Source organism: Gopherus flavomarginatus, chromosome 25 (genome assembly GCF_025201925.1).
Source record: "Gopherus flavomarginatus isolate rGopFla2 chromosome 25, rGopFla2.mat.asm, whole genome shotgun sequence".
NCBI lineage: Eukaryota > Metazoa > Chordata > Testudines > Testudinidae > Gopherus > Gopherus flavomarginatus.
The window spans coordinates 10,670,250-10,801,293 of record NC_066641.1 but is presented as its reverse complement, the minus strand read 5'-3'; the positions used below and the strand labels follow the sequence as shown (position 1 = coordinate 10,801,293).

The 131,044-nt window shown below is 49.3% G+C and overlaps 2 protein-coding genes across 3 annotated transcripts; both read left to right on the top strand.

Moving 5' to 3' along the window:
• Positions 1-14,083: 14,083 nt before the first annotated feature.
• Positions 14,084-47,840, top strand: KPNB1 (karyopherin subunit beta 1). Its single transcript, XM_050934814.1, has 22 exons — positions 14,084-14,227; positions 14,538-14,596; positions 17,536-17,718; positions 22,368-22,568; positions 24,840-24,992; positions 26,168-26,227; positions 26,565-26,654; positions 28,971-29,081; positions 30,818-30,919; positions 33,205-33,429; positions 33,998-34,189; positions 35,335-35,465; positions 36,553-36,700; positions 36,999-37,070; positions 39,396-39,540; positions 41,509-41,591; positions 42,254-42,361; positions 42,607-42,750; positions 42,860-42,965; positions 43,072-43,186; positions 43,933-44,094; positions 44,682-47,840. Coding segments are annotated over exons 1-22 (2,631 nt in total). The 5' UTR covers positions 14,084-14,187; the 3' UTR covers positions 44,683-47,840.
• A 14,362-nt stretch (positions 47,841-62,202) lies between these two features.
• Positions 62,203-120,004, top strand: TBKBP1 (TBK1 binding protein 1). 2 transcript variants are annotated; one of them, XM_050934819.1, is made up of 10 exons: positions 62,203-62,266; positions 74,522-74,798; positions 75,451-75,573; positions 76,312-76,416; positions 79,460-79,613; positions 82,145-82,341; positions 83,233-83,294; positions 114,225-114,343; positions 114,761-115,485; positions 116,290-120,004. In XM_050934819.1, exons 2-10 carry the CDS (start codon positions 74,577-74,579, stop codon positions 116,416-116,418), a joined length of 1,836 nt encoding a protein of 611 aa, XP_050790776.1. In that variant the 5' UTR covers positions 62,203-62,266; positions 74,522-74,576; the 3' UTR covers positions 116,419-120,004. The 2 variants fall into 2 exon arrangements, with proteins under 2 accessions (XP_050790776.1, XP_050790775.1); XM_050934818.1 differs by lacking the exon at positions 62,203-62,266 and adding an exon at positions 63,772-63,849.
• Positions 120,005-131,044: the final 11,040 nt, after the last annotated feature.

The following is a 131,044-nucleotide window of genomic DNA, read 5'->3' as shown; positions in this document are numbered from 1 at the left end:
TAGGAAGGAAAGCTGGGATTTAAAGCTACAGAAGAATGCTCAAGGCACAGATTACTTGAGCAATGTTGCTGAGTCAAGGCAGTGATGTACATGGGTAACAGGCAGCTTTATTGCTATTGCAGATGTGGGCTCTTGAGCATATAACGGTTGATCTGAAAAACGCCAGCATCCCTAGAATTAGTGTGGCTACATGGTCAGAAATGTGATTAAAATAGGCAGTCGGTTGGCTCCCTATGCCTTCTGCCTCATAGCGACTTAATTTACTGACCAAAACAATTTTTTTTCGCTGTGTCAGGACTGCAGCACCAGTGTAACTGCATATGAGCAAGCTGGTTTCTCTTCTGCCTCTTGTGTGCTGACAAAACAACCTGCAACATTCTCCTTCCAGTGTGAGTGGTGATGTATGAAGAGAAACGAATGCTGTTTGGGTTTGTGACACCAGATGCAGCTGCTAAGTTAAGACCATCTCATTTTGACTTGTAAAGGAAGAATGTTTGATTTGCAAGTTATTGAGGTAGAACAACAAAAATAACTTTGTGGTCACTGTTCAGTTGGCTGACTAACAAATTGAAAGCTTGGGTCTTCTGGATCCAGGAGAATTGAGCTAGGTTGGATCCCGGATGAAGAGTAATCTCATTTCTTTTGTCCACATCCATCCAGTCATCCTGCAGCTTGGCACAAGCTGGCACCCTGTCTAAAGAGACCCAGGCCAGGAAAAGCAGGAGTTGCTGCAGATCAGGCTTTTGGTGCCTTGGTGAAGCTTGACCTGAGGCTTGGGCGATGGACAACAGGAGTTTTGCAGGTTAGGAGTGAGGTTTGTTTTGCTACGCTGTGTGCAGCCCGTGGTTGGAACATCAGGGAGGAGTATAGGTAACCTCCATGTCAGCTCATTAAACAAGGGCTCCACTGTGTTGTATTTGGAAGTTAAGCCCATGAAATGTTACACAGAATTATTTGTTCTTTTTTTTCCCTTCTAGTCTGTTTCACTCTTTATCCAACTAGCTCCCTATTGAGATCTAAATTAGGCAGGAAGTTGGAGAGCTACCGCACGGGAAGCAGTAGTAAAAGCTTTCCTAGCCTGCTTTGGAGAAGTTTGCTTCCATTCCATCCCATCACTGGCCTGGCAGCTGCGAAATATCCCTAAATCTATTCTCCCTGCAGGAACCTTGGTACTAGGCTGACTCACATCCCAAGGTGGTTTGTGGAAAAATCTAGATCGAATCTGTTATCCTCCCTCACTGAAACATGGGCTTTGAGGGTCTCGGCTGACAATCTGGGTATATTCTACGTGCCTATTAGGGCCTATAGCTCCTGGTCGTGGCTGCATCCCTAAGAGCAAGTGAGAAGCAGCGTGTGATGTGCAAGGGTGGAACTCCTGGGTTCTAATCTTGATGACTTTGACACTTCGGATGAGTAATCTATGCCTCGTTTTACCCAGCCTTGGGTACCACACTGCCCCCTAAGCAGGCTGAGGTTTGGGTTCATCTTAAACATTAAGATGCTGTCGTGAAAGCTTCCTTACCCCCTTCCCATGTTCCTCTACATACTGGAATGGAGGGCTATGGAAATGGTGCACCGGTGCCTCACCCTCAGGGACTCTGCTGTTGGCTTCTGCCCCAGACTGGTTGTGCAGTAATTGCAACCATACACATCCTATGTGGAACGTCCCTTTAAAGGCGCAGAAGCTTTGCATGTGCTAGAAGGCAGGTGGGCTTTACTAAGCTCCATGATCGAAACAGCCCCACTTGGAAATGGTGCTCCTGAGCCCCTCTTTGGTTTTCTGACAGCTGTGCCAAAGCTGCTCATTTGAATCCCAGTCAACCGAGGTGCTGTGTAGGTTTGGCACAGATGCTGCTCCTACCACAGAGCTCACTTCCTGCTCTGAGCAAAGGAAGGCGGGGCTTCCCTGAGCACAAAGCATCAAAGTAATAGAAATGTGCTGGGTGCTTTTCTTTGGGTGGAAGGTTTAACCCTCTGATCTCTCTACACCTCAGGCTACCAGGACCTAGGAAAGTTAAATCATATTTTAAAATAAATTCCCTTGCTTATGCCATAATCCCCCAACTTAATCATTAAAACTCAGCTTTTAAAAAACAGACCTCAAACTCTTTCCTTCCTACGGTTTGTTCGCTTTTGCCATTTTCTCAGCTTGGACCATGAAAGTAGCCTAGTTTCAACTTACCTACAGTCCTGCTCAATTTCCTTTTCAAGCTCTCATCCACCTGCACTTCCATGTCTGGACTGCAAATGCTGCAGAGGAAGATTTTGGTTTTGACTCTCCACTGGCATTTTTAAAATGTCACTGAAATACTTACATTGGTTTTAAGTTTTATGTAAACTTTTTACAGAAATGGAGAGGTTGCATTTGACTTGAATTTTTGTTTACTTAGGAATCCACTGATGTTTTTCTACTCAGTATGTCGTATCCTATCAGTTCTGCAGTGGCGGCTCCAGGCACCAACACTCCAAGCAAGCCACAGGGGGTGCCCTGCAAGGGCGGTAGTCAGGCAGCCTTCGGCAGCTTGCCTGCGGGAGGTCCCTGGTCCTGCGGATTCGGTGGTGATTCGGCGGCGGGTACGCCGAAGCCACGGGACTGGCGGACCTCCTGCAGGCACGTTGCCAAAGCCACGGGACTGGAGATCTCCCACAGGCGCGTCGCCAAATCCACAGGACCGGGGACCTCCCGCAGGTGTGCGGCCGAAGGCAGCCTGCCTGCTGTGCTTAGGGTGGCAAAAAAGCTAGAGCTGCCCCTGCAATTCTGCTAGCTCGTCTGAAGCAGATAGACACGAGCAGGCCTCAAACTCTAGATGCAAACTTCTAGTTGGTCCTGTCTGGGAAAGGATGCCAACTATATCCTTCATTTTAGCCTTTAGGACCCTGATTCAAATGCAGCCAGTCTTGGTTGTGATTGGGAATTATGATCACCTGACAGTCTGATAGTCCATGTGAAGTAACTTGATCAATCCAATTTGGAGTGAGCAGGCATCTGTATGATTAAAAAAGACTCTGCTTGTTCACCAAAGTCTGAGCTCTTTGGGAGTGGTCATCATGGCTGGTAGCAGTAAGAAGCTTGTGCTACTGTGGCTAGGGCTATCTACCCACCTCCTTTCAAAAAGATTAAATTCAGTTTTAAATTAGATTTTAAAGTGTTCGAGCCTTTTGACAAGGAGCTTGACGACTTTTTGAGCAATGTCCCAGTCTCTAAATCTTACACAATGTGTAGTCCCTGCAGGCAGCTGGGTAATCATTACATGAACATCCTACTGTTCATCTATCTGAGAAACTTTTCACTAGTTAACAAAATCTGCCTTAGTCCATGAGAAAACTCCCCCCACTGAACTCTGTGGAAAGTGGGGAATACGTTAGCTACCCCAATTTATTCCTTACATCCCCCAGGCTCAGAACTATTCTAGTGACAGTCCGGTAAAGGCAGGGTTGTGGCTAGCCTGAGTCTAGTACACTTCCCTTGACGCGAGGCTGGGGGCCAGGCAAGAGGAAAGCGTGCTGCAGCTCTTCTGGCCACAAGCATGTGGGAGTGATCATCGTTCTGCTCGGAGGGTGCAAAGGATCATAAAACACAGGCAATGCAACGCTGCTCGGGCACTAGACGCAGCATTAGGCAGAGCAGTGGGCAGCGGGCTGGCTCGGAAGGGATGTTTGTCCTCACCTAGCTGTGTTCCTAGCACTGGGTTGGGCTGAAGGCAAAGGATCTGTTCATTCAAATGAAGCTGCAATTGCATGAAAATGCAGCTGTGCAGGTGCAGTCTCCAAGCTGCTCTGTTGCCTCAGAGGGTAACGATGTGCTGCTCTCCCAGGGCTACGCTCACTGGTTTGGTTTATGCTAAGCACCAGGCCCAGGGCCTCAAAGGCATTAGGTGCTTCAGTGGGTACGTCTACACCGCCAACTGACCTGGGCTGGTGGAGGTTGAGTGGCAGGGCAGATGTCCCTGCTGTGCTGGAGGCCAGGGTCTGAACCCAGCAAGGGGGGGTGTCTCGGAGCCCAAGCTCCACCCGGTAGCGCAAGCCCCAGCCAGTTGAGCAGGGCTCGGGGACTTGCTGCCACGGGTCTTTGTTTGCAGTGGAGAGGTACCCATGGTCAATCTGAGCTCAGCAGCCTCTGGCAGTTTGGAGCTGGCTACGGTAGCTGCTGAATGTCCCCTGGCCTGCCCTGCACTGGAGGTAAATGACCTTGGGCCGCTTCATTAAGGGCAAGTGAGAGGGAAGGAAAAAGGTGACCATCTACCTGCTGCTTAAACTCCTCCAGACGGGAAAGGACAAACCTGCTCTGTTCTCCTTTCAGCGGGTGGGGAAGTGTGTGTATGAAATCCCAGGGCACAGCTTGACCCCACCGTACTGTTGATCCTGTTTATGTCACAGGGCTGGGCTGACTCCAAAAGCTTGTCTACACTTGTGTGTTAATTCCACTTCAGGGAGGGTGGGGGGACCCAAGCCTAAGAAACCACCCGGCGTCGCAGGAAGTACTGTGGGTAGGTCAATAGGTGGTACTATTTTCCTCTGCCTCAGCCCTGCCATTGCATAAGGTGCAATGGTTGGGAGACGGTCGCCTTTCAGTGAGACACAGACGGGAACTCTGTCTCATATGTGGGTCTTAAAAATTCCCTGGAGCTTTTCACCAGTGTGGTGTTCAGTGCTGGAGTCCTGCTCTAGTCCAGTTTGGGGTAATTACATCCCCCTACCCTAAATTCCACCCACATTCTCAACCAGCTCTGGTATTCTCCTTCACTTCCTGTCCTAAACTCAGGTAATATCCCTTTGCCTGGTTGAACTCTTGGTGCGTTCCACCCCAGAAGTGGCTGCGTTTCTGGCTATGCCTACGTTTGCTTCCTCAATGTTGCACCTTCTTCAATGGCGGGTGTGAGTGTAGACACAGCTCCAAGTGTCTGACCAGCATTTTCACTCCTGTCCAACCCTTGTTTGTACTTCAGGAGCATGTAAGGGCCTCACCTGCGATCAGGGCACTCAAGCATGCTACAGCGAGCTAGGAAAAGACAGTCCCTGCTCCCCGGAGCTTGCAATCTGTGGCGCTGGACTGTCAAAGGAGCAGCCAAATCCCACTGAATATCAGTCCACGTCATTTAAGAGCATAGGCAAAAACGTGGCAGGGGAAGGGACTTTCTCACAATTACTCATTTGAGCAGCGCCGGAGCCAAGAACAGACCCTAGCTCTCCTGCCATGTACACTGACTGCCCTCTCCGCTCCACCACTCTGCCGCCTTTAAGCTGAGCCTCTCAAAGCTGTACCAGTGTTCAGCGTCACAATGAAGCTCGCCCCTTTTACAGCTAGGGCAACCGAGGCACCGAGCAGCTAAGTGACTCATTCAAGGTCACACACTGAGCTACAGTTGGCAGGAAAATCCAGCACTCCCACCCCCCCAGGCATCTGCCCTAACCACTGAACCGTGCTCCCGGAGTTAGGAATAGAACCGAGGAGGCCTGGCATTCCCAGTTCTCGCTCGAACTCCTCCACCCCGATGGAAGTATCGTGTCCCCAGAGTACCTGTGACTGGGTTGAGCATCGGTCTAAAGGTCAGTCCTTTATCTGGAGCGGGATTCCAGGATTCCCCTCCCTGATTCAGCCAGTTCAGTGTCTCAACACAGGCAGATACAAGACGTTGCACCACGAACGTGGAGCACACCATTTATGGCAGTGAAGAACAGGAGCGTGCATCCATCACAAGAGAACAGCCCCAGCTGCAGTCAGGCCAATTAGAGCCGATGCTGCAATCTCAGTTCTCTGCTCGAGCCTGGTTTTACATTAGGTTCCAGTGCTTTGATCTGTACGGGGAGCCTTAGCCCCTCGCTCCTTGGCTGTCCTGCAGGAGCACACCGAGGGAATGGCCTGCTGTAGGACAGGCGGATGCGTCGAGCTGTGCATAACACAGAGTTTCATAAAATTCCAGCCACGCATGCCGAAGGGTTGGCGTTTTTCACACGTACCCTAATGCCCACGCTTAGACAGAGCCAGGCCACCCTGTGGTCAAACCCAGCAGCTGGGGCCGTTTCGGGTGGCACCAACCTGCAAGTTATTGGCACTGTGATTTCAACCCCAAACGGTGCTGTTTGAGCTGTTTCACCTTGAGCCATTTGCCTGGCTAGCGGAGGGACCCCAGAGAGGAGGCTCCTTCCCCTGAATAATATCTCACAGCCGTTTTGTGAGTCGAGCCGCAAATAGGAAGTGGTCTTAGCCAGTGTAGCTGTGAATTCTGCACAACCCTTTACCCATTCCCAGGGCCCCGTCTGATGATCTCAAAGCACTTTACGGGCATGAACTCTGCCTCCTAACATTTGGACCAAGGCTCAGCCCTGAGTGTATGTCATCACGACAGTTAACCTGGGTCTGGGCACCTAGCTTAGCCCATGCAAATCCCCTGGGTCCAAGTGCTGCTCTGCTGTGAGCACCTTGGCTCAGCCTGCTGGGATGAGGGTCTCCCAGGAGGCCCCGCTGCTCATGGGCTGCATTCACATGCAGCAGGCCATGGGGAAGATGGGGCTGAATCACCGAAGTGGTGCCTATAAACTAGGGGGAGCCTTCTGGTGCAGAATACAGCCCTGAGGGAATTGTGCAAAGGCTCCGGAAGATAACACACCCGAGATAAGTAACGAGGGTTATAGCCTGTGTCCACACTGAGGTGGGTGACAGCCTGAGTTAAAACAGAACCTGAGCGCTGACCTACACTCCTAGCTGGGCAAGCCAGCCTGCCTTCAGAGCACCTCCATATTCAGCTCAGTTTTTCTGTGTGTGGACCTGGGTTAACGCTACGGCAAAGAGTAGCCAGACCCTGTTTTACAGATGGAGCCTGAGGCAGAGAGAGGCAAGGGGACATCCATTAGGGTAGCGGCAAAGCTTAGGCTAGACCCAGAGGTCCCAACTCCTGGCCCTTCTCTTTTATTTCCTCCCTTTTGACTATATTAAGCTCAGCTCCACTCACCAGCTGTATGTAATAGAGTCCGAATGGGCCGGGGGCCAATGGATATTCCCTGTGATGCACGTACCCTCGCTGTAAGACAGCCTCCTTTGCGCTATTGCTAGACTTGTCTCCCTGACTGAGGCTGTTGCTATGGGTGCTTGAGATTGCTTTGCCATGCATGAGCTGGCTAGGTCGTTAGTCCCCCGTCTGCCGGGCAATAACTACTTCGGTGACTCACCCTGAAGTACAGCAGGACTGGAAGTCTGTGGCGTTGTCTGGAGGACCAGAGGCTCCCCTTCCTCTCAATTTCACTGGACATGGGATTCTTCCTTTCCAGGGCTAAACCATTGGGCAGCGTTACTGGGAGGCTGTCAAACGGCTTCCATGGTCCACCCCAGAGAGAGGTCACATTTCAACATTGGCTGCGCAATCCCTATGCAGTAGTACTCAGCTGTTAAACAGCCCCCGTGTTCCACCCCAGAAGTGGCTGCATTTCAGCGCTCGGCGAGCAATCCCGGAGCAGCGTTGCTCTTAAACACCTCCTGCGTTCTGCCTCAGAGGTGGCTGCCCTTCACTGGTGAGGTGATACCATATTGATTTGTTACAGTTTTAAAGCACTCTGGGATCCTTCAGGATGACATGGCAGGTAACGTTAGTCCTCAAGAACAACCTGTAGGACAGCACTTGAAGATGACTTGGGCACTTCAGCTTGGAGCGGAAATGAGTGGCCCGTTTCCTTAGCGGCAGCTCATGGAAGCAACACACACAAAGGCCCCAGAGCTGGGAGGGACTGCTGTATGTGTCTGGCTGCAACTCCGGGTGCGGGTGTGGCTTTGGGCCCAGAGAATGAGAGGGGCCATTAGAGACAGAGCTGGGAGTGGAAAGGGGTCTTTGGGAGTGGGTGAGGCCGTTAGAAGGGACAACTGGATATGGTGATTGGCAGGGCAGGCGGTTGGGAGTGGGGCCAGCTGGACATGGCAGTTAAGAGGAATTACTTCACACAACACATTGTCAACCTGTGGAACTCACTGCCAAGCAATGTAAAGGCCAAAAGTATAACAGTACAAAAAAGAATTAGATGAGATCATGGAGGATAGATCCATCAGTGGCGATTAGGTTTGCAAGCCCATGCTCTGGGTGTCCCTAAGCCTCTGACTGCCGGAAACCGGGACTTGACAACGGGATGAATCATTTGATAAATTGCTCTGTTTCTGTTCATTCCCTGTGAAGCATCTGGCACCAGCCACTGTGGCAAGACAGGATACTGGGCGAGATGGACTATTGGCCTGACGCAGTACGGCCATTCTTAATTCAGAACTGGAGGCGTGAGATGAGAATGGCAGGTGGAATTTGGTGGTTGAGAAGAGGGCACCGTTCTTTTAAGATCTGTCTGTCAGCCACATTGCTCAGGGTCAACTCAGATAGCAAAGAAAACCTGGTTCTGGGGTGCTGGTATTGTTAGCTTTTAGGGATAGTGTCCCAAGTTCACAACTTCACAGATCACAAGGCCGGAAGGGATCATCGTCTGACCTGCTGTATTAAAATACAGGCTGGAGGCCTCTCTTGAATTACTTTCTGTTTGAACCAGAGCAGATCTAGAAAAACATCCAGTCATGCTTTGCTGCTGAGGCTGCCCTAGGGGAAATGTTTAAGTTCTAAGAGGAGGAGTTGGGGCTCGTCAGAAGCAACGAGCAAGGCACAGGAGCCACTTTTCCAGCCAGCGGCCACTGCAATAGAGGAACCCACAAGGAGGAAAGCAAACAGGGCCCTTGTAGCAGCCTGTGTCAGGAGCATCATAGACTGAACAAGGCCAATGGCAAAGGTACCTTGGGAAGCTGCTCGCACTCCGTAGACAGGCTTGTGTCTGTCTAATTCATGCAGTGAACCATCAAAAGAACAATGTTAAAGACTCAAAAGCCGGATTCTCCTAGCTGGCTGTGCACAGCTGGGCTCCTGCCACCTTCGTAAATGGGTTGGGGGTTGAGTTGACATGGGATATTTCAGGGAAGGGGTCCTCAGCGTATCCCTCTCTGGGAACTCTCTCCCACTTAGTAATGCAGGGAAGGCTGAGAGGTTGCAACCCCCAGGAACCCGCTAGCGGAGGTCAGTACACAGGCTGGTTGGGAATTTTTCTACATACTGTTTTTTCATTGAAACACGTCAATTCATCAAAACCGTTTGCCAAACAGTACCAGGCTTGATGAATTCCCGACTGGAGAAACAACGTGGAGAAATGAAGGTCTGAAATTGTCAAAGTGTTTCATTTGGACCCTGTTTGAAATGAAAAATTCCAGTTTCCCGGTTCTGAATCCTCCTTTTCAGTTTTGAAATTGCAGCTAATGAGGCTGAAAAGAAGGCTGAGAAATAGGATGAAAAAGCCAAAATTTAAACAAAACATTTTGAATGATCCAAAACAAACAAAAACTCCATCTTCAGTGGGCAAATATTTTTGACACTTCATCCCGATTCAAGACAGGAAATTTCAAACCCTCGAAAATATTTGTGGGATGGCAAAATCGATCCCTGCCAAGCTCTAGCAGCTACTGAGGAACAAGAAACTCCCTGCCACCAGGGACAGTGTGTGCTGCCCATCGACAATATCCCCAAGCCCAGGGCTGACCAGTTCTTTTTTACACTCTACCAGTGCACCCATCTGCCAGGGTCAATCATTTAGCAAGGGGAAAGTTATCCAGTGGTTAGAGCGAGGCACTGGGAACCCAGGACTCCCGGGGTTCTATTTCTGGCCCTATGTGATCTTAGACTCACTGTGCCTCAGTGTCCCCACCTGTAAAATTAGCCGAACAAGACCTGTTGTGAAAGGCTTAATGGCTTGAGAAGGTGACTTGGAGGTCTATGCAACAGGTTTTAAACATACACACTCTCTGGATCCCCAGGTTCATATCTTGAAAGAGTCAACAGTCTTTCAACCTTCACAGAGAGAGAAATTGAATTCCATGGAGTTTATTGTGCGTGGGACCTTAAGAGGAGACCTTGCAAGCTGAGACCTGATGTGCTGCATATTGACATTAAAGATCCCAGGGCTCTTTTCAGAAGAGTAGATTCCACCCCGGTATCAACTAAACTTTTTCCTCTCTCTCTCTTAGCCTCCTCTCTAGAGGTGGTTGCATTTCAGTGGCACATAGTTCTTAAAATGCTTCCCGTTCCCAGAGAGCCTGACATATGTGTATGAAGTATGGTCAATTACAGGGCCCGAATTTCATGTCAGACCAGCAGAGTCATGTCTCATTCTGGCTGCAGCAGAAAGGACCTAATATACATGTGCCAAAAGAGACTGGACTTTCCTTCTCCTCTTCCTTCTTGTGTGAGCAATTAAGCTTGTTTTATCCCCTCTCTGTTATTAGCCTTGGGGTGCTTCCTAACTATAGCAAGAGAGAATCAATTGGAACATATCTAGCTAACTTCCCCCTTTCCACATGGCATTTGTATTTAATACAACAGAGCCTGACTGTGTTACTAATTACTCTTTCTCCTGCAGAACAAGCCAGCAAGAGACCTTCTTCACCTCGATTTAATTATTCAGCTGTGCCTTTGTTCCCCTATTTTCCTTTTCTGATAGTTTTTATTTTCCATCAGTGCATCTTGCAAGTTTCACTCAGGCCTTGTCTACACACAGAATGCAGCTTTACTAGTACAAGGGTGCTTTATACTGGGATAGCTATTCCTGTATCGCTCCAGTGGTCACAGGTGCCTTTCTGCCAGCATAGTCCATGCTAGGGATTGTACTGGTACAACTATTTCTATACAATCACCACCGCTCGAACTGAAACGTGTATGGTACCAGTACAAAACCTGAATGTGGCCCAGGCTACATGATTATGATTGACCACTTCTATTGTGGGAGCACCTTGGAGCCCCAGTCCAGGACCAGGACCCCAGTGAGCTAGGTGACCACAGACCAAAAAGAAGCCCCAATTCGATCAGTCAGAGTCTGCCTTAATTTCTGCCTTGCCTTCAGAGCAGTTTTTAGGATAACCAGTCTGGAAATTCTGTCAAGCCCAAAGCCTCTTTGGAAGATGGGATCCTCCAACGGGTTTATTTTCTGGTTCTTTGGGCTTGTGGCACGTACTTGGGGGAGAGGGGGGCAGCCCTTAGCTTCCCAGGGGCCAGCGATGAAGGAGCAGTAACTGCTTTCAGCTCTGTGACTACAGCATTAAATTTGTTTGATACCTGGGAGATAGCCTGGGCTTTCCCGCAGACTGGGCGAACGCTGAGGCTCTGATGCTGTCACAGGTCTAGAGAAGACATGGGACGTGACACTACTGAGGTGGACAGGTCAAGAGAGAATACTATGCACTCTGCAATCTCAGGCAAGTTGCTTCATGTCCTCATTGCATGAGTCAGACCCCAGCCCCCGATACGGAGATAAGGAGAGTGTAGAGAGTGAATTATTTCATGTTTATAAAACACATTGAAAATGTGAAGCATCGTAGGTCAGCCTGTGCCTCAGCTACTCTACCCTGTTTTACTAGGAAGAGGCCACAGAGGTAATTATTCCTTGCTCCTTAGCTTGGTATTTCCACCAGGAGAGCTGTCACTATCAGCCACAAGGGACAACGGTGTGATCTAACTGGCAAACTCCTCTAATCCCACCAATACCCCAGTGTTCTTTATCCATGCTGAACCATTAGATACAGCCACAGACAATGCTGGAGGGAAGTCTGCTGCATTCACACCATCCTCTTATCTCTTCCGTTGTATACCTACACTGTTTAAAATGCCCTCTGAACAGACGAGGGCTGAAGATGTCCTAAAAACCCCCTCAGCTCCCCCAGAAAGCTTTCAAAGAGAAGTGTCTTACTTCCAGCCCTTCCCTTCATGGTGGTTTTAATCATCCCTAGGAATGACTTTATTACCAAGTTAGCCACAAACCCTTTTAGTCCATTTTCTACAGTCCCTCGAGCCCGACTATGTCCTCACAGTCACAGCACCTTCCCCTGCAAGTTGATCTCAAAGCACTTTCCAAAGGCAGTTAGCATCATTATCCTCATTTTACATATGGGGAAACTAAGACCTGGCAGGGATAGCAGAGCCAGGAATAGACAGACCCCTGTCTGCTGTGTCCCAGCAGTGCTCTATCCACTAGCCCGTACTATCTCGAGAGAACCTTTAGTTCAGCAACAGGTCTCCAAGAGTGGACTGTACCTACCAGATGTTTCAAAGGAATGTATGAGAAACATTGTGATGGACAATGATGGGCAACCTACCCATGGCAGCGTCTCCTTAACCCCAAGCAGTGAGTGCCTGACTAATGCTATAGACCAGCCATTACAGACCTGGCTCCTATTGACCCAGGCCAATGACCTTGCGCTGCAGCCCCACCTGAAAAGGAGAGTATCCACAGCTACCTTAGCATGATAATTACATATGGGCTAGAAATCCTCTTGCTTTAGAGCATGTACCAGCCACTAGCTGCCTGACCTTAGGAAGAAACTTCCCTCACAGGCAGAGGATTCCAGAATTGTCCATTATGAGTTTCTTACACCTTCCTCTGAAGCCTCCAGCACTCGGTGAAAACATTATTTAAAAGTTGATCTGATCCCATAGCAAGTCCTACATTTCTAAAACCACAGTCCCCTCCAGACACAGCACTATTTCTTCTGATTTAGAACAGGGCCTCAGTCATTCCCCTATAGTACAGCCCCAGCCCCTAGAACCCGCTTGTTTCACATCCTTTCATATGACCCCAGCTCCCATCCCTTGTAATCCCAGCCACATATAGCTTCCTTTATGGCCTCACCCCAGCAGCCCTTTGCACTGATGGCCCAACCCCCTCTAACCTCCCAGCAGCCCCTGATGGCCCAACCCCCCTCTAGGCCTCCAGCAGCCCCTGATGGCCCCATCCCCTCTAGCCCCGATAGGCCCCACTCCTCTCTAACCCCCCTGGCCCTGATAACCCCCCACCCAAGTCCCCTGACGGCCAACCCCCCTCTAGGACTCCAGCAGCCCCTGATGGTCTCACCCCCCTTTAACCCCTGGCCTGATAAGTCCCCCACTAGTTCCCCCCCCAGCTCCCTGATGGCCCAACCCCCTTTAGCCCCCCAGCAGCCCCTGATAGGCCCCACCCCTCTCTAACCCCCCCCAGCAGCCCCTGGCCCTGATAAGCCCCCTCCCCCAATCCCCTGATGGCCCAGCCCCCCTGAAGGCCCCTGGCCTGATAAGCCCCCCCCAGCTGCCCCCTGATGGCCCCGTCCCTCTCTAACCCCCCCAGCAGCCCCTGATAGGCCCCACCTCTCTCTAACCCCCCCCCCCAGACCCTGGCTCTGATAAGCCCCCTCCCCCAATCCCCTGATGGCCCAGCCCCCCTGTAGGCCCCTGGCCTGATAAATCCCCCCCTAGTTCCCCCTCAGCAGCCCCCTGATGGCCCCGCCCCTCTCTAACCCCCCCAGCAGCCCCTGATAGGCCCCCCCCGCAGCCCCTGGCCCTGATAAGCCCCCTCCCCCAATCCCCTGATGGCCCAGCCCCTGGCCTGATAAGTCCCCCCCTAGTTCCCCCCAGCAGCCTCCTGATGGCCCCGCCCCTCTCTAACCCCCCCAGCAGCCCCTGGCCCTGATAACCCCCCTCCCCCAATCCCCTGATGGCCCAGCCCCCCTGTAGGCCCCTGGCCTGATAAGCCCCCAGCAGCCCCTGATGGCCCCGCCCCTCTCTAACCCCCCCAGCAGCCCCTGGCCCTGATAAGCCCCCTCCCCCAATCCCCTGATGGCCCAGCCCCCCTGAAGGCCCCTGGCCTGATAAGCCCCCAGCAGCCCCTGATGGCCCATCCCCTGGCCCTGATAGGCCCCGCCCCCCGCGGCCCTGCTGGCCCCGCCCCCTCAGGAACGTCTCCTCGCGGCCCCGGCCTCTCCATCCGCTTCTCTCGGCCGCCCTCGCTCCGCCCGGCCAAACGGGCCAATCGGCGCGCTGCGCCGGAGCCCCGCTCAGCCAATGGCCGCGCCTGGGCCGGCGCCGGCGCTGGCCCAATGAGCGCCGCGCGTGCTGGGCGCTGCCAGCCAATGAGTCTGTGCAGCGGCGCGGCGCGGGCCCGGCTCAGCCATATCCCTCCGCCCGCGCGGCTGCCCGGGCCCTTCCCCCCGCTCCGCCTAGTCGGTGCGCGCGCGCTCTCCCCCAGCCGCGCGGCCCTTTCTCCCTCCGCCGCCCGCCACAGCCGCCGCCGCCCGCCCCGGGGTCCCCCACGCACCAGGAGCCGAGAGCGCGAGCGAGCGAGCGGGACCCCACCCCGTGCCGGAGACGCGCCGCCGCCATGGAGCTCATCACGATCCTGGAGAAGACGGTCTCGCCGGGTAGGGGCCAGCACGTGGGGGAGGGACGGGGAGCGGAGGGCGGCAGCCGCCAGGCCCGGGGGGGGGGCGCGGCCGGGCCTGAGGGGGAGGCCGGGCCCGGCGGCGGGAGGCCAGGCCTGGGTGGGGGAGGGAGCGAGCGGGAGTCTGGGCGCGGGGCCGGCGCCGGGGAGGGCCCCGCGCTGGGATCGGGGCGGGGGCCGGTCGGAGGCGCTAGGCCGCGGGGAGCCCGTTTGCCCCGGGGTGTGGGGGGGGGGTGTGGCGGCGGCCCCGGCCTCGGGCAGTGACTGACTGCGGCTCCCCCTCCCCGCAGACCGCTCCGAGCTGGAGGCGGCGCAGAAGTTCCTGGAGCAGGCGGCGATCGAGAACCTGGTGAGCGCCCCGGGCGGGGAGCGCGCCGCGCCGCCCCGCCCTGCCCCGCGCAGGCCGAACCGCCATCGAGGGCGCAGCCCAACTTGCCGGCTCCCAGCCGGGGCGGCGGCCGGCCAATTGGGACGCGCCCGGGAGCCGCGCCGGCCAATGGGGGCGCGGAGCCGGGCCGGGGGGAGGGCAGCGCGTTAGGCTGCGCGGTGGTGCGGTGGGGCCTGCGGACCATGTGGGGAGACCGGGCTGCATGGGGTGCGCCCGGGAGAGGCCCCATAGGCCCTTCACTTTCCCCCCTGCAGAACCTGAGCCTGCATCCTGCCCCCCTTATCTTGTGCCTGCCATGCTGGGCCTTTACCCTTCTCTGCCTGCTCTCGGTCCCCCCATTGCTGCCCTAGGCCGGTCCTTTCCTTCTGCACTTGCCAGGCCTTCTGGTTGTCTTATTCTTGGCCCTTCATTTTTCTCTTTCCTTTTCCAGTGGCTGGGTCCTATTTACCTTTCATTCTAGTCCCCTTTTTACTCTTACAAGGACCTTCACTCTCTTCTGAACTAGGCACTTCTCCCCCCACTTGTCTGTGGCCCAGATGAGGTTGAGATAGACGGTGAAGGTGTTATCAGTGTTGGGAGCCTGTGGTCCTTTTCCCTGGGTGGCGTTAGAGCAGATTTGGAATGTTTTTAAGGGAAATGACAGGCTGGGGGGGTCACTTTGTTCCAGAGGGAAAGGGTACTCAGAAATCTGCAAACAACACACTTGCATTAGCATGTTATGAACTCTTAGCATCGTTCACACATGCACATACTAAAATCAAGGGAGGATTAAGTTTAAAAATATGTCCTACCATTAATGTATGTTGTCTGTGTAATCAAGGCACAACATTACAACTATTACACTAAAATAAGGGTGTATGGGTCTGATTCTTCAAATTGCTATTCTGCTTTCATCCTTGAGGCAATCTCTGGTTCTTGTGTGAGTGATTAAAAATGGGTGAATTATTGCATTCCTCTTTGCTACAGTGAAGGTTAGTTGTCACCGACTTGTCTGATGGATTGGAGGTAATAATTGAGTTTAATTTTTTGGCAATCATATACATTCTTTCCTCTCCACCAGCATTAGTTGACAACCTATGCAGATTACTTTTATATAATTTAATGTTAAGGTTTGTGAAACCTGGTAATCAAAGTTGCTTACAGTGGGGTTTACAGTTTTATATTAGCTCCAGTTCTCTGGCTAACTGTTTAATGAATCATAGCCCTCCACTGCTTTTATTTTGGGACTCTTGCTGAGTCTTCCTACAATGCTTCTGTGTGTGGAAGCTGTGAGAACGGGTACACTACAATTGGGTTTGGGTCTGTAGTCTAGAAAAATTAAATAAATTCTAAATTAGAATTGAGTTTGGGCCTGGAATGAATAAAGCTATTGTCAGTAGCTTTTAAAAAAAATACCAAAACACCTAACCATTTGAGGGAGGCAGGTGTGAGAATAAATAACCGGTGACTGCTGGCTAATCTTACGTTTAGTGGATTTTCCTTGCATAGGCTTCATCAAGTGTATGGCATTTTGGGAGTTCTGCCCACTGTTTCCCTTCAGGGGATGTGTGTGTTCTTGCAGCATTTTCACTTACTATACCAAAAACATCCCTTTTCTGAAAGCTTTCCCCATTTTTAATTTAATCCAGCCTTGCAAAATTTTGTGCCTCAAATATGAATACATTTTTGATGGATAAGTAAAATGAGCTTTTTCATTATGGTAAAAAGTGAACAAGTATATTTTGTGCCGGGGGCATTGCATTTTTCAGGATATTTTTGCAAGACTGATTTAGCTTAAAATGGTGGGTTCAAACTATATATTTGTTTATAAAATCTGCAGTTTTGGTGTTAAAACAGATTATTTGATAACTGTATTTAACTTTTTTAGGTGATATTTTGGACCAAGGAGAACACAAGTTCTTCTGTCCTCAATACTGCCTTAAAAATTGTTGCCTAGCTACTTTTAGGTAGTCTTTCTTAGGCCCTGGTTTCCAATAAAAATTTTGTTTGCATTAACTACGAGTGCAGTTGCACCAATTTAAAAGATTGGTTAAATGCTAGTATAAAGCAGGCAAAACCGTTTCAGGAAGACTTGTTTCCACCGTGTCTGAATCACTTTTGTATGAATTGATATTGAAACCAGTGCAGCTGCATTGAAAAACACATACACAATTTTTAGTGAAGATAATGCTTTGGTCAGTCTTGGCATAAGAGCTGCACTAGTGGAGTTCTTTCTCCATATCACACAAAGCAAAAATGTATCAAATATCAAGCTGCCAAATTGCAAATAGTCAGAATACTAAGGACTTTTTCACTAGTTGTTACCAAAACCGAACAGTACAAATGCAGGTGTTGATAAACATACGTGAAATAGCCCTGCATAAATAATACCTTTGACATCAGAGAAATCATGTAATAAACTTACTCTTACAGAAATATTTTTACTGTACATAAAGCAGCTGATTTGAGCTTTTAAAAACATTTAATAATTCCAAAAGGAAACCGACTTGGTGCTCCCCTTGGAAAAAATAATTTGCTTTATTTGATGTGACATTTAAATTCATGTTAATTTTAAAAACCACAGACAATCTTGGATGACATAGGCCTTGGAATAGGACCTGAGTGCTTTATTTAATCGAGCACTTTAAGCAGACAGTAGGATCGTGGAAGGTAACTGAGTCTCTGAAGTAATCTGAAAAAATCCAACATCTAGTTACGTTGCTTTCCAGTAGTTCTAATTAGGAGCTTAACATTCATAATCTTGGGATAAAACACAGTCGTATGGTAGCAGTTGTTTGGTTGGGTAAAAGTTTAATTCTCTTTGGTTAGGAAAACCTAATGGATCAGATTCTGATTAAGAGCAGATTAGAGAAGTATGTGTTTGTATCCATTAATAAGCATGTTTTCTTCTCCTGACCCAGCCCACTTTCCTTGTGGAACTGTCCAGAGTGCTGGCAAATCCAGGGAACAGCCAGGTTGCCAGAGTTGCAGCTGGTTTACAGATCAAGAACTCTTTGACGTCTAAGGACCCAGATATCAAGGCCCAGTACCAACAGAGATGGCTTGCAATCGATGCCAATGCCCGCAGGGAAGTCAAGAACTACGTAAGTAACTTCTGTACTTCAGTGAATTCCATTTTTGTCCATTCACTTCAAAACTGCTTATCATTTTTCCCACAGTATGGCTGAGTAATGAACATTTGATCTATTTCTCACTGTTTGAAAAGTCGTTATGTTTCTTGCTATTATGGAGCAATGAACCTCATTTGTACTTAATACTTTGTTGCTGTAGCACCTTTAATGTGAGGAGCTGTTTCATAAGCATTAAATTGCAGAAGACACCTGAGAGAGAGCTAAAATATAGAAAAGGGAACAAGTTCACCAACTCTGTAATGCAGCTATCTTTGGGGTGTAGAACACAGCACTGTGGGTTTCTTTTAATCTCTTGTAAATTGAGGTCTAGGGCTGTGTTGCTTTAGTTCAGGGGTTCTCAAACTGTGATATGTGTACCCCTGGGGGTTCATGAGACCTCTCTGGAGGGATACATGGGAGAAATTGTGTAATGGTGGGTTTTATTTATTATTTATTTATTTTCACAATAGGCTACTCACATGAAACTTTAAAACTCTGGGGGAATTTGTGTTATAAAATACGGTAGTTAATTTTTTTTCAAGATATACCAATGAGAACACAGAGACACTGACATACAGACCCCTGACCTCCAAACACTGTACACCATGGGTTCAGTTGCCCAGCAACTGTCCAGTCTAACTGAGCTTGGAACTTAGTCAGTTTTTTTTTTTCTCAGTTGTATATGTCGCACCATAACTATATCTGTATGTAACTGTGAACTATGGGCAAATGGCTAAAGAACAGGTAGTGTTAGGAAGAACACCCAATGTATCAGTGATGAGAATGGTAAGGGTATGCAATAAGAATCTTTACTTTAGTTAATTCTCTCAAATGCTTGCAGCCTGTTAAGTACTCTTCCAGCAATGATGAGATTGGGGTGTGTAAAATACGTGACAAATGTCTACTTCTGATGCTTAAATAAGCAATGTAGGATAGTGCTTAGGGAAGAATAATATGTCCAGTACCTGTTAAGATAATATTAGAGGATAGGTTTTCTCACCTCTGTTCTGCTACTAGTTTTTCTCTTCCTTACCATGAAAAGAAGTGGGATTTGCTTTTGGAGCAGCATGGTGCTTGAAGGAGGAATTATAGGTGAGGTTTTGGGGCAAAAACTGAGACTGCATTTGTATTTTGTTAAAGCATTCTTCAGAAGCATATGAATAGCCAGACAGAAAGATTTCTGAATGATGAACTGCGATTCCAGATTTTTTGGAGGACATAGTTTTCATCACTAGTAGTTTACAGATGCATTGGGATTTGATTTTTATTCTTTATACTTGAACAGTTTCTTCATTTTTTTTTTAACTGTGTTAATTGTCACGTACATTGTGAAATCTCTGAGACAGGAACAGTCTTTCTGCGTGTGTGTACACGTGCACTGGGCCTAGCACACTGTGGGTGTTTGCAGAATACAGTTAAAAACAGTTATCGAAATTCCAGATGCTGAAAACTACCGCTAAGTTTTATAAAGATGTGGAGTGTCTTTGTAATCTGTCAAGATAAAAGCTATGACCTTTGTCAGAGGAGATGGCAAGAGATTTTAGCAGTGCTAGCAAGTGGTTAGCATGAAGAGACATAATGTTGGCCTGGCAGTAATGGCTTTCCAACAGATAACTGCTATATTCTTTAATGACAATGGTTCGTGCGCTCTCAACCAGAGAGTCCTTTGTGCTGATTATCTTTTTGGCTTTAGAAGATGTATGTGTACCTGAATCTATGCAGAACTTTGTAATGGGTACATTCTGGGTGCAAATGGACTACCTATTCTGCATAATCATTTCTCTGGGATAATTGGTGTCTTTAAATGTGTAACACTTACGCAGTATTCTCCAGAGTAAGGTTGGATGATTAGATATTGTGTGATAATTTAACTTTTTTCAGTTATTACTTCCAATGGGGAAAAGAAGGGGTAATGCTGTTTTGATGTTTTTTACTTCAATTGACAAATGTGTTACAGGAAATTTTAGTATTTTTTTGTTTTTTGGTTTTTTTTGGTAACGGTATGATTACAGAATAACAGATCCCTAGTTTAGGAGCTGCAGTGTTGTAGTATGTTGAAGAAAACTCATTAGTTTCATTTGCCTTTAATACTGTCCCTCCAAAGAATTAAAGTAATCATCCTTTACTCATTGTCATTGGATCATTTGGTGCAAGTGATCTACTGAGAGAACTTTTTGATTTAAGATTCCAGATGACTAGCTCTTTCTTAAAAACTTTGAGAATGTTCTTATTTGCGCTACCCTTTTTCCAGTTTAGAAGTTAAGTGGGAGTTGTGACAGATATGGCAATTTACAGCAATATCTTTAGGAGATCTTATTGAACTAAATTTAAATAGCCTTGGAGTCCATTGTATTATGAATGAAAAGTGTATATATTATTGTGGCATTATATGCGACTTCTCTGGGGAGGAGACTTGACCAATGTAAAACCTGGGACATTTCAAAGTACTGTTTTAAACAGTATGCCAGATAAGAAGGAACTTGGGGACAATCAAAATTAAATGGGTTTCCTAGGAGACGCTGGGCTGGGCTGGGTAGGGAAGGGGTGAATGCAAGTTCCCACCTCCAGATCCAACCTTTTGAAGCTACACCCTGAAGAGAGAACCATTGTCTGACTGATTACATGTTCATGGTCTCTAAAGATCAAAGACCCAAGCTGTATATAAAAAAGAGATTGACTTGTCATGAATGCGCTTGTTCTGGGCTGAAAGCTGATATGTACTTAAAACCACAAGGAAAAGAAACCTGTAATAAGATTTAAAGGGCTTATTGCCTGTTAGATCCCTTGTTGGAGTCGGGGGGGGGGGGGGGGTCATTTCTGGTAAGCTTATTAGTGTGCATGTAGGTTTTTATTGTTTTTAATGTATTTTCTCTAATGCTTTCACTTTAAGAATAAATGTACTTGCTTAGAAAGGGCTGTGTGGTTACTTAAAACTGGGCAATTACAAAGCCTTTGGAGAGAGAGCAACGTGCAGATGCTAACCAATTAAGGCAGATTGGTTTGCTGGGAAACTCAGTTTAGACTAGGGACTGTGCCACATGGAAAAACACTGGTCAGGATGGAGAGAGATGTGTCTCCATCCAAAAGAGGTGATGGCTGGGAGCCAAAAACCTAATAGTGGATGCCCATGCTGGATCACAGAGGGGGAATACAGGTGCAGTTGAACTAAACAGTGATGGGAGAGTATTGACCAATTACTACTGTCTGATATCAGTGACCTGACGTGAAATGAGTTGGTGTATCAGGCCCATTCCAATCATAAAATCACTTCCACATTTGGCTCCAACTGGTATTGTGAATACCAAACATTGAATGCACATGACCTTTAGAAACGAGGGGAAAAGCTTCCAACTAAGACAATAGTTATAGGTAGCTTGGGAGAACCTCACATTACTACCAACAGTGCTGTACCTATTGTATGAACAAATGGAAGATCTAAATATCCAAGGCTGAGTGTTCTGCAATTACTAAATTTTTGAAAGGAAGAAAGTTATTTGCTGAAGTGGAGAGTACAACCTTTGCTGCTGAGCAAAGACTAGAAAGACTGTTCAGTAAGTTAACCAGTTAGAATAAACAGGTTTAGTTTGTGCCATACTACTTGGCCAGAGGCAGTTCAGTGCTTCCTATTGGGACAGTTTGACTTAGAGATTCAACTGTAATAGAAATTTAAAATATTATTCACCCTCCACTCAAAGATCATCTTCTCATAAGCTGTCCAGTTAAATTTTTGATTGGGAATGTCATTTATCCAATTTGTTTGTATTTTTTATTATGAAAACAAATAAAAATTAATCACAAACAAGTAAATGACTCTCAGCATGTATGTTTACCAAATGCTGCCCATTTTACAGGATATCCAATACAGTTATGCAACTTCATAACTCATCAAAGCTGCAAGACCAGGCAATAGAGAATTGGACAATAATACACAGGCATAACATGTTAGGGTGGGGGGAGTAACAATTTAAAAAAAATCTTACATGCACAGGCAAAATAAGGAAGGAGGGGGTGGAAAGAGGGAGGGGGAAAAAGCAGAGAGGTCAGGTGGAATGAAAGTTTAGCATTGTTTGAGCCATTTCAGCATTCTTTGTCCAGTATATCAAGAAATAGGGTCCAGATTACTTGAAATCATGTAATTCTTCTCTAAGTTGAAAGGCTTTCTTTTGTGGATAATTTTTCTGATTTATAATCTTATATCGGAGAAAGGGGAATTGTTCCCTTCATGGTTCATCATATATGGGCACCCTTCATAGAATATGAAGGGTGTCTTAGAGAAATGTATTTAATCATGCAGACAAATCCTGCTGCCTGGAGGGGGTAAACCATAACCCTGTCAATATAGGGGCAAACTCATTTCAATTGCTGGGGTTAAATGCTTATTTGTAGAGGCAAAGGTGAAAATCTACCTGTTTTAATCCATGTTTGCAGGTAAAAATAAAATTGATCAGCTAACTCATGTTAGTTACATTTGCTATACTCTTTCTCCTCCCCCCCCCCGTCAAGTAGAGATCTTAGATTCCAATTTTCCTGTATTGAGTCACTGATATCAAATAATCAAAGTGTGTAGACTAGTGAAATTGATTTGAAAAAGTCTGACTAAATTGCTGATGTTTTCTCCACAGGTTTTGCAGACATTGGGTACGGAAACATACAGGCCCAGCTCAGCCTCACAGTGTGTGGCTGGCATTGCCTGTGCCGAGATTCCCATGAACCAGTGGCCTGAACTCATTCCTCAGCTGGTAGCTAATGTTACAAATCAACACAGCACTGAGCACATGAAAGAGTCAACGTTGGAGGCAATTGGTTACATCTGTCAGGATATTGTAAGTACCTTCTCTTGAATATGTGCTATGCAGTGTCCTCTTTCCTCATCCTTTCTCCTGTCTAAATGTCTTTTCTCTAGACAACCCCTCTAGGCTGTATTGTTGCCTGCGGGTTTAGGATGTCTGTACTGAGAGGCAGCAGAATGGTCTCATCCGTGGGTTTTGTGGGGAATCAAAGTGCAAACAGTGGCATCTGAAGGAAGAATTGACCTGGTTTCACAACGTAAATCCAGGTCATCTTTACAAAAGTGCAGATTTAATCATGGAATGTGCATGGTGTTCAGCCTGTGGAGCTGGGTGCCATTTTAAGAACCCAGATAAACGTCCTGAGAGTCAAATGATTACAACTAAGTGGTAAATCCTTACTGAGGTTGTCTCTGGGGACTCAAAAGTCTAAATTATTTCATTATATCATGGGCTGGGCTCAATATCTTCTATATATTGACACATATTTAGCTCTATACAGCACCTTCCAGCCAAGGACCTTAAGAAAACAGCTGTCACAATTTTTATAGACAACTTGTTTTTAGTATCAAACTGTGTTGTGTGTATATAGGACAAGTGGCTGATCTGAACTGCACTTAAAAACCCTGTGTTCTGACCTAAGGCTGAAAACAAAAACTGGCTCCCTGCCTGTTTCTGTGTAAATGCCACTGAGTGGTTGTTTTGCCCCTTATTACACTTTGGAAAAAGTACAGATGTGCTCCTTTTGAAGTGTACAGTGCAGTACATGTAGTTCATCAGGCAGAGAAGTTTATAAAAGCAGTGGGCTAGATAGCCGTCACACAGAAAACTTGCCTTTCACAAGGAAAGCAGGAGGGTCTCCTCTCACTTTTCAATCTATGGTCAAACATCTTATCAGTCAGTGTGTAATAGGATAAACATGTTTTCCTCTTCTGCTATTCGTGCAGCAAGTGGGATATTTTAGGTGGTGTCCCTTTTACAGGAGAAAGGATGGAATATTGGAATCAAAGTTTGGGAAGCTTCCGTGGTAGATGGAGAGGTCCGAAGAACGTGTAATGACTGCAGAAGGCGGGTCCCCTCCTTGAAGAGGAGAGAGACAGGGAGCAGGCAGTGAGGGAAGCCTCATAGGGTAAAATGAAGAAACAGTATCAGAAGTGTCAGTGAGGACAGGGAGTGGAAGAAACCAACAAAAATAAGGCAGGAGGAGAGACCAGAGGAAAAACAGATTTTGAAAGCGACCTGAAAAGATAAGTGTGCCTCTTGCTGCACTGAGTGTCTGAAAGGTTTGAATTGCTGCCTGACTGATTTGAATTGAAAACTAAAAATTCTGTCAGTAATAAGTTCTGGGGCAAGTAAACAGGCTTGGGAGGGGAAAATACTGGTACTGAGATACGTACAATGAAGAGGTGATTCAAAGTTGCAATCACTACTACTAGAATAGAGGGGCTTCAGGTCAACCATCATCAGTTACAAATACACCCAGGATTTCTAAGTGCATGTCAGCCGTTTGTCTGGAAGACAGCAAGTAATTAAGCTTCACTAATCCATAGTGGATTTTTTTGATTGTCTTGAGTTGCTGTACAGAATTTTTCCCTTTTACACTGCTTTGTATTGTGCCTCAATGTGATATTGATAAATCCTAACACAATTTAGGGGGCCCTTGGGACTTTGCATTCCAGATACTCATTTTTTTCCTGTAGTATAAGCGGTGCTGTTCTGTATCCCTCCAACCCTGAATGATTAACCTCTACTACCTCTTTTGGTTATAGCTGTCCTTCCTTGCTACTGTTCCTGGCATGATCCACTGCCAGTATACCAAATGTGGGCCTATTGGTGACACAGTGGTAAGGGGTATGACCACTGATATATGCCTCTCTGCTCAAATGGTAATAGAGTGGAAATTGACAGTTGCTTGAACTCACTATAACATAGCTGAATGAGGCAGTCTGAGGCTTGCTGACTTGAAGCACAGTGGTAATACTTAATTTTATTTTTACTATTTGGCACTTGTGATTTAAACTCTGGAATGCATTTGCTGTTCAGGTGCAGCAAACTGTGCCCTCTTTAAAGATGCACTGCCGTGGTGTCGCAATGAGGTGTTGTGTTGCTCATATTTGACCCCTGGTGTTTCTAGTGAACAAAAGGCCTTTTGGCCTTAAGGGATTTGAATTTCCTCTGCCTGTAGAATTCATTGCCAAACCGTATGAAGGGGGAAAACTTGATACATAGGGGAGCAGGCACCTGAAAAGCAGAGATGCAATCTGCAAGCCATCAGATAACTTCATCACTATTTATTCCTTGTTTCAGGATCCAGAGCAGCTTCAGGACAAATCCAATGAAATTCTCACAGCCATTATCCAAGGGATGCGAAAGGAAGAGCCCAGTAACAATGTGAAGCTAGCAGCTACTAATGCACTCTTGAACTCTTTGGAATTCACCAAAGCAAACTTTGACAAAGAGGTGAGTAAAGGAAGCAACTGAATTCTGGGTGCGAAAGGGAAGGAGTGAATCCATGGTCTATGATGAAAAATCATGCACCACGCTGAATTTTGCTTGATGCATAATTTCATTGGAACTGAGACTTGGGTTCATGTCTGTAAAATTAAAGTTTTAAAGACTGCTGTGGTGCAGAAATACTGGGGAAGTGTTTGGAGAAGACATAAAATGAAAAGGAAGCGTCACTGACTTTTGGCTAAATATGAACTGAACTTAAGGTTTAGCCTGTTATACACTCTGTGTCCTAATCAAACTCTGCTCTCTGCAATGTTGTTGTAGTAGCCTAAGGACAAGTCTGTACTACAGAATTCAGTCAACCTAAGTTACGTCGAGGGATAACCATCACAGTAATTAAATCGCTTTGCATGTTCACACTATGCTGTTTGTGTCGACTGTACGTGTCCTCACCGGGGGCACTTCCACCTATTTAAAATCTGCAAGGGCATTAAAGTAGGAACACCCCTCATATTCCTACTGTAGAGATTTAATGGAAAATGGAGCTAGTAATTAAACTTTTATCTTGGGATGCTCTCTTAATAAAAACCTTTCCCTAGTCAACCATTCAGCTGTTGTTGATTTCTATTGGTGCCTTAATGTTTGATGAGCTGGTTGAGCGTAATCCGTTCAGATTGCATTTGTAGTGGACTTCTGCCCTCTAAATGGGCCTGGGAGTAGTAAATAGAGTGTTAAATTATTATATTCCCTATCTCCTCTTAACACCTCCCAGAAAATTAGTGTCCCAGCTAAATCAGCTTTTGACACATTTTGTAATAATTGCTGAAATAATCTAGGAGACAATAGCTTTTAAAAAACAAACAAGCAAAAAAAACCTTACTTTCCCTAGTGCTGTGACCATATTTTTTTTCTGATTAGAGCAATGTACCTACTTGCATGTGATATTCAAATTTGGGATTCACAATTGCAGTAGGCTGCTTATCTCTTGGAAGTAATTATGAAAACGCTGTGTGGCGAGTGGCTGCCTATATCCTGCCTAGCTCTTGTAGCAGTGTAATATTGGTGGCAGTAATTGCTGAGAAGATCAGGGGCTGTCAGAGTCAAAGAATTAAAATATAATCCTGGTGCAAGATTTTTAAACCCTTTTGCATAATACACTTCTAATGCTTTTATTTCTTTTGCAGTCTGAAAGGCACTTTATTATGCAAGTAGTCTGTGAAGCAACGCAATGTCCAGATACAAGGGTAAGTGATGATATAACGTCTTGAACTGTCTGTCGCTGCACCATCCAGTGACCTCTAGAATTTTAAGTCTTATATTTAAAGGAATAGTGCTATAGGAATAAATATATAAACTCATTTTAATTGGCCTGTGGAGTAATTTTAATCACTAATAATTTGCATTGATTTTTGCTTCCCTTTGTTTTAGTTGTGCTATGTTTAGGCTACATACATGATAATATTGAGTACTAGTCCCTGAAAAGAGTGTTGGACAGTTGCATGAATTCTGCATCGAGAGTAACATTTTCTTGACATGCTCAGAAAAACGACACATTTGTTGACCCGCTTCCTTCTCTGACAGGTACGAGTGGCTGCCTTACAGAACTTGGTGAAGATAATGTCCCTTTATTATCAGTATATGGAAACATATATGGGTCCTGCTCTTTTTGCCGTGAGTACTTCAAATCAAAAATGGAATAGTGGCTTAACTCCAGTGCGCTCATGCTTATAAACTGACGGACAGGAACCAAGAAAATTGCTCCCCCTGTGTCTCCCACGCCAATCCCTGCAGTGCAAGAACTGGAGAGGGAAGGATGGCCTTCCACTCATGTCCCCCCTCCCCCCCCCCCACTCCCCAATCTGGAAAGAGGGCATCTTTCCTTCTTAGGGTGGGCTAGAACCATTTATACATTACCATAATTTGCAGTTACAGTTGCTTTCCTCCACAAAGAATGAATCCTTGTACGGACATCCTCTCCTGCAATTATATTTGTGTAATTGGGGGGGCGGGGGAATAGCTCAGTGGCTTGAGCATCAGCCTGCTAAACCCAGAGTTGTGAGTTCAGTCCTTGAGGGGGCCATATAGGGAACCGGGGTAAAAAATGTCTGGGGATTGGTCTTGCTTTGAGCAAGGTGTTGGACTAGATGATCTCCTGAAGTCCCTTCCAACCCTGATATTCTATGAATTACATCAGTGTTGTGGTGGTCACATTTTACAGACTGAGTTAGATGACATGCACCCAAGGTTTTGTCGTTACTGGCAGAGCTGGGAATAGAGCCCTGAACTCCTGATTCTTGGTCCCTCTGCTTTAACTCCAAATGTATGGCAAATAGATTTTTTTTAATCTGAACATAAAAGCGTCTCGCCTCTTCACAGCCACGGTTGTCAGCTGTGTTCATAGTGCCTCTCCCTCTGTGTTAAGTGGATTGTAAAATAACTAATCCCAAATGTAGGTAATCTAAGAAACACTCAGATACTCTTACAAGTTCCTTATGCTTGCCCCATCCCTTGACCCAGGATTGGATTTTTGCATATTTGTTTAAAGTAGGACTTCCCTGCCACTCCGCCTGTGTGAAGAGGAAATTGGCTTTCTGGCCCTTTCTCATTAGAATTTTGTTTCCCATTCCTTCTATGTGGCAGTTGCTGCTAGAGAATGGTTGGGCACTTTAGGTTTTAAAAACTGCATATTCACAAATCACCTGTCAGTGCTGTAGTCACAGGGGAACCGGGCCTGGCCCTTTTCATTGCCTGTTCTTTTACAGGCTTAGGGCACTAAAGGCTGAGTCTAAATATAAACATGGTCTCTACGTTAGTTGCCTGGTATGGCTGCGGCTTTGTGTGAATTTTATTTTTTTACAGGAGTGCCTGCTTTTCATTTTAATGTCTATAGCACTTCTCTTCCTGAACAATTGCAAAACATTTCAAACTGGATAGTTATATTACCACTATAATGCAGCCACTTATGGGACAGAGCACTGTGGCTAACTAGCATATAGCATTACATAGTAGTGAAGGGGGAAACTTCCATTCTTACTAAAGAGCCATAGAATCTTTAAAATCCAGGCAGAGGACTTAGGACTTTTTATTTAGGTCTCCGTGAAAGAACCACATATTGTAGATGGAACTATTTTGAAGGGACAGTAAGCCTACATTAATTTCAGATAAAAAATGGAATACACAAAATTCACAAACATCACCAATATCTCTAGATTTTTCCATGTCGTAGGTTATCTTCTGTCTTCACTCCACCCTCTTATGTACCACCAAACCTGGGCAATACCTTCATAAGCAAGACTTCTTGAATGTAAAAAACAGCAGGTCCCTATGCAAGAATTTCTAACAGTATCCTCTCCATCTTCTCTAGTTTTTGGTGTAAACCTATCTTTTTGTGGGTGCAGGGGTGGGGGTAAAGTCTCTCTACAAACACCCCTATTCCAATCAAATCTATGTAACCAATAACTGGAGTCACATCTCTGTCAGTGCTTGGTACTGTGAACATTTGTATCTAAGCAGTGTGCATGAGCAATTGGTTGCTGTTCTGCAGTCCTTAAAAGCTATTCTCCCTATTGCCCAGTCATACTCTCTTGAAATGTGGAGGTATTGTTTAGCAGCTTGGAACTTGCATTGGCATAGCTACAACTCTCTGCAGTGTAGATTTTTCACACCCCTGTAAGTCATTGCTATATATACCTAACCCTCGGTGTAAACAGTGCTAGTTTGACGAAAGAAATCTTCTGTTGACTCACTACCTTTTCTTGGGGAGGTGGATTACCTATGCCAAGAGGGGAACCTCTCCAGCTGGCATAGATAGGGTCCATACTGTAGTGTTTCAAGTGTAGACAAGCCTTAAGAAAGACGAGCTCACTCGCTCTCAAGCTGCCTCTTGTTTCAGGATGACTAGGTTCCTGTACCATGCTGCCAATATATGGCGTCAGAATGACTTTTGCTAAAATGTCCACTTTTTCTCTACCTCTCATGTTTCTGAAGATCACAATTGAAGCAATGAAAAGTGACATTGATGAGGTGGCTCTGCAAGGAATAGAATTCTGGTCAAACGTCTGTGATGAGGAAATGGATCTGGCTATTGAAGCATCTGAGGTGAGCTTGGAACTGGTGTTTGTGGGGATCGGTGTTAGTGAGTAAAACAAGTAACCATTGTTTCAAATGTTAAAAAGGAGGGACTGAACCAGACCTGAAAGCGCCTTTGTTTTTCCAAGGTGCGATTTTTATTAAAGAGCTGTCTCTGAACCCTTGTGTAGCAGTCCTAGGTCCATGATGAGAGATCATGCACCACTCTGAGTATTAAGTGATGCATATCTAATATGGAAGCTGAGACTTGAGGCTGCATGGTACGCAAGGCAGTATATCATCCATTTCCGGTTGCTGTCTTTATGAAGAGCGATTCAGTAGCAAACTTCTCATTCACTGGCTAGACTTTATGGATGTCTGTCAAGAGTTTACAGGTAACCTTTTGTATTTGCAAGTATCTCAAGTTTGTTTAGCAGCAGTAAAAGCTTTTTCTCAGCTCATTGCTTTTGGCCAATAATTCGCTCTGTCCTTGACATGCTGCCAAAATATTTCTGGGTTTGAGTGCCTTGGAAATATTTACTACAGTCAGAGCATAAGTTTGGGAGTGTTTCCATTGTAAGGGCCTTCGTAAGTTCTCAAAATTTGTATCCATCCGGCTGAAATTCTTCAGGCTCAGCGGTTCTCTTAAGGTAAAATTTTTGGGAAAGCTGGAGCAAAATGCTTCTGCTGTTCTGAGATGGGACTAGAACAGGACTTAATGTTTTTTAAATAATGAACAAAAGCGTTCTAGTGCCAGAATGGCTGGGATTTGAAACTCAACAGGGCTAAACAGTGTCTTCGAATATTCCGATGAAATTAGGTTATGGTTTTGGTTATTTGAAAACAGCGTTTGTAAAGTGGGCATGATTTTTCGCATTCTTTAAAGACAAGTGAGGTCCCATATGTGTGGCTGCATAGTGAACACACGCATTGGTTTGCACATTACGTTGAGCTTTGTGCATAAAGTTCGCAGCACTTTGGAAAACTTAGGTCTCTTGCCTCATTAAGGCTCATTGGAGCCTTTCCTTGGTCCTTGTAGTGAACAAGGCCAAATGAGTATTTTCTTAGACTGAGTTTCCTTAGCTCTGTGAATAATAATGCTTTCTGTACCATGAAACAGTGATGTGACTTAGGAGTTCAGTGATACTGATACCAGTAGTTTACCTCTAGGAACATTTAAAGGGTTACTCTTGCATCTTGTATAATACACGAGATTTATGGTTTGGTTATAAAAAGCAATTGGCTAAAATAAAAGTAGTTCTTATTCTTTAGAGTGGATGGATTGAAAAGGAAAATGGTGTCTTGTTCTTCATGCAGATGCTCTTTCTTTCCAAAAAGTCTTAGTGTAAACTTCCTTTAAAGGGAGCTAAATGTATTTTTCTGCTGAATGCTCAAAATAGCAAGGGTAAAGGGACAGTTAGCACAGAGGTCTAATCTGTATGCTAAGTGCCTCTTACCCTTCCTGTTTGGAGGCATTTAGTAATTGTTTAATTTGTAAATATTTGCAGTTTGTCTTCAACGTGTTTGTGTAGTGTGGGGAATGGCAGCATGCACTTGCGGAATAGCAAACTGTGCATGTGCATCGAACATTTAACTAGAGTAGAATTCAAGGAGTCCTCCTGGGAAAAGAGTTCCAGCTTTTGCTGGTGATTTTACAGCATAAAGTAGATAACGTAACTTAAAATCTAATTCAGTTTGATTTTTTTTCAGAAGGAAAAGTGTTTCTGGGCAGCTATTGAGGATTGTTTTGTAACCTTTCTTTCTAGGCAGCAGAGCAAGGAAGGCCTCCAGAGCATACTAGCAAATTTTATGCTAAGGGAGCACTGCAGTATCTGGTCCCAATTCTCACACAGACACTAACTAAACAGGTGAGTTTGGAGGTTCCTTACTGTGCATTGTCTGGAGTTGTCTGTATGCACCAAGAACCTTACACTTATGGTACCAGCCTTACTCTACACAAGCAATTGCTGGAATGCTGTGAGTCTAACTATGTAGGATAGAATGCCATTAGTTAAATGTGGCCCCTGGTCATTGAATCAGTATTCTATTTTCATAGATGATTCACTAATGAACTGGGACCGGAAGATCCTTTAGGCTCTTTATAGAGTTAAGATAAAGGCATGCTTGTTCTGAACACCTCATGTAGCAGTCCTTGGTCTATGATGAGACATCATGCACCACTCTGACTGAATGATGCATTATGTGTGAAAGCTGAGACTTGAGGCTGCAGTGAAGCTGGTTCCAGCCACTTGAGGTGGTTTCATTATTGTACAACATTTCATTAAGGCAGGTTTCCCTTTCTGATTACTGAAGGCTTTTGATGGGTTATCATGAGGCTGCAATATCATTTAGCACAAAGTGTTTAGTGTTTGTGGAATTAGAAACAGGACATCAAGGTTTTGTTTGCCTCATTTAGAACCTTTTTTTTTTTTTTTTTTTTTAAACCTCAAATTCTAAACTCTGAATACCATATTTTACCACACTTATTTGTTTTTATGAGGACTTCTTAGGGGCTAATTTAGACTGTGGAACAAACCGTATCCAAACGAAATCACTTGCTGTACCAAGTCTATTTAACGTGATATTAAATAACAGTTAAAAAATCCACGTAGTATCAAGTACCTTTGTCAAGTTTGAGAGAGACTAGGAAATGGCTGTAATTTTTAATGGCTGTTATGTTTGAGATTGCTTCCATGTTTTAGTGCCAACTGCCTGAATAAGTAGTTCAATTACAGGAGGCTGTGAGGTTGTTAAAGAACCAATCAGGAAACATAAGTCATCCTCAGGTGTGCACCTTCAAAGGGGTTAGGTTAACCATGGCAGGGCCGTCAGCTGGAGGGAGAAGCTACCTAACTGGTTCCATCCAAGCTAGAATGGGTTACTCTTCCAAAGGCTAAGCCTGTGGTCAAAGGAGACCCAAACTCTCAGACCCTAGAAAAGGGTGTAGTGTTGGGTGGTCTAGAAGAGGCTGCTGAGTGTATCATGAACTGCCGCACAGAGAAACACTGGGGGTCAGACACACTGCTTCGTCCTGACAGAGACGGAGTTAGCTGGCAAAAGAGACCTTGCAAAGGTGTAGGTCAGTGGTTCTCAAACTTTTCTTTTCGTGGACCACTTGAAAATTGCTGAGGATCTCAGCAAACCACTTAATAATCTTTCCAAATGTTGTTTGTACTGTTGGCTAGCTATTGTGAAGCGCTTTGGATAAAAGCACTATATTTAAACCCTTAATTAACTTTTTTTGGTCTACAAATAAAAGCACACAACTCCTATTTTTATATAAGTAGTCTTACCTTTCTAATGCGATGGATGTGCCCTCTCTCCCCTGCTGCGGCAGCCCCCGAGCTGGGGCTGGGAAGGAGGGGGTGTCTCTTCCCCTGCTGCTGCAGCCCTAGAGCTGGGTAAAGTCACATCTTTTGCTGCCACAGCCCTCCATGTCCCAAATCCCCCCCCCCCCTTCTTACCCCACTGCCCCCTGCCACCTACCCTTTATTCCCCCCAAGGCCATCACCTCACTTTACATGTGCCTTTTCTCCAGGGTCCAGGCACCTAATTAGTGGAGCCATGCCTGCGTGGCTCCACTAATTAAGTGGGTGGCCCTTCATTCTCTTATGTGCAGCCGCCCAGGTGCACACCTTAGAGGGAACTGTCTGCGGACCACCACAGTTTGAGACCCTCTGGTGTAGGTAATACCCATGCATGTAGACCTTTTATGGTGTTTACGCTTTGATCTAAATGGTTTTATCTTCTGATGAAAGAATAATACTTGATTTGAAGATGTTTGTGTTACTGCAAAATTATGCGCTCATGGGCTTCTGAAGGGAAACTCGTACCGGATCCAAAACAGAGTTAACACATTTGGGAACCCCGGGGCTGGACCTGGAGATCCATTCTGAGTGGTTGGACTATGTGGTTTCACCTAGATGCCCATCACCTAATGGGGTGCACTCATGAGAGAATAAAAGGGCTCTAGGGTGCACTTTGCCCAGAAACTGACATTTACTTTTTTAGGTTTGTAATGTGGACTGAATTCATGTCAAAACACAGTCGGTACCTGTTCATATTCCTTGTCCTTGGATCCAGCAAGAAGCAAAGTTCTCATTGGTAACCAATATTTTTGCTAAGAGTGACCCAAGTGGTGGTGTCTTCCCAGGATGAAAACGATGACGATGACGACTGGAATCCCTGTAAAGCAGCTGGCGTTTGCCTTATGCTTCTGGCAACCTGCTGTGAAGATGACATTGTTCCTCATGTGCTGCCCTTCATTAAAGAACACATTAAAAACCCAGATTGGCGATACAGAGATGCAGCTGTCATGGCTTTTGGGTGTATTTTGGAGGGGCCAGAGCCCAACCAGCTCAAACCACTCGTTATTCAGGTCAGACCAAGTTTTTCTTGCAGGTTGGCTTTCTTGAACAAAAATATTTGACTTAATGTAACTACTTTGAGCGCTACCCAGGAAGGGAGATCAGAGATCACGGTTGTGTGTAACCCTTCAGTTTTGCTCAGTTGCTGAACAACCTGCAAAGGAGATTTTTAAGACTATAAATTTTAGAATTGTAACATGCAGGCGTTTGCATGGATTTGGCAAACTCTTGTGATCAGTTGGAGTAGCTATCCTTAGAGCAGGAACCCCTTTGTTTATGCAGCACATGGAAGGCACACTCAATCCACACAGCTTTGGTTAGCGCAGGCTTTTAACTCTGTGTATGTTGCCTCTCACTGTGAGGCAATATGTAGAATCTGAGAATTGAAACTTTTAGGGTTCAGTGCTCCTGGCTTTGTCATTAGGAAATACTTTACTTTGTGGGCCTTCTTTACATCCAATAGTGGCTTCTTAGCTCAGGGGTAAGACCATATGCCCAAACAGCTACAGGCTTATTGGTATAATGCGAGTGAATTTGGTATGATTCTGACTTATTACTAACGGTGTGGTTCTGTTCTAGGCCATGCCCACTCTAATAGAACTAATGAAAGATCCTAGTGTGGTGGTTCGAGATACGACTGCATGGACTGTGGGCAGAATCTGCGAGCTGCTCCCTGAAGCTGCCATCAATGACATTTACCTCGCTCCGCTGTTGCAGTGTCTCATTGAGGGCCTGAGTGCCGAGCCCAGAGTGGCTTCCAATGTGTGCTGGGTAAGGCAGGACTCCACTGCTATGGGACAATATGGGCTGGGCTTCTACCAGCAGGTGTGGGGTTGAAGGATTTACCTACCGATTCTTGTGAGCAGACCTCCTACGTAAACTAGAGGAGTTCTGCAGGCTATGGGGTACTCCCTTAAATGATGTGAAGAGATGACTGACTTGTTCATCAGCCACAGAAACCTTGTGTGAACGAGCCCCAGTCTGTAGTGCTGCATGTTGGTGGGACTGGAGAAAAGGAAGGGAGCTGGTGGGGAGAAAGTTAACTGGAAAGATGCTCAGGAAGGGAACAAGTGTGAAATTGTCTTCAGTTTGAAAATGCTGTGGAGACGACTCTTCCCTACAAAGACCTTGGGGCATTTGGTAACTGTATAAAAGAGAGGTCTTCAGATGACTTTTTTTAGTGCACCCTCTTTTGTATTGTCTAGCCACCCTTCTCAGGCAGCCAAGGCTGCTTATTCAGCTGAGGGGGAGACAGGATATTTTCTCTCCCTATTAGCTAGATATTCTGCCTTTGCAGCAGTAACTCGAACACGAGGTGCATCTCATTCCCTTGCATACATTCAAGTTGTGTTATCGCCAAACCACTGGGCTGGTTTGGCAAGTTCAACTTTACCGTCTTCCTAATGCATGTAATATTAGACAACCTACATGTACAAACATGTAGCGTCATTGCAAGGAGGAGGCATGCCTCACTGCATTTTAACCAATGAACTGCTTCTGCTCCATTGTTTTTTTTAGAGTCCTTTTGTTGTGTTCCAGCAGAAATGCGTGAGGATTATGATGTTAAATCAAGTGTTAGGAGCTGTATAATTAACTTTTTAATTTTCCTTAGTATGTTTTCTCTACTGGTCCCAGGAGCTTAGGGACCTCTGGTCAGCCAGGGCTCTTCCTGATCCCATTGACCCTGGCAAAGGCTCGTGTTACTGGGGCTTTTTTCTTCTGAAAATGTGAACAAATGTAAATTTTGCAAATTGAAATGAAAATCATAAGGCTTTCACCTTATCATCTGTTCAGTTCTTTTGTCCTTTAAGGCAGCTGCAGTCACTGCCTGGCAAGGCTATGTATGTGGCTGAGCTAGTTTGCTGTTATGATAAACTCATTCCACTGTAGACATTGTGATCTGTTCTGTATTTCAGGCCTTCTCTAGTCTGGCTGAAGCTGCCTATGAAGCTGCAGATGTAGCAGATGATCAAGAAGAGCCAGCAACCTACTGTTTATCCTCCTCGTTTGAGCTAATAGTTCAGAAACTCCTGGAGACCACAGACAGGTACTCTCAGACCAGCTGTCCTAATCTCTGCAGAAATGCCTTTTTTTTTTTTTTTTTTTTTTTTTTTTTTAATCCCCCTGTCCCACTCCTGTTGCCTCCTAAAACTCTTAGGTGAAGTGATGTGTTAAGGGTGTCAATCCCTCATGGCCTAAAGTTTTTGTGACTTGGAGTATCTAATGTCAGTTCCCAGGAGAAAGGTCATATTTGCACATACAGAGATTTTTCCAGTTTTTGGTCTCATTCATCCTTATGGAGCTCTCCGGAGCATCCTGTAAATGTATTTTCTCCTCCAGTGCTTTCCTTCAAGTTGTGGAATACCACATAAAACTGTGTACACAATCTGAAACGTACAGAGATCTGCACAGTAGTCAGCAAGCCATTTGAGAGATCCTGTCTGGCCTGAGAGTCACTAAGTAGTCAAAATTGTAGCAAGACAGGCTAAAGGTCTCTAGAACTGTGTGTGGGGTATGACTTTCATCACTGTAGCTTGCATGTACTCAGTGTATCATGGTGTAATTTTTACCTAGAGGCCCCACAGCAGATCACAATCGCATTGTGCTGAACATGGTATACACACAGTAGCACTGCCCCTGTCCCCAAACAGCTCACAAAAATAGACACGACAGCCATTTTGCAGGTGGGGAGTAAGGCACAGAGTAAGTGACGTGCCCAAGGACAAATAGGGAGTCTAGCTGATCCAGTAATTGAATGTTGATCTTTTGAGACCTTGCTCTAGTGCTTTAACTACAAGATCAATGGTCCCTCTAGGGTGGAGGCACATCAGGAGATAGTGTTGGGAAGTTTTCCCTGAAAGTGCTGCCTCTGTCCGTGGCTAAATAAAGGACTTTCAGCATCTTTCATTAACACAGATTAATAAAACCAAACTACCAAAAATTGAGCCTAGATTCAAGCCATGGTAATAGTGCAGCTATTGCAGTACATAGTATAGTACAGATAGATATGTTCAGCTTCTGCTGTAGCATTGAGGTTTAACTTTTACTAATTGATCAAACAAGGTCTGTATTTAAGCCAGCATGGCCACTGAGAGCAAAAAAACAAAACAAAACCCTCTTTCCTTGCTGTGTAGGCCGGATGGACACCAGAATAACCTGCGGAGTGCTGCATATGAAGCTCTGATGGAAATAGTGAAAAACAGTGCCAAGGACTGTTACCCTGCTGTCCAGAAGACGACTTTGGTCATTATGGAGCGGCTGCAGCAAGTGCTGCAGATGGAGGTAGACAGAGGCCAAATTCGCTACCAGGGTCATAGGGCAAATGTAATCCTCCGCGGCATAATCACTTTGCTGTATTCTGGCTTTAGTCTCTAGCCAAATTAGTTCTTCTGTTGATTGACTATATAGCAAGTATCTTTTGAGAAGCTTGAAGTGGAACAAGCGAGTTTAAAGCTGCATTCCTTCTGGTCATAGCACTGCCATTGCTGTGGCATCTTAATGTCCATGCTACAACTGCAGAGACCTTTTTTCTCTTTAAGTGTTAAAAAAAAAAAAAAAATCTGTTTTTGTTCTCCTACAGTCCCATATCCAGAGCACATCAGACAGAATCCAGTTCAATGATCTTCAGTCTCTACTATGTGCTACTCTACAGGTAAACCACTTTCTTACCAGTTCTGATATCCATGGAGAGGAGGTAGGCAGGCAGAATCTTTTGAAAAGTTCATGCATCCCAAAGAGTGCACGCTTGCAGATGAATTTTTTAAAATGAAATGCGCTCCTTACACCCAGGTTAGTCTGAAAGGGGCAGAGGAGCTTAAACATGTGAAAGCATGGAGCCTTGCACAACTAAGTGCCTGGTTTAAAAACCAATAAAATACTCTTGTTTTTGTGGGACAGAGCACATCTTACCAGCAATATTTAAAGTAAAATATCTGCAATTTCACACTGGCTGTCATGTTAGTGTAAGATTGAACAATCACTCACTTTTGTCACACTCATCAAAGAAATTAACAACTTTAATTTGTGCACTGCTGCTTATGGTTGGAGTTCAATACTCATTTAAATTTGCACTGAAATTAAACAACCTGGTAAAAGAACACCTCACGTGTTTTGGGAGCATTAGCTCATTCCACTTGCTTGCCTAGTCTTAAAGGCTACTGAAATCTGCCATTCTTTTTCTGAGCCACTTGGGAAATCCATCAGACAGTATTTCTGATATCATGTGATATCTGGCAGCATAGCTTCCTGCTTGCTGTCTGTACTGCAAAAGGACTGGAGCTACTGTGGGATCGTTCCTACTGTGTGTTTTCCAGCATTGCTGTAACTTTTTTAAAGTGCAGTTAATACCTCTGTTTATTACTGGAAAATATTAGCATATTATAAGTAATGCACTTCTCCAAAATACTTTACAGTAGATGAGGATTCAGCATGCTCCATGCAGGATTCAGAAGCAGATCCTGCTCTCTTCTGTATGGTAACATTCCTTAGAGGTGTGTTTGAACATCACGTACACTGAAATAAAAGCCGTTACTGAACACCCATCTTTATCTGAAACTCACTTTTTCCCTGTTTTTGTTGTGTGCTCATTATGGGTTCATGACTTCTCCCATTTCCATTAACATAAGAGTCTGAAATGATTTAACACCCTCATGTTCAAAAGCAAGTAGTATCAGCTGGGGGCTCTCTGAAATTTGGAGAGAATGAAAGAAAATTTCAAATCACGGATGCTAATAGTAAGATCCATCAAACCCAGCAGAATCATAGAGGCAAGTCTGATGTCTGGGATCTCTCTGATCTCACTAGTATGAGATTATCCCTTTCAAGCTGCTTCCAGTCATTTGCAGTCCGGTTTTACTCTTCTAAGGTATACTGTCAACCTGAATATCACATTTCTCTGAATTTCGTACTTACTGTAGCTACAATACTTAACATGACTAACTGAAAAATTAATGGAGAGCACTTTTCAGTTTTATTTGAATAAGCTTTGTATGTAATCAGTTTCACTGTTTCTGGTGTGTAGGCAGTAATTTATTCCCTGCTGAAAAGATAAGCATGCAACATAAGAAATTACTTTAAAAATATTTGTACGAAGAATTTTAAGAAAAAGAGCAAGACCTACTATGTTAATGGTGAAACTCAAACTTTCTGAAGTGGGTCAATTTAAAAATTCAAGTTCAAAACATTCCTTGAAGTGGCATATGTGAAATATATTAGTTTAAATTTTTTGCCAAGCGTGGAGGCAAGTGGTTAAAGGATCTTTGTGTACTTCACTTGGTGGGTTTTGGGGGCTTCTTGTTTGTTTCTTAAATAGTGAACTGCCAGAACTAAATTTCTGAGGTCAAGTTAAAGATGGTGATAGGGAGAACTTTGCAGTGAAAAGAGAGCATATATAGTAGTCGGGAAAAGAGATCTTTGAGGAACCTGGTAGGAACAATATTTAGGAATGTTGTAGGAAACCCTGTTTTATAGCACTGATGGTAAAATGTGTCCTGTCTGTTAATACTATGGTGTACATGAAGCATGCAGGGCAACTGGAATTCCCTGTCGCTTCATGGGGCTACCAGCAAAATTCAATTACAATCCACAATCGGAAATAAAATTGCTAGGAGACTTACAATAGGAAATGGGCGGTGTTAAAAAGGGATTGCTTAAGTCTAGCCATACGTAATTCCAGTCATAAATTAAATGCCCAGAGAACAGCCTCTCTAGCAGGAAAGATAAACTCTGCTTGTTCTGTAGCTGGAAAATCAAGAATAGATAAAATGAGAACAGCATTCTGTCCTTGTACTGACAAAGCATTTTTTGCAGCAATGGTTTTCAGAGCAATAGTTGATCTTTTTTTAAAAGCATAGTATAGTTTTGATAAAACTGTAGTGTTCTGAGCTAGTGTGGAAAATTCAAAGGAAGAATTTAGCCTAATGTATATGGGAGTAGTGTATCACAATCTCTTCTTTTTTTCCCCTTCCCCCAAACCTAGAATGTTCTTCGGAAAGTGCAGCACCAGGATGCTTTGCAGATCTCTGATGTGGTTATGGCATCTCTGTTGAGAATGTTCCAGAGCACAGCTGGATCAGGGGGAGTGCAAGAGGATGCCCTCATGGCAGTCAGCACCCTGGTGGAAGGTCAGTAGTGGAGACTGGGAAAAAGTAATTTGCTTTATGCAGTGCGCAAACAGCTCTGTGTGAACAAATCAGACATGTGGTTGGCACTGTGTGTATCCCTGACAGCTGCTGCTGTTGATGAAGGCTTAACATATAACATCCTTTGCTAAATAGTTGAGTTTACGCAGATGCAAACTTAACTGCATAACGATTTCAGAATAACACCTCCAGATCTGTGAAGGTTTGAGGCTAGTCGGTCCAACAAATCAGATGACAGCTTGATTCTCATAGACTGTATTTCTTGTGTGTGTTGTTTTCTGTAGATAACCTGGGTAGTGTGTGTGCTGAATAGGCAGTATATAGGACTTTCTCTTTTATTTTTGTACAGCACTTAGCACAATGGGCTGCTGGTCTCTAGATGCTATTGCAATGAAAATTAATATTCTGATTTACATTTGCTGTTATCTATTACCGTTGATTTGTGTAGTTATGTCAGTGGTTGGTGTGTGTTTTGTTTGTAAAAACCACACATTGCAGAGACTGAAATTCTTTTTGGTTGCAAATTTTGATTCTTACTAACGTTTGGGTTGCAGCATACCAGACGGTTTTAGAGCTCCATTGTGATTCCTCTTTACAGTGCTGTTGCTATGGCACGATATTGAGATCTAGGAATGCATTGTGTTTTCAAACACTGTATGTTTGGATGTGAAAGTTGGGTGCTGTTAGAAATCCATATGTGATTTCATTGTTTGGAAAAACCTGTAATTTCCTTTAAACACCATGCTTGATTTGGAAATGGTTCTTGAGAGACAGGAGGCTGTAAAGGGACTTATTTGAATCTTCCTTCATGTTTCTGAGGCCATTAGTGTGACTAGCTCATTGAGGGGCTGCTCTCCTGGGGACTTGGCCTGTTTTTAGTGTAGAGGCATGTGTCTAATTGCTCTCAGAATACATGAGTCTGAAAATGCAGAGAAGTTAATTCTGGCTTCCTGGAGTAGCTGCTCTTAGAACAGGTTTGTGACTTTGCCGGGCAAAGTCACAGAGAATGATTTGTGACTACACTTGAAGTGATCAGTATTGCTTGGCTGGTCTGCAAGTGAGGAAGAGGAGTGCCTGATTGCTGGAGATTGGTTGTGACCCTGGCTAACAAGCTGATTTGTGAATAAACAGTATGATGCCCGTTTTGGGCAAAGCCATTCTCCTTGCCAGAGGTTAATAGTAACTTGTGGGTTAATTCGTGATAAGGGGCTGGGGGAAGGCAGATATGTAATATAAAAGGAAGCCTTTTCTTTCACCAGATAGTTAAGTGTTCTTTAAATACAAGCACCCCAAATATTAGTCTACATGGGCCCCTCAGTTCTTCCCTAGCCGAAATAGAAGCTCGACGACTGTTCCTAAAGGAAGATTTTACTGTTGTCTCATTTATGCTGTGCCCCACCCCCAATCAAATTTAATCCTACAAAATAGGACTTCTCAAACTGGTGTAGTGTGACCTGGTGCTGCCCCATGCATCCCCACACCACTGAACGCTGTGTGGAGAGCCCCACCCAGTATCAGCCATATTTTTTGCCATCATCCCACTTGCACAGTCCTTTGCAGCCACAAAAATACCCAGGTATGTGTAGTCTAGGTAATTAAAGGCAGAAAACCACTGCTCTAAAGGGTGCTGTGTATGTATTGGGGGAACCAAGGTCTTCTGAGGGAACCCTGCAGCCACCTCTGAGCACAGGAAGGATCTGTTCCTTATCTTCAGTGTACTGCATCTCCTACAATTCTCTTGAAGTCCATTTTTATTACAAAAGGATGTTTTCCACTGGTGCTCAATTCTTAGTGTAAAATCTAGTGGAGAATCAATTTGTCGTGCTTCTGTTGAATGTACATGCTCTTCCTGAGAGCTGCAAAGGACTGGGTTTCCTTGTTTTTAGACATCAGGCAAACATGTAGACTGTCCTGTGGGGATTAGACCTAATCAGAGTGTTTTCTGTGCAGTCTTGGGTGGAGAGTTTCTGAAGTATATGGACGCCTTCAAACCCTTCCTGGGCATTGGACTGAAGAACTATGCAGAGTACCAGGTAGGACCTGAATCTGGGAGTCCCACATTCAGAACTTTTTTGCATCTGTTGGTAGTTAGGGATTTACAGAGTTCTTCAGGATTGCATCCCCAGAGGCCCTTCGCCTTCTGGTGAGGAAGCCAGCATGTGAGCACTGTAGTAACTCAGTAATTACTGGCTGCACTTGTAAATGAATTTATAGACTCTCCTCTATTTAAAATTGTCCACTGCAGGCCGTCATCTGCTTGACACCTGAGGTTCTGCATTGACTGCATATTCAGTGGCATTGATCAGGAGAGAAGTTGCTACTAGGAATGAATTTCCAATAGACCATGCATGCCATGGTGTTTACTCTGGTGCTGATCCTTAGAACACCTGGCTGCTGAACTTTTTCAGCATCTTTCTAAAACAAGTATCTATCACTCATTGGCATCTGGAACTCTCGCCCCTGATCGGGTAAACTAATTCAGATCTCTTCTTTATGACTTAGTATTTCAACAGTTAACAAAGCTCTGACTTTTATGGGCAATTGCAGGCGAGGGTCACTGTTAAGTGATGATTTTAGTTCCTGCCTGTTGCAATGCCATAATTTAGTGTTTTAATAGGCTAGCGCAGTAAGCACAGGCAGTGTGGGGAATACCAACTTATACTGGGTTGGTGCATACTTACTGTTCTCTTCGTAGGTTTGTCTGGCTGCAGTAGGCCTAGTTGGAGACTTATGTAGAGCCCTGCAGTCCAACATCTTGCCTTTCTGCGACGAGGTTATGCAGCTGCTCTTGGAGAACTTGGGGGTAAGTGCTTACCTACTTTTAGCCAGTTAAGCAAACTAGCTATTTGTGGCAATAAAGGAAAGTGAGAGGCAGAGACTGTATTGGGAGAAGTTAGAGATGTTTGAAAAAGGTTATATCAGGAGACGTAAGCAATATATAGCTAGCCAACATGATTTTGAAGAGAACTTGAGTGTCCTCTGTGGAGGGAGGGGATTTAAGTTTCCAGTCATTCATCTTCATTTCCAATCTCTCTCTCTCTTTCTCAGAATGAGAATGTCCATAGGTCTGTGAAGCCTCAGATTCTCTCTGTGTTTGGCGATATTGCCCTGGCCATCGGAGGAGAGTTTAAAAAATATCTAGAGGTTGTATTGAATACTCTCCAGCAGGCCTCGCAAGCCCAGGTTGATAAGGTAAACCAGCAGGGCACTTGGCAGCTCCTTCTCATCCAGGGTGAAATACGTCTGTATTAGTTGCTTGCCAACGGCCGTTGTACAGGCATGTTCTTTGTTTCCCGTCTAGTCTGACTATGACATGGTGGACTACCTGAATGAGCTGAGAGAGGGCTGTCTGGAAGCTTACACTGGCATCATTCAGGGACTGAAGGGAGACCAAGAAAATGTGCATCGTGAGTATTTTGTCCTGCAGCACAGAGTCTTTAGGGAAGGGGGACCTTTTTTTAAAGGTATGCTGTAACTTAAGCCTGCTACATTAAACTAGTCATTTCCTTTCAGCGGATGTGATGCTGGTGCAGCCAAGAGTAGAATTTATTCTGTCTTTCATCGACCACATTGCTGGAGATGAGGATCACACAGATGGAGTAGTAGCTTGTGCTGCTGGGCTGATAGGGTAAGCGTTCCAGACTCCTTTGGCTAGAGGATAAGTGACCGCACACTCGCCAGGTAGATTATTGTTAGTACAGTAAACACAATATTATAAGAAGTGATTTTTTGAAGTTATCTGCTTGAATTGGAAATGGGTCTTGAGAGACCGGAGCCTGTAAAGGGACTTATTTGAATCTTCCTTCATGTATCTGAAATGCTAACCACAGAATCTTCAGTTTAGGATTTTTGTAACTCATTGTTGGGCACTAACCCAGGAACAGGCGTGAAATTGGAGGACTGTGCAGAGGGGTTGGTTCCTCATCACAAGCTGTGTACCAGCCCTGGTGGGTGGCCCATTTGCTCCCTGTCAATCATTGCCATGAAGAGGCAAATTGCATATGCCTTAAAAGGAGTAGGGGACAATGATCTTAAAGGAAGACTCCATACAATGAAATTTTCAGCTTGTGAATTGACAGTGAAGGGCCCAGTTCAGCTGTCATTGAAGTCAATGGGAGTCTTTTCTCTTGACTTCAAAGGGAACTGGATGGAACTTTCAGGGAGGACATCCTTGGACAGGAGGCATGGATATTTCCAGCTAATAGCCGTTTAGGAGGCTGTTTGGCTCTAATGTTGCTGACCATATGAACATTTAAAAAGGGACATTAGCTGGGAGTCAGTCTTCTCTTGTTGCTAGCAAAAGCTGATATAACTGGCATGTTTCTGGCTGTCAGCAAGCATTAAAGCCCATTCTGTCTCCTTTGTTTTCCACAGGGATTTGTGTACAGCATTTGGAAAGGATGTACTGAAATTAGTAGAAGCTAGACCCATGATACATGAACTTCTAACTGAAGGAAGAAGATCCAAGACAAACAAAACAAAAACCCTTGCTACCTGGGCAACTAAAGAACTGAGAAAACTGAAGAATCAAGCTTGGTAAGGGGCCTTCTCCCTTTCCTCATATTGCGAAATGACCACACAGGTTAAACTTCTCAGCTCAGGCCCATTGAAGGAGACACTTCACAGAAGCCTCATGCTATAAAAAGGCTTTTTCTTGTTTAGCTTTCCGTAAACTACCCATTTAAAGCTATAAAGGCCAGATGGCCACTGCTTGTTCCTAGAGAAAAGAACTGATGCTTGACCGTAAAACATCTAGAGTAAGGTCCTCTTCACGCTGGAATCAGAACTGTGCTGCCATAGCTGCTAATGAGTTCTAGTGGATTCCAGCATGCTTTCTCTGGGTCACATGGGCATGGATTTTTCTGTGGTTTAGTGGTTGGTTGTAGCTGGTAAAATTTGGACCCCCAGTATGAGTAAGGGCTTTTAAAAGGAACAGTAGAGTGGGGAACAGCTTTCCTGTGCACTGTGGGATATTGTGATTCCTGAATTGGAATTCACGGAATGATGGCCTCTTCTGGTTTTGTGAAGATGCGTTTTTCTCGGCCTCTTGTAAGTGGCCTCACGTTGGCTCCAAAGAGGGGCTTTTCTTTTTAATTTCTACAATTGTCCCTCTCTGATTGCAGATCTGTTACCATTGGGATGACACCCAAGACCCCCACTGGAAATCTCCACTCTTTTGAAAAAACCCGGAAGTGAGGAGTGTGCACGGATGCTGAATGTTTGGGAATGAGAGGATGAGTGAGTGAGGCTTGAAACACACCACATTGAAAATCCCGCCACAGCAACAACAGCAGCAGCGCTGTTAGTGAGCTGAGCACTGACTTGTGTAGAAAACCCGACATCGGCCGTCTTCAGGAAGAGGGAACGACTGGTTTCTGTCAAAAATAAACAGTCTCTTCTTCCGACAGAGACTAGAACTAGCTTTTCTGTCTTTTGGCCAGTGCGAAGTGGAATGACTAGTTTGGGGTAGAGGAAACTAGGTTCACCTGTGGTGCTCTTTGTTTAAGGTCTGGCTTTTGCTGCTGAAGAGAGATGGAGTCTGGGTCTCTGGCCCGCCTTCTGTAACCTTTGCCACACAATGCTGTCAGTGCATGGGATAAAAGGAAGGGTGAAGGATTTTCAGTCTAAGAGTGAGTGTGTGTGAATGAGGCGGTATCCACATTCTCAACTTCAAGTCATTGCAGTTTATCTTTTCCCAAAAAAGGGTTAGCAGTTGCATTTCATAAACTAACCGAAGTTCAGTCTACTGATGCAGCATAAGAGATGTAAAAAGAAAAGAGGAAAAAAAGGAAAGTCGCTCTTTAGGGCTTTTTATTTTAGGGAAACACTGACGAATGTTCAGAGCTCCCGTTCTGAGTGACGCTTTTCATGATCTTGTTTCATCAAAGCGCCTTTCCTTCCTTAATATTGTTCAACTGTGAATGTAGAAATGGGGGAGGGGGGGGGAACTCTTGCGTTAGAGGGATTAGAAACAAACTGTCAAACAAGATTTCAAACTTAAACAAAAAAGTCCCATAAATGTAAGTGCTCAGAATTGGCAATGAGAATGCAAAGGGAAAGATCTCTCCTGACTTGTACTGTAACAGCCCGAACACCCACTAAATTGTGCCAAAGAGTTTAAAAATAATAAAGTAAAACTTCAGGTAATATTTTGGATTGCAAAATGAGGATAAATTCAATGTTCAAACAAAATCTGATAAAATGCCATTTGGAAACTGCTTGGCCTTTTGTGCTCTTTTATTTGATCGAATTTAATGTGGTATTGGTCTCTTGCTGCACTTCAAAACAAAAAAGGAAAAAAAGAAATTTATATAAATATATATATACTGGCTTGAGCTTACACAAGACGGCACTTGTAAAAGGTTCTATTTTTCCACTGCAGTTGAAGATTAATAAAATGGTGTCAAACATTCCCCAGTACTTTCTTTTTGTATTCTTGGTCTTTCCAATTAAAAGGGGAACCCATTAACTTTTTTTTAAGTGCACTAAAAGTCTGATGGGCAACCTTGGGACAGATTGGCTGTTTGCCGCTCCCTTTAGCATACTGCCTTTTTTTATTCTCTAACATGAAAGATGTGAAGGATCAAAATCTCTTGTCTCTCTTTTTAAATCAGTTTTTTGTTCTTTGAGGCATAGTCCCTCAATTATTCTGGATTTTATCAGCAATAAGACATGAAAAGTAGAGAAGGTGTGGGGTTTGAAACAATTTTTAATTTATCTTTATTATGCAGTTATTGATATTACCAGCATTTCTGAATTTGCAGCTTAACTTGGGCATTTTTAAAGCTGTTTGCCTGTGGGAGGGAGAAGGGAAAACCTTCATCTATAATTTTGCAAGAAGCAGATAAAAATCTGTTTTATCCCCTTCCTTCTCTCCCCAACTGATCCTGGGATCCATGATAATGGAATCCACTTCTGTTGCCCATCCGCACTGCAGCATCCACAATAGCTCTTGTACAGGGTATCGGATATGTGCCTTTCAGTGCCGGGTTCAGAATGCAGTCAAAGTGCCGACCTTTGAACCAGTGTACAAAAAAAAATCCCAGGTGTTTAGAGGAGAGGACAGCTCTGTTTGTGAATTGAGAGAGTTGACCACCTCAAAAACATTGGTTAGGGAGAGGCCTGGGTCACATTTCTATTAATGCCTTTTCTTTTTGTTTTGTTTCTTGATGTAGGTTGGGGTTTCCTAAAAAAGCCATTCCTGAAGTTGGGGAGGGGGACGTGGAGGGGAGAAATCTGATCATTCCTCAGTGCTACCTGTTTCTGTCTTGTGTGGCTGTTCAGCTGTAGACAGCAGGAGAATAAAGTACACTGAGACAGTAGTAGAAACAAATCTTGTCTGTCATGTTTTTGTTCCAGGGAAAGCAGTTCTTGAAACTGTTCAAACTAATCCTTAACAACTTTCACACAAGCAACACCATCCCACAGTGTGGTAGTGAGGAAAAACTGGTCTGTCACCTCCAGTGTTGGTGCTAGGCCTGCAACTGTTATCCTTTAATCCTGTAACCACTGTGGTTTGGAGAGAGGGACAAGTATATAAATATTAAAAAAAAAAAAAAAAAAAAAAAAAAATCTTAAAAGCCAGTTTCACTGCCTGGCAGACTTAATTAATGGGATAAATCCTTGATTTTTTTAAATGTGCGATTTCAGCACCCGGATCAAAATGTGCTTGTTTCAGCAAAGCATTTTGGTAGCATTTTATTAGCTCCCAGCCTGGGCTTTGCACCAGCTTTGCCCTTCCACATGAGGTAAAGGTTAATGTGTGATTGGGGAAGGGATACAGAGGAGAGGAAATATTGCTGTGCTGGAAGTGGCTTAAGAAGCCTTTGGTCTCAAGTAGCAATTCAGTTCATATTGTGCTGTAGCATTTCTGTATGTTTCTTACGCTTTTCTTTTCCTGGTCAAATGTCTTGTCAAAGGCAGCTAATGGCACTGCCCTTGCAGTTGAATGGAGGGGAAAAAGTTAATGTAATCTTTCCAAGTGCCCACTTAATGCGGTCCTAGTATTTTACCTTTCAGAACCAAGCAACTTTAACTGTCTCAATTCTGTCAAATTATTGTCAGCCAGACCTAATGAGGTTGGTGCTTATTTGGCTTCTGAGAATACTTTTTTATATATCTTTAATCTGTATTGACACTTACATATTGTTACTGTGTCACCTCTGAATTGGCAGTTGCGACCTGTTGACGATGATGGATTGGAAAGGGTCCCTCTTACTAACAAATTGGTACCACTGATTTTATTTACCTTCTAAATAAAAGCTGCTTTATTTTGGTTTTCATTATTTTTGCTGCTTCATTTTATATAGCTACTGCATCTCTTGCCAGAAACCCTCCTCCTCTACTTTGCTCAGTGAGACTGTGTGGGTGTACGCTCTGATTGCATGAATGACACTCTCTCGTCTAGTTTCCTGTTTGGGGGAGCTGGAGCTGACAGTGATGTCTCATCCACCCATATGTGCTATTCTAACGTGCATCATCACGGAGCAGGAATAGCAGCGCTGTGCAAAACTTTTCATGGAAGAAATCTGGCCTCTTCGATCAGGGTTGGCTGTCTGTTTTGGTTCTTTGATCTTCAGTGCTGCCTCTGTTCTGTATGTGCATTTGCTGTGTAGCCTCCTAAGTGGTGGTGAGTTAGGGAGAACAGTTTTACTTGCCTCATGCCTTCCCCTCCCTACCCCATGATACATCACTTGAGCAGTGGGGTAGAGCCACAAAGCACAGGTGAGAGGCTTATCAACCTGTTTGTAAAGGAGGATTGAGCTGGCTGGGATCCCACTTGTTTTTAATTGGCAGTAACACCTACTGCTCACCTTGACAAAGCTAGTCTCTGCACATATGTATGATCTTGTATTTTGCCAAAGCCGCCACCATAATACGGCTCTCTGTCACTGAAAATCTCGTTTTCCCCTTTAGGCTGTGGCCGTTTCTAACAGGGCAGGGCAAGCCTACGACATCTTAGGCAAGTATTAGTGGCTAGCTGTAGCAAAGGAAGTGCAGGGAGGTAGAACGTAATTTCGTCAACAGGGTCTTGCCATTACCCTCTTAGGTGAAATCCACAGACATTTTTTAATGACTGAGTGGGCAGGACTTTGGGTCAAGAGATGAAACAAAACAAGTGACTCCCAAGATTGTGGCCTTATGCTGTGTGGAATAGCTCCCTGTTTCCAGCTGCTATATAGCATTAAAAGACGTGAAAATACGTCTTTTTCATGTAGGCATTTGCAGCTCAGCTGTTAGGTGATATGTGAATGGGAGGGAAGGTGTCAATACTAAAACTTGAGTACTGTGTCCTAGCCGAACCTACTTAGCAACTTCCTGATGTGCTCACATATATCATACCTAGCTTCCCTACCACCTCATGAGAGATTGGAGGCTTTGTCCGTGGAGGGGGAAGAGATGGAGCCCATGCAGTTCCTACAATCCGTACTGTGAAATCTCACCTAGCTAATCAAAATTATAGTACCTTCCTGCTCATACAAGCGAGGGTGCTAGAGCTTTCTCTTACCACTGCTGCTGATGTTAAGTTAGTACGAATCCGAGCCAGGATGAGCACCATTCTGAAAGGAGCACTGCTGCTGATTAGGTAAGCCCTCCAGGGAGGAGATGATTCATGGCGTATGTCTCACTTTCCCTGGATCATGGTGCAGCTGGTTCCCCACTGCCATGACTCTCTCCCTACCCCTTCCTGGAGTTGTTGCTACCTCTGCCGGGAGATGAAGATGTAACAGTAGAAATATGTGAGGATTCAACTCCCAAGCTACATTCTGCCAGTATTACCTCTCAAGAGCCATCCTGCAGTTCAGCAAGTTAAAACTGTGAGCCAAAGAGCCTCCTTCAGCCTCAGGGCCCTGTGTAGCTGATGGGTTCAAGGGCATTAACATCACCTTTCTGCAACTGCACACTCTGCCCCATTAGAACACAACCTTGCCTATGATGGTGTTAATAGTAGCCTCTGGTTAGGACCCTTCCTGCTCCCTTAATCCAACTGCTGAGTTACGACTGCCTTACTGAGAACATGCACTTTCTAAACATAAAACAGGAGGGGGGCATTGGTGTGCTGCACAAGAGTGAGGACTGGAGACCATCTGCCACCCTGTGATCTTAAAGCCCTTTCCATTCACTCAGCGTCACAAAGTCCTTGTGCCTGATGTGAAATGAACAATGCTACGTAAGAACGGTTACACTGGGTCAGACCAATGGTCCATCTGGCCCAGTAGCCTGTCTTGCGGCAGTGGCCAATGCCAGGTGCTTCAGAGGAAATGAACCAAACATCAAGTGATTCTCTGCCCATTCCCAGCTTCTGGCAAACGGAGTCTAGAGACTGCATCCCTGCCCACTACTATATATACCCTGTTGAAATGGCAGGGGCAAACCAGCTAGGCAGAATGGCATTTCCCTAGCTGGAGTTCAAGCAAGACTGTAGCATTAACACATTTCTCTTCTCAAAGGTTCCTGGAGCCTTACGTTACTATCTGGTCAGGGCCTCTTATTTCAACAGCTTGTTTGAAAGAGAGCTCCCCCTAACAGCCTGGTGTTCTCTTGTAGGCAGGTGGGGAAGGAAGTGGGGTTCTGTAACAACGCGGACAGCAGAGCACCCTCTACTCTTAGGTGTCAGCATAAAACAAGGCACGAGAGAGACCCTTGTAAACTTCTCAGATGTTTTTCACTATCCAGTCTTATGAACCTGATAGGCAGGCTCTACCCGTGCCTAGAGCTACGAATATATGCCCACTGTTGATTTGCATATCCATACCCGCCCATGTCCTCCTACCCTGGAGAGCAATCCCACAGCAGTCCCTGGGGCTTCTTGCATAAAGGCGAGCAAGATTTAAGCTCCTCTCCATTGACATTGCTAGCTCATAGACAGTGCTCTGCTTACCCAAATAAGGGGTTAAAAGCACCAGAAAAGAGGTCCCTAGATTCAAAAGGTGGGCTCTGAAAAAAAGGCCTGTATTATGCCACAACCTCGTTAAATCATTTGAGTTTCCCCCTAACCAGTTACACTAATGCCATTCTGCAGCTACAGTTGTTAAAGCCCCTGATACTTTACATTGCTCCACTTGCCGGCCCGAAGCAGCTCCCAAAATCCAGAGCATCTTTTGGTGTTGGTGACTTTGTCTAGACCAAAACTGTGAATGTCAAGTGGTGATGTTGCAGAACCTGCAGTGCCTATAAACTGGATGCTGAATGGAACAAGGGTGAATCATCTCTGAACATCAAATAAAAATTGTCAGTACTTAAGAGGGGTTATAAATAACAGAGCTGAGCATGGGATTTGATTGTCCTTTAAGACCCAATTGCTTGTACTTGCACCATTAGTTTTGTCCTGAATGTGGGACGGAAAAAGAAACATAGGGTCTCCTCAGCTGATGGACCCTGTTGAAGTTAATTCATAGATCCCAAGACCAAAAGGAACCATTGTAATCATCTAGTCTCACTCCTTGTATAACACAGACCAGAGAACTTCCCACAAAATAATTCCCAGAACAGATCTCTTAGAAAAACATCTAATCTTGATTTTAAAATTGCTGGGGATGGAGAATCCACTGTGACCCTTGGTAAATTGTTCCAGTGGTTAATTACTCTCACTGCTACAAATGTATGTCGTCTTTCCTATCTGAATTTATCTAGCTTCAGCTTCCCGCCATTGGATTGTATTAGACCTTTCTCTGCTAGACAGAAGAGTCCCTATGTGGGTTCTTATAGGCTGTAATCAAATCACCCCTTAATCCTCTCTTTTTGAAGATACATAGATTAAGCTTCTTGAGTCTATTACTATAAGGTAAATTTTCTAGCCCTGTAATTGTTACTGTAGCTTTTCTCTGAACCCTCTCCCAATTTATCCACATCCTTCTTGCACTGTAGACACCAGAACTGGACACAGTATTCCAGCAGCAGTTGCACCAGTGCTAAATGCAGAGGTGAAATAACCTCTCGAATGGACTTGAGATTCCCCTATTTATGCATCCAAGGATCTCATTAGCCCTTTTGGCCACAGCGTCTCACTGGGAGCTCACGTTCAGCTGATTATCCACCCGCAAATCTTCATCCTGTAAGTACAACCTCTGTTCTTTGTTCCTAGATGCATATATTTACCCATATTAAAATGCTTATTGTTCGCTTGTTACCCAGTTTACCAAGTGATCCAGATCACTATTAGTGACCATCCTCTTCATTATTGACCACTCCCCCAATTTTTGTGTCATCTGCAAACTTTATCAGTGATAATTTCATGTTTTCTTCTAGATTATCAATCAAAATGTTAAATAGTGTAGGGCCAAGAACAGATCCCTGTGGTGGACACTTGCTCAATGATAACTCCATTTACAATTACATTTGGAGATCTATCAGTTAGCCAGTTTTTAATCAATTAAATATGTGCCAGGTTAATTTTATACCTTTCTAGTTTTTTTAATCAAAATACCTTTCAGAACCAAGTCAAATGTCTTATCACAGAATATTGGGGTTGGAAGGGACCTCAGGAGGTCATCTAGTCCAACCCCCAGACAGATTTTTGCCCCAGATTCCTAAATGGCCCCTCAAAGATTGAACTCTCAACCCTGGGTTTAGCAAGCCAATGCTCAAACCACTAAACTATCCCTGCCCTCCACCCAAAGAATATTACATCAGCCTGGTTACTTTTATCAAACAAACTTGTAACCTCGTTGAAAAAAAATTAAAATAGCTGGACAGGATCTATTTCCCATAAACCTGTGTTGATTATATTATTCTTGATTAATTATATTACCATCTTTTATTTTTTATTGAGTCCTGTATCATCTGCTCCATTGACTTGCTTGAGATCGATGTCAGACCAACAGGCTTACAATTACCCGGGTCATCCCATTTACCCTTTTTAAATATTGCCACAATAAGAACATAAGAACGGCCGTACCGGGTCAGACCAAAGGTCCATCTAGCCCAGTATCTGTCTACCAACAGTGGCCAATGCCAGGTGCCCCGGAGGGAGTGAACAGGCAATGATCGAGTGATCTCTCTCCTGCCATCCAGCTCCATGCTCTGGCAAACAGAAGCTAGGGACACCATTCCTCACCCAGCCTGGCTACTAGCCATTTCTGGACTTAACCACCATGAATGTATCCAGTTCTCTTTTAAACACTGTTATAGTCCCTGCCTTCACAACCTCCTCAGGTAAGGAGTTCCACAAGTTGACTGTGCGCTGCGTGAAGAGCAACTTCTTTTTATTTGTTTTAAACCTGCTGCCTATTAAATGTGAGCTGCCGTCCAGTTTTCTGCAGCCTACGCGGTGTTTCAATGCTGAATTGCATCAGCTGAGAATCTGGATTTAGGTGCTTGACTTCCCTTGAATTTCAAGGGAGTTTGGCTTGCGACGTTCCCTGTCGTGCTTTTGAAAACCCCCAGCCTTTAATTTCTAATTTCAAAGGAATTGACGTTAGCCGCAGCACAGAAATGTGGCTGCAGATGAGGTTGATTCTTTAAAGCATTGCAGCCTTGACAAAGAGGAGATAGAACATAAGTCTGGTCGACAACAGCTATGTGAAATTGACATGAGAATTTACCAGCCCAGGCATAAAATCTTCCCACACAGCCTTACTGCAGCAGTGGTACCAGACAGTGATGAAGAAGGTGCTTGAATATCACCGTTTAAAAGCCAAGCCTATAGGGCAGGGGTAGGCAACCTATGGCATGTGTGCCGAAGGTGGCACACAAGTTGATTTTCAGTGGCACACTCACTACCTGAGTCCTGGCCACCAGGCCCGGGGGCTCTGCATTTTAATTTAATTTTAAATGAAGCTTCTTTAACATTTTAAAAACCTTATTTACTTTACATACAACAATAGTTTAGTTATATATTATAGACTTATAGAAAGAGACCTTCTAAAAACATTAAAATGTATGACTGGCTCACGAAACCTTAAATCCGAGTGAATAAATGAAGACTCGGCACAGCACTTCTGAAAGGTTGCCAACCCCTGCTATAGGGGGAGAGTGAAGAAAATGAATATTTTATTATGCCTTCATTTTTTTGCTCTTGATGTGTGTGTGTGTGTGTGTGTGTTGTTGTTTTTTAAGTTGCCTTGGTAAAAGGACAAGTAGGTTATTTTTGCAAGATGGAACTGGAGAGTCCAATTCTGCAAACCTTCTGGCATGCGAGTAACTTAGGTGAGTAGTTCCACTGAAGTTAAGGGCTGCAGAGCTCCCCAGTTCCTGCTGGCTATTATTAAAGCAATATATTGAATAATACCGAAGGAGAAAACGGACCTGTTTGCGAAATGAAATTCGCGAAAGAAACAGAGGAAAAATTGATCTTCGGGCTCAGATGGCATTCCTATTATGTCTGGAACCTCCTTTGAAGCCTGAGAGATTGCAGGGTGGAATGAATGTAAGACTTTCTTGGGTGGCAGCATTGTCTAGTGGGTAGGACACTGGGCTGGCAGCCAAGAGATCTAGATTCTATTCCTGCCCCTCACCTGCTGTGTGATTTTGGGCAAGTCACTTACTTACCCTCTCAGTGCTGTTTCCTCTCCCATCCTCGGTCTTGTCTGCTTAGATGGTAAATTCTTTGTGGCAGGGACTGTCTCTTATTATTTGTTTGTACAGATTCTAGCACAACCCTGAGCTTCCATGGGAACTCCAGGCACAATGGTAATTCAGATCAGAAGTAATGATTCGGCCTCTTAGGTGCATGGGCTTTAAGCAGTGTCAGACAACAAGCTGCTGATTTGTGGTTTGCCTTCAGACTATTGTGCTGTGAGTAAAACAAAAGCCCACCTTTTGGGCCTGCTCCATTGGGAAATTAGTGAAAACACGCACATCGTGTAGTTACTCTCGTGCAAATCCCTAATGTAGACATGCAGCAGCAATGCAAAGTGGCACCTGCAACAGCTGCAGCTTAATCTGGTGTCCTGCCCAAGGGAACCCCTTCCTGACACACCCATGCAGCTTGCCTACGTTACATTTGCACCGTGCAAATTTCCTTACCATAGATAGAGCCTGACAGGTAGGACAGTGGATCCCCCCAGCACCAGCTGCGCACCCATCATGCTTAAGCTACTGAGCTCTCATTGCTCTCCCCAGAGCCACTGAAAAATCATAACCATGGGCCAGCACTGCTGTGTTAATGGTAAACGAATGCACAGTTTAAATAAAAAAAGGTGGTGGTATTACGGTGTGCTCGGAGCTGTACATATACAGGCTGAAACGGTCCCTGCCCTGAAGAGCTATAGTCTAAATAAACAAGACAAAGGGGCGGAAGAAGAAGTGGAGGCCCAGCAAGAGGAAGTGACTAAATTTGTGGCTTTTCACACCTTCTATGGAGCCTCCAAAAATACTATTTTATTTTTGTTTTTAAACTTAAAACTCTTCCTCTGGGCTTGTGAAAGAGCCAGGTTAGGGTGACCAGATGTCCCGATTTTATAGGGACAGTCCCGATTTTTGGGTCTTTTTCTTATATAGGCTCCTATTACCTCCCTACTCCCTGTCCTGATTTTTCACATTTGCTGTCTGGTCACCCTAACCCAGGTCATGGTGAAAATGTGCCCCAGCTACTACCGGACTGTAATCTGTTGGGGATAAATCTTTTATTCTGGGCACTCTAGCCATAATGGTTAACACCATCCTGTTGTGAGTGCTGTAGCGAGAATAAACACGCCCTGTTGTGGGTACTGCCTGACCTGGCCTATGGATAGTGGGTTGTTTCTGGTTTGAAAGGCTATTTCATAGCCTAGAAAAACAATTCTACACCCTGCACCAGTGCATGGCTTGCTGTAGATCCAAACTCACCCACTTCACGGGGCTTGATTTCATTCACAAAAGGACCGTAAGTTGAGTTAAGAAGCTTGGTCTTGAGGTTAAGCCACTGGCTTGGGACTCAGGAGGTCTTGGTTAATTAAATTCTTGGCTCTGACATAGGTTTCCTGTGTACTTTTAGTCAAGTCACTCAACCTCTCTCTGGGCCTTTGTTCTCCATGTGCAAAAGGGACCATTTCCCCCCTTTCCCCCCTTTGACTGATTTACTCCCTGGCTTTATAGACCATGGAGGACCTAGGGAGCTCTCACAACTTCCCCCTCCTCTTTCTGTCAAGGGCATATTTTCTCCACTGATGGTAATTCACATTAAGAGCTCTTAGATCTTGTTCAGTACATAAGAACGGCCACACTGGGTCACATCAAAGGTCCATCCAGTCCAGTATCCTGTCTTCCAACAGTGGCCAATGCCAGGTGCCCCAGAGGGAATGAACAGAACAGGGTATCATCGAGTGATCCATCCCCTGTTGCCCATTTCCAGCTTTTGACAAACAGAATAAAAAAAAATTGATTAAAGCTAATGTTAAAAAAATGATATAATACATAGATTGGGAAAAGAGTGTCTGTACATCTGGATATAGTTAGATTATCCACCAATACAAAGTTTGTTTTTAAAGTCATATGATACATAGAGTACATAATCAGCAATAACTCAAATATAGGTGAATAGATTTAACAATACAGTTTAGATATTAGAGTCTGAATACTCAGGTACATCACTCATGAAAAGTTAGACAGAAATTTGGTTGTGGAAAGCAAAATATATCAATGAATGGAGGTTGTCCCTCAGTGACTGAGAATTAGGTTGGTTTTCCATTTAGAAAATACAATCCATGAGGAAAGTATTTGTTACTTTCCTGACTGTGCTTTTGATTGGCCTCCAGCTCATCCCTCCTGGTATTGCCGATGTCCAGTGATGTGTTCTATGTAGATGTCCCTTGACCACCTGATGGTGTCCGACACCGTGAGTTGCCCCATTACTATCACTTCTTCTCCTTGGTCAGACACCACAAAGATGTCCTGCCAAGAGATTCTTAGCTGGCTTGTCTCCCAACATCCCAACTATGTGCCCTACCAAATGAAGACATTGGGATTTCACTACATTTACTGTTCTTGGTTTTCTGTAGATTTCCTGCAGTTCCTTATGGTCTCCCGCTCTCGCCTTAGATTATAAATTCGTCAAGACCGAGCGTGTCTCTCTCCTAGGTGGTTGTGCAGCTCCAAGCTCTGTTGAAGTAATTCAGCTACCAAGCTAGCATAAAAAATATGAGAGAGAGAGAAACGCAAACGTGAGAGATGCTTGAAAATCGGTGCAGAGCAGGTGAGGCAGAGGAAAGTAGGGGAAACTGATAGGAGTTGTGGAGGAGAAGGGTTTTGCACAAACAGTGGAGAAACTAAGAAGAAGTGAAGGGGAGGTCAGATCTAAGCAGGCAGAGGGAAGAGGGTCAGAATATTGTCCATAAAGGGATTTAAGAACAAAGACAGCAGTTTTGAGCTGTATTCTGTAATGGCTGGGGAGCCAGAGGAGCTTTTTGATAGGGAGATAGGTGGTAGTTTTCTTACATCGATAGAGAGAAGGGTAAAATCCTGATTCCGTTGAAGTCTATGGGTGTTTTGCCATTGACATCAGTGGAGCCAGGATTTCACCCAAGGTGACTTTTTTTAACATGGCTCCATGACAGTAATGCTCTAAGGGCTCGTGCACGTGGAAATTGATCGGCACAGCTATTGCAGAGTAGCTACCCACTCTGGTGCTCACAAAGTGGAGTCATTATTCCAAATAAACTCTCTTTGATTCTGGAATACAGGGACCACATGGGGGAGTTTTACCTCCAGCCCTTTGTGGATTTATACAAGAAGCCAGCATATTAGTACAATCGGAGGGAGTAACACTACAAAGGAAGATACCCTGGCTCCTTCCTCAGGCGGACGATTACCCGGTCGCAATGGCACAGCTCCGTCGACAACAGAGATGTTCCTCCTGCTTCTCCCTGCTGGACTATCGGGGTTGGGGTTCTCTGGGGTTTAGTTGTAGAAATGCGAGACAATTCCTTTGCGTGGAATATCGGGGTGAGATCAAGCTAACCCCTTATGCACGTGAGTGAGCTCCCCCAAGAGAGTCTCCTTGAGTCCAGGAGGAGGACGGCTTTGCAAGAGCAGGATCTGGGTGCGTGCGTAATTCAAAGTGAGCAGTAAGGCTTGGATACCTACAGTGCTAGCACGGTCAATGACTGGGGATCCTAGACAGTCCCTGCAATACAAATAATATGCAGGATGCAGCTTTGAGGCAGAAAGCTGAGGACAAAGGCCCAGAATGGGAAAGGTAATTAAGCACCAAACTCCCATTGATTTCAGGCGTGGAATCCAGGTGGACGACAGTATGGTAAATACGAGTTCTTTTTTGTTACATCCCCCCTGGATTAGAGCTGGCGAGAGACTGGTGAAAGCCCCCATTGCCCATCTGCTCTGTTATCCAGCACCATGTGAGCATCTTTTCCTAAGGAGCGTTGTTGCCTTTGCAGATCTTGATTGTAGCTGGGATTTTCAAGGCGCCTGAGGGAGTTGGGGACCCCACCCCCTATTAAAAGTCAATGGAAATGGTGGAACAATGTGTCAGTGAGAGTAACATGAAAGGAACTTCTTTGGCCAATCCGCTGGCTCCATCAATCCAACTGTTTCAAAAAAGAAAGCACTCGGGGGCCAGATTCTTAAAGTTATTTAGGGTCCTTTGATTTCAGTGAGAGATGGGTACCCAATACCTTTAAGAATCTGGCTCTAAATCTCATTAGCATTAAGCTTCACCAACGAGGCGAGAATGCCTGATGAGTGGTGAAACCGTGGCAAGTTCAAAACTGATCAAAGGAAACACTTTTTAAAAAAACGTGTGATTTGACTACGGAACTCCCGGCCTCATTCTGTTGTCAGGCCGAAAAAATTAGCCAGATGAAAAGAGGGGTTGGATGTAGTGGGGACAAAGGACCTAACTCGTTTCAAATGGAGCTTGATAATGTTTATGAATGGGAGTATTAGGAGTTGTCTGTGTTAGCATGGGACTCCATGACCCAGGAGTCCCTTCCAATTCCTGTGGATAACAAGGATGACCCGAGCTGTTCTAGTTAATAGTAAAACAGGGTTCTGGGAGGGACGGTCAACCTTATGTTTCAGGGGTTTAGCCAATCTCTATTAGGGTATGTCTACACTGCACACATAAAGGCGGGGTCTGACTCAGGTTTGAGCCCAATCCCCACTTCCATCTATACATGAGTCAGCAACACTCGGGACCTGGGTCCTAGGACCCTGCCAGGGGGGTGGGTCAGAGCCCGCTGTGACTTGGGCCCAACACTTGTCATTTTGCAGCATGGACATGCTAGTATGGCTGTGAGACCTGGGTCCAGTGATTGGAAGGCCAGGCTTATAATGCCGTTTGGCCACTCAAGCGCCGGGTTGGAAACACCTCGTCCACAAAACTGCCCTTTAATATCTCTGTCTCTGTGCATTTCTGAGACCATCAGCCTGGTATACAGTGTGGAATCTTCTCAATGGAACATTCATAAGATTTTAACCCACTTACAAAAGCAAGGTTAAGTTTCATATTTCAGTCCTAGAGCTTCCAAATGTGAGGTCCCTTAATGCTGGTTCTGGGGCTGGACTCAGGTTTCCAAGCATCTCGCTCTTTTCCCCTCCTGAACTAATTCTTGCAAGGACGTCAATTACCAGCTGACTCCAGACGCTGAATTCAGATGCCGCGACACCTGCCTTCCCTCCCAACATGCATAGGCAGAGGCCAGCCTGAGTCTTTTTTCTTTGCATCAAAATTAACTTCAAACCTGATAGAAGGCCTCAATTTGCACTTCAAAGCGTTCTGCAGCAATCAGCGAGCATGAACAAAGCCTGAAATTATTCCTCTTGTTTTTTTTCCATAGCCCTATCTGCGTTAGAGGATCGAGGTTGGGTTTTCTTGTTAAGTCCCAAACGCAAAGGCATATTTACAAGCCCGGCTTGTGCATTTTAATTCTGCTTTAGTGAAACTCTGTTTCCCTAGAATCAGGGCTACTGATCTATCTATGGACTATCACCCAATATCCCTCTGTCTGTCATCACCATCGCTATTCAATATCTGTCTGTCTCTGCAATGCACATGACTATAATCACTGAGCCACCTGACAGGTTGTGAAAGAGTTAAGCACCAACTAAAATGGAAATGGATGCATTTTGCTGCTAAAGTTTATTAACATAAACACCCACTCATATCCACCCCAACCTGAATGAACACACACACACACACACCTGCAGAGTGCCTTATCCTACTAACCTTTACTCACCTGAGTAATCGTCCTTCTTGTCTGCTCTCAAAGGTAAGGACTGGGCAAGCGATGATTTGCAGAATCAGGCCCCCAGAGCGTAAGCTTTTCTGGGGCAGTTACTTGGTCGCATTGTCAGTGCTCAGCTGCTAATAAATGAAAAAGTGTCAGGCTAGTTTCATCTTAACTGTACGGAGATGAAACATTAAAACCCAGTTCACAGTATGCAGTGGCAGGGCAAATTATGCTGCTTGCACCGGTGAAGTAGGGGGCTCTCTTCGAAAGAAAATATAATTGACTGGAGTGGGTTACTATGACAATGTCAAAGCACTTTCCCAAGAGCTAGGCTTTAGGAAGTCTATTGACTAGCAGAAATACCTTAGGATCTTTTATTCCCATAGCACTGTGTGCACTATACGCAGGGATCACATCCCCCGCTCCTGAAAAGCAGCCACCTCTGGGGCAGAACGTGGAAGCTATGTCACTGCTTCCAGCAATGCTGTGCCACTGTTTGGAGCAGGAAATGAAGAGGAGCATAACCAAGTGAAATGGCCGAAGGGGTGGATTGGAATGGAATTACCCAAGGAGGGGTTTGGCCTGAACACCAGGGGATGGCAGTATTGTCTAGTGGATAGCACATTAGATGGGGACTCAGGAGACCTGGATTCCTTTCCCAGCTCTGTCAGTGGCTTGCTGTGTGACCATGGGTAAGTGGTGTCTCCCCTTGTGCCTCAGTTTCCCCATCTGTAAAATACTGACCTGCTTTGGAAAGGGCTTTGAGCTCTAGGGATAAAAATAAGAGCTAGGTATTACTATTATTAGCAAAAAGTGCCTTAGTAGGATTTATTTTATTGCGCAGCACAAGACCCCACCATCCCTCTTAACACTGCTGGAACATTGGTTAAACTCTTACATGGAGAGAAGACTGTCACCTATTGAATGACCATCCCTGCTTCCTAGGGCCCCACCCAAGTATCGAGGTAGCAGTCCCTGTGGGAGCTGGAAGGGTCAGAGCACGCAGCAATCTGCCACTGAGACAAGATCTCTTTCAGATATCAATGAATTTCTCCTTTGTGGATGTGCAGAGACAATTCATTCAAGAAACGAAAAATATGACTGAGACAAAAGTCTCTGAGTAGCTGACTTTAATGTCCATACTTCTGTTGGCTACACTAGCACAGAATCAGGCACTAAAGGACTACCCAGGATCTCCTGAGTACGTGGCCCAGGTGTGCCACTGACTGGCCAAGTCACATCACTCTGTCTCAATTTCCCTATCTGTAAAAGGGAGACAAGAGCCCACAGAGATGAGATATGCTGAAGAGTCATGCGTTATATGCATTCATCTAGGGTATTTACATAGAAACACAATTTTGTTTTCACATCAACCACACATTTTTAGTGGTTTTCCCATTCTCCCTACTCCAGAAAAGGTAGGAAGAAAGGCTTTCCGGTGAAGGCAACAACCTCTGAGATGTAGGTTCAATTCCTGCCTCGGTCATAAACATCCTATGGGTCATGGTCAAGATTTTGAAAAGTCTTTTGATTTTGGAAGGGCAACTGAGCCTCCTTAAAGCAGCCTGGTTTTCAATGCACCGAGCCTCTGCTCTCTGGACACCTTGGTTTGGGGCACCCTAAATCCCCAGGTCAGTTTCAAAACTCTTGACGGTAAATCTCTCTGGATTTCAGTGCCCCATCTGCGAAATGGGGTTCATGAGGCTTCCTTTCTCCCACCCTTTGGTCTGGTTTGTCCATTTTAGACTATAAGGCCCAGATCTTGAAAGTTACTTAGGCTCCAACTTTCCACTGAAGGACAAAAACAACGAGGAGTCTAACAGATTTATTTGCCACCGGACTCCTCGTTTTTGTGGATACAGACTAACACGGCTACCCCTCTGATCATTGACGGACAATGTCTCTTACTGGCCATGTGTGTGTCCCCACAACTGGACACCTCAACTGGGGCCTCTGGGTGTGACCTCATAAAAACAACAACCATCCCCAAACCATCAACTCTACAGACCCCTTGACTCAGACAATGATGCCTTTGTTAAAAGGATATATTCTGTCCCTGCATCAACACCCGTAACACACACTACTATATGGAAACCCACAGTGACAGCTTCACCAGAGAAAGGATAACAGCTATTAATAAGGCCCTTGTGCAACTAACTGAAAAAAAAATGTAATTCCATAATAGAAGCCTCTAAATAGAGAGATATTTAAAGAATAATATGTTCTCACTGGGAAAAAAATCCCACGCCCCACTGCATGTATTTAATGGGGTTAGGTGGTATTTTTTTTTAATTTCTCCCACTGTTATTCTATTTAAAATGTCTCAATTTTATTTTGATCTCTCATACACAATACGGAAGTAATCTACTCCTACGGCTTTCTTGAGAAGACTTGAGAAGGAATAAATCAGTTTGCAGGAGCTCGCGAACAAAACACTTCCCATCGTGTCAATCAGGGCTGCATGACTGGCGAACTGGGAGGCGTACTGACCGCAACGGAGCGCATGGGCGTTTTAGATGCTAGCATGAAATACGTCCTTTGGAGGAAGTGCCACCTACAGTCCGCCTCATGGAGCCCCCTTGCCCATGATGGGCGCACAGGTAAAGCTATCATGCCATCCTCGGCTCCAGTGAGGTTGGCTGAAGGGGGAGTGTTGAGAGTAGGTTGTCGAGTCAGGCATGCACAGGAGTTACGGACTCCCGCTGGAAGGTTGGCATAGTAGTTACAGGGCGGCCCTGGGCCCTGGTCAAAGGTTGGTGGGTTGGGGATAGGATTCAGTTCTCCATCTCTGCTTCGCTCCATGCACAGAGTGTGTGTTTTATCCATGGGGGGAGAGACGTACTCAATTTTTTCCCTTGGGTATGGAGAATCTCATTTCAAGCAAACATCCACTAAACCAAAAAAATTCTCAGGCCAAGCTTAGCCTGGAAACGATCAGCGTGGAAAACATCTCCCGTGGGTGCTTCAAACGTCCCGGAATTACTTAGACACTTTTCACAATCCCACCCGTTATGGACCGAGGACGTGCAGGTTCATCTCAGCACAACCCTAAGGGCAAAGGCCGAGCTCCAAAGGGAATGAACTGAATTTGATTCATGTGTAAAATTTCCAGCACTGGGGGGGGAACTACACAAAGGTCTTGAAACTGCAGCTCATCTGCTCCATAAACTAAACGAATCAATTGTAGCCACAGGCAGAGGTACTGTTTACACAGGACTTCCCATCTCTAAGCGATTTGCAAACATCCCCTCCTGAGGGCTCCCTGCAGCTTTGTGAAGAAGGGGAAATTTCACAGACTGGGAAAATTCACAGGCCTAGGATTTTCCAAAGTGACTAGTGAGCCTTGGGGCTGGCTTGAGACTTCTTAAAGAGGCCTGGTTTTCAGCAGGGACATGCCAGCGCTCCAGGCCTCTGAAAATTAGGTGCCAGAGGGGAGGGTCTCAGATCTGGGCCCCCAAAATGAGGCAGGGGCTGTGGGAGCAGGGGGTGGGAAACGGGGGCTAACTCAGCTCGCTCCAGCCGGCCGAGATCAGCCGCCTCCTGCCGGTTAGCCAGGAGGAGCCAGACACCAGACAAATAAATGAGGAGGAGATTGAAAATGACGCTCCTGTCTGGGAAGTTGGTTGAGCAGCAGAGGCAGCGGCCAGCTGGTTCTGGGGGGAGAGGAGAGGCGTGGGGAGGGTTATTTCCCCAGCTCCTCCTCTTCCCTTAAAAACCCACCGCAGCATTTTAAGGGTGGGGGGAGATAAGGGACAGGATCCGAGCCTCTTGGAAAGGACCAGGGCGGGTCTGGGACTCTGTCCCTCTCGCCCTGTGTCTGGTTCGTTTATTGGCTCCCCGGGCAGGAGCTGGCGTGGCGCCGGCGAGCGGGGAGCCTGCGGCCGAGCGGTCCCGGGCCGGGGATGCGCTGGGCAGGGATCCAGCCTGCCCGGCCCGGCTCGGCTCGGCTCGGCCCGGCTGCGGGCCACGTGGTGCGGCTGGCGGGGGCTATTCCGAGCGGAGGAAAGGGGCGGCAGGAAAAGGGAAGCGGCGGAGCCGGAGCTGAGCAATTCCCGGGGAGGAGAGAGAGAGCGAGCGAGCGGGTGGGGGGCCAAGGAGCCGCCCCCCCGGCGCTGCTCAGGGGTGCGGTGGGGTGGGGAAATCCGGCCGTGCCGAGGATGGAGCCCGCCTGGCAGCGGCTGCGGTGAGTCGGTTCTGCCTCGCTCGCCGCGTCCGGCCGGGGGCCTGCGGCCGGGGGGGGTCGGGCCGGGGGGGAGGCCCACGGGGAGGGGGGTGTTGTCTCCTCTGGGCGGGGGGGGGGTAAAGGTCCGAGAAACACGCGCTGTACCGGACCCCGGGCTCTGCGCCCCCCATCCTGCCCCTCCCCCGCCCCCCCCTGCACCCCGGCCCCTGCCTGCCCGGCCCCCCTGCACCCCGACCCTTCCCCGGCCCCCCTGCACCCCGACCCCGCCCTCCCCGGCCCCTCCCTGCCCCAGCTCCGCTACACTCCAGTCACTCCCTGCCCCCCGACCCTCCCCCAGTCTCCCTGCACCCTGGACCCTTCCTGCGCGGCCCCCCTGCACCCTGACCCTCCCCTGGCCCTACTGCACCCCGACCCCTCCCTCCCCAGCCTCCGAGTCCAACCATCTCCCCTCCCTGCCCAGCCCCCCCAGCCCGACCCTGCCTGCCTGGCCCCCCCATCCCAATCCTCTGGCTCCATTGCACCTCGACCCCTCCCTACCCAGCCCCCCCAACACGACCCTCCCTGGCCCCACTGCATCCCTGTCCCTCCCTGCCTGGATCCCCAGTCTGATCCTCTCCCAGCCCCCCTGCACCCTTCCCCAGTTCCCTGACCCCACTGCATCCCTGTCCCTCCCTGCCTGGACCCCCAGTCTGACCCTCTCCCAGCCCCCCTGCACCCTTCCCCAGTTCCCTGACCCCACTGCATCCCTGTCCCTCCCTGCCTGGACCCCCCGTCTGACCCTCTCCCAGCCCCCCTGCACCCTTCCCCAGTTCCCTGACCCCACTGCATCCCTGGTCCCTCCCTGCCCGGAACCCCAGCCCGACCCTTCCCTGGCCCCATTGCATCCCTGTTCCCTCCCAGCCCCCTATGTCCGGGAGTCCTCCACACCCCAATCTCCCCTAGTTCCCAGACTCCATTGCATACTGACGACCCCCCACCCCTCCCTTCAGTCCTGGACTATTGCATCTGTGATGCCCCATCCCTCTGGCATCTGTAACTCCTACCACCATCCAATTTCATAGTGATCCCATTGCATGTCTCATCCCTGCCCTCATCCCCCAGCCTCTGCATCTGTGACCCCCCATTCTGATCCCGCTGGCCAACTGCTCTATAGCATCCTAGCACCCTGCATCCGTGATCCCCCCCATCCTAACACCTTGCATCCATGACACCTCCTCCATCCTATCCATGACCCCCCCATCCTAACACCCTGCATCCATGACTCCCCTCCATCCTATCCATGACCCCCCCATCCTAACACCCTGCATCCATGACTCCCCTCCATCCTATCCATGACCCCCCCACCCTAACACCCTGCATCCATGACACCTCCTCCATCCTATCCATTGTATCCGTGACCCCCCCATCCTAACAACCTGCATCCATGATACCCCCTCCATCCTATCATCGCATCCATGACCCCCCATCCTAACACCCTGCATCCATGATACCCCCTCCATCCTATCCATTGCATCCGTGACCCCCCCATCCTAACACCCTGCATCTGTGACACCCCCCCAACCTCTGCTGAGCTATTGCGTGCTGACCCCTGCCTATGTGACTCCCACACCCCTAACTCCCTGACCCCATTGCATCTGTCCCCCCATTGCTTACTGACACCCTAAATCTGTGACCCCTCTAACCCGACTCCCATCCCGTTGTGTCTGTGATCTTCCCCCATCCTGATCCCAGGGCACCACTGGGCCCTTCATATTCTGACCTCCTGCATCCTAAGACCTGTGACCCATTGCATCTGTGACCCTTCCATCCTAACTAGCGGGCCCCCAATGTGTCTATGACGCTCTCCAATCCTGATTCCCCCCCCCCACAATCACATTGTTGTCCCCCCATCCCTGCCTCTGTGACCCCCCCCCCCATGCATTCTGACCACTCTCTGCATCTGTAACTAATGCAGCTGCACATGCACACACACCCCCCGCACACCAGGACCCATTCACTTGACCCTTCCCCCTGAGTACAGCAAGCATCACCCCCCCATCCTGCTCCCATTGTATATGTTCACTCCAGTCCCCACACACTAGTGGGATCATCTAGACAGACCCTTCCCCTCCCACCCACATCAGCTCTGCTTTGGGCTCAGGGGCCAGACATCTGGAAGCAAATGCAACATCTGGCTGCTTGGGATGACTCTGGATGGGGTGAGAGGGAGGGGTCAGGAGTCTGTGCTTGCAGGCTGATCTCTATGAAGGCTCACAGCAGGGCTTGAGCAGGGAGCCGGGGCTTTGTCAGCCAGGTAACGGTAGTTTATTATTTGCAAGCATCTTCCCGGCTGGCTGGAGTGAATGCAGGGATGCCCGACTGGCTCCCAGGCCTGCTCTGGTGCCTTCCATTTGGGAAGTTGAATGTTTGCATTGTGGTTAGCAGAGCAGAGAGGAAGGGGTTAATGGTTCCGCCACCTGCTTTCACACAGGCTTGTTCTCACAACATCACTGTTGCCTGCACAGTCAGACTCGCACCTTGCACGGGATGTGGGTCACAGGCCCGTGCGCATGCTCAGGGCCACAATGTTGCACGTTCACACTCAGTGTTACGCACCCTGATGCACGCGACTCTCCCACACTCAAGCTCACAGCCTTCCACACTGGCATGCTCAACACTGCTCTGATGCGTGTGACAAAGCAGACACTCAGGGCCACAACGTTGCACATTCACACACAGTTACACACCCTGATGCATGCTACTTTCCCACATGCAAGCTCACAGCCTTCCACACCCTCACCGCTACCCTGATGCGCGTGACAAAGTGCATGCTTGGGCTCACGCACGCACATTCGTACAGCTAGTCACACACACACTGGTGCACTCTTTGCACACAGACGCGCTCTCTCTCGCTCATCCATACCAGCTGGCAAACTTCTCTCCCACATTGCACACACTGGTGCGATTTCACTCGCACGCTTGATGCTCACGGCTGCACGCCCATGCGCAGAGGGGCTGGAACTAGGGGGGCCGTCGCACCCCTGGGCATGAAGTGGTTTCTGTCGTATCCAGAGTTTTCAATTTGGTTCAGTGGCTCTCAGCCTCCCTTGCCCCCCCGTACAAAGGGTTCCAGCACCCCTGCCCATGCGCGCCATCTCTGCTGCCTTCCCTGATACCTGAAGCGATCTCTGTTGCGCGGTGAGTTACTGCTGCTTCAGTCACAAAGTGAAAGAGAAAGCAGCCAAGGGAGATAAAAAGCAATTAAGGGAGGAATCTTTGCCATCACCACTGAGTAACCAAGAAGCTAAGGGCAGGAGAGAGATTCAGATCTGCACCGCCGCAGCTGTCCTTTTGTAGGGGCTGGGGGAGGTACGCTGTTATAGGGGGTAACTCTTGAATCATCTTCCCCTGGTGTTTAAACTACAGGGCCTGGGAAGCTGTTATTATCCAGGATGGTCCCATTGTGACCTGGTGGCTGTCAAATGTTGGTATCGGTGCCAACACTTAGTGGGAGACAGCTGGGTGTAGGCAGCGAAGCCAGGTGCCGAGGAGGGTCCTTGGTCCCTCTAGCCCCTGAGCGATCTGCAAACCAGAGCTGTGTTTGGTGCTGCTTGAAATGTACCAACCAGCTGTCATGCTGCATAGCTGAGGCCATGTCTCCCCTTGGGACAGGAGGGACTCCCACTGCTTCCTATAGGATTGATCCTCTCCTGTAGGAGAGAACTGTAGACCGTGGAGATGGGCAGGGTACGATAAACTAGTGAGAATCAAGCTGCCCTTGGGGAATTGTGGCCAAGGAGTCTGGCCCCTGCTTGGTGTTTGGGATTGCGTGTTTGTGCTGGAAATTGATCCTACTGGTTACTTGCCTACCTGCTTTTGAGGCTCAGGTGCGCCGTGATTCTGAAGCTGGGGAATGTTTGGCTTCTTGTTCGCTCATGTGAAAAAAAACAAAACGTTTCTAGGCCTTATGGTTGCAAAGTTCATCACCCAGATGTAACTGACGCAATCATGCTTGTCAGTGGCACCAGGTCAGGTATTTCGGAGGGATTCAAGTTCCTGTCCCTTCCCCCCACAGAGTCTGCAGACAGCCTGAAACCATAACACGGGAGAGGCGAACTGCCTTGTTCATATCAGGTGGTGGTTAAGTCTGAAACCCAATGATATCGCAATCAGTGTCAGCTATTAAACTTTTGTTGACTATTTAATTGCCAATTAGTATACCTACTACAGTTTATCACAGTTTGCCACCCACACCTTTCCAGGTGCCAAAAACATCACCTGTCCCCTCCCCAGCTTCTAAAATCCACAGCTGCAGCCATGCCAAGATCTCCTGCAAGGCAGTGATGCATTTTAACTGCAAAGTTCTGCAGCAGACCGACGATTAAAAACGTAGAGGCCATGTAAAATAAATGGCATGAAATAACTGGGGAAGCTGTAGTGTTTACATTATTTGCTTTCCTGTTGGATTCAGTGAATGTCTCGATGTTTCGATTTATCCAACGCTGCTGCAGACTCTCTGGTCAGTCATACAGGGCTGCTGGAGAAGGTAGGGGATTGCTGGAGAGGGCACAAGCCCCACTGACGCTCAGCACACATGCGGTGCATTGTTGAGTGTGTTTCATTATCCACGTTGTACGGAGGGGGAAACTGAGGCACGGAACGGCAAAGTGATCACACAGTGAGTCCTTGGCAGAGTGGGGACTAGGAACCAGCAGTCCTGCTCTAACTCAAATCCCTTTCCAGATTCAGGAATGGAACCCAGGAGTCCTGCTTCCCAGTCCATTCTGTTGTAACGACTCAAACCAATTGCCTGCTTAGCAGCAGGAATAGAACCCAGGAGTCCTGTTCACTGGGCGATGCTGCCTTTGCTTGTCTCAGTCTCACATATAAGGGTTTCCTGTTCAGCTTGGGTTAGGACAACTGCATGTTCTAATGCCAGCCTCTCCTAGGTCTGTCGTGTCCAGGCCTGTGGGGTAAGCTCAGGCCTCTTAAGGAATTAACCTGCGAGCAAAACAAATGTGCCACCTCAGGTTGGGCGCAAGCCAGAACAAATAACTGAAAAATGAAGGACTCCAAAGGGTGAGTGAACCGTTCTGAAGGGTGCCCGGTGTCTCCTAGCGATTTCTTGCAGACCGTTGAGTCATCACCCACTGCTGCCTGCGCTGGCAGAAAGTCAGGCCAGCATGTGGCCCGGGTGGCACAGAGGGGAGATTTAGATCTGGAAATGTGGATGGAGGGAGCGGGAAGAATCTGGTGTTGGAGGAAGTGTGGGATAGTGGTCAGAGGAGAGAGGTGAGACTTGGGGCTCCTGGTTTCTCGTGCTAGCTCAGGAGATTGGGAGTCTCTTCCTGGCTTTGACACACATTCTCTTTGTGACTAAGAGCCACGTTTCAGGTGGCCGGTGATTTCTGAGCGTTTCCAATTTTTAGGGAGCCCAACTTGAGATGCCGTAAGGGGCCTTGGCTTTCAAAGGAGCCTAACCCCTACAGATCCATTGACTAGAGCAACCGTCACTCAGCGCCCCCCAAAAGGGTGGAGGTGCTGGGGATCTGTGGCCACTCTTGGACAAGCTAGGCTTTAACCCTCCTGTGCCTCAGTTTCCCCATCTGGAAAACAGCTCGAACAACCCCTCCAGCCCCCAAGACCTCGTGGCAGTGGTCTCAGGATGAATTCCTCTTTCCAGGGTCCGGTATAAATGCCAGGGTTTATTACTAACTCCCTTAGTCGCCTGCTCCCCTAACAGACTATGTGTTGTGCTGGCTTTATGGCCTCTCTGTAAATACAGCATCTGAACAGACAAGTATTATGGGAGCGTGTAAAGGTCATGTAGTGCCCCGAGGTTGCCTTCTCTTTTAGCCTTCCTCGGCCCCGTGGATGTAATGTAATGGCTTTTTCTATAACCCCAGCGCCTGCTCTGTGACCGGCTATTCCAGCCTGGCTTGGCTTGCGCCGTCCTTCCCTGCAATGACCTGCCGTTCCCAGCGATGCCCTTTGGCCCTCTTATCGGTGCTGGGCCAGTGCCAGCTGGGCGCAGGGCGGGCTATGAGAGGCGGTGGTGGTGCAGTCATAATATTTTAATAGCTGTGCAGCTTGAAATGGAACCCGGGATTATGAAAAGCTCAATTAGCGTCAATTGTGGATGGAGGGATTTTGAGTCAAAAGGGCTTGAAATCAATCTAATGGGCTTGTTTCCAACCCCCCCCCCCTTTTTTTTTAAATGTCATTCGGTCTGTTGCAAGGCAGTTGGCTCTGATTCTGTATTGTTTGTATTACAGTAGTGCATACGGGCCTCGACAGTGAGGGCTAGGTCTTACAGAGACAGCGTGGTGCAGTGGTTAGAACACAGAACTGGGACTTGATAGCCCTGGGTCCTGTTCCCACATCTGCCGCTCACCTGGAGCAAGCCACTTTCCCTCTCGTGCTGGTGGCGTTAATGCTTTGTATGACCCCTCGTGCTCTGTTCAGGTTGTTGGCAAGCCTGATGTTCTCCTCTGGACATGGACAGCGCCTGGCACAATAGGGCTTGCTTGGGACCTCTCTCGTTAATAACACAGCATGAGAGACAGTCCCTGCCCCAGAAAGCTCGCAATCTAAATAGGCAAAGGGCGGGGCATCAAAGTGGTTTAACGAAGAGAACTGAATGTCTGAATTTCACATGCCAGGTCAGGTCCCCTGCCTCTGCCTGCCCAGAGTGCTTGCATGGATGCAAAGTGCAGCGCACTGCAGGTAGCTGACCCGGTGTGCCATGGGCCGCCATACCATGCAGTGCCCTTTGGCCTGTTTTCACAATGCGTTGTGGGGTAGAAATGAGTCGTGCAGGGATGCCTGGAAGCAAGGAGTCAAGTTCCCATCGTGCAGTTTTCTCTATCCCATAATGCCATCCGTATCCCATAGACGTCTGAGGCTCATTCCACAGCTCTTAGCGCTGCAGGAGGGATTCTTTCCCAGGGACATATGGGACAACTTGTCTGTCCTTTCTGGGCGCGTGGGGAAAATGGTGAGCAGGCATTGGGGGACGGGCAGTACTTGGGTGGTGCTAGCTCAGCATTTCTTGAACATGGCTACTGTGGCTGCATGCGGCCACCCCCACCAGGGGCTTTTCTTGCAGCCACAGCCACCTGGGCAGTGAGTGGGGGAGAGAAGAGGGGAAAGCACTGGCCCCTCCCCTGCCCCCTTCTGGAGCCACAAATATCAGGGCAGGTAAGGCAGCCAGTGAGTTCCCCACCTCCCTGGGTGGGGTGAGGCTCTGGCTTCAGGCTTCAGTCCTGGAGTGGCAGGCAGCAGGCTCTGGTCTTGGGGCTTTGGGCTCTGGCCCTGGACCCAGGCTGCGGATGCCGGGCCTTGGCTCACCACCCCCCCGTATCATCCCTGGCCCCCACTGCCTTCGTGGCCCCCCTGTGTCTGCCCATCCAGGGCTTAATTTTGCTATGAAAATTGATCTTAGTATATTTGTTAATATCACTTTTCACAGCCTCCCAGTAAGTCTGCTGTGTAAAGTGATATTAACAAATATTACTTTTCATAACAGCAGACTTACTAGCTAGCACGTTTTTTGTTGTTTTTTTTAAAGCAACCGAAAAGCAAAAGAAACCACCACAACAACAGAGGACAAGAATGTGCAAAACACCTTATTTGTGTTTCTATCCTGTTTAGGTCCAGTAAAGAATAGAAACAACTGTACATTATTTTTATCATTGAGCCTGCAAAAAAAAAACCCAACCCTCTATGTAAATAAATGATAATGATTTGGACTTGTATATGTGCATATTTATCTGTTTTCCATAAAGTTAATTAAGTATTTTAGGAAAAATCGTCAGAGTGGCCCTAAGCAAGAGTGGATGGCCGCGCTCTGAGGTCACTGAAAAATTTGTCGAGAGAACCCCTGCGCTAGCTGGCATTCACACTGCAGAGTCTGGGGCAGCTGCTGAGGGCTCTCTCCCTTTGGACTGGCCCAACTCCAGTTACCAGCAGCGGGCATTTGAGCGAAGGGTTAGTGTGCGAATGGGACTTGAGTTATAACTTCTCTGTTAACTTGGCAGTGAAAGCAAGTCCTCTGCCTTTCCCCTGAGTTCTAGGGGAGTGAAGTGGGGTGGCATCTGGGGGTTTGTGAGGCTGGGTCTGGGAATTTGTAGGATTTTTTTCCCCTACGTTGGTTCATAGTGTGTTTTCTGTGGTTGGTTGGAGTTGTTCGTTTGCCCTCTGGGCTGGGTTTGCCGTTGTGATGATGTCATGCTCTTTGTAGGCGTTATTTAATTGAATGCATTTAAGTGCTAATTAGCGAAGAGAGTGGCACTGTAGCCGTCCTCTGGCACAAGCAACAGAAAGATCTTTGGGAAAAAGCTGTTTGAAGGGGGCCTTAAAGCCCCTCCCAAGAGCGGGTTCGGCGCTAGGCACTGTACATACGCATGGTACAAAGCCAGGTCTGCTCTAACAAGTGAAGCAGATAAAGATTGGGAGGGAATGTGTGACTCCCCTGAAGTCGCATTGTGCAGCTGGGGCTAGAAGAACGTACTTTTCCTGACTCCTAGCCCACCCTGCTCTAATAACCCCGCCTGTCAGGCTGCATAGACATCTACTCAGAGTTATTCTCCCCCATTTTACAGAGGGGGAAACTGAGGCATGGAGGGTCTAAGTGACTTGCCAAAGGTCATGCAGGAAGGCTGTGGCAGAGCTGTGAGTTGATCCCAGGTCTCCTGCATGCTGGGGCAGTGCCTTAACCCCTCGTGTCACCGTTAGTTATGCATGGAAGAAAGACATTCCCACATGCCCTGACCCTTTCCCTGGAGGGACCCGCATGGCGGTGAGAGAGAAGTCTTACCAGCCCATTCCTTTCCTGAGGCTGCCAACAAAGGGACTCAGCTGGTGCCAGCTGTGTCAGAGGCACCTGTCCGCTAAAGCTCTGGGTTTAAGCCCCCGTCTCATTCTCCTAGTTCCATAAACAGCTGGGCGGAACTTCAGGCCCTACTAATCCGGGTTGGATTTGAACTGGTGGCCTGAAGAAAAGAGGGTGCCCCACCTCCTCTGCGGGTATAATTCAGGTCTGCGGCACCCGAGCAGGCGAGCGATGGGGGTGGGGACATTGGTGCCAGGAATCAGAAGGCTCTTGGTGATGAGCGTGTCTTTCTACAGGGCGAGTTGGATTCCTGCCTTGTATTTCTAGGGAGTAAGGGGAGCCTTGTGGCTAAGGCACCAGCCTGGGAGACATCGGGACAGGGATCTATTTCTGGTTCAGCCACAGACTTCCCGTGGGACCTTGAGACAGTCACTTAATCCCCCTTGGCCCCAAATCAGAGTGGAGTCTTAGGTTGCTGTAGTTTACACCTTCCTTTGGCCCACTCAGCACGTACATAACACCAACTCAGACTTCCTTCAGCTCGCCCCCACCGGCTGACACGTCATGCATCCCCCCCGTGCTGTGAGAGCCTCGTGCGACACTGGGCACGGCTTGGTGCCAGCTTCAGTTCATGCAGCCTTCTGTCTGAATGCCTGTTGTAGTAGCTCTATCTATGTCACGAGGAGCCTGGTGCTCACATCTTGTCTACACACGAGCGGTGCCGCTTTAACTACACCGGTGTAGTTAAAATCCTGCACCCCCCTCGCAGAGTGGCCACAGGTTTACTGGTATCAACGTGCTTGTGCTGGTGTAGCTTAGACCCGTATGAGGAAGGGATTATGCTCTACCAGTATAAGCAACCTTTTTACCAGGATAACTGCGTCATCCACGCTAGAAATTGTACTGGGATAACTGTAGCCATAAAGAAAACCCCTCGCCCCTAACTGACAGAGTGATACCGGGACACAGTCCCTGTGTCGTGCTTTGAGATCTACCGAGGAGCAGGCCTAGCTATTAATTATCATCAGGTCTTAGCGATGACTTAAATTGCTTTCATCCTCTCAGCTGGAAGGTGATAAAGCCAGCAGAAAGTTTGCTCATCGACCTCTGTCTTCATCCGCCCCCTTTGCCACGGTGACTCGTGTGTGTCATGTCCCCAGCTCCCATCTTTTAGTGTGTTGGGGGAGGTATTTAGATAGTTCTGGTTCCTCTTCCAGGCTCCCTCCCCTTTTTAGCCGTTCTATTGGCAGAGGTTTCACCGTGCTGAGATCTTTTAAATCCACCATTACCTGGTTTGTTATTTATCTGCCTCCTGTGCTCCTGGATTTCTCTTGTGTTCCAGGACAGGAGGCTTTGGTTTTTTGTTTTCTTTTTAAATGGCAGTTCATTAATAAACACAAGCCTGTTTCCCTACCAGTGTGAGATGGGCACCCCTCACTGCCCATTTCCTGGTCTGCTTTAAAAAAAAATCTCGGACACCATCCACCAGCAACCACAGGTCTCTCCCCTGCAAGGCTAATACCGTGGTTAAGTGGCTCGTCTGCGTGCTTTGTTCTTGTGGCTGGGCCAGGACTTGAGAGATTTGGGTTTGATTCCTGCCTGTGCCGCAGACTCCTTGGGTGATTTCAGGCAAATCTCCCTGTGCCTCAGTTTCCCACCTGTAAAATGGGGATAATGTTTCCTTGGTCAGCTTCTGGGGGTTGCAAGCACTCTGGGGCCAGGACCATCTCACTGTGCATTTGTATGTTGCTCAGCTGCCACGGGGAGACGACAGGGTCCCTAGGTGCTACTGGAACACTGATGATTAACCTCTAGGCCCTGCTTCCTCTCTTCACCCTGGCTCTTGTCATTCTCTTGCAGTCAGGAGTCGCTGTGCCCTGGCGATTCCCGCTGAAGGCCCGTCCCGAGCTGTGCGATGGACTCCATGTTTGAGGATGACATCAGCATCCTCACCCAGGAGGCCCTGTGCCAGGATGAGGAGTGGCTGGACAGCCCCAACACGGACCTTTCCAGCGAGATGTGCTCGGCCTCTCACTTCGCCCTCATCACGGCCTACGACGACATCAAAAACCGCCTGACCAGCCTGGAGAGGGAGAACTCCACCCTCAAGAGGAGGCTGAAGATGTATGAGATCAAGGTGAGGTGCGGGAGGGCGAGTGTCCCCTCCCACCCCCAATGCAGCCAGATCCAGGGTGGACCTGACACCAACCAGGTGAATGGAACTGCTGGGACAGGTGCCAGGAGTCCAGGATAACTGTAATAGCAGTTGTCACAGTGAGGTGCGGGGTGTGCGGCTCTGGGCTCACGCACACAGTAATACACAGCTGGGTGTGCCGCTCTAGGGTTGTACGCCTGTTTACAACTTTGTGGGCAGCAGCTCTGGGGTTGTAGATTTGATTAGACACCCAAGGGCAAGGCAGGGGTGTTTCTGGGCTCACATGCGTTTCTGTGGGTTGTATACGCAGTGTGTAGCTCTGGGCTTGTCCCCGGGATTATGCACCGCTAGGCGTGCAGATCCTGTGTCTCTAGCACAACGGTGATTAACCAGAGCGCGTCTCTGTTGTGCTTGGCGCTGGCCTGAGCAGAAGGCCACTCTGAGACAGCCACATCCATGGAGCTTTGGGAGTCCCTCTGAACCGTGCCAAGCGGCGCGCTGTTCTGCTGGGCCAGCCTGTAACTTGGTCCACTGGATGCTAGCTGGGGGCAGCCCCCAGGCTCCTGGGGAGGTGCCGGGGCTGCTGTCGGCAGGTTCCTTGATGCCCGTGTCTGCTTTCGCCCCGTGGCTGCAGTACCCGGTGATCAGCGAGTTCGGGGAGGAGCGCCTCTTCTCAGTCTACAACACCCAGGAGTGCTCCCTGCTGAAGAGCGAGAAGGCCAGCCTCCAGCAGCAGCTGAACCAGTTCCAGCATGAGGTGGGTGGCTCGGGGGGCTTGGCACCTTGCTTGCCTGGGCCTGTTGGTTCCTAGCTGAAAAGATCAGAGTTGTGGTGAGGTCTGGGAGATGGAGTTAGCCAGGCCCTGTGCTGCAGAGGTGTATGTGTGTCTGTGGCTTTAAGAGGGTTTGGAGGGCCCGATAGAGGGGGATTCTCTGTCCCAGTGATTGTGGGGGTGGGGGATTTGCAGAGCCCAACAGAGACAATTTCTCAACCTTTGGGATAGAAGGATCGGCAGGCCCCTATGGAGGAGGATTCTCAGATGCGGGGTGGGGGGTAAGCCTGGCATCCTGGCAAATTCCAGCTCCAATAATTATACTTTGCCAACCAAAAAGCCCCTTCCCGAGCCATTTAAGCCAGGCATGCCGTTTTTCTTCTATTCCGGTCCAAAACATTGCTGGGTGCTGTTAAACAGCTGCTGTGTTGCACCCCAGAGGTGGCTGCATTTCAGAGGCGGACTCTCCATAGATAACGCTTGTAAAGCACTGTGGTTCCAAGCGGCGGGGGAAAGGGAAGCTATTTATTATCTGCTCTCATCGTTCCTGTGTGCACTTCTCTCTGGCTGGAGCAGGATCACTGTCTCCCCCGCTGCTCAAGTATCCAAGGACCCCACGGCAGAGAGGCTTGGACCTCCGCCTTTAGTACCTGTAGCATGTGTCCATAGATGCGGCGTGTCTCTCTTGGCTCCCTGCAAACAGCTCCCTTTGCTTCTTTCCAGCTGCAGAAGAGCAAAGAGAGGGAGGAGCAGCTGGACGAGATGATCCAGGCGTATGAGAAGCTATGTGTGGAGAAGGCTGATCTGGAGTCGGAGCTGCGGGAGATGGTAGGTTCCGACGAGTGCCCTGCATGTGCCACAAACTCATGGCCTGGGATAGTCTTCAACCACTCAAAAATAGGCCAGAGGAAACCAGATTGAATAACCCTTTGGTGTGAGGCAGATAGCTAGGAAGAGGAAGGGTAGTCAGGAGGCTATGGGGCTGGCCTTGGACTTAGGAGACCCAGGTTTGATTTCCTGCTCTGCCACAGATGTCCTGTGTGCCTTGGGCAGGACCCTTAATCTCTTTGTGTCTGCTCCCCGTCTGTGCAGTGGAGTAACAACATGGTTGTGAGGATAAATGCATTAAAGGCTGAAGCGCTTAGAAGCTGTGGTAATAGGAGGTGGCATAAGGTACCAGAAAGTTTGTTCTGTCCTTTGATCTTGGAGTGTCTCTGGTGGCTAGAACAGGGGAGTGAGAGACAGGAATCTTGGGTTCCATTCCTGGCCCTCACAGGGAGTATGGCCCGGATCCCCAAAGGGATTTCAGCCCCTAACTTCATGGGAGTTTAGGTGTCTAAATACCTTTTGCGGCTCTGGACCCGTTTGCAGGGAACCAGTGTCAGGATTCTATTCCCAGGACTCCTGGGTTCTATTTCCAGGTCTGCTGCTGACTCACTGTTGCTGGGCAAATCGCTTCACCTCTCTGTGCATCTGTCAAGTGGGGCCGATGATACTGACCCGCTGCACTCTCTCTTGCAGGGCTTCGCTCGTTTGAGCTCTGTGCTAGGGGAATGCAGAGTTCTCCAAGACACAGTTCTTATAGTGGCTGAATTCATGCATCAGGCAGTATAACTCGATTACTTACCTCGGTTAATGCCTGAGTCAGAACCCGCTGCAGTGCGGCTTTGAACGTGACTTTTATTAATGTGTCTTATCACTTCCCCTTCGCTTTTAAAGTGCTCTCGGCTCCCTCGGGCAGCAGAACCTCTTTGCTTCCAGCTGTCCCTCGGCCTCGGGTTGCTCTCAGAGCTTCATGAAGACTGTGAAAACGCTTCCACGGCTGGTCATTTGGGCCCAGGTCCACAGGGGTATTTAGACTCCAAATCTCCATTGGAAACCTAGAGCTTAACCACCCTGAGAGTTAGAAAGTTCTCCTAATATCTAACCTCCATCTCTCTTGCTGCAGGTTAAGCCCATTACTTCTTGTCTTAGCTTCCGCGGGCACCATAAGCACCAACTTTCTCCAGCACCGGTGGGTGCCCGTACCCCCCGCCCCTTTCTCTGCCCCTGCCCTGACCCCACCCTTTCCATGCCCCAGGCCCCGCCCCATCCCCAAAGTCCCTGCCCTAACACCACCCCCTCCCTGCCCCTATTGGATCCCTTCCCCAAATCCCTGCCCCGGCCCTGCCTCTTCCCCCAGCACGCCATGTTCCCCCTCCTCCCTGCCCCGCGAATCAGCTGTTTTGCAGCACAAGCGCTGGGAGGGAGTGGGGAGAAGCAGGGCGCAGTGGCGCGCTCGCGGAGGAGGCGGAGGCGAGCACCCACCAATTTTTTTCCGTGGGTGCTTCAGCCCCGGAGCACCCACAGAGTTGGCGCCTATGGCGGGCACGCAAAATAGTCAATCGCAGTCGTCTTTGTGACAGCCCGCACCATATTGCAGATTGTTCTCAGGTTCCATCTCTCAGTCTGCTTTTTCTCAAGACTAAACACGCTCAGGTTTTTAAAAACTTTTTTCCCCATGGGTCGAGTTTTCTAAACCTTTGATCATTTTTGTTGCTCTCCTCTGGATTCTCTCCAGTTTGTCCATGTCATTCCTTAAGCGCGGTATCCAGTGCCGAGCAGAGCGTGATAAATCCCTTCCATGGCTTAGGGCTTGTCGTCTGCACTTAAAATGCTGCAGCGCTTCACCAAAGACGCTGCCTGTGTTGATGGGATTTCTTCTCCCGTTGACCTCCCTGAGTGGCAGCAGCCAGAATTCTCCCATCAATCTAGCTCTGCCTGCACCAGCGACGTAGTTACACCAACCTAACTTCCTGGTGTCGACCAAGCCTCACACCTGGCCCCCTTGTTAACGCGCCCCAGAATGATCTTCGCCTTTTTGACAACTGCATCACGCTGCTGACTCGTACGCCGTTTGTGATTCACCGGAACCCCCAGATCCTTCTCAGCAGCACAAACATCTAGCCAGTTGTTCGATCAAAAGAGAGTTGATATTTTTTCCCCCCCCAGTCCTACATACTTTGCACTTGTCTTTATTGAATTTCATCTGGTTCATTTCAGACCAGTTCTCCAGCTTGTCGAGGTCTCGTTCTGTCCTCCTGAGTGCTTTTAACCTTATTGTTGTTATGTGGGCTGGGTAAAAACCTCTTGCGTTCATTAGTTTAACAACTGCCCTTCATTTTGGTGGAATGTAAGTAACAAAAGCCGTCTCCGAGGCCACCCAGGAATTCAAAAGATCAGGCAAAGAGGATCCAGCTGAGTGTTGTTTTTGGGGTGCGGACATGTCTGTGTGGGTGGGACAAACCGCACAAGAGAGGAGACACAGGGACTGTGGTTTATGCAGCACTCAGGTGTGACGATTGAGCTGGTGGCTTTTGGTGCGGTTGACAGTCCATTGCTGGGATGTTCCTAAGGTGGGATTTTTCTGAAATGTCTAAGGGAGTTAGGCACCCAACTCCTATTGTAATTTGAAAATCTGCCCTCCGCGCTGGGTGTATTCCAGCTACTGAATCTCATAGGTGTTTGTGTAGCCGCCTGGTGAGTGTTCATTACAGGTACTGATCTGTGGGGGATCAGAATCTGTTACACAGGCCAGCTGCAGAGCTTTCACTCAAGCTGTAACAGTTCCTGGTTTTAGTTCAGGAGGTCCCCAGTTGAATCCCTGGTGTGTCAGCCACAGCAGTGGCCATAAGATTGGCTCTCGGGCTCTGGCGTGTAAATTCAGATTGTATAGCCCCGTGTACCACATGGGTCTGGGCCTCATGCAGAAAGGGCCCACAAACCACGTGGTGTGAAAAGGGTTGTATGTGTAGAGGGGGGGATATACTTGCAGCACAGATCTCTTCCCTTCACCCTCTTTCTGCAATCCATTTTTTCCCCTCCTCCCCAGAGAGCTTTGGTGGAGACTCATCTGAATCGGATCCGGAGCCTGGAGCAGCAGCTGAGACAGAGAGATGGCAACTCCTTCCAGAACCTCAACTCCCAGCTGCAGAACCAGGAGGTCCAATACCTGTCGCTCCACGGAAGCCCTGGCCTGACACATGGTGAGTTTTTCTTTTCTGCCCTAGGAAGATGTTTGGTCTTCCCCAGCGTGGACCCTGCGTAATGTTGGCCATTGTAGAGGGACTTGTAATACGTGGGGGCTTATGCCCTCACTGGCCTTGATTCTCAGCTCCTTAAGGCCACTTTTCTGCTTACTGCATTCTGGGACATTCGTGGGCCTGCCCAGTCATTGGTGTTTAGAGCAGCCTCAGGGTTGCTCTAACTTACACTCTGCTTTGCATGGTCCTGTATGGGCCCTGGGAAGCAGAGAATAGTTGGAGTGTGCTGCCCTCTCTCTCCTCATTCCAGCCCCCAGAATGGAGTCCTGCTATGAGGTGTTCTTTAGCCCAATGAATATTTTATAGGGTTTCTAGATTTTAGCACCAAAAGGCATCATTATGACTGTCTAAACCAACTGATTCTCAACCCAAGGCCCACTGGCTGCTTGTGGCCCAATCAGCACACAGTTGCCGCCCATGTGACATCCTCAGGGCCATATAGGTAGTATATATAGTGTGTGGACACAGCCCACATAAGACATCGAGAGCTGCATATGCGGCCCACGTTGGTAAATAGGTTGAGAGACACTGAGCTAATCTGACCTCCTGCACAACGCAGGCCATGGAATTATACCCTACATAAGAATGGCCAGACTGGGTCAGACCAAAGGTCCATCTAGCCCAGCATCCTGTCTTCCCACGGTGGCTACTGCCAGGTGCCCCAGAGGGAATGAACAGAAAGAGAATCATCAAGTGATCCATCCCCTGTCGCTCATTCCCAAGTTCTGGCAAACAGAGGCCGGGGACACCATCCCTGCCCATCCTGGCTAATAGCCATTGATGGACCTACTCAGGGTTGGTTCTGAGTCGGGCCTGTTAGCTTGCAGAGTACTGTGGGCTGTTGATGCTTTCGATATCTTTATGTCACTGCTGAAAAGAACAGCTCTATGGCACAGCTCTGGGCCGCTCGAAGGGATGGGGATCAAACCACGCCAGGGTCCCGTGCTAAGGCACGGTGCTTTCCAGCCAGCAGAGGGCACTGCAGCCCCTTCGATTGTCGCTTCTGTTTCTGAAGCCCACAAGCCCAGTTAATGGCCCGTTTCAGACTCACTGCCACCCGGGAACACGAGTCCATTTCCATGGCTTTAGTGGGGCAGATGGCACAGGCCAGCTGTTCACAACTGGGTGGTAGCTCCCGCCGTCGGCGCTCTGATAGCACTTGGATCTCTGAGCGGGAGGGTAGCTCTGGGGACACTGGCCAAGCTGTGCCACGCTCTGGGAGCGAGACACCGTTCTCCTCCAGAGTCACGGGATGGTTGCGGGGGGGGGAGAGGAGAGGCACAGAGAGGGGGGGAAGCGAGCTTCTGCCTCCCAGTTCCGTGCCTGGTCCCCATCCCTCTGTGAGCTGGTGCAAGAGCAGCCTGTAAAGCAGACCCACCGGCTCTTTGATCACCAGCTGCTTCTCCTAGTGGTGGTTTCACTACCGAGGGGTCTTTGGTGGTAGTGGGAGAATGACTGATTCCCCCCCGTGCTGCTTGTGGCTTGACTCATGTTAAAGGTGCCCAAGACTCGAATGATCCCCCTAGGGTGACCAGACAGCAAACGTGAAAAATCGGGACAGGGAGTTGGGGTAATAGGAGCCTATATAAGAAAAAGACCCAAAAATCGGGACTGTCCCTATAAAATCCGGACATCTGGTCACCCTAGATCCCCCTGCCATAGAAAAGGGAACCCTGGCCACCCCCTGTGACTTCTTCACCCCTGAGAGCCACAGCTGCCAACCTCATCCGTCTGGCACAGGCACTTCCGGGATGAGCTGCAGCGGAATAGAGATGCTCTAATCAGGGCGGCTAATTACCTAGCAGCGCGAGTCACTGGGGCAAGCATGAAACCTGCCGTTAAATACAATTAAAGGAAGGGATCACTGAAAACCAAAGAGGAAGCTGCCACCTTGGGTGTCTGGACACCAGATGTGGACTGCTGGCCAGTTCCTCAGCTCAGGCATTGCTGTCCGTGGAGCTGGATCGATTGACGCCCGCTGGGGATCTGGCCCCTTAGCGCCAGTGAACTGACGCTGGTTTACCCCAGTGGGGGATCAGGCCCCAGGGCTGTCAAGCCAGAGCTCTCAGGCAGGTTCTTGCTGCTCTTACTGGGAGCGCGCCTGGACTGCCTGGGACCATGTGTAACACAGACATGGGGTCATGTCTCCTCCTAATGGCCGGCCCCAGCGAGGAGCGGGACCTGCCTCGGAGGTGCAGGGCCCTGGTTTTATCCTGGCTGCAAACTGGAGTGCCCGTTTGTACATGGCTTCTGTTCCCTGGACAGTTCTTGCTTTGGTTTGTTACCGAGACAGAGCCAGTTGTTGGCTTTTTTCTGTGGGGCTGACCCCAATAAGGCTTTTGTGTTCTGACCTCCCCCCTGGGAGAGAGATGCTGGCGGAAGGGAGACAGGTAGAGAGAGCCAGCCTGTGTCAATTGGGGTGGGTCTGCCTCCCCCCAGGGCCTCCCTTCACCAACATTATCCCATCCCCCCAGTGCTGGATCACTCCATGAGCTGGCAGAGCTCCCGCAGCCTGGAGCAGCCCAGCGAGCTGGAGGTGCACAGGCTGGAGGCCAAGCTGGAGGAGGCCCGGCACGAAGCCCAGAGCTCGCAGCGCCGGGAGGAGCAGCTGAAGGCAGAGTGTGAGAGGCTGCAGTCTGAGCTGAAGCAGCTCCAGGAAACCCGGGCGCAGGTGAGGGGGCAGTCGGGCCGCTGCGGGTGTTCACCTGGGCCCGATCCTGCCCCAGACTCCTTGCAGGATCAGGCCTTGTGAAAGAGCAGAGGCCCAATCCTGTACTGGTGCCTTGCTGCCATTTGGAATCGGGGCTTCTGTTTTCCGGGAGCACCCAGGGATGGCTGTAAACCTGTGCCTCTCCCCCACAAGCTGAGAGCTCGGGCAGGGGCAGGTCCTGCTCTCGGCCCCACTGCTGTAACTCTGGAGCATCCCCCTGGGCCGGGTGGAGTCATGATGGGCAGAGACCTGAGCCTGGTCCTGGTCTCTGTCCCTGGCAGAGGGGGCAGCTGTCCATCGACTGGAACTGAGATCTCCAAGCATGCAGGGATTGTTGGCTTTGCCTGATCCCTCTGGCAGGATGCTCGCACTTGACTTCGTGCCCCCAGGATCCCGTCTCTGGTGCGGAGACGTGGGGCTGGTAGGACTTGTGCAAGGTTTGCTCTGCTGGCCCTTGCTTAGGCCGGAGACATTAGGGGAGATGGCTGTGTCCTTTCTGTGGCTGATCCACGGATGATAGCCTGCCACCGCCCTCTGCTAGCCGGCCGAGTCCTGTCGCTCAAATGCCAGACAGCAGTTCTCCGGGGCTAGAAGCCCTTGGTCCACCCCCTGCAGCTGACCCCTGCAGCTTTGCCTCTCCTGGGGAAGGGATTACATGTGGTGGCTTGATAGGAGTGTGTGGCTCTTGGTCTATCCTGAGAGAGCAACAGCAGGGGAGAGAGGGGATGGCTGGGTTACCAGCTGGGGAGACTGGGAAATCCACCAGGACCGGATGAGAGGCACCCCAGAGTCTGTGCATGAAGGGTTGGTGCCTCCTGCTGATGGTAATGGGGGTTGTCTGATGTTCCCTAGGACCTGGCAACCAGTCAGTCGGAGCGGGATATGGCCTGGGTGAAGAAAGTCGGTGATGACCAGTGAGTGCCCGTCAGTACGGACGGACATGCTTCTGCATAACCCAGGGGGGAGGGGAAGAATCCTGCCCCGCCCGATGCAGGATGTGGGTGGCCAGATCTGTGAGGCAAATGACTTGGCAGCTCGCTGCTTCTCTTGCCCTCAAGATGGCCCAGGAGCCTTGGTCTGAACTGGCCCTTAGTGGGAGAGAAACGACGAGAGACACAGCACAAGGGCCCCTTCCGCCAGCTGTTTGCCTGCTCTGAGTCTCTGGATCAATAACGGCTGTGGGCCCAGGCCGCCAGCCCTCCCTCCCATTGGTGTCACAGAGCAGGAGGGCTGCGGGATCAGGCCCTGACTCTGTTTCCACCAGACCCAGCTCTGAACCACCCCTGGCTTCAGCTCATCAGGAGGCCCTGACTCTTCAATGTTTCTGTATTTGGCGGGGGGGAGCTCAACTTGTGACCCCTTCAAAGGAGCCTGATTTTCCAAAGGGGTGGAGCGCCTGGAGCCACTGATTGATTGAAGTTGGCAAGAGTGCAGGTTCTTGGCACTGTGAAAATGGGATTGTCTTTTAGCGGCCTCAGGTCGGGCTCCCTGGACAATAGAGGTGCTCGAAACCCCTGGCTGAAAACACAGCTGGGTGTTCCTTGCCCAGGGACTCAGTGCAGAGCAGGGCAGAGAACCCAGGAGTCCTGGCGTTTAGTTCCCTGCTCTAACCGTTGGCCAGCACTTCCTTCTGCTAGCCCATTCTCCCTCCTGGGTCTTAATCGGCAAGCAAAATCTCCCCTTCCATCCGTTGCTACCCCACCAGGATGGGGAAATGCTCAGCCGTCTTGGGAAAGAGAGATCATGAGGCTCCCCTGCCCGGCACTCTGGCTGCAACGTGCCTTGGGAGCCAAACAAGCCGTTAGATTGACCCTCTGCTGCCCAGCTGAACTCTCAGAGCCCCATAGCTCCTTTCTCCTTTCCCCTACGGGCTCCTGCTGGCCTCCTCCGCCCGGCAGTGGGATTCCCGGGATGAGTGTCACCGCAGGAGCTGTGTGTAGCTGGGGATGGGTTTAGCTGTGGGAGGTTGGGGGCTGCAGTGTGTGGCGTTGGGATACTTTGTGCGTGTGTGTGTTTGGGGGGGGTGAGTGCCCCATGTGCATAGGGGTACCTCGGGGGAACGGTGTGTGGCATAGGGATATCTCTCGGGTGAGGGTGTACACGTGTGGCATAGGGGTACCTCGGGGGAAGTGGTGTGTGACATAGGGGTACCTCGGGTGTGGGGGCAGCGTGTGGCATAGGGATATCTGATGGGAGGAGTGTGGACTCTGGCATTTGGCATAGGGATACCAGTCCCTTGCCGAGTAGGGATACCAGTCCCTTGCCGAGTAGGGATACCAGTCCCTCGCTGAGTAGCTGCAGCATGGCACTGCCTGGCCGCCCCTGGGGGCCGGTGTAGGGAGTCTGGCTCGTTCAGGGATCTGGATCTCCTTGTGCTACGTCTTGTGCACGTGCCCCCAGGGCCCCCTGACGACATATGTGCCCGATGGCTGGCATAGCAAACCCTGTGAGAAAAGCCCGGCGGGTTTGGTTCCTAGAGTCCTTCTCCCGCACGGTTTCTCCCCGAGTGCCCTCACCCGGAGTGCCACCCTGGCGCCTGGTATCACATATCACCCGGCTGACATTTCTAGTCAACCCGTCGGGGATCGTCTCCTGGGAGAGCTGTCGCAGGCCGACAGGCGAGGCGCGTGAGCAGCCCCTGAGTGGCGGAGCTGCCTGCGCTGAGGAGGGCAGCCGAGGTGAAGCGGCTGGGTGGGTGCACTCCAGGGGGCAGCAGCAAGCTTGTCCTGGTACCTGGCGTGACCAGTGTTTGAACTTCCCTTCCCCACCTTGTGACCCTGGCCCAAAGGGTTAAACCTTGCAATACCCGGTGAGGGCGGTATCTACTCTTCTGTCCAGTGCACAGAGGGGTAAACTGAGGCACCGAGTGAGACAGTGACTTTCCAAAAGATCCCATTGGCTGCTGTGGGAGCTCGGTACTTGTTCACTTGGGCAGAGACAGAACCCAGCAGGCCTCTGCTCTAACTACTAGCCCACAATGTGGATCATTGCTCTAGTGGGTAAGGCAATGGATAGCATTTAGTAGACCCTGGGGGCTGTTTCTGCCTCTGCTACTAACCTAGTGTGCAACCTTAAGTCCGTCCCTTCCCCTCTCTGTGCTTCTCTCTCCCTTCCCCACCCTGTGGCTTCCTTTGGGTAGGGACCTCTCTCCTGTATTTGTACAACGCCTAGCACTATGGGGATCCCAATCTTGGTGGGGGTCCCGATCTCGGTGGAGAGTTCTAGGTGCTACTGTCATGTCATGCCGCTCGTAGTGAGTGTCCTAGCGAGTTCTAGATGCCAGATCTCTCTTGCTCTTGGGGCACTGGAGAGACTCAAACCTACCTGGTGGCTTTTCTGTCACTCTCAAAGGATTATCTCCTGTTCAGTGTGGCAACAGAAAGGTGGGAATATTACACTAAGCCCTGCTAACGCCCCGGTGTGGTTACTGAATGGGCTGCCCCCAGTTCAGCCACCCCCATCTCGGGAGCACCTGTGACTCCCGATTGCACACCAGCTGCTGAAGAGTTGAAAATAAACAGTTCAAAGGCACTTGGCCTCACATCCTATTCCCAAGGCCCTGGAAGCCAATAGACTGTCTGAACTCTTAACAAGCTGGACGTGCTGTGTGGAGGAGGGGATGGGGAAGAGAAGGGGGAAAGGCTTTTAAAAAATCCCCCTTTCTCACCAATGTCCGAATCACTTGTGCCAGACTGTGTGTGTGTGAGAGAGAGACTGTATTACTGGTGCTGTCTGCTTCTGTTGAAAAATACCTGCCATGGCTGTGAAAATGGAGAGCTCGCCTCCCTCCTGCTGTTGAACTGATGGTGGGTTTTGTGATGATGGCTGAGAAGTCGAGGGCAGAACGCAAGGGGGCTGCACACTTAGAGGGGCTTTTGGGTGTCTATCTCCCAGCTGCCTGTTGCCTTGCCCTTTATGGTGGTGTTCATACCGGAGCTGGCGAGCGCCCCTGCCATGCCTGATGTGCAGAGGGTGTGAGCCAGCTGGGGGCACTTGGCTATTTCGCTCAAGCAGTAGCAGCTCCTACTTTTAGCTCTGGAGTTCCTGGGTTCAGTCCCTGACGTGTCTCACACAAGGGGAAGGCACAAGCAGACCAGCTGTGTGTGCTGGTGGTGACATAGACCGACAATTTCCTGCAGTATCCTGAATGGACTTCAAAGGCATTAACCTAATTCAGTGGTGTCCATTGTTTTAAAAATGCCTCTGTGTGTGTGTGTGTCCCTTGTGAGATTGTCTGTGTCTCCACAGGAAGGGTGAACAGGGGAACAGCAGGGAGCGACTGACGAAGGGTGAATAGGAGAACAGCAGGGGCGACTGACACTGAGGAAGGGTGAATAGGAGAACAGCAGGGGGCGACTGACACTGAGGAAGGGTGAACAGGAGAACAGCAGGGGGCGACTGACACTGAGGAAGGGTGAACAGGAGAACAGCAGGGAGCGACTGACACTGAGGAAGGGTGAATAGGAGAACAGCAGGGGGCGACTGACGGCAAATTCGCTCAGGTTGTAACATTGCTGCAGAAAGGGCCCCCTGGAAAGGAGCATGGATTCTCCAGGGACCAACAGACACAGCAAGGGAGTTTGGATAAGGAGCCTGGTTTTAAACTGGCCTTCTTCCTGATCCAGCAAGCGGACAGGTCCAGAGAAGGCCCCGAACCTTAGGGAGGGTTGGAAGGACTGGGGCTTGTTCGGCGCTGAAGCTGTGATGAACTGGTAACCTCAAGAACTTCCCTTGGGAGGGTGGGCGGGTGTTGAAGGACTTATCCCGCCTGAATCCCTGCTGGGGTCGGGGCAAATTCTGTTGAACTCATTAGCATGCACGTGGGTTCTTTCATTATTCATAATGTTTTTTCTGTAATGCTTTTTACTGTCAGAGCAAAGTAGGCTTGCCTGGGAAGTGCTGCGTGGTGACTTCTAACTGTTGACAATCGCTCTATTGTCAGTCTCAGACAGCCTGTCTGTGCTGGGAAATACACAGTGAAAGGCAGGGAACTGGGCAGCCTGGGAACACCCCGGCCTGAAGGGAGAGAGACGCGGGGCTCTGTCCAAAAGAGGCTGGGGAGCTGGCAGCCTGACGACAAGTGCCCTGAAAGTTGCCCTGAACTAGGGTAACTGATCATACAGAGGCCCTGATTCTGTTCCATGGAGGCTTGGTCAAGCTGCTCCCTGAGCTTAAAGAGGACTGGAGTTGGCTGTAAACAGCCCTTCAGAATCCCCCGTCCTGCTCCTCCCATCCCCATCCCAAGCAGGGACTGGATGGAGGTCAGTTAGAGCAGCCCTGAGTCACCTTCGCCCTCTCTGTCCCAAGTGAAAGAACAGAGTCACTGAGAATCAGGCCCCAAAGTGGAGAATCGGGCCCGTGGTTCCTGCTGAAGGCCACAGCAGAGACGGGCCCGGCAGCGAAGGAATCGTGACTCTTGCTCCATCAGGACACCATCCAATCCTTCCATCGAGCCCGTGTCACCCAGGTACTGGGTGCTCCAGGCTGTAACAGGGCCTGGGAAAACAGCGCCTGCAAGGCAGATGGGTATCTGAGAAACATGGGGAACAGCTGGGATGGCTGGAAGCTGTTTGGAGGCCTCCGTGAAATGAGTTGGGGGGGGGGGTGTCTCGATCCCATTAGCTGGCACCTTCGTTAGCAGTCTCACCGGAGAGGCTGTGGATCGAAAGGATGGGTGGTTGGATCTCCATACTTGCCCTCAGCAGTGGTGTCTCTGGGGCAGCGAGCGCAATGCTCGGCCTGGCTCTGAACTGCAGAGCGGGGACTCCCGATTTCAGTGCTCTCCACCTCGAGCGGCCAAGAGAAAGTTTCAGGGCTCCCATCTGATCCTGGTCGCACGCTGGCCTGGCTCCATGGGCTTCGATGGAGCTCCTCGCAGCTGGCAGCTGGCTTCAAGTCTGCCCGAGACGGGAACTGGCCTCTTTGAACCATGCAAGGCGCAGCTGTCCGCCCTGGGAGAACACCTCCGTAATTAAACTGTCGCAGAGTCAGCCCCCTGGAAAACAGCCCACGCTGGCCTGCCTGCTCCAGCGTCTGGGATTCCGCCACCCCCTGTGCATCCTTGATTATCAGCTGGGTAAACATTTGGTGTGTTTCCAAGTCGGCTCCTCCGCTCATGAAGCTGATTACTGGATTCCCTCTTTCATTATCTCTGCTCTGCTGGGAATCCCTCCCCACGGGATCCTCGGGCTCATTTCCTGCACACAAGGGCCATGCCAGTGCTGCTGTTGCAGCTAATCAGGCAGAAGCCGAGGCGGGTTCTAAAGGAAGCGGGGGAGGGAAGATGCACCTTCCAAACTGTGTGTGTGGGAGTCCCTCATGGAGCACCCCTCCCCTCGACCGTCATACTAACGAACTTCTCCTTTGGGGCTGGTGTTAGTGAGGCCTGGTGGGGAGAAGAGAGTGATAGACAGCAGCAGGTGGTGGTTCTGGGTCGGTGCTAACTGCTGGGATGCCTGCTCCCTGTCCCCTCTGACTTCCTAACTAGCCTGGAAGTCGGTAGCCAGTGAGCCCATCCTGTGTTCCCACGCGGCAGGTGCGTGTAAGAGATCAGTGGGTACCAGCCCCGACAGGATGCGCAGCGCTGTCATTCCAGCTTCTTGCTGTTTCGGGATGGATTTGTACCTTGTGATGCTTTGCACTTCCGGGGCTCTTTTCACACCAGGCTCCAAAAGTGCTTTAACGAGCGCTAATTAACGCAGCCTGTCCGCACCACTCTGAGTTGGGGGATGGGCCAGGAGTTGGGCCATCTGGGTTCCGTTCTTGCCTTCTCTTGTGCAACCCTGGTGCAAGTGGCATCCCTGCTCTGTGCCGCAGTTTCCCTATTTGTAAAAGGGAGCAGGGGATGGTGGTATGAAGCATCCTGACACTGACTCCAGGTACGCTGTAGTAAGAGTCCGAGTGATTCTTCTTTCCTTAGCCTATTTTGCTGACAAGGAAACTGACGAGCAGTGAGTTAGTGGCACAGCAGGGACTGTAACTGGAGTCCTGGTTCTTGGTCTACATCTGCGTTTGAGTCAGGAGGTGAGGTGCGATTCCCAGCTCGTGTCTGTGGACCTGTGTTAGCTCAAACAGAGCTAGTACGCTGAAAACAGCAGCGAAGCCGGGACAGCCTGGGCAGCAGTTTGGGCTTACTCCCGGAGCACGTACCCCAGGGGTCTGGGCAAGACATACTCGGGTGGCTGAGCGCCCCCCACACCCCAAGTTCCAGCATCTATGAGCGCAGGTACATGGACGTGAGCTGCAAATCAAACGTAGTCTTGGAGTCTACTAACCGATGCTTCCCCCACCTGCCTGCGTGAACCACTTGGGTTTTTCTGGGCCTCAGAGTAGGAATCATTAACGCATCATACGCGGCTTGCACATATGCATGCCCTTCCTGTCGCCTCCCAGCATTGACGCACAACCCTATTAAATTGTTGGTGAAGAATGCATGTCATCTAAATCTGTCGCATCAAAATCTATACTCTGAGAACGCCAGCGATACCTTCCCCTGCCATCCCCTCCAGGAAGGAAGGAAAGATCTTTGCACCTTGAATGTGTCATCCAGCTAATGAAATTCAGCTCTCCTGGGTCCTTAATTTAGAAGACACGGTGGCATGAGAAGTTGCCAGCTGAGAGAACTGTATTTTGCACCCTGCTAGACTCGGTGTGTTCGGACCATCCAGTCGTTTGTCTGATGGTTACTGTCTGCCAGTAAAGCAGCAGCAATTTCTTTATCTCACCATTGTGCTTAATAATGCCTTCATTATAGTCTTGTCTGGGCCTTGCTGCCTGGCGGTTCATTTAACGCAGGGGTATTGTTTGTTCGTTTGTTTCACCATAAGTGGCATTGGCCGGACACTGCCGTGGGGACGTTTGCAGTGGTGCTTTTTTTTTTTTTTTCCTTGCAACACACCCTAGCTCAGAGAGGTGTGATGCGAGCTTTTGATCTCCGGGAAGCCGGCTGCATTTGCATGAGCTCATTCTAAAAGTGAGCGTGAATCAAATGTGTGAAATGCACAACACCACTGGCATTCTCTAGCTGTTTGTGCTGAGCAATGAGAGCCCTTAGCAGAGAGCCAGGATGCCTCTGCAGCTAGACGCAGGGAGAGGAGATTAAAGATTTTGAATGAACTGTAAGTACATACTCCCATTGATCAACTCCTCTGCAAAAGACAGATGGTGCTTGGTTGCTGGTCTGGCTGTGCTGGGACCTAGCCGTGAGTGCCTCTCGTGGCTAAATGAACTCCCCTGCCCTTCCTCCTTAGGTTTTGAAGAGTGTTTGAGTTTATGTGGCCCTCTTGCATACAGCGGGGCAAATGTGGTCTCTCGTTGTTTGCAGAGACCCAACTGCAGTGTCTGCAAGTCTCGACTGCTGTGAACTCTTCGCTAAGCATCTTCAGCTTTGCTCACTGCTCCCCTTGGCCTTAAGCATGGCATGAAGTTACGGCAGAGATCCGTTCAGCATGAGTCCATGTGTGTAAGAGAGGCACTGTGGCACTAGAGGCAAAGCATGTGGGCTATGCTGCCTGGCCTTTGGCAAGTGTTCTTTGCGGTAGCACTCAGAGGTTTCAGCTCGGGGTGCCTGGGTTCTATTTCTGACTTGTTTGGGGTGAAACTTACCCCTGTGCACCAGAGAGCCAGCACCAGGTGTAGTTGCTACCAAAGCCTTGAAAGGTTTATAATCGGGCAAGCCGCTTAATCTGTCTGGGCTTGATTCTACCCAGGTGTCAGTGGAGTGGATTTCATGGATGTCAGTAGACTTTACTCCAGATTTACACGAGCACAAGCAGATACTGGAGCCCATTGTGTGGTCCTAAACTGGCTTCAGTGGTGACTTCTGTTTTAGTCAGGACTTGCGTGGTTTGATCTTTCCAGAGGGTGGAACCTGGATTTACTCTGGCTAGTTCAGTGTGGGTATTCATCTTGGTTTCTCACTGGCCGTTTTTAAATTTGCCAGTTCACGGTGCCGAAAATAAAGCTGGATCTGCTGTCCATGGGGCGTTACTACCGCGCGATGGTAGGAAATGCCACAAGAAGATAGCATCTTGCGTTTGTTCAGTTCTGGGGCATTAAGGAACCTTTGTGAAAAATATAATCACAAGTAAAAAAAGAAACAAACCACATGTAACTGAAATAACAGATATGGAACACCCCCCGTCCTAGCTTGTATCCGCTAATTGCAGGATTCCTCTCCTATATCTAACATTGTAACGTGTCTGTGGCCTCTTAGAAGTTGATAACAGAGTAGGATCTGGATCCTCCTGCTTCAGAACCGAAGGAGACCCTCCTTCAGCTACATGCAGGTAGAGCTGGGTACAGGGTGACCAGATGTCCAGATTTTATAGGGACAGTCCTGATTTTGGGGTCTTTTTCTTATATAGGCTCCTATTACCCCCCCTCCCCCGCCGTCCCATCCTGCAAAAAACTTTGAGAGTAAAATAAATGCCCTGTTCCACACTGGAACAAAACCAAGACTTTTGCTCGTTTTTTGAACAGTGAGAGACCGACCTTCTCACCCCAGAGCATGGCATGTGCAGGATCTACCTTCAGGCTCTGCTCCAAACCAGGCAGAACGGAGACCTGAACCTGTCCCTCCCACATTGCAGGGGAGCACCCAAGCCATTTGCGATTGGGAGATATTGTTCTTGCTTTGATGAGAGAGTCCCTCCTGCACCTGAAACGCCTTTCTGCCAAAGCTTTTGCTACAAAAAGTTTTGGTTTCAGCAAATTGGCCCTTTCTGACCCCCACCCTCGCCCCAGAAAAGTTGAGTTGAAAAATTCTGAACCAGTGCTAGCTGCAGTACAAGGCCTATGGCAGGCAGTTATGCAGTTCCGATGGTATCCAGCAGAGGGCAGCGGTGACTCAGCTACACTAGCCAGTTCATTGCACTGGCTGCTCAGGGAATGGGCCTTTAGTTGCAAAATCAATGAAATGACAACAGAGCAGAATTCTGGAGATGAAACATGTGAGCCTTTAGTCCTGGTCTTACCCCCACTGAGGTTAAATGGCAGGCTCTCCAGGTCCTACATCTGGATCAGATCCTCAGCTGGTATCAGCTGGAGTAGCTCCATGGAAGTCAGGTTTGCTGAGGGAGATCTAGCCCAGGAGATGTTGAAAAAAGCCTGGTGGTAAAAATGCCGCTGAAGATAATCAGGCCTTTAGTTTGTGAAACTCATATGCGTAATTCTGCCACACATTCCCTTCCACTTGCCCTGACTTGAAAAATCACCTTGGAAAATTAAAAAGGAATCAACAAACACCCTCCAGAGTTTTGAAAGAAATAACGGTGCTGAGAAAAATGGCCATAGTTAAACAAACAAAAAAAGAGCAGTTAAGGTCAGTTCTTCTGCGTAACGCTGCAAGACGCTCACTGATTTCCCCGCAGGCAGAGTCTCTGCTCCGGCGTGCTGCTGGGAAAGCATTGTGTGGAGTTACGCTGCTCTACCAATGGGAAGATTCCTGGCTCTGTGGAGGGAAGGGATGGAGCAGAGGTAGTCCATAGAACTAGGATTGGGATTCAGGGACTGATTTTAAGGAGGGCCTGAATAGCAGGAAAGGCTGGTAGACACTGAACTCTGCTGAGGTGTGGGATTGTCTCCCAAGGGGGGGCAGGGCATCCTGTGACTCCTGGATGGCCTGATCCTGAGCCCCCTGTAGGGCCCAATTCTGGTCTCATGCCACCTGGCACAAAGGAGAGCTGAATCAGAGCCTGATGTTCAGAGACACCATGTTAAGACAGTGGGAGCCGCAGGTGGGCATCACCCTCTGGACATCAAGCCCTGAAAGCGATGCGTGGAGAAGGCATGATTAGCTTGTGGTGGTATGTCCTTGGGGATTCTTGCAAGTGGTGCAGGGGAGCATGCCCTCTGAGCGGGTTTGTAAGACTTCCTGTCCTGCCTCTGCTCCTCTCTCGGTTTGAGAGGATAAGTCTCTGAGACAGAAACTGACTCAACTGAGGAGTTTGACAGGGTAAAAATCTCAGAGGCTGACCCGGTTTTCCAAATAACGCTTTTGTTTTCTAAAAAAAAAAGTGGGCCTGATTCTGATCCTCTGCCAGAGAAGTGCCACTGAAGGCAATGGAGTGTAATGTGAGGTCACTGTGGGTGGGGATGGATGGGTGGAAGCATTTTAGCCAGGAATCCCACTCTCACACTCTGCATGTGTTGTAGTATTTCTCTTTGCTTATTAAGTAACCCCCAAATATCAGGAAGAATGTTAATTTACTAGAATTTCTTCAGTATTGCCAACTGCAACCGTTCCACGGTTGTGAGTCCCAGCCCCAGAAAATCGTGAGATTGGCTTTAAAATCATGAGATTTTTAAAAATAATGTAACGAATTTGGGTTTGTTTTTTTGCTTTCTGATTTTTGAGCCTTTCCTCCATGCTCAGGTCACATTTTCTGGCTTCTATCTGCAGCCATAAGGGCTAGAAACATTTTTGTTGTTGTTTTTGAATGAGAGCCGAGCTTTTCCCATATTCACAGGTCTCCAGGAGCTGGGTCTTTAATACGCCCAAAATACCACAAGACTCATGGTAAAATTGCAAGAGTTGGCAATGCTGCTTTGGACAGTTGCAGTGGGTCAGATCCTTTGCTGTACTGGATTTTATGCCATAATTCCCACTGTAATCAACTAAGAGTTCTGCCTAAAAACAAATATGTGCTGTGGATTCCCACCATGGTCAATAGGAGGTTTTGCTACTAAGCATCATTGAAGATATGGGCCCTTCCTTTTTCCCCCTCTGATTGGGGATCAGATCCTGGACTTTACTTGAAGGGTTTAGAGTCAAATTAGGGTCTTGGATCCACCAGGATTAAGCCAAAGTCATTCCACACACCAGTGTAAATGGAGATGCTGGTTTAACCGAGAGCAAATTTGTGCTCCAGATGCAGCTGAGTGCTTTCTGATGAGATTGAGAAAAAGAATCCCTTCACGTGTTTGAGGCTATGGGTTTCTTTCCCCACGATCATGCATCAATCATCCTTTAAGCTTTTCAGTGAAACCAATTGCTCAGATCATCCGTCCTGTGGTTTCTACATTCATGTTGGTTTCCCACTGCTGGATCTGCGTCCGGAGGGGGTTAGCCCCACATGGGTCTAAGAGGGAGCCTTGCGTAGCTAGGAGAAGTAGCCGGAAAACCACCCCCTCCGCCCTGGTAACATGAAGCGGAATCCTACACAGTTAGGGAAAGTCAAGTTGTCTGTTCCTGGCATGTCAAATCGAACCTCGTCCAGAGGGACAGGACAATGCCGGCGACGGGGGCCTGACAAGCAGAACAGATGAGTTTTCACAGACTAGATTAACTCTGCGCTGCTAAGATTAGCAAGCATGCCGCCTCTGCTTTGTAGACAGATAAAAGATGACATGGAGCACAAGGGCTCATTCTAATGTGGCGGAGTGTAGATGGGAAAGGTGCTAGTGGGGCTCCAGGGTCTGTTTGGTTCGGTTTGGTTTCATGGCCAGTAAAAGAATGCGATTGATAGGCGAGGTTATGAGCAGAGGTAGAAAAGTAAGCAACCGAGTTCCATGCGGCAGCCGAACTAAAGTCAATGTAGGTCACGGAAGTCAGAGCCAACTTTTTTCTTCTGAAGCGAAGGGCCCGCTTCTCCATTCGCTCAGCTCCTCAGCCGTGTAAAGCAGTGTCGCTGTGTTGTCTTCAGTGGAGCTAGCCAGGGTTACTCCAGTTGAGAATCTGGCCCTGATTCGCCTGTTCACTTATTATTGGATGAGATCTTCATCTGGTATAAATCAGATTAGCTGCTAGGGACACAGGAGTGGAAGGGACTTCCTGGGTGATCGAGTCCTCTCCCCCCCACACCCCTCCGGAATTGCAGGCAATCTCATTATTCAGCTCCACCCACTGGCTTCAGTGAAGTACGCTCACATACACCAGCTGAGCATAAGGCCCGTTAGTAGAGGCCACAACTGAGATCAGGGCCCTGTTGTGCAAGGTGCTGTACATCCAAATCTAAATGTATTATCTGCATGTTACAGATGGGGAGCTGAGGCACAGGGAAGTGAAGGGACTTGCCTAAGGTCGTAGAATCATAGACTATCAGTGTTGGAAGGGACCTCAGGAGGTCATCTAGTCCAACCCCCTGCTCAAAGCAGGACCAATCCCCAACTAAATCATCTCAGCCAGGGCTTTGTCAAGCCTGACCTTAAAAACCTCTAGGAAGGAGATTCCACCACCTCCCTAGGTAACCATTCCAGTGCTTCACCACCCTCCTAGTGAAATAGTGTTTCCTAATATCAAACCTAGACCTCCCCCACTGCAACTTGAGACCATTACTCCTTGTTCTGTCACCCAGGAAGTCTCTGGTAGAGGCTGGTCTTCTGATGAGCCACCACACCATCCTTCCTCCTCCACCAGCGTGTTCTCACCTCAAGGCAGATTTTGTTCCCTCTGGTGTATATAGCAATAGGCTGAGGCTGCACAGTCGGCGTCCTCTGGACGTGGATTAAATTTTAGGTCTGTGGTTTAGCGTGGGAGGCCGAAACGATGGCTGAGGGTTGGATTCAATTTGACGACGCTTGACATCATGCAGTCTGTTCTTGTGACGTCCGCTCTTTCTCCTGTTGGGCGTATACATTTTTCTGGATCACCTGATTTGGTGCAATTTTTGCGGTTCTGGGTCAAAATCTCATGAGACTGGCTGAGTTTGGGAGATTTGAGTTGCATCTAAACCAGTAGTAACTAGGCATCGTCCAGTTCTCCATCTAACCTGGAACCCCAGTTATAAAGAGGTTTAGATCCATGGAGTGCCGTTGTCCACATGTGATTTATATACGGATTGCTCAGAGGATGGAGTACAAGCCACAGAGCTTTTTATTTTTAAGTCATCAATTCACATCTACCGTGGTTAGCGGCAGCCCAAAGTCCGTTCCAACTGACAGCTCTGCAAGGCCTAAGAGAAATAACTATGCATAATATATCCCCATTCCTTTCCATGCAAGGATGTCAAATTATGTAATAAAGATTAATAAATTAAGCAGAGTAGCCAGCCCCACTTGGTGTTTTTCTTAAAGCCCCAGCTCCCTGAGTCCTGTGATTTGGTGAGACTCTTGACATTCATTTACATAAAAGTAAGCGTTTAGCCCTTGTAGGTTGCAGAGCAAAGCTTGAAATTGTGACCGCAGTGTATTTTAAAGGCTCAAAAGCCGGAAGGCAAATAACAATGAAACCCATGTTTATTATTATTTTTTAAGCCAGTCATGAATTTTGAGGCCTGATTCATGTTTTTTTGGAACATGGGGGTGTTGAGGGTTATCAGTATTGACAACCCCTTAACTCTCTTGAGACGTAGATCAATATATCCTTTCCATTTAGCAGATGGGGAAGCTGAGGTACAGATAGGTGACCCAAGGTCGTCCAATGAGCCGGAAATAGAATCCACATCTCAGGACTCCCAGAGTGGGGTTTTAACCACTACGCCTTCCTTCCTCCCTGGCAATGTGCTTGAGAAAGATGCTCTACATTTTGCAAGGCAGGATTTTCCCCCCCCCCCCCTTCGTGTCAGGTCACTTGCTAAATTTCTAGAATTTTTGACTGTGCAGTGAACCCCCCCCCCCCCGCACTCCCCCCTTGCATGATGAGTGCAAGCAACCAAAATTCAACTATTTTTTTTCTTTAAGAGAAATAAATCAACATTATTTTTAGAAGCCACACACGCCCACTCACACTCCCCCGTAAAGAAAAATCAGATTCGGTTTTAATTTTGGAACAAAATTTACCTCCTCAGAGTTCTCTTTTCTTGTAAATAAGGCTCATTTTTGTAACCTGTTCTTTTCCACCTCTTTTGGGTGTGAACTGTACACTATCTGTGTTTTTAATCTTTGGCTGACTTTTCTTTCTTTCTTTCTTTTAGCCGACTTAGTCATTCTGCCTCTCTAGTGTAGGGGCAGAGAGAGTTTTAGATTTGCATCACTCTCCTGTTTCAATATTTTTCTTTGAATGGAAGATTGAGAAGATTTCCAAAACCCTTACGGGATATAGGAACACAACTTCCATTGACTTTCTGAAATCTCCCCCAAACAGAATACCTGTGTAAAAGAATGATATTTTGAGTCCAATCCTCAAATCCTGTAAATTGGCAGCGCTACACTGAAGATCCTCAGCTCGTGTTGAAGTTAACAGAGCTACATCAGTTTATTCCAGCTAAAAATCCAGTCTTTTCTTTCTTAATTTGTTTGGCGAGTCTAAGGATCTTAGTAAAACCACACAAAATATAACAGGGAGCAATACACGCTAATCAAAGAAATTGACAAGATTGCAGATTTGCTCTGAGAAAAATCTTTATTTCTGTCCATTCCTCTGCACCTTGTGTTGTCATTTATATCAGTGCAAAAGTGTAAAGCTTTTAGCCTTCCTTTGCACTCACGTAAGAAGAAATGGCGAATCAGACTCCCAGTGTTAAGAGCTACATCTGATGTAAACGTAAACACATTTTTAATGTCACTTAAACTACAAACAGAATGTTCTATCTCCGCCTAAAATTTTAACACTCCCAAAAGCTGTCATGTTTTGTTTGGGTTTGTTGTCTTTCTTCTAGCCTGTTTTCTTTTCTAGTTTGGCCAAAAGGTGGTTCAGAGTTTGGACGGGCAGTCGGGTTTATTCGAAAACGTAATGCACATTTTGATTCATAACTTGTTCCAAATGTAGAACCCAGGTGGAGGTGGCTTCTGAGCCACACGGTTAAGAAGTAGCAGAGATGGAAAGTAGTGGCAATGATTAAATTGTAACTTTTCCTTCGAAGGCTCTGATCCAAAAAAGCCTTTTAGCACATGCTTAAGTAGCTTAAGTATCCCATTTATTTCCATAGGACAAGTCGTGTTAGGTTAAGTATGTTCTTAAATGGATTTGCTTGCGTGGGCTCAGTTCTAGATCGGTTGTCAGTTACCCTGGTGCACCTGGGCACTGTCTCCATAGACATGAATTTAACTGAGAGCAGAATATGGCCCCCTCACAGTGCAAGGCACATCGTGAATATCAAAACAGGCTTTTTACAGGTTATAGAAAAGTTACTGATGGAAAAATATTGACCCTTCAGAAGTAAATTTTACAATTACAGGTTCCTGTAGACATCACTCTGGTGAAAAACACTGAAGTCAATTGGGCTTCTCATGTGAGTAAAGCTACTCGTGTGCACTGGTGCTTATAGGAGTTTAACTGTGACATCCATGGGTCTGATCCTCAGCTGGTATAAATTGACATTGCTCCATTGAAGTCCATGATCGTTTGTTTGTTTGTTTGTTTTTATCTCATTGACTTCAATGGGAGCTAAATCAGACCTTGTACCTTAGGATTGCTATGTTTAAAATAAGATCTGTCCCAACTCCCCTGAACCGCACTCTTTGATTCTGACTGACTGGCGTTCTGCAGAGGTCAGTTTGATTTCAGACTCTCTTGCTGGGAAATGCTGTGTGCTTTCTTCCTTCTTAATTTCTTGTATGTTTGCATTTTGTAGTTGGTTTTCTTGCTCTAAATGCTGCAAAAGAAATCCATTTGCAAAAACAAACACGAGAGAGGTATAAAATAATCTTTAGGTAAAAAAAATTTAACCAGGTTCATTTGCATGGGAAGGGAAACTGGGCTGGATTGGGGAGATACAAGAGGATTTGAATAATGCGTGTTTTTTGTTTTTGTTTTTTGCAATGGAAGGGAGACCAGGAATACATGCTGCATCTGAACCATCACGTATTAGGAGTCTGTTACAGCTCCCCAGCTAAGCAGGCAGAGATTGAGACAGAACTCAGATAGGAGACCTCTGGTGCAGCGTAAGGAAAGATCATTGCAGTTCAGCATGGGATACTCTTCACTGGGAATGGGGGCAGCAAGGCAGGGCCCCGGTCTGGGGTTAAGGACGGTGCCTGTCTTTCAGACATGAGGTTACACCAACATCCCAACTGCTTGTCGCTCTTCCAAGGGAGGGATGTTAAAGACGGATGTCCTGCCTTGAGGAATAGCATTTCTCCTCCATGGATTCCTATGTTGGATACAGTATTCTGCACTTCCTGTCCTAAACTCTTGGCAGGGTCACTGTGTGTCACTCCAGGGCTAACTGCCATTCAGCAGTGGGCTAGGAACTGATTACAAAGTGCTTTGGGCTCCTTCCAGCCCTAGAACTGGAAGCTCTCCCTGCTGATGGTTCTGTTCTCCTGCCGCTGTTCACGTGAAACTCCCATGGATCCCGATGATGGGCAGAAAGCTACATTTCACCCCGCAGGGATCTCTGCACATTTCACAAGTCCCTAATTAGCGAATTAACCCTCCCAGCACCCACAGCTGGGTGGCTTGTTAGCATCATCCTCTTTTTACAGATGGGGAAATCAAGGCCACTGGAAGTAACTCTCCTGGAGTCACTAAATGAGTTCAGAGCTGGGAGGAGAACCCAGGAGTCCTGACTGTGTGACCCTGGGCAAATCACTTACATTGCTCTGGGCCTCAGTTTCCTCTGTCTATGAAATGGGAAGAATTGATAGTGACTCTCCATGTGCAAAATAGGCTGGACGCAGGAATCACCAGGTGAGATTCTCTGGCCTGTGTTGTACAGGCGGTCAGAAGAGATGATCAGACAGTCCCTTCTGACTTTAAAATCTCTGAACCCACCAAGCCTGCCTTCACAAATGTCTCTTGAACACTTTGAAATCCTAGCGTGGGTTGCGGCAGAGCTGTTGTTATGGCTACTCTGTGCTTGTACAGCACCTGACATAATGAAAAATAATCATATTATTCTTCCATCTGGCAGGCACACAGAGCCCAATGGCACTTTCTGCTTCCCGATCCCATCGGGGGGGGGTTAATTGTTCTTGGCCATTTCCCTCCCCACCCTACCCCAGTGGCTCTGGCTTACACTGCTGCTTTGCCCACCCCCCATGTTGAGATGGTAGATAAGACTGTGGTTTGTGCTTTTATTTTTGCTCGGGTTTGTGCTGTTTAGCAGGAGTGCTATTCACTCACACCATCTTGGCTTTTTGGCAGTTCTTGAGTAGGTCGTCTTCCCCTCCAGCCCCCAATAATGCTGCGTAGGATGGGGAATTGGGGACTGGCCTTGCTGCAGGCCGGCCTGCAGGGGAGAGTGGAAATGTCTCCTCGACCTGTCCTGGTCTGACCGAGGCATCATCTCGGCCAGCAAAAGCAGGGTGGGTTTTAGTGCTGCATGCTGCCTTGAGGTCAAGGGGTAAAGGTCGTAGAGCTTAAGGTCAGAAGGGTTCTTGCCTGACCTCCTGTATAGGACAGGGCACTAAATCCCACCCAGCTGCCCCCCACACCAAGATGAACAACTGGAACGAGACCAAAGTATTACAGCACTTAGAAGACTAAATCATCGCTGTGACGCTGCTAGTGTACCCGGGGCTGTGACACGCCACGTTACCACCTGCCCTTAGCGTGATGAACCTGGCTCTGTGTCCACAGGGGCCAGCCATTCGGCTCTCCCAGCCATGGGCATCACACAGGCTCAGAGAATGGGTCTTTAGTTGCAGAATCAATGAAATGACAACAGAGCAGAATTCTGGAGATGAAACGTGTTTGTGCACATCTCTCATTAGAGATGCCATGTGATTGGGCAACATCCGTCAGATAATAATTTCTAACTACCTCTTTTCATCATCAGATCTCAAAGTGCTTTACAAAGGAGGTCAGTAGCATGAGCCCCATTTTACAGAAGGGGTAACTGAGGCATAGGGAGGCGAAGTGACTTGCCCAGGTTCACTAGAAAACCAGTAGCAGAGCCAGGACTAGACTCCAGGTCACCTAAATCCTAGCCCTATCTATTAGCCCTAGAGACAGATCTGGGGCTCAAAGCATGAAGGATCTTTGGAGCTGACATTTCTGGTTCAGTGGCTATTTCTTTTGATATATGCATTCAGAAGACTGGGCCAGGTCCTCTGCTGATGTAAATCAGTGTAACTCCATTGACCCCAGCTGTTAATTTGGCCCCTAAAAGGGGCAAGTTCATTGGTGAGAGATGGGTTTCAAATTAGCACATAAACCTCTCCCTGGCCTTGGTTAGCAACCTTCTCCAATTTCCTCGGAAGGTGATCCGCGTTTTGCAGAAGGAAGCATTAGACCTCAAAATAGCCAGCAGTTTTGTTTTTAATAAGAGAGACTTTTTTTAAATTGGGGTTTTTTTACCTTTGCAAGCCTTAGAGGCAACCAGCTTTTAATTCGGTGGTTTCCTCATTTCAGTCTCATAGGCAGAGCTTCAGGAACCTCTGACACTGCAATATCGCACTGCAGATATTCATCACAATCACAGCAATTAAAAAAAAATCCAAAATAAGTAACTTAATTTCACATATTTTCTGTACACACAGCACCTTCCAACCCAAAGCACTTTATGGACTGTACTTCAATTTCAGTTGCACCCGATTGATATCAGGGCCCTGTACATAACAAAGCATGAGAGACAGTCCCTGCCCCCAAAGCGCTAGCAGTCTAAATAGACAAGGCTGATGGAGACTGGAAGGGGAAGCATAAGTGAAGTCTCTTGTCCAACTGCAAGTCAGTGGCAGAGATGGGACCAGAACCAGGTTTCTTGAATCCCTGTTCAGTGCGCCACATGTTAGCATCTCTGTTGTGTAGACATGCAGCATTCAAATGCAGCCACCTCTGAGGCAGAAGAGAGCCAGAGTGCCAACTCCAAGCAAAATAAATGAAGGCTGAGATTCTAGTGTATTCACATGACTCCAGAAGTTGGGGCTGTCAGGCAAACACCCAGGTATGGTGAGATTCCTGATAGAAGCTGGAGAATTGACAATACTGAGATAGGCATTGTATAATAGGAGGGTGAGGGGTGGAGTGTCATTTTTTTATCTAGGACACTAATGCAACCCTGCCACTCACTCCAAAAAGTGTCCCTTAAATGATCGCTCAGCATTTTCTTCTCTCACGAAATCCTTCCAACCCACTCTCAATGCGCTCGCTCTGGGCGTAAATAGGGGAGCCCATTCAAGTGACCTCGCGCATTTGCCTCTCAGCTCCTGTTTCCCTCCCTGCAGTGCTTGGGGGCTGGCGATGGTAACTGTGCACCTTAAAAGCATGCACAGCAGAGCTGCAAAGCCTCTGCTCCGTCATGAAGGCAGTTGGGAGCATCAGTTGCTCATTCACCCATCAGTCGCTATTGACCCGCCGAACCTTTCTTCGTAAACGGGCGCTTCCTAACATGGTTTGGGTTGGAGCCAGGCCTGGCTCTGAGCGTGGGAGGAAGGGGATTAAAACCCAAACTCTGGACTAAAATATGCAAACCTCCCCTCCCAGCCTTTACAATGGGCCAGGCAGACTCCCAGATCTTCCTTCCTCATTCCCTGCTAAAACAGTAAGGTTCTTCATCAACTACTCCTGTCGTTGGACGGGACTAAAAGTAAAGAGCACAGGCCCCTCACCTCTGCTAAAAGCTGAGGGTTGCTCCACTTTTTAACCATCAGAGTGAGGGTCCGGAACAGCATCCCACTGGGAGTTGTGGGGACAAACCACTTCATTAGTTTTAAGAGAAAGCTGGACAGATTGTATGATGAGGTTGCTTGTGATGCTGGCGGCCAGGGCTCACTTCCAGTTGATGTCTTACGTATCTAAAACTCAGGCTTCAGGATTTCAGCCAGCTGCCAGCAGAGGTCAGGAAGGAATACCTCCCTCCTCCCAATATATTTTTTTATCTCCCTCCTTTGAAGCATCAGAGATGGCCCCCGCTGGAGGTGGGACCTGGGGTGGGGTGGACCAGGGCTCTGAGATGACTCTGAGTATTTTCTCTCTTGGGGGCGTGACTGACTGGGTCTTGCTCCCATGCTGAGGGTCTCCCTGATCGCCACATGTGGGGTCGGGAAGGAGTATTCCCCCAGATCAGATTGGCAGCGATCTTGGGGTTTTTTTCACCTTCCTCTCCAGCGTGTGGGTCACTTGCCAGGATTATCTGGGTGTGTCTCACATAATTTCTCTACCACTGCCCGGGCCTCGGCCCCTCCTGTTCTCTGCCTGCGGCACAAAACAATCGCGTCTCCTGTGTAATGCTTTGATCTCCTGGCGGTGGCTGGGTTTGGTGGGTGGGGGGCTGGCTGGCGTTGGTGGCCTGTGATGCACAGGTCAGACTAGATGGTCTGGGGAGTCACTTCTGGCTTTAAAGTTTATGACTCACCGAGTGAGCAGTGCTCCTCCTTCTCCGACACGCTGAGAGCGCCCCCTCCTCTTTCAATCTGCTATAACCACGGGCCTTAGTGTTGTGGTAGCCACTTGGCAGCTGATCAGTAGCCAGGCCCTGCGGCGCCCCCTGCTGGCAAACCCAGCCTGAGCGCAGAGCGGGTGGGCTGGATCCCCTTAATCTCGCCTTCCTGTTTATTTCACAGCTGTTCAGGGTGTAAATGACCCTTCTTCCCCCACTGGATCCCAGACGCTCCCATGAAACCAGGCCTCCTTGCTAAACATCTCATCCCCTTCCACCCCACCTCTGCCACCCACGCCCACGGGTCACTGCTGTGCTCTCTGCTGACGGAGAGCATGAGGCATGGGGGAGGGGGACGTGTGGGAGTGGGGGCCAGGGAAGGGCTGACCACAGCATTTTATTAAAAGGGTTGAGGCTTGTGGGACTGGGGGAGGAAGCAGAAGCAAAATAACAAAAGAGTAAAAACGAGCGCGTAGGAGCCAGCGCAGCTGCAGCCTCTGCCTGATTTCCCATCTCAGCCCGGCAGCGTGCAAACCCCGTGAGTGCTGCCCGTGTGTGCGAAAGAGAGAATGGCCGGGGGGGGGGAGGGGGGGAAATCATTGTATTGAGAAACTTGCCACAGCTTATCGGCAGTGCGCTGCTTCCCGCTGATTTGTATCTCGCGATCTGAGTAAAAATAATTTGTCTTGAACTCCTGGTGACTCAAATTATGGTATTCAGGAGGCCCGGGTGTGCTAGATCGTGGGGGATTGTTTTCGAGAGGACATGGCCTCTGTCTTCATAGATTCGTCGATTTCAGGGGCAGAGGGGACTGTGAGGTCATCTAGGCTGACTGGGCCCTCACGTTTCACTCAGATTCCCCTCTCGAGTCCAATAACTTCTTTGGACATGTCTACGCTTAAAACACTGCAGCGATGCTGCCAAAGCACTTCAGTGAAGCCCCCGTCGGCGGAAGTGATCTGCCTCGTAGCAGGTCGACGGGAGAATTCTCCCATCCACCTAGTGCTGTCTACACCAGGGCTGGGGTCAGTTTAACTGTGCTGCTCAGAGGTGTGAGAGGCGTTACACCAGCCTAATTTCCTAGTGTCGACCAGGCCTTTGACTAAAGCAGAGCTACTCAGACTGAGTCTCCTGAACTGCAAGTGACTCTTTAATGTGTCTCCTGTGGCTCTTTGCAGCACATGATGTTAAAACACCGTGTGATTTAATGATTAACTGATCTAAGTTATTAACCAATCAGGATGCTTTTCCTCTGTTATCAGCCAATTGTAGTTGATAAAATAATAATACTTGGTCAGTGATTTTGCTGTGATTATGTATATTTTTATTTATATATCTAATAGTAGATGAAACAATGATCACACAACTGACTCTTTTGGGGAACGTTGATCACTAATTTGGCTCCTGAACCCCTGAGGTCTGAGTACCGCTGGACTCTGAGGTTTTGTCTATCCTGGAACCGGAACGACAGAATTCGGTCGTTTGGAGGTGTGAAAAAAGCACTCAAACAACAAAAGTTTTGCTGACGAAAAGTGCCGGCGCTATCAGCATTTTGTCAGCAGGAGCGCCCTGCCGGCATACAGCGGCTACACTCTGCGCCTTTCAGCTGTAGCTGTATCGCTAAAAGGTGCGTAGTGTTGACATACCCTGAAGCATATCTTTCAGGAAGACAAGAGGGCGAGGTGATATCTTTTATCGCCAAGAGACAAGCTTTCGAGCTTACATGGAGCTCCTCTTCAGATCTGGGAAAGGCCGTGTCACAGCTAAATACAAGACGGAACAGATTGTTTAGCATAAGTAGTTAGCACATTTTCTAAGGGACCACTCCGAGGGCAAGTGGCTAAGTAAACACCTCTGCAGACACAGGACAAAAAAAGGGAGGAGTGAGTTTGTTACAGATTGTTTATTGCAATAAGCCGTACATCCAGTGCCTTTATTAAGGCCGTGGTTTTTAGTGTCTAGCAAAACTATGAATTTAAGTTCCCAGGCTCATCTTTTCAAGGTGTTGTGCGGGTTTCCTTTGAGGATGAGCACTGAGAGGTCAGATATGGAGTGATCACTTTGGGAAGAGTGTTCACCCACAGGGGACGGGCGTGTTTTTTTGTCTCTGGTCCTTTTTCTGGGCGAGTTCTTTTGAGAGTGTAGTGATGGTCTAGTTTTGCACACATAGTTATTGGGACGTTTAATGCCGTAGAATGAGGTACACCATACGTTGTGATAGGCATGTTTGAGACCCCTCGATCTTGAAAAGTAGGGATCACCTCCCCCACCTTGTCTCTCTAATACTCTGGGACACACACGGCTACAACAACACTGCAAACACCAGTGGAAAATACCTTCCAGGAAGGCATGTGGTCTTGATCTGACAACATCAAGAAATGGAGCATCTACCACTCTGCTTGGGAATTTGTTCTAAGGGTTAATCACCTTCATTGTTAAGCATTGGTGCTGTATTTATAATTTGAATTTGTCCAGCATCAGCTTCCATCCATGGGTCCCTGTTTATGCCTTTCTCCCCTAGATTAGAGTCCTTTAGTACCTGGTATTTTCACCCTGTGAAGGTGCTTTGACACCAGGATACATCACTTTTCAAGTAAGACCATGTGGTCTGGTGCACAGGACTAGGATTTTGAAGACTTGTGTTCTGTTCCCGCATCTGCAACTAATTTGTTGTGTGACTTTAGGCAAATCACTTTCCTGCTCGGTGTCTCAGTTTCCTCCACACCCTTTTTCTATTTACACTGTAAATTCTTTGGGGACGAGGACTTTTTCTTGCCAGGTGTACAGACGGTGCCTACCACCATGGGTCCCTGACCTTGGCTAGCCCTTCAGATCTTGCTATAATGGGACAGAAGTACAAGTGGTATAAAGGTCCATGGCAGTGGTTCGGAGGCTGGGAAAGCGAGAACGAAAAGCTTTGGATTGTTTAATTAGAGAGGGGACAAACAAGAGGCATGAAAGAGAGAGAAAATGAAGAATGGAAGCGAGATAGTAGATCAGGCGCTCCTATTTATCCTTTCCTATATGTGGACAAGGAATGTCCAGGGTCAGTGAAATGCAACATTTTGGGTTTTATACCCAGGGAACTTCCTGTTTCTGGATATTTATCATAGCCAAGAGCTTAGAAGGATTCCAAAAAAGTTTGGCCATTTACATGGAGAATGAGCATGGCCGCAGTTCCATTACACAGGGTAAACGCTTCATAGGAGTAATCCCCATGCTTCAGGGCATGAGTCAATCACAGATTGTCTGGGGTCAGGAAGACATTCTCTCTTATGGGAAAGCACTGCGTGATTTTTCAGTATGGGGGTTTATAGACTTTCCACTGAAGCTGCTAGTGCTGAGGGGCAGGAGATAATGGCCCATTGCTCTGACTCAGAATGGGCTGAGAACTTTTATTGCAATCAGTCGGAATTTGCATGAGGATTCATCCCCCCCTCACCCCCCCGTGAGATGAGTAACAATCACTTATTTATTATTGCCCCTATTTGGCCCTGGGAGAAGCTGAAGTCGAGAGATCTTAAACAACGCACCCAAAGTGGCCATGACAAATTAGCAGCGGAGCTGGGACTGGAAACCAGGAGTCCTGGCTCCCCCTTCTCAGACCCTGCTAGACCCCATTCTGCTGTTCCTATAGTTGTACGGTGCTGCTGGCTGCTCGCTCGAGGAAAGAAGGGGTCACATCTCATTCTGTTGCAAAGCAACAAGTACTTTTGTAAGCAGCAAACAATTGGAAGAGGCTGGTCTTGTGGTTAAGGCAGTAGGTGTGTACTAGGAAGACTGAGGTTCAATGCTGAATGCTGCTACTGACTGTGGTGTTATTTAGGGCCAGACTGTCAAGTCTCAGACTCAGACTCTAGGACTGGAAGGGACCTTGAGAGGTCATCGAATCCAGTCCCCTGCCCTCACGGCAGGACCAAATACTGTCTAGACCATCCCTAATAGACATTTATCTAACCTACTCTTAAATATCTCCAGAGATGGAGATTCCACAACTTCCCTAGGCAATCTATTCCAGTGTTTAACTACCCTGACAGTTAGGAACTTTTTCTTAATGTCCAACCTAAATCTCCCTTGCTGCAGTTTAAGCCCATTGCTTCTTGTTCTATCATTAGAGGCTAAGGTGAACAAGTTTTCTCCCTCCTCCTGATGACACCCTTTTAGATACCTAAAAACTGCTATCATGTCCCCTCTCAGTCTTCTCTTTTCCAAACTAAACAAACCCAATTGTTTCAGCCTTCCTTCATAGGTCATGTTCTCAAGACTTTTAATCATTCTTGTTGCTCTTCTCTGGACCCTCTCCAATTTCTCCACATCTTTCTTGAAATGCGGTGCCCAGAACTGGACACAACACTCCAGTTGAGGCCTGACCAGCACAACTCTTCCCTTTGGGGCCAGAGAAGTAACACTGCCCGAGAGCTGCCGTTGTGACACACACAGGTCACAATAGGCTGCCCTCTTTGGCAAATCTGTCCCTTGATTTCTCTCTGTCCCTCCATCTGTAAAATGGGGTGATTGCCTATTTAGAATGTCAGCTTTATGTGTCTGTACAGTGCCTGGCGCAGTGAGGCTCCGATTTCAGGTCAGGCCTGTAGGCGCTACCTCAGTACAAATGGTCATAGCCCTCTACCATGTCACTGGACACGAATACAGAGATTGGAGGTGGCTGGTCTTCTGGACCTGGTTTGTTCTAAGATCTCTTGTCTTCAGCTACTTATCAAAACCCACTTTCTATTTTGAAATGAATATATTGGCTGTGGGGGGGGGTCACGTTCAGAAAGTGTCGAGATTTTCCGTTTTCCAAGCAAGGTTCCTGTTGGGGAGGAGATTAATTACAAACAGCTTTTCTGCTGCCTCAGACTTCCTGAAAGGCTGTGAAATATTGAGGGTGGAAAAATAGATCTCGGTGCTGTTTCTTTCTGCCATTACCATCTGCTTGGGGAGGGAGCTAACACGTTATTCCCCTTCCCGCCCCGTCCCTGCAGTTAGCTGTTGCCGGGGGTACTGCCATCAATAGACCGTGCCTTGTGAACACGGGGCGAGGTGGAGAAAGGATCGCGTCTTATGCACGTAAAAGTTCCCTTTCACTGTGGTGGGTTGAGCCCGGTGCAGCCGTTCAGCGAGATGGTGCTGAAAATGCAGCAGCGTGGCTACCAGTTGCCTCCTGCACCTCGGCAGCTTTGGGTGCACACAGCTCGCCTCCCTGCCTCAGCATGTGCGGGCTCTGTGGTTTTGGCAGTTCCTTTGTTAATTTCAGCTTGACTTCTGATTCACTGGGGGGAAGGAAGAGGTGTGCAAGGCAGGGACCGCTCCAGAAGGAGCTCGGGGAGCTGAGCGCTGGAAAATCCAGCCACAGGTGTCCTGGTGGGAGCTGCAGTACCTTTGAGTATGTCCATCTTCAGGACAGAATCTGGTCTGCTACAAGTGCCTCAAAACCCATTGTTTCCTGAGGCAGAAATCCGGGTCAGCTCTATCCCAACACAGGCCAGTATTTAACTCCCACCACCTGACCTTTGGTATGGAATATACAAGGAATCAACATGCAATAGGTATAAATCCTGCAGGACCTATTCATTATTTGTGTTACAGTGGTGCAGAGAGGCCGCACGGCACCAGGTGCTGTACATACTCCTAGTAAGAGCTAAATGGACAAGATAGACCAAGGTATCGTTATCCAGATGGGGAGTTGACATGGATTAAGGCCACTCATCTCTTGAGAATCTGGCCCTTCCTTTGGGCAGCAATCTCTTGAAAACTCAGCCATGTACCTCGATCAAGGAGCCTCTGGAGTCCCAATTTAGGGTGTGTCTACATAGCACCTAAACACCCGTGGCTGGCCCGGGCCAGCTGACCTGGGCTCGCAGGGCTCAGGCTGCAGGACCGTTTCTCTGCTGTGTAGACAAGCTCTGAGACCCTCCCATCTCGCAGCGTCCTACAGCCTGAGCCAGGACGTCTACATAGCAATGAAACTGCCCTGCAGCCTGCGTCAGCTGGCACAGGCCCGCCACGGGTGTCTGCTTGCCGTGTAGACATACCCAGAGTGTCTTAACCGTAAGGCATCCTAAGCTATGCAGGGCAAATCCCACCCAGGCCAGGGTTTCAGCACTAGCCTGCTATCTTTTTTTAGGCACACTGTGCTTCCTCTTCTTTCCGGTGGTTTGAAAAAAAATTCCAAGCTTGATCCAGATGCCTGACATTGATCGGTGCTGGAACTAATCCTACACTACATGGGTTTCAGAAACCTCATGCATGGCTGCTCCACTGCAGCTGCCTTCAAAAAGAGAAATTTTCCCCCTTCTCGGTAGCATCCAGGGCTTGCAGTTGCTTGGAAGATGTCATCTAGAAAACTTAATTCCCACCCCCGCCCCCTTTCCCTGCGAGGTTCCTCTGTGCTGGGAGCTCGAGCTCAGAAACTTGGCCCTGGCGTTTGCCTGGGCTGTTTGGGGTCTTGCCCCACCGCAGAGCTCCACAAACTCTAAAGTCGTAGGGACCACTGTGATCATCTGGCTTGATGTCCTCGCCAGCATAGGCCATGGGACTTCTCTGAAGTCCCAGTCGCTCCAACCACGAGGCCACACCGCAGTGGAAGAGTGCGAGGTGCTGAGTGCAGCCTGCAACCAGTGCTCAGAACCATGCAGGATTTGGTTTGGGGGAGGTCTGAGCCCCTGTGCACAGCAGCTTTTGGGAGGGGGTTGCACGGGGCCCACCTGAATCTGTAGGTCACCAAGATCGGGGAGGAAGATGGTTCAGGCACAAGGAGAGACAGGGCATGAAGGTCACTGCAGGGCGGGCTTGGGGGCGGCCACAGGGCTGAGTGTTGCTGGAGAGGCTGTTTCAAGAGGGCAGCTCAGATGCTGGCATCCAGCTGAGAGCGGGAGGATCGGTCACAGGGGCAAGGATGCACAGGAGAATTGGGGATGGATCCGGGCCCAGCAGTGACGCAGGCCCGTTGCAGTGGCCAGTCAGCGAGAAACCCCGAGCAGAACTACCCCAGTGCAGATCCAGAGAAAGCACAGAGTTTGCATGGGGGTAGCAGAAAGCCAGATTGGCTCCCGGGGTCTCTCCGGGGACAGGACAGAGGAAGATCAGCGTCCGTGTAGGATGGGGTGTTCTGGAAGGAAGTGCTTGCCTTGGGGTGGGACCCGGGAGGATGAGTTCGCTTGGAGAGAGGCCCAGCGGAGAGCCTGGGGCCCTGGAAGGAAGGGGTGAGGGTGGGGTGGGGGTGATGTTTCTTGGGCCACTGCAATAAGCCGAGTATTGGGGGCTGAGTGTCCCCGATCCAGGCACAGGGGCTCCGGGGACCCCTCACCCAGGCGTGGCTCACCTATCTGCAGCGGAACGCTCCGGCGAGGGGGGAAGACGGGAAGGAGGCGTCTCAGCTCCCTCCCTGCACAGCTTCTGGGCATCGTCCCGCCCGTCGCTGGAGGCGTGGCACCCACCTCGTAGGTTAAAGAACCACACGCCTTTCTGAGCCGCCTGCACTGACTGGGCCCCCCGAGAGGTTGGTCACCCTGGTTAGGCGGTGGGGGATTTTTTTTTTTTTTTTCTATTCGCTGTTGCTTCTAAAATAAGCCTCCGCTTGCAGCCACACATACCCGGGGGGCCCTTTCTTCTTAACCAGCCTTTATTTGAAACACTCACTTTTCCTGTCTTCAGAAGCACAAACCTCACATAACTCTCTTCTGCCGCCATCGACATGTGCCCCCACTCTTAGCCCCGGCCTTCGCCTCCCCTTACAGGAACCGGTTCATTTCTTCGCTGATGTTTGCGAGGCCAAAATCCCAGTGCCCCGGCTTTGGACGGCACCAGTCTGTTATGTCATGCCCCAGCGTGCCAGGCAGTGGTGGGGGAGGGCAGGGGCGAGTCCTGCTTTGCCAGGCATGGGCTGCTTTTCATTTGATTTGCATTGCTAGTGATTGAGCTGGAGAAGAGAGTTTCCGCTCTTTGATCTCTGAGGGGCAGAAGGTTAGTTTGAAGGAAGGGAAGGTTACACACACTGCAGGGCTTTTTCTGACTGGCTCACCTGTCAATGCGGGACCCGCCCCAGCAGGGCCTGATGGGCTGGGTTGAGTTTTTTGTTTTGGAAGGCAGCAGAAGAGCCAGGGCATGGCAGGTTCCCACCCTGTGTTAAAACACGGGCTCTGAACGGTCACACTATTTCGGGTCAGAAATATTCATGAGGCTGCGGGCAAATGTCAGACATCGGGCAGCTGTTCGGGCCTCAGTGAGAGAGGACAAAGTGCTGGCAACTTCCTGGCCTGTTTGAGATCAGCCAACCTAGAAATCCCCTCCCCTCCTCACATTGCCTTCCACTGCAGCATGGCCTCGTGGTTGGAGCGATTGGGACTTCAGAGAAGTCCCGTGGCCTATGTTGGCGAGGACATCAAGCCAGATGATCACAGTGGTTCCTACAACTTTAGAGTTTGTGGAGCTGTGCAGTGGGGCAATGGAGACCTGGGTTCTCTTCTCGGCCTGGCTGCTGGGTGACTTTGGTCATGCCCGGGCCTCAGCTTCCCAGACTTTAAAATGGGGAGAATGAACCTGACCTCCTCTGTAAAGTGCTTGGAGATCTAGGGATGAGACGAGCTAGGGGTGAGGATTGTTTGTTATTCGTGGGTCTCTTTCATTCACACCCAGCCCGTTGCATCTTCAGCGTGAGCCCGTCTCTGTCCTGCTGTATGTCACAGGCTCCTATGCACCGCAGTCACCCCCTGGCTTAGAGAGTAGGGATGGCTTTAGGGGGATGGATTCCCAGCTCTGCCACTGGTTTGCCCTGTGACCTTGGGCAAGTTGAGAAGGGGTATGTCTCCTCAGCAGTGAATCTCAGAGCCGCCATCTGCCGAGTGGGGACAAAGATGTTGCCTTGTCCTGCTGCGGGCAGGGGATTAGTTTCTTCATTTTGCAGAAGGGCAGGGAAGGCGGAAAGGTTAAGTGACATAACCAAGGCCCCAGAGACTGCTGCTGCCAGCGGTGGGATCGGTGGTCTCTTAATGACGTTATTAAGGGCCTGACTCCGGCGCCTGTTGAAATCAATGGGAGGCTTGGTTGGGGGAGAAGGGGGCTGCTGCTGCTCTCATGAGCTGACCCTGGTGGGGCCAGAGGAGCAGGCTCAGCTGCTGGGAGGGGTCTCGTAACAGCCCTAGTGCCACCAGCCATAGCTCTGACAGCACAGCCACAAACCATCCCCCAAACCGAGGGGTCGCAGGCTTTACGGATCCTAAGGGCATCCACCTCTGGGCAGGAGCGGGTATGGCCCGCCTCCTTCAGGAAACATCAGGGCTGGCTGCTTGTCCCTAGCGATCCGTACCCACGGCAAGTTCAGGGCTCTCTCTGCGAGGCTGGCTAAGGACTGGATGCCAGCTGGGATTGATGCCGAGTTCCTCACCCCCTAGAAGAACCGGGGAGCATGAGAGTTTCAGGACACCGGGGAGCTCCAGGAAGTGTAGCTGCTGGGCTGACAGAGGCGAACTATACACGGTTCCTTGCTGCCTTCTAGGGCTCACGAGGGTTTCCTCTCTGTGTGCACCTCGCGCCCATTGTTCACAGAATCCTTCCAGTCGGATCCTTCAGGGCCCTTCGTTTCATCGCCTGTCACTCCCGCCGGCCGCACGTCAGAACAAACAATCGCCCCCTCGCAGGGGGATCTGTCCTGTGAACGCCGGAGTGAAAACAACCCCTGATTCTTTAGGGGTGGCGGGAGTGGGGGGGGACCTGTCCGCTGCTGTTAGATGAGCCATCTCCCAGGTCCCCTCGGTGTCACAGTCACTCAGCTCAACGCAACCGCTCTCCCGTGCCCAGCCTGACAGCCCCTCGATAACCTCATGAGACAGGTTCTCCCTTCACGTCAACATAGCGAATCTGGGTTTTTTGAAGGCAACACGGAAGTTGTTGGGGAGACTTCCATGCGTTGACGACGTTGGCAGGGCCGCGGGAAAGGCGTTGATGGGGATGGCAGCCCGGCGGGAGGGAAGAGTCGTCGTTTTCCTGTTGCATTGTTGTTTGTTTGATGGGAAAGCCAGGACGCCTGGGTTCCATCCTGGCTCACTCGGCGACCTTGGGCAAGTCGCTCAACCTTCTTAGAGCCCTGGGCTCGGTTTGTAAAGGGAGCTTAGCACCTGCTGTCTGCTTTTGTCTGGCCCTATCCTGCACTGTGATTTATAATGCGGGTGATGGTGCTGCCTGAGAGTGGACCAGGACTCCCTTGAGCTAAGGTCTGGTTAAACCCAGAACAAAAGGCCAGTCTCTGCCCCAAAGAGTGTCCAACTAGAGTGTAGGACCGGAGACAACCGCTGGGTACAGACAGCCTGGCCTCTGCTGGTCGCTGTGATGAGCAGCGGCCTCGGCTTGTTTTGTTCTAACCATGTTCTGATGATCTGGGTTAGCGCGCTTCCCTCGGGCTATAGGATCGCAGGCCCTGACGGGGAGATCAGATGGACCCCCGGACGTGAGCCCTAGAGCTCTCCCAGGGCCTTCCCCAGGCTCCCAGGAGTCCCTCTGCTAGCAGGGTCCAGCACCTCCTCCCTTCTCCCATGGCAGTTGGCTCTGTTCTGCCCTGGCCATGCCCCCCCCCCTGCAGTCACCCCTCACAGTTGAGAGGTCACAGTGGCTCAGCAGAACCGGGGCAGGGGGCTCTCCCTGACCCCAGCCAGGCTGTCTCCATGGGGGTCGCTTTATGCCTTGCTCTGTTGTCTCGCCCTGTGTTAGGGTGAACCTGGCGCTGGCCTACACCGAGCTGACCGAAGAGCTGTGCCAGCTGAGGACCCTCAGCTCCCTGCAGAGCCAGATCCTCCGGACCCTGCTGCAGGAGCAGGCCATCAACGGTGGTGAGCACGTTCCCGGGGGCAAGGGGTTTGTGCGGGCTCGGTTCTTCGAAGGGAGATCGGCACCGTCCCCCTTGACCAGAAGGGCCCGGAGTTTGGGATCTGAGAGGGGCTGGGGAGGGATGCAGAGCCCTGAGGTCAGGCTGTCACCCCATCACCCGCTCCCTGGGACGTCCCTGCTACCCTTCCTGTACGCCTCAGGCCTGGAAGGGCCTCCTCTAGGGGCAGAAGGGGAGATGGCTTTCAAGGGCCTGGATTCTTTCTGTGATCGGGACGGTCCTGGTGCCCGCGTAGGCTGAGCTGGTCCCTGCCCGGTGGTACCATCCCCAGGGCACTGCTCTCTGTGCTGCGTGCACGCACATGGGGAAGGGTGGGGTGTCCCCTTGCTGACTTGCTTGTCTTTGTCCCGTTGTTTTGCAGGCCAGAGGCACTCCCCACTCTCGCAGCGCCGCTCCCCGGCGCCGCCCTGCCCGCCCCCGGTTCAGCAAGGCCGGCCCCCGGTCCCTCAGTGCCAGTCTCCCGCGCTGCAGCGGCGGTCTCCTGTCCCCCCCAACCAGTCCCCCGCCCAGCAGCGCCGCTCCCCGGCGCCCCCCGCATGCCAGTCCCCTGCCCAGCAGCGCTGCTCCCCAGCGCCCCCCCCGAGCCAGTCCCCCGCCCAGCAGCGCCGCTCCCCGGCCCCCTCCTGCCCGTCCCCCGCCTCCCAGCACCGGGCACCCCCCGCCAGTGAGAGGAACATGATGGATCTGGGGTACTCGAAGCCCCCAAGCCACCACATCAAAGCCAGCTTCCAGGGGCGTCGCAGCTACTCAGAGATGAGCGATGCTGCCGTCTACCGGCAGAGCCACTCCCTGTGGCTGCAGCCCGAAGCCTCCACGCTGCCAAAGCACCGTCCCTATGGTGAGGTTTACATCGGGGGGGCTGGCGGGCCCGGGAGCACCAGGGATGCCTTCGAGGAGCACCTGCGCTTCGAGAAGCAGTCCTCGGACGAAGACGAGTGGAGCGTCCCCAGCCCCCCCAGTCCCGAAATGGGAGCCATCCGCTGCGCCTCTTTCTGTGCAGGCTTCCCCATCCCCGACTCCACCACGCACCGGACAGCTGCCTCCTACTCCAGGGCTGAGCACGCGCAGTCCTGGCCGTCGATCAACGTAAGCGATAGCCTTTGTTACTACCTAACCCACTGCTTATCCCGCTGCGAGCTTCTTTGCAGCAGTGCCACCTCCACCCTGGTCTGGGACGGCCTAGCTGAACCCGCGGACGTGGGGATATTTGGCCTCTTTTCTCAGTAATGTGTCTGACCCAGAATGTAGGACCCGGGGAGGAAGAGGAGTGGTGGTCCTGTGGCTAAGGGTGGGGAGAGCTGCGTTCAGGTCCTGGCTCTGCCGCTGCCGAGCTGCGTGACCTTCGGGAAGTCACTTAACCACTGTGTGCCTCAGTTTCCCCATCAGTAAAATGAGGGGGCTGTGATACTTTCCTACCCTGTGAGGGGCTGAGGCAGTTGGTTACTGTGGTGCTGGAGGCCTCGGGAAAGCCTGTAACCAGATAAGGAATGTGGGGAAGTTTGGCTTCCAGCCTTGAGCTGAGCTGTGCCTAGTGGACCCTAGTGCACCTCTCCCAGAAGCACCTCCTAGTGACTGAGGGCAGCTGACACCTGCCACTCTGCGTCCTTGAAAGCTGCCAGGAGAGGGAGGGTGGGGCATAACCCCCCAAGGAGTGGGTTGAAATTAATGAGGGGGGAATTCAGGCTGAAGATCCCAGCAAAGCCTGAGAAAGGGGAGACCTGGTGGGCTGCAGAACAGTCTCCCGGGGCTGTGAATTGGGCCTGCTCCATTGACATCAGTGGAACTCTGCTGATCATCATCCGCTGGGCTTCCAGCCCCACAGCTCTGGGGAGGAACCTGGGACTCTCCTTTCAGCAGAAAGGTCATTTCTTGCCCCTTCTTGCCCCGCAGCTGCTGATGGAGACGGTGGATTCCGACATCCGAAGCTGCCCCCTCTGCCAGCTGGCGTTCCCTATCGGCTACCCGGACGATGCTTTGATAAAGCACATTGATTCGCACCTGGAGAACAGTAAGATCTGAGTCTCCTCATCCCGACTTCCTTACAGCCCTGGCCCCCTTTGGATGCTGCATGAAAACGTGGGGAGCAACACAGCTCCCTAAATACCTCCAAATCTTCAGTAGCTGCAGGAAAGACTGAACTGTAAGAGACTCACCTCTCCCTCTTCCCCTCCCTCCCCCCATGTCCCCAGGATCTGCAATACCTGGTGATGCTTGTGCCAGATGGGGGGATGCTGCGGTCCAGGCACTGGGGGAGAGCAGACCCGTCGGTGGTGGCTTCTTACAGAGGGTGTTGCTTGCCGTTTACTCCTGCTTCCTTTACAGCTCTGGCTGTGTCATTTGGTTTCTCTGGATGATCTCAGGGAGGATTGATGGAGGATGGAGCCCCCCCCCCCCCCAGACCCCCACTTTGAAAGCTGCTTCGGTGAGAGGCGCAGAGTTTCCATGCACCTGTCTGTGAGAATCTCAGTGCAGTTTGAGTCTCTCCCCGCAGGGGTTTAATTGTTACAGGGTGGTTGGTTCTCTTCAGCTTTGGTCACTGTTGGGTCCCTGAGAGCTTTCAAACCAACCTGCCTTGGCCTTTGGCTGCTAGTTAAAGCATCTTTCCAGTCCACTACCGCTGATGAGAAATGAAACCCACTTTCTAGAGGTGTAGCATGGACATCCTATAATATTGCACTGAACTTCCTGTCGGCTAGGGGCCGTAGTCAATGGCTAGTTTTGTCATTGACTCCGGCGGCACCTATGTACGTCCCTGGTGTATTTCTATTCTCTTTGACGTGCCGTTGACTCCTCCTACATCCTGACACGTTGCTTTGAGTAGCTAGTTACCATGTAGCAAGGATCCTTTCTGTGTCCCGCACAGTGGTCACGCCCTCACCTTGCCCGCAGTCCCGTGACGGCCTGTGACACTGGTGTGACGGCATCGTGTTAATTCCGCGGCAGTCACCTGCATGGGTCCATGATCCAGTGTCTCTCTCCGGCCTTACTAAGCACCTTTGCGTGGTACTGATCTACACCAAGTCCATTCAGACTGGCCAGCTGCCCCCTTTTCCCCCGCGGGGACTGTCTCAATGGATCTACATGGAGTCATTTGTTCATCAGAAGTGCCCGTACAGTGAAGATGCTTTTCCTAGCAGGACCCAGAGATCATTTTTGTGCTGGTCAAACCCCCAGTCCTTTGTCATTCGCCAGGGTGCTGATAAAACTAGCAGCTGTAGCAGTGCTTCTCTGGGTAGGCGTCGGCTGTTTCTCTGGGCCAGATCCTCAGCTGGTGGCATTCGTCCAAACTCTGGGGCGGGGAAGGGAAGGAAGAGAATCTCGCTCGCTCTTGGCAGCGCCGTGGGCTGGGAGATGGAGTTCGCCCTCCGGCATTGGAGTGGAAAATGTAATTAATAACGAACTGGCCCTTTCACCCCAATGCTCTGCCTAGAGATGAGCTGAAACCACTAACAGTTAATCTGGAGCGACCAAATCCCTGGCATTTCAAGGGGTATTCAGAGGCAGGGTTTGGGCCCCACTCTCAAATTGTGCTGGGGAGTGGGTGTGATGTGAAATTGGTTTACTTAGGGTGAGGATTCTCTGGGCCCACGGGGAATCCCGAGCTCCTTGTCTGAGGAAACTTTCAGAAGGGAAGGGCTTGTCCATACTTGAAGGTTAATGCAGATTAAAGCACAGTGTAAATGGAAAGTCTATTAGTTGTTCCCGATTAACCCCCATGCATGGAGCCTTTTATTCCACACCAAGAGTGCCCCGTTCTCATTTAGTTTCACTCTGGCGCATTAAGCTGACCGGGGACAAGGCTGGAATACGCGGATCCACAAATGGAACAATTCCATGGCTAGCGGAGCCCTGGATTGTGGGGTTTGTCCATGGAACTGAGAGACGCCTGGAATTTAGAGGTTTCCAAATTGCCATAAGAAGGGTTTGTGATTTAACAAGGATCAGAGCAGGGCAACCTGTGGCTCGGGTGACCTGGGGGCTGGCTGGCGTGATGACTAGCCTCTGACCCCACATGCTGAGTGGCCCACGGGTTCGTTACTGGCTGATGGTGCTGACGACCCGGGGTGGATGGATGCCGGAATTATAGGACCATGAATTTACTGATGGGCTTGATGTGGAAATCACTGGTTACGGCGCCCTGGCCTGCGTTATGTGTAACTGACACACAAGCCACCCGGGGTGGGTCTGCGCAGGAGCGTGGATCATTTTGATCCCTTCTGGCCTTAATGGGTGTGTCTGCACCGCGGATAAACTCCCATGGCTGACCCGTGTCACCTGACTCGGGCTTGGGCTGTGGGGCTAGAAAGCTGTAGTGTCAATGCCTGGAATCCTTCACCCTTGTGGGGTCCTGGAGCCTGCACCCCGGCCTAACGCCAGACAGTTACAGTACAGTCTTATAGCCCTGCAGCCTGAGCTCCGTGAGTCCTGGGTGTTTCATCGCAGTGTAGACATACCCAAAGTCTATGAATCAGAGCAATTCCAGATGCTTCCAAGCAGCGCTGATGCCAGTGGCCCGTGTGAGGTGCCCGAGTCTAACGGGGACATGGGCCTTTGGGAAAACGCATTCAAACTGGTTTTGTGCATTCTGGGGAGGTGGGGGCTAACACCCCGCCACTCATGGCTTCATCCTCAACCCCATATCTCATGTTGTGCTGCATCTCGTGGCGTTGGGCAAACAGGGCTCAATCCTGCGAGATTGCAGAAAAATTTTAAGCAGGCTCTGAGCACCCTCAAGTCCCACAGACGTCAGCGAGGGCTGAAAGGGCTTGAGTCTCTTTGGAAGGCCACCTGGCATAAATCAGCGTATCCCCTCTGACGTCAATGGTGCCACGTCGATTTATGCAGACAGAGGAGCTGGCTGCGTCCTCCTCGGCTGGTGGATCACTCCTTTCCATGCTCTGGTAACATACTCACCCACAAGCTGTGGATCACAGGCAAGGACAAGCATTTTCAGTGGACGGAGGATTCCAGCCATATTGAAGTCATGTCACTTTAAGGTTGGGGGAGGGGCCAGCACTTGGGGGGGAGGAGTCAAGGGCTAGAGAAGTGCCCGCGAGCAATTTAATTTCCCCACTACTGACACCACTTGTCCCACATCCACATGAAATCTACCTCAGAGCCAACGAGAAGCAGAAATGATGGAGAGGGGAGGTTGGGCTGGGCCACCCGGGTCCATCTCCAGGGATCTGACGCATTCCGCATTGTGGCGCAAAGCCTGATGTGACAACGCACGGCTCTGTGTGAAGAGCCCAGCGCGACCCCTTCCCCATGCGTGGTCTGCAGTGAGCTCTCGGTGTGTCATTTACTGTAGGCTGCTCCGGGCCTGTTACTTCAACCCCCCCACACCCACGCCCCGTTCTAGTCCAACAATCTAAAGCAGAAATATGTGATGTGGTATAATCTCCACCCCTCTCCCAACCGAGTACCCAGTCGGGAGATCCAAGCGGCCTGTCAGTCATTGTTCTGTGCTGCATGCTCTTGACTGACCCAACAAACATGATCCCCAGCTCAGGGGAATGTGGAAAGACATTGGTCTATATGTATCTTCCTTTTGTGTACGTTCTCTTTGAAGAGATCCTGTGCTCTGTGAAACAGAATAAGTCGAATAAAAGTTACCTATAGACTGAAGCATCAGTTGGCAGCCAAAATCTCTTCTCTTTTGGACTGTGTGGGTCAGTGCTGGCCTGTTCGCTTTTGCATTTAAATTCCCCGGGATAATATAATCTGCTTGGTCGGAGACAAAGTGTTGGTCTAGTACTTGGAGTAGAGGATTGGGAGTCAGGACTCCTGGGTTCTATTCCTGGCTTTTGGAGGGAGTATGGTCTAGTGGTTAGAACAGAAGACTGGGTGCCAGGACTCCTGGGTTCTATTTTTTAACTTGTGAGGGCGAGAGCATATGGTCTAATGGACAGAGCCAGGCACAGGACTCCTGGGTTCTGCTTCCAGCTCTGGCAAGGAGTGAAGGGCTTCCCAAACTTTTGATAGAGGGAGCCACCCCTTAACAGATAAATTGTTTGTTTCATGCCCCCTCCCTCTGCCTCTCCTTTTCATGATCACAGCTCAAGCCCATCTCTAGTGGTCAGGGAAGTTATATCACTGGGAGAGGGAAAGAAAATGGGCCTGATTCACTCCCAGCTACACTGGAGTCAAACTGCTAACTCCACAAAGTTACATAAAGTCAGCATTGGATCAGGCTTCAGCTGGGTGGGCTGGAACCTGATTCACCATGTGAGAACAGCTGGTTCATGAGGGTCTGTCTTGGCTATGTTAGCGTGGGGTGAATCTGTTGGTCTCTGGGACTTAGCAAGAGCTGGCCAGAAACTGGAAATCCCTTCCTGAGAAAAAGTTTACTTTCTTTGTTTAATTTTGTGTCCCAAATGAAAAGTCAAAAATGTAAAAAAAATTTGCAGGAAGGGAGGGATTTCCAGATAAAATCTGTACGGGGAGAACCACAACGGAATCTTTTGGCTTCTCGAGGCATGCTTGGGAAGACTGTTGTCAGTTTCACTTTCCCCCAGCAGGCGGCATGTGAAATTGACAAGGGTCTTCCGCGGGGATCCCTCTTTTCAATTTTCCACCAGAGAAAATCAAAAAATGTTCAGCAAAGTTGACATTTTCCACCTTAGTACAACAACAGAACCCTGATCTCAGGTACCACCCTAATACAAACAATAAGACCAGGTCTCCACTAAAAAGTTAGCTCGACCCAGCTATGTTGCTCCGGTACAGACAGCGCTGGGTTCTCCCACCGCTGTAATGACGTCTGCCCTGACATGCAGCAGTGGCGTCGATGTAGCCTAATAGCCTTCCCTGCTTGGAAATGTCGTGGATCATGGGGAAGAACCCTGCAGACCAATCTTGGTGTGGGAAACAGAGGCACCGAAATCAGGCTGAAGTTCACGCAGCTGGTGAGTGGAGTGGCAGAGGTGGGGATCGAATCCGCACCGCTTCCCTCTCACCCAGGGCTGGGGAATGGACCAGCTCATGTGTTTTCACCACTACACAGACCTGATGTTAGTATCGCAGGCCAGGGAAGGTGAATAAGTTGAAGCGACCTCGTAACCGGGCCCTACGGGGGCCTGATTCACATCGTTGCTGGATTGTTTCAGATTTACTGCGGTGTTTTCACAACAGTAAGATTAGAACCACGGTGGCGGGGGTGGGAGGGAAATAGGACAAGCAAAAGCAAAAGCTTTGCAAGTCCCCGGGCAGTTAGGTGGGACGCCTGTGTGAGAATGCTCCCTGCGTTACCTCCTCTGGCCCTGGCCCTGCCATGCCCCTCCCTCACCGCTGGATTGGGACCTTTCACATCCCCGTGGGGGGGGGGAGGGAGAGGGAAGAGGCACGATAAAAAAAAGCCATGGGAAACATGCTGACTACTCTACATGCTCCCCCCCCATCCCCGATCTCACTTCTATACTAGCGTGAGGCATTGATCCAAAGCCCACTTAAGTCAGTGACGGGAACAGCTGCTGGGTGGTAGATTCCCCCTCCCACGTTACACAGCCTGGCTTTTCCAGCCCCTTCAATGGAACCCCACTCCTCATGGCGGGCGGGGTGGGGTGGGGAGGGGAATGGGGCTTAATTGGGGCACGGCGGCGCCCCCTGGAGTTGATTGGGGGAACTGCAGCATGTCACGTTTTTGGTGCTCGGGGTTTCAATTCAGGATGCCGTGTTACTGCTGTGCTTTAAGAAACGCAGCCAGATCCGTCGTAAATTGCTGCTGCTTTTCAAGACTGAAGTGCGGCCGTCAGGATACTTCCCTAGGAGCTTGGCCACTTCCAAGCAGGGATATTATTATTACTTGTATCACAGTAGCAGCTAGAGGCAGGGATGGAGATCGGGGCCTCAGAATGCCAGGTGTTGTACCAGCACATAGTAAGAGAGAATCTCTGGCCCCAAATGCTTACAGTCTAAATAGACAAGCCCGACAAAGGATGGGAGGGGGACAGAGGCCCAGGCTGGAGAAATGACTAAAATCCCACAGTAGATAGCATCCAGGTGGCTTGACTCTTCACCAGTGCCCTATTTACAGCCCCATACCTTGGCTTGGGATTGGACCTTTTAAGTTGCAAAGAGGAGAGACTGACCCGCCACAACAAAGAAACAAGCTACTGTTTATAGCACAGCTCAGTGGTCACTTCCACTTGCAAAATGCCAACTGTGCAACTGCCAGCCGCACGATAGCGCGCCCTCAGCATTTGCATGTGCATCACTTCACACGAGCAGTGGAATGAAACCCCCTTCTTGCACACATCGTTTGCACTAATCAGGTAAGCTTGGCCCCAGCTACCTGATTTCAGCAAACAAATCCCTGTAGGACCTGCAGGGATGCAGCATTTCACAATGGATTGCAAATTGGGCGGGCATGTTTTTTTGGAAAGGGTGTTGGAAATCTAGACTAGGGGGAGGAGGGGGGACAGGAAAAGTTCCGGCCTTCAGATCTCTGAATCTGAACCCACAGAACAAAGGTGCAAATGAATTCCTGTCCTCTTTGGGGAAGAATAAAGCACTTTGCTCTGCAGCTGAAGAGGCGATAAGCATAAAAACACAAGCCCCAAGACCAGGGGAGATATGAGGCTACAAAGCACATAGTGGTTGAAACCACAGAGGAAGTGTGTAGCAAACAAAATGTTTGGTAAGCAAAATACCAAGTGAAACAGAGGCGATGGAGGAGAGAATATGCCTGAAGAAAGAACATGGAGAGAGAAGGCCAGATCCCCAGCTGGTGTAAACCAACCTAGCGCTATTTAAGTCAATGGACCAGATCCCCAGCTCGTATAAATCGGTGTTGCTGCCTTGAAGTCAATGGTGTGACACCGATTTATACCAGCTGGGGATCTGGGTGAAAGCCTCATGCTGTTGAATTCAATGGGAAAACTCTTGAGGCTTTCCGCCCTTGTCCATAATAATTATCAAGCTTAGCCAAAGTCTACTGCAGCCAATGTAGAGACTCCATTGACTTCAGTGGGCTTTGAATTGGGCAGGCTGGTAGCATCCAGGTAAGTCTGAAGGACCCAGAAGAAGATGGAAATACCTAATGGGTTAATAAATGTTTCTTCTGCAGGAACAATGCCTGAGCAGAAATGACAAACAGAAGCGAACTCCTGGATGCGGGCTGAACAAAATTGTGACTTTCATGTCGCACAAAATTGGGAAATTTTCATTTTTCATTCAGATTTGGGATGAAAGGAAACGTTAGACTTCCCCACAGAATGGGAGTTCTGCATTTTGACCAGCTCTCGTCCTGACACTATTGAAAATCTGGCTCTTACTTCGGTTTGGTCAAATGGAAAGTCAGTGGGACTTCACTCTCTTAACTGATGTAGGGGCTGCCCACACGGCAGTGGGAAGGTAGATACCGGAGTTTTACTCCAGCTAGCTGAAATACCAAGAGCACTGAAGCCATGGCAGCCTGGGCTAGCCACCCGAGTTCCTGCCCAGGCTCCTGCATACTCTGGCAGCTCGCCTGGGCTACAGTTCATGCTGCCATGGCTTCTCTGCTATTGGTGCCTGAGTCACTTAGATGAAAGCTAGTTCAGGTCTGGCTACAAAAGCTGCAATCACACTGCAGCCTTAACAGAGCCTTTGATGCATTCGAAAACTGTCCCCTCAGTGCTTGAATGGCAGCTGAGCTTTTCTGAAACTCCAGCCCCGATTCTGGGTGCTGAGCAGTGCTAAGTCCAGCCTTGAGCTCTGTGCAAAACAGAGCATCATGTGGATGATACTTTCCACTCTTTTTTCCCCTCAGTTTGTGCTGTCTTTGTTTCAGCTCCCATATGAGAAGGCTTCTGCTGGGCTCAGTTCTTTGGTGAGAGCAACTTTGCAAATAGGCAGCGAAACCTGCGAAGCAGTCTAGGTTAACACTCCTGAATGGCGACATCAGAAATAGGGTGTGACGCTTTCTTGGCAGCACCCAAAACCTTAGCTTGCTGTGTCGCCGCCCTGCCTCAGCACAAGAGAGATTTGCCAGCACCAAACTGGGGCTGACAACTCCCTGTCCCCGCGATCTGTTAGCCACCCCAAATCAACTGCTCAAAACTCTGCCCTTCATGCTGTTCTCTTTACGTTATGCTTTCCTCTGTTCTACTCCCTTCACCCAAAATAAACAAGAATAAAACCCTGTAACCTTTGCTTTGTTTGGTTTGTTTCCCACCTTCTCACTGGGGAATTGCATCACAATCCAGTTTTTCAGTGCCTGTAGCATGATTCTGAGCCACTCAGCAAGCTGTGTGTCAACTCTGCCAACTACGTCCCTGCTATGCTTTCCCTGTTTAGCATCAGCAGATCTCTTGCTGAGGGAGAAGGGTAATGAGGTGCCTTGTAGTTCTGGACGCCCTGAGAAAGCGTCAGGCGGGGGCACCCCAAAACCACTTCCAAACATTTTCTCAGGGCTAGGCCATTGCTCTCAACAGAGCCCTGAGGCTACAAGGAAACCACATGGATGCAGCTGGGTTCCAAATAATTCTACTAAAACAATTCACGGACCTGGCCACATATCCATCCTACTGTTCTGTTTCGGGCTGGTGGCTTCTGCAGTAGAATACAGGGAGGCACAACCACAAGGTCTTGTGTGAGCTTGGGGATATCATTTAGCCTCTCTGTGCCTCAGTTTCCCCCCTAACAATGGGGATAACAGCCCTGCCCAGCCCTATAGTGGGCTATGAGGTAATACAGGAAAGATTATGAGGTGCTCAGACACTGTGGGAAAGGGGCCCATCTCGCTAGCTGGAGCGAGGGAAGGCTCCCCTACTATTTAAAGGGACGCTACCCGATTCTATACATGACGTATTCCCTCCTGCTTGAAAGGACACTTACCAAAAAAGCACCAACGTATTCTTCCAAACCTCCTCTCATTAGCTATACGATACACAGCCACAGTGGTGCCACGGTGCCCCGTGGTGATGGTGAGCACTGCATGTCGGGCCTGAGCCCCGTAGCTGGGAGAAGGAGGTGTCCCAGCCCCCTAGGGCTCCAGCTCTGGTATGGACGTTTGTCCACTAGAGGTTGGCCGCACAATGGGAAGACCATGGGGGCTATGGTTAGGAGGTGGGATTCCGGTGGGATTGATAAGGCAGATGTTTCCTCTGCATTGTGTTATTTCCCCCCTCTGTGCCAACCCCCCGAGGATAGGAATCTGTTCTAGCCCCCTCATCAGCCTGCCCTCTAGCTCAAGCTGTCGCAGCTCATGCTCCTAGGTCTGGTGATCCCTGGCTCAGCTCCTGATGCTTCGGCCAAGAGGGCAACTGGCAGATGTGCTAATTACACTGTGCTAATTACAATGCAGTCCGCAGCCCCTTCCCCTGTGCTCTGCTGCATGCCTGCACCCTGCTTTGATCACAGGCAGAGCGAAAGGTGCCACCGTTAACCTCTGCACAGCCGCAACCAGCTACCTCAGTGGAGGGGCAGGTCAGCTGGGCCTCGGATCGCTCGCCCCTTGGAAAAAAAACCCCAAAGCCGCTGGGTCCCCCGCACCTGCGAGCTCGTGAAGCCAGCTGGCCTCGGGGCTTGTGGTGTAACCACGAAGTAATGCGCGGCCGTGGCAGGAGAGCGAGCTGAAAGCGGGGAGCGTGCAGCAAGCCAAACAGGCACCTGCCTCCTCGGCCAGCTCCCGAGCAGGGTCGCTGCAGCCTGCGGAGCTTGTGCAATCAGCAAGCTCCCCGGGTAGGGGCGCTGATGTGTGCCGCCGAGATTGCCAGAGCCTGCGTGGTCTGGTGGTTAGGTGGCCGGCGGGGGCGTGGGGGTATTGGGGAGCCACTTTTTCATCGCGCTAAGGTCCCTTTATAGAGAGGGGAGGCAGAGTCGGTGCAAAGGAAACCCTCTGCTTAAAATCACCTGGGGATCCACAGACTGGCTTCCCCCACAGCTGTGATAGCCTGGGCAGAGGGCACGGCAGCCCCAGAGTGCAGGGGGCGGAGTGGTTAGGGGGCATGGGTGGGCTAGAGGAGGGAGGGGTGTGGCCAGGGCCGGTTTGCACCCTGGCCTCCTCCAAGGCTCGGAAGCAAATTAGATGCACGTTGGGATTGAACTGGCCCCCGGCAGTTTCTGAATAGAGGAGGCACAAACTCTTGCACCACAGCAGGGCTGATCATGCCCCCCCCCCACCCCCGGGAGTCAGGACTCCTGGGTTCTGTCCCTGGCTCTGTCGCTCGCTCGCTATATGACCTCAGCCCGATCACTCCACTACCCCGTGCCTCCCTCCCCGGCTCTGTCCAATGGTTTAGCTTCTATGGGGTGTTGGGTGAGTTCCTTAAAGTTGAGGAAGAGCTTTAGGGTGACCAGAGGTCCTGATTTTATAGGGACAGTCCAAATTTTGGGGTCTTTTCCTTATATAGGCTCCTATTACCCCCCACCCCATCCCAATTTTTCACATTTGCAGTCTGGTCACCCTAAAGAGCTTTGAGATTCCCAGGCGGCCGGCGCTATGGACCGGTGCATGCGCCCCATCGGTCTGCCCCGGGCAGGGCCGAAACAGACAAGTTCCCCATCTGTTTGGGTTGGTTAACTGGGGCGAGTCCTTGTGCCCCGCGGGACAAGTTCTGCAGGCGAGATCCACGGGATCTCTCCACTTAATGCTGCTGATGCTCAAGGCTGGCCAGCCAGCACCATTCTGCCTGCAGCTGGGAGAGACCCCTTCAGACCTGGCCCCTCTGCTGGGAAACCTGCAACTTGCAGGCCTGTCTGCGCTCGCCCTTGGCTGCACGTGTGGCCACTGGCCTTCTCCAAACGTAAGGCAGCTTGGTTCCTCTGCTGCAAGGCTGGATGCTGCTCTCTCCTGCTAAAGCCCGCTGCATGGGTCTGCAGCCTGCCCAGCCGCCTGCCTCGGTGCTCTCCCATTGGCGCGGGTGGCCTGTCCTTGCCCTGCCCCCAGCTGGAGGCTTGGCTAATCCTCGGCCTCTTGCTGCCTGCACCTCTCCCCTTAAATGACAACAAAAAGCCCATCGCTCAATCTTTCATCTCTCTCTGTGACTCTGCAACAAGGAGGTGTCCGCCCCCCGACCCAGGAGGACCAGGGATGGGGTGTACTGTCCCTTTAAGAAGGAAGCCCAGCTGATTCTCCTCTAGCGCCTCTGACTGTGGGAGGGAAAAGGCGCTGTGAGAAAGGATCTAGAGCAGGGGTTCTCAAACTGGGGGTTGGGCCCCCTCAGTGGGTCGTGAGGTTATTACATGGGGCGTTGCGAGCTGTCAACCTCCACCCCAACCCTGCTTTGCCTCCAGCATTTATAATGGTGTTAAATATATAAACAAGTGTTTTTAATTTATAAGAGGGGTTGCTCTCAGCGGCTTGCTGTGTGAAAGGGGTCCCCCGTACAATAGTTGGAGAACCACTGATCTAGAGGCCTCTGCCAGACTGAGCAGGATCCCAGGCTGAAATCATCCTAATGTTGCTTTAAGTACGGTGGTAGCACAACCTGCCTGTCCTTGCGTGGGATGCTGTCTCCTTCTGGTGGCTGGCCCCCTACAGAAGATATTTTCTAGCTGCCTGGCATCATAGAGTGATTCCTTTAGCTCAAGCAGTAGCAGCTGGGGCTTTTTCAGAGGCCAAGGTCCCAGGTCCAGCCCCCACCTTGGACCCAGGCAAGGTGAGGGAGAGATCTGCGGAAGTCACAGCGTGTGGTGGTGCTGGGGGAGTTATCAAGGGGCGGGCTACGCGGCTGCATTGCTGTTCGCGATGCCCTGGTCCTTAGCCGATCGGTGTGGCTGGGGATCCTAGTGCCTGCAAGCCCAGCAAGCCAGACCATCTTACAGCATGCTTATTGTCCCCTTCTGCGGGGGGCTAGCTCAGTGATTTGAGCATCGGCCTGCTAAACCCAGGCTTGTGAGTTCAATCCTTGAGGGGGCCATTTAGGGATCTGGGGCAAAAATCTGTCTGGGGATTGGTCCTGCTTGAGCAGGGAGTTGGACTAGATACCTCCTAAGGTCCCTTTCAACCCTGATCTTTTATGAATCGGTTCTCAGCCAACGGGGGGGAGGATGACCTCCCTCCTGCTCCACATCCTTTCTGTGATTGGAGGGGTTTCTTTCTACTGTACCGTGGGCTCGCAGTGTGGTAAGTGTTGAGCACCAGGGCTATGGCTGGACCCCCCCGCCGCACCCCACACTAGGGGAGTCCATAGGCCAGTCTTCCAGCAGCATTACTGCACCACAGAGCTTGTAATGAAACCTCCTCCAAAGAGAGACAGGCGTCAGCCCCCTGCTACCAGCAATTATGTGTGTGTGGGAGGGGGATTTACAAAGCAGCTAGTTCCTGTGGTCCATCGGACTTCGGGCTATCCTCCAGGGGCTCCCCCTCCCTCCTTTGCTGGGAACAATACGCCCATCCTCTGAGCACCTCTCGCTCTTTAACGCGTCTGGCCTCCAAATGCTCTGGCAGCACGGTGCCTCGAGAGCTTGTAGGGGCCTGACTCAGCTTTTAAGGCCCGTTGTGATCAGCTTGGTTGACCTCCTGAACTCAAAGAACACCCCTGCCCCTGTTACTGGTCATAGCATGCTATGGTAGCTCCAGGCTGAACCGGCAGCAGAGCCGCACGTGGCATCAAAGCAGATTGATGGCAGGATCTTTTCCTCCACCAGCCAACACCTTGCCACCTCCGGAGGCAGGCAGGTGAGAGCTGCGTTAATGAAGTTTTTCTTTCGGGCCCAGGGTTGTGAATCAGACGTGCTAATGGAAATCACTTGGCCGGGATAATTAGAACTTCATTAGTGGCTGGTACATGCTCGGAGGGGAGAAAAAAGAGCCCAACCTCACAGAACACGAGGCTGAGCGCATGGCAAGGGAGAGGGGATGTGTTAATCAGCTTATTCCTTCTTTGGGGAAGAGAGTGCCGCTACCCCCGCACTGCTGGTCGCTCTCTCAGGTTGAGTTCTTGATGAAGTGGGTTCTAGCCCACGAAAGCTTATGCCCAATAAATCTCTGAGTCTCTAAGCTGCCACAAGGACTCCTCGTTGTTTTTGGTTAACCAAAGAGGCTCTGGGACACAGTTTGGCTAGAATGAGGACTGACACCAGAACTGAACCTTTTCTAAGCCCTTGAGGAAGGGGGTGGCTGGCTGTCTGGCTGGCTCAGAGCTAACAGTACACCAGTTCAAACCCAGCCTAAGGTGGATAGTAGCTTAAAGCCAGGGCTGGTTGGTGAGTCAGCTGGGTTCAGACCCTGCTATTATTTCTGTTATGGTAGGGCCTAAAGCCCCCTGCCCTGAAGAGCTTGCGACAGACAAAAGGTGGGAGAGGAAACTGAGGCACAGAACAGGGTGACGTGCCGTGGTTCACTCAGCAGAGCAGGGGAGAGAACCCAGGGCTCCTTAGCTGCCTAGTGTAATGCAGCTAACTATGAGCTCCCTCCAAAGCAAGCCGGGGGGCAGGATCATGATGGACCTGCTGTAAAGGGCAGGGGAGGCGCCTTCTGCTGAGCTGCGCCCTTGGAGGAACGTGGGGTGTTTTGCTCTGCCCAGGGGGAAGGGCGTTGCTTTGTCTCCAGCCCCTGGAGGAGAGTGACGCTGGTGTCACGTAGCCATTGGGTGTGACTGGCCATTAGAAATGAACTATTCGTGCCCAAGGAGGGCTGGGACCGCACCCTTTGGCAGGGCACGGCTGCATGCCGGACACATGCTCAGAACACAAGGGGCTTGGCTCTGCTTCCTGGTGCGTTGCCCAAGCAGGCTGGGCAAGGCCATTGGTGATCGCGAGTGCTAGGAGAGCACGGAAGACGCTGGGGATAATAACGCTAATGGGGACAAGCTCTGGAGCAGAGCCGGGCACTGACGATGTCCTGGCATTTCTTGTGCCAGCAGAGCCATTGGAGAGAGGAGGTTCTGCGAGAGCAGGGTGGCCTTGGCCAACTCTGTCCATCCCCCTTAACGCTCCTCCAGTTTCCCCTTCCCGGGCAGGACCCCAGCAATGGCCTGCGGAGCAAATGCAAAACCCGTGTGGTGCAACCGCCCCGCCGGTGTATAACTGATGCATCCCACTTCGAACAAGCTGCACACTAGCCCTTTAAGGGAGCCTTTTGGCCAGACCTGGGCTCAGTCCTCTGTGCAGCCCAGAGCAAGGGCATTTTGGGGGCTGTAGTCTGGAGGGGCTGATGGGAAGTGTAGTCCAGCGAACATGTGACTGCCGTCAGGTGATTGCAGGACTATATAATGCAAACGAATGTTTAGGCCAGATAGTCTGGGAGGGTAAGAGAATGGACTCAGATCTGGAATTCTGGATTGGACTTTTCCTAAAAGGAGGCAGGATCTAGAACAGGGATTCTCAACCTCTTTCTTTCTGACCCCCGCCCCCCACGTGCTATAAAAACTCCACACCTCACCTCTGCCACAGCAGCTGTTTTTCTGCACATAAAAGCCCGGGCCGGTGTTAGGGGATAGCAAGCTGGGCATTTACCTGGAGCACCGTGCCACAGGGGCCCCTGTGAAGCTACATTGCTCAGGACCCTGGACGTTAGCCCCATGCATTGGGGCTTCGGCTTCCTGCCCTGGGCCCCGTCAAGTCTAATGCTGGCCCTGCTCGGCGGACCCCCTGAAACCTGCTCATGGCCCCAGACCTCTGGCTGAGAACCACTGATCTAGCAGAACTTGTATTGGGGTGAGGGGGGCAAAGGAAGAGGCTGTGGGCAAAGGGAGCATAGAGGGGGCTTGGGAAGGAA

Coding starts and splice junctions, on each gene's coding strand:
- TBKBP1 (XM_050934819.1), top strand. CDS start 74,577: ATGGACTCCATGTTTGAGGATGACATCAGCATCCTCACCCAGGAGGCC. Junction 75,574..76,311: donor TGAACCAGTTCCAGCATGAG/GTGGGTGGCTCG, acceptor GCTTCTTTCCAG/CTGCAGAAGAGCAAAGAGAG. Junction 83,295..114,224: donor AAGAAAGTCGGTGATGACCA/GTGAGTGCCCGT, acceptor GCCCTGTGTTAG/GGTGAACCTGGCGCTGGCCT.
- KPNB1 (XM_050934814.1), top strand. CDS start 14,188: ATGGAGCTCATCACGATCCTGGAGAAGACGGTCTCGCCGG. Junction 41,592..42,253: donor AGAACTATGCAGAGTACCAG/GTAGGACCTGAA, acceptor TTCTCTTCGTAG/GTTTGTCTGGCTGCAGTAGG. Junction 42,751..42,859: donor CGCAAGCCCAGGTTGATAAG/GTAAACCAGCAG, acceptor TTTCCCGTCTAG/TCTGACTATGACATGGTGGA.